This window comes from Symphalangus syndactylus, chromosome 9 (assembly GCF_028878055.3).
Source record: "Symphalangus syndactylus isolate Jambi chromosome 9, NHGRI_mSymSyn1-v2.1_pri, whole genome shotgun sequence".
NCBI lineage: Eukaryota > Metazoa > Chordata > Mammalia > Primates > Hylobatidae > Symphalangus > Symphalangus syndactylus.
The window spans coordinates 72,565,265-72,709,443 of NC_072431.2; the positions used below are offsets into that span (position 1 = coordinate 72,565,265).

The 144,179-nt window shown below is 43.3% G+C and overlaps 4 protein-coding genes, 1 non-coding gene and 1 pseudogene across 6 annotated transcripts in view; all 6 read left to right on the plus strand.

The window, feature by feature from the left end:
* The first annotated feature begins 16,118 nt into the window (after window positions 1–16,118).
* LOC129490837 (U6 spliceosomal RNA) lies at window positions 16,119–16,222 on the plus strand. The gene has a single exon (XR_008660327.1). It is a non-coding gene; the product is annotated as a U6 spliceosomal RNA (small nuclear RNA).
* A 5,123-nt stretch (window positions 16,223–21,345) lies between these two features.
* On the plus strand, window positions 21,346–79,009 carry LOC129489876 (homeobox protein Hox-B8-like). The gene is given in 5 exon segments (XM_055293052.2): window positions 21,346–21,404; window positions 31,345–31,415; window positions 76,885–76,972; window positions 77,989–78,120; window positions 78,123–79,009. Coding segments are annotated over 3 exon segments (477 nt in total). The 5' UTR covers window positions 21,346–21,404; window positions 31,345–31,415; window positions 76,885–76,935; the 3' UTR covers window positions 78,431–79,009.
* Window positions 79,010–80,770: 1,761 nt separating this feature from the next.
* On the plus strand, window positions 80,771–83,834 carry LOC129490707 (homeobox protein Hox-B7-like). The gene is made up of 4 exons (XM_063609962.1): window positions 80,771–80,913; window positions 81,005–81,221; window positions 81,841–81,949; window positions 82,963–83,834. The coding sequence occupies exons 1-4, from the start codon at window positions 80,771–80,773 to the stop codon at window positions 83,214–83,216; spliced, it is 723 nt and encodes a 240-aa protein (XP_063466032.1). The 3' UTR covers window positions 83,217–83,834.
* Window positions 83,835–84,304: 470 nt separating this feature from the next.
* On the plus strand, window positions 84,305–95,224 carry LOC134731481 (homeobox protein abdominal-A homolog). Its single transcript, XM_063609963.1, is given in 6 exon segments — window positions 84,305–84,309; window positions 85,221–85,415; window positions 85,728–85,901; window positions 91,615–91,721; window positions 91,724–91,865; window positions 95,167–95,224. Coding segments are annotated over 5 exon segments (621 nt in total). The 3' UTR covers window positions 91,864–91,865; window positions 95,167–95,224.
* On the plus strand, window positions 94,808–96,765 carry LOC129489866 (homeobox protein Hox-B5-like; annotated as a pseudogene).
* A 43,614-nt stretch (window positions 96,766–140,379) lies between these two features.
* Window positions 140,380–144,179, plus strand: part of LOC129489858 (zinc finger protein 479-like) — a 12,196-nt gene continuing 8,396 nt past the window's right edge. For both annotated transcript variants that reach the window (XM_055293042.1, XM_063608912.1), the window contains exon 1: window positions 140,380–140,418. In XM_055293042.1, the coding sequence (XP_055149017.1) occupies window positions 140,380–140,418 (39 nt within the window). The remainder of the gene's footprint in view (window positions 140,419–144,179) is intronic.

The window sequence follows — 144,179 nt, forward strand, 5'->3', positions numbered from 1 at the left end:
CATTACTCCTAGGGATTAGTCATCTAGTAACAACCTCTGGGGCTCAGTGGTGAGTAGAACATCCTGTTTATTATAGACAACGAATTGGGTTAATTCTCTTGTTTGTGTGCCTCTGTGGAGGGGGTGGAAATTCTAGGTGATCTGCTAATTGTCTGATTTAGAATACTCCTCTTTCTACTAAAGAATTAGTATCTTTGGTGTGAAAATAGGGAGGCAGACCAGTTTTACAAATAGCTACTGGCCAGGAGAATAAGTTTCTGCCAGGTGAGTGGTTAAAAAAAGGCAGACTGGAAAAATAACTGTGGGATGGTGAGTATTTCTTATTTACAAGGCTAACATAAGTTCTCCCCATGTGTTGGGGATGGAAGAGGGGATGGATTGGTTAAGAAGTGAGTACTATGCTTGCTTTGAGTGTCCCTCGATTTGTGTTTAGGGGAGAAAAGTGAGGATGTGGTTATATGGGTAAGGGGTGGGCCCAGGGAAGGGGCCCAAGGAAGGAAATTCAGGAGACTTGACTGCAGTTCCATCCTTATGGACATTCCTTGGCACCTGGTCACATTGTGGATGCCTCACCATCTACTGGGTATTGATTTTTCTTTTTTTTCTTTTTCTTTTTTTTTTTTTTTAAGACAGAGTTTCACTCTTGTTGCTTAGGCTGGAGTGCAATGGCGCAATCTTGGCTCACCGCAACCTCCACCTCCTGGGTTCAAGTGATTCTCCTGCCTCAGCCTCCTGAGTAGCTAGGATTACAGGCATGCGCCAACACACCCAGCTAATTTTGTATTTTTTCTAGAGACAGTGTTTCTCCATGTTGGTCAGACTGGTCTCAAACTCTCAACCTCAGGTGATCTGTCTGCCTCAGCCTCCCAAAGTGCTGGGATTGCAGACATGAGCCACCTCGCCTAGCCAATCATGATTTTAAAAAACCACCATAGCCTAGTTAATGATGTTTAATAGCTCATCACCATCACCACGAATCATTGTGCACACTCGCTATATCAGAGGCTCTAAACTACCCAATTTTTTTTTTTTTTTTTAGATTGAGTTTTGCTCTGTTGCCCAAGCTGGAGTACAGTGGCACAATCTCTGCTCACTGCAACCTCTGCCTCCTGGGTTCAAGGGATTCTCATGCCTCAATCTCCCAAGCAGCTGAGATTACAGGTATCCACCACCACACCCAGCTAATTATTGTATTTTTAAGTAGAGACAGGGTTTTACATTGTCAGCCAGGCTGGTCTCAAACTCCTGACCTCAAGTGATCTGCCCGCCTCAGCCTCTCAAAGTGCTGGGATTATAGGTGTGAGCCACCATGCCCAGCCTAAACTGTCCAATTTTAAAGGGATAATTGGGAAAACAATTGTTTAAAAAGGAAATGGAGTTGCCATGACTGCGGTTAGCAGTGTGAAGACCCTAGAAAACCTGTGTGAACTCCTGGGGGTTCACAGTCTACTGCCTGTTCAAGAGCCTTAGAAAACCAGAAGCCTTAGGAGACCAGGTTCTGAAAGCTTCCAGGGCTGTATAAACTTCTACATTAAGTTCCATGATGCCTGATGAGCAGTCCCACGTTTCCACAGTAGACACGCTATTGCTGCCTCCTTCCTTATCATGAAAAGAGCATAAGATGCAGATAATACCTGAAGCAGGAAAACAAAGGGAAGACACTGAACTTGTCACCTACCTTTGGGTGCCCCTCATGCTTCGTGTGTCCCATTGAGCCTCACTTACCAGTGACATAGGGAATGGTCCCTTTGCTCTCCACTTTCCCTGTGGCTGCCTGGAGGTAGGGGAGGCAGATCGTACCACTTGCCGACATTATGTTGCTGTGGATTCGTTGGAGCGACAGGAACAGGAAATTTTCCTGGTGGTGTATGTGTCACTGGGGCTGACGGGTACTTTTTAATCTTCTCACTGGCCTCTGTGATTCTGTGACCCTGGTTATTACATGTTCATAAAGTGTCAGCTTATTTGAAAGTGATACTCTTATCTTCTATTTAAACATTGCCAAGAACCATCACACTTTTTTCTTAATTGAAACATTTTTGTATTTTTTATTTTTTGGAGACAAGGGTCTTTGCTCTTTCCTACAGACATGAAGGGACTCATAGTCCTTCCCCTACAGTATGTCTTTAATTTAATAATATGTCAATGAAGGGTCATGTCTGAATGAATTATAGAAGTTCAGGACCTAAAAAAGGAAGGTCCCAGAAACCGGGCTTTGGTTTATTTCTACTACTACACTTGCTATTGAAACCAAGCAGACAACTTCATTTCTCTTGGATTCAGCTTTCTCATGTGTCAGAATGGGAAAGGAAGGGAGGCATTGGGATAAGTGTCATTCCACCGTCTGTACTTCTAATCTGGCTAACACACGTGTGAAAAATACTTAGATCTGTTGACAGCAGTTTCCTGGAATGCTGTCTTGAACGATTCTGAGGAGGTTTAGCAAGAAAGTGTGTTTCAGTTGATTGGGTGTATCTGTCATGGAGAAGGAAGTAAGGAGTGGGGAGCACTTGCAGCATTCCCGGGCATTCCTGTCCATTATCTCAATACCTGGTGCTGACGTTTCCTGTCCCTTATCAGGAATCCTGACTACTCTGTGTCTGATGTCTTGAACTTACTAAGTACTGCTTAGTTGCATCATAGACACCACCTGTCTTTGAACAGCTACCCTGTCTCTTGATGAGAATGCAAAGGCTGCTAGGGGCCACTGCTGTATGGAATGGCCTTCAGTCATCTCTGCTTAGAACACAGAGGTCATTTTGACTAATAACATAACTCTCCTTTTGATTGAAAGTATTAAAATGGGTAGGGCATGATGGCTCATGCCTGTAATCCCAGCACTTTGGGAGGCTGAGGCAGATGGATCACTTGAGGTCAGGAGATTGAGACCATCCTGGCTAACATGGTGAAACCTCATCTCTACTAAAAATACAAAAAATTAGCTGGGTGTGGCAACGTGTGACTGTAGTCCCAGCTACTTGGGAGGCTGAGGCAGGAGAATTGCTTGAACCCAGGAGGTGGAGACTACAGTGAGCTGAGATGGCACCACTGCACTCTAGCCTGGGCAAGAGAGCAAGACTCCATCTCAAAAAAAAAAAAAATAAAGGTTAAAGTATTCCTCCTGAAAGTACTTATCTTTTAGGCTTGTTCTTCAGATTTGCCCAATATCCTAAGCACAATGCCTTCAATATGAAGTGAATATTGCTCGATTGTAGGGAACTTGTTCATAATGTACTTGAGAATGCAGATACAAATAAAAGAATGTCTGTGTCAAATTTTATCTTCTACAAATTATGTTCTTTTGCACTTTCAGCTCAAGCTCTTGGACTCACTGAGGCAGTAAAAGTACCATATTCTGTGTTTGAATCAAACCCCAAGTTCCTGTATGTAGAAGGCTTGCCAGACAGGATTCCCTTTCCAAGACCTACCTGGTTTGGAATTCCATGACTTGAAAGGATCATCTGTGGAGTAATAAAACCAAGTTTGTTGTTAAAAAGTAAGTTCCAGGCCAGGTATAGTGGCTCACACCTGTAATCCCAGCACTTTGGGAGGCCAAGGCAGGCGAATCACCTGAGGTCAGGAATTCAAGACCAGCCTGGCCAACATCTCTACTAAAAATGTAAAAAATTAGCCAGGCATGGTGGCTGGTGCCTGTATTCCCAGCTACTTGGGAGGCTGAAGCAGGAGAATCACTTGAAGCTGGGAGGCAGAGGCTGCAGTGAGCCAAGATCATAGCACTGTATTCCAGCCTGGGCGACAGAGTGAGACTCTGCCTCAACAACAACAACATTAAAAAAGTAAGTTCTGTTTGCCACTGTAGTCATTTCTGGAATTAAAACAATAAAATGGTATTTCTACTAAAATGTTTTTCTAGCTAGAGGTGACAGGCGTGGCTGTAAGTCCTTGATGGAAAAGCCTGGCTCTGAGCTGCAGTCCTGGCACTCTCCATTGCCCCTGCAGTCCCCCATCCTGTGCTCAGCTGTCTTCATCAGTGCAAGAATAGTGACCACTGCCTCCCTGGTGTTGAGAGGCACCATGGTGAGAGGCACTGTGGTGGCTCACAGGATGCCTAAGTACTTGAATGAAGTCTAATTTGCTGGGTTTTAGCTGCTCTGATATTCCTGGGTCAATCTTGTGAGTGACTAAATATTGATGATTGAGTTTCTTTTCTTTTCTTTTTTGTTTTTTTGAGACAGAGTTTCAGTCTTGTTGCCCAGGCTGGAATGCAATGGCTTGATCTCGACTCATTGCAAACTTCGCTTCCTGGGTTCAAGTGATTCTCTTGCCTCAGCCTCCCAAGTAGCTGGGATTACAGGCATGCACCACCATGCCTGGCTAATTTTTGTGTTTTTAGTAGAGACAGCTAATTTTTCTGTTTTTAATAGAGACAGGGTTTCACCAAGTTGGTCAGGCTGGTCTCGAACTCCTGACCTCGGGTGACCCACCCGCCTCAGCCTCCAAAAGTGCTGGGATTACAGGCATGAGACACCGCACCTGGCCTGATGTGATGGTTGAGTTTCTTATTATATCTACATTTCTGTAGAATTTTAGTGGCTGAAGAAAGTATACTAGTGTTAATTTTCTTTTTCATGAAAGAAGTAATTTACTCTTCATATAATTACTTGCCAGTCGTGGGAAGGAAAAGTCAGGGTTTTTGTCCACAATGATAGAAATTATTGTTACGTTACAGGATGATTCTGCGAGCGCCTTTAGGGAAAAACACTGGTCATATCACGACTGTTTTACTAGCTGTGAGACCACCATTGTACTGGCTACCATAACATTTTTTGGTTTTCTTTCTAGACCTGAACTAGTTATTTCCTGCTCGCCTCCTGGAATGGCTAATAAAATAAACACTAAAGGCAAGAGATTACCTGTACTTCCTATTATATTTCACTGCATTAAGGCATCCTTTCTCAGCATTCCTTAAATCACACAGAATCATTAGCCACTCTCTTTGTGGAACTTGCAGTTAGTTTCTTGGCTTTTTAAGGTATTTTATTTAATGGACCTCTTTTTCTTTCTTTTTTTTAAAAAAAATTTATTGGAAATGTCACATTTGCAATCCCACTTCATTCATGTTTCCATGGCTTTGTTGAGCCCCCGTGGAGGATTACACTACAAGTTTAATTCTGCAGGTTCCTTTGAAAAGAGCCAAACTGAATAAATTTTAATACTCTGCTCTTATAAAGCATCTCCTTCTGTATTTTTTCCTACAATATACTAAAGTAATTCTGTGCTTATTTTTCAGCTTCGCAGTCCCCAAAAAGACCATGAAGCCCTGAGAGTAATGGAAAGGTTCCTGATATTGAGGTCACTGGAAGGTAAGGGCCAGTCCTTGGCGTGTTTCTGTTGATTCTCCAGTTTAATAGTTATGTCAATTCACTAGCTACATGTGTATACAGATGAAGGTAACCAAATTAGTTTTACGTGTGAACAGCTGCCTGTGATAAAGCTAAATTTCTGAATGTCTTTAATTAATTTAATTTCTGAATGTCTTTAATTAATTAATTAATCAATCAGAGATCTCTCCTCTACACGAGGTGCCATCCTTTCCTGAAGGAGCTCATTGTAAAGTGCATGAGGTGTTCCTTTTTTTTTTTTTTTTTGAGACAGAGTTTCACTCTTCTTGTCCTGGCTAGAGTGCAGTGGCGCTATCTTGGCTCACAGCAACCTCTGCCTCCTGAGTTCAAGTGATTCTTTTGCCTCAGCCTCCCGAGTAGCTGGGATTACAGGTGCCCACCACCACACCCAGCTAATTTTGTATTTTTAGTAGAGACAGGGTTTCTCCATGTTGGTCAGGCTGGTCTCGAACTCCTGACCTCAGGTGATCCGTCTGCCTCGGCCTCCCAAAGTGCTGGGATTACAGGCATGAGCCACTGTGCCTGGCCAAGGTGTTCCTTTTGGTAAAAAGACACACTCCATGACCACACAGACCTAAGCCTGAATTTATAAAGATTTGAACAAGGTGAACAATGACACTGTGTAGAAGGGAGGTTAATTCCAAGGTGACTGGAACTTTATGAAGTTCCTGTCACACTTAAATTAGGCCTTGCTGGAAGAGGAGAATGTCACCAGGGAGAGGCAAAGCTACTCCTGATAGAAGGAATAGCATGAGCAAAAGTGCAGATTAAGAAGTCCAGATAATGAAGACAATCTCATTCTAGGGAGCATATTTTATTCCAACTATATCTGCTGTCTCAAAAACTTTAGAGTCAGAAAAAGTCCTGGGACCAGCTGGTTCTAGGGTCACAGTAGTTGTACTCTAAAGCAACTGGTCCATACTGTCTTCAATTGATATATTGGTGAGGGAAGCAACTGAAGAAGTAATGACTCCAACGCTTCACCAGGATAGTGAGATGAGAGGCCACCACAAAGATCAAGATGTTCAGAAGGAAAGGCAGGACAGTGAGAAGACAAGCTGTCCTGAAGCCAAGTAACACAGGCTTAGGTTGAGTGGTGGAGGAGAAGGTGTTTCATAGCATGGTGACACATTCTGCAAAAGCACTGAGTGCTGCACAAGACAGTGGTGTGAGCCTCCGCAAGGAGAGAGTGCCAGGTCAGCGAGCCCTGGGGGAATACAGTCTCCTTTAAAATATTCTGGACAGAGGACAGCAGCTAGCAAAGTGAGTCTGATTTCTACTCTTCTCCCCTCCTAACTCTAGTATAAAGTGACATTGTATATGCTGGTGCTCTGATCTCAGTCTGTGGATATTAGATATTAAGATTGGGGAGAAAATAAAACAGCCAGTTAATGTGCACCATTTTTACAGGCACTGTCAGTAGCATATAAGAAATAGCATGTTTCTCAAAAGTAAATTAGTTCATAGTAGTCAGTTGGCACATTCAGCATGTACTTCTATGAGATTTTTTTGGTATCTTTAAACTCTTCATTCATTAATCCTGTTAACCCAAAGCTTATTTAATAACATAAGCTCTTGGTTATGAACTAGATGTTAGGAACAATAGAGAAATGTAGAGCTAATGTAATGAGTTAAAAGGATTGGGGCTGTAGGAATAATGTTACCAGGAATAACTTGAGGATTGTTTGCTACTGTAGCTAGCTATGATTTTCCAAATAGGGAGGTGCCTGTTTTTCTCACATAAAAGTAATTGTGCAGGTAGGCTGAGGCTGACATTGGTTCAGTTGCTTAAACATAGTTAAGACTGGCTTCCCTGTGCTTCTCTTCCCTCTCTTTTCTGGTGCATGATGACCAAGAGAGCTCCTGTCATCATGTCTGCATCCAATTAAAAGTAAAGAAAATGCAGCATGAGCCCTGCCTGCACCCATGGTCAGGAAAAGCAAGAGGCTTTTTCTGAATTCTAGCAGAATTTTGCATAAGCCTCTTGGTTTTAAAAAAGATGAATTTTAAAATAATAAAATAAAATAAAGCACAAACTCTGAGGCCAAAGTGATAGGATTTAAATCTGTGCTCTGCCACTTAGGAAAATTACTTAAATTCTCTGTTGTTTAGGTTGCACACCTGTAAAATGGCAGGAGGAAAATAATATTTGACTCATGATTTTTAAAATTTGAGATGTTATTTCTTTAATAAACAGCTGCTATCATTTCAGAACACTTGCTATTTAGGCACTTAGGAATTTTTCACTAGAAGGAATGTAAAGAAAGACGATGGGCATTTGTAATGGATTTAACACTCATCATTTGACTGCCTGATTGACCCCCAGAGCTGTGATTTTACTCATGAATTTTTCAGAAGTCCCTTAGCTAGCAATGAGCCTAACCAGCCTCCCACTGTCACCATTCAGTGCTCTTTTGTTCTTCTCTGTTTCCCCTCAAACTTGTTTACCCTCACACAGTGATAAAAACTTGCATTTCTTTTCTTTCCTTTTTAGAGACAGGGTCTTGCTCTGTCACTCAGGCTGTAGTGCAGTGGTGTGATCATGGCTTGCTGTAGCTTCAAACTCCTGGGCTCAAGCAATACTCCCACCTCAGCCTCCCAGGTAGCTGGAACTACAGACGTACACCACCATGCAAAGCTAAATTTTTTATTTTTTGTTGTGGAGATGGGATAGTGCTGTGTTTCCCAGGATGGTCTCAAACTCCTAGCCTCAAGTGATCCTCCTGCCTCAGCCTCCCAAATTGCTGGGATTATAGGCAGGTATGAGCCACCTGTACCTGGCCCCCTATTTCCTTTTTTTAAATAACAACTTTATTGAAATATACTTCACATACCATAAATTCATTCATCAAAGTGTGCAATTCAGTGGTTTTTATAATATTCACGGAGCTGTGCATCTATCATCACAATCCATTTTAGAAGCTTTCATTACCCTGTAGAGAAATCCACACGTCTTAGCCACTAGGTTCTACTCCCCCCATCCCCCCGTGTTCGCATAGGCAACCACTGATCTATTTTCTGTCACTATAGATTTGCCTAATCTGGACCTTTGTTTTCTTCTTTTTTTTGAGATGGAGTCTTGCTCTGTCATCTAGGCTGGAGTGCAATGGTGCGATCTCAGCTCACTGCAATCTCTGCCTCCTGGGTTCAAGCAGTTCTTCTGCCTCAGTCTTCTGAGTAGCTGGGATTATGGGCGCCTGCCACCACGTCTAGCTAATTATTGTATTTTTAGTAGAGACAGGCTTTCACCATGTTGGTCAGGCTGGTCTCAAACTCCTGACCTCATGATCTGCCTGCCTCGGCCTCCCAAAGTGGAATTACAGGTGTGAGCCACCGCACCCAGCTTGGACCTTTTATATAAATAGGATTGTGCAATGTGTGATCGTTTGTGGCTGGCTTTTTTTTCCCTCTTAGCACAGTGTTTTCAGGGTTCCTTCCTCTCATAGCATGTGTCAGTATTTCATCCTTCTATGGCTGAATAATATTCCATGGTAGAGACACACCATTTATGTGTGTTTTGTTTATTCATCAGTTGTTTATTCATCAGTTGTTTTTGTTTATTCATCAGTTGATGAACATTTGGGTTGTTAACATGTATTGGCCACTGTGAATAATGCTGCTATGAAGATTCATTTATAAGTTTTTGTGTGGACATATATTTTTATTTCTCTGGGATATATACCTAGGAGAGAAATTGTTGCATTCTATGATACTGTACATTTAGCCTTTTGAGAAACTGTTTTCCAAAGTGGTTACACCAGTCAGGTGCAGTGACTCACACCTGTAATCCCAGCTACATGAGAGGCTGAGGTGGGAGGATCACTTGAGCCTACAAGTTAAAAGAGACCAGCCTAGGCAAGATAGTGAGATCCTATCTCGATTTTTTTAAAAATCAAATTAAAATGACAAGAAAGAAACACCCAAACAAAGTGGTTAAACAATTTTATGTTCCCAACAATAATGTATGTGGGTTCCAATTTCTTCACATTTTCACCAGTATTTCTTTTTTTGAGACAGGATCTCGCTGTGTCGCCCAGGCAGGAGTGCAGTGGTGCGATCATGGCTCACTGCAGCCTCGAACTCTCAGACCCTTGCGATCCTTTTACCTCAGCCTCTTGAGCAGTTGGGACTATAGTCACAAGCCACCACACTCAGCTAATTTTTTTATTTTTAGTAGAGACAGGGTTTCACTATGTCACTCAGGCTGGGTATCGAACTCCTGGACCCAAGTCATCCAACTGCCTTGGCCTCCCAAACTGCTGGGATTATAGGAGTGAACCACCATGCCTGGTCCTCTATCTCTTTTCTCTCTTCCTTTTTTCCTTGGTAGATTGAAATGTGTCATGTACCAGCTATCCATCCAACGACTGCCCATCAGTTCAAAATTCACCCTTCACTGCCTGCTCTGCAAACATAGACGTGGGTTCCTTTCATGCTTCCTCTGTCAGCTGGTGCATTATTAAATGCTGTCAGTACATTGTGCTAGAGGGACTTTGTAACAGGCTGTTCTTTCTGATTGTAGTGTGTCAATCTCCACAGCCAATGAGCTTGTACAGCACTGGGCTCCTGCCCTGCATGGTGCTCAGCAGCACCCAGTGACCAGCAGTTTCTCTGCACCTACGTGGGTGGTTTTGTAGTGAGACAACTGTTCATTAATAGCTTAATCTAGCACCATAGGAGGCGGATTTTCAGCAAATTCCAGAGGGCAGATTGCTAGCATGTTCCACCATGTGGTAATGCAGCAATTCTGCCATTGAATTACCCATGACTGTGCCCTCTCCAAGGGTGGCTGGATCTCAGCCCTAGTGAGGAGTCCCTTCCTTGGTCACTCTATCTCATCATAGGGATAGTAGGGGCAGTTACTGTTCATTGTATCAGCTGGTCCTATACTTTTTTTTTTTTTTTTTGAGACAGGGTCTCCCTCTGTTGCCCAGGCTAAAGCACAGTGATGAAATCACAGCTCACTGTAGCCATGACTTCCCTGGCTCAAACAATACTCCCACCTCAGCCTCCTAAGTAGCTAGGACTACAGGTGTGCACCACCACACCTGGCTATTTTTTTTTTCTTTGGTACAGACAGGGTCTCGCTGTGTTTCCCAGGCTGGTCTCAAACTCCTGGCCTGAAGCAATCCTCCTGCCTTGGCTTTTCATATTACTGGAATTATAAGCATGAGCCACCATGCCTGGCGTCTGATAGTCCTATGTTCTCTAGAGTTCTTTTTACTTTTTGGTAGCCAATCTCTTATTATGCTGTTACCCTGTTATAATGAATAATTCTCTGTATTAAATTTTACCACTTTAAACTTTTGAGTGGCTTTTGTCTCCTGATTGGACTCTAATATGCTAAGAAGGGTCCCTGGAGATAGACTCACACAGATGGGATTTGGGCATAGGTTTGGTTATCCAAGGGACCGTGCTGAGCTCCTTGCCAATGGGAAATGGGATGCTGGTGATTTCCAGGAAGTGACCTCACAGTTTTCTTGGGGGACTTTACTGGTCCTTCTTCAGGAAACCCTCTCCTTACCCCCATCATCACTCTTTCACTCTCATCTTTACTCATCTTTAGCGTCAGCCGAGATGTCTCACCCCACTCTCTATGACGCAACAAGAAGCCCCTGGGGAGCGTTTCAGTCCCACTCTGTACTTCTGTCATGTGCTCATCACAGTCTGGTAAGTGCTGGCATACAATTCCTAGATTAGTCCATTTTGCATTGCTATAAGGAAACACCTGAGGCTGGGTACTTTATAAAGAAAAACAGTTTATTTGGCTCACAGTTCTGCAGACTATACAAGTAGCATGGTGCCAGACTGGGCACAGTGGCCCACACCTGTAATCCCAGCACTTTGGGACGCTGAGGCAGGAGGATTGCTTGAGCCCAGAAGTTTGAAACCAGCCTGGGAAACATGGTGAGACATTGTCTCTACTAAAAATAAAAAAAAAAAATCAGCCAGGCATGGTGGTGCACTGATGCATGCGTATGGTCCCAGCTACTTGAAGATCTCTAGCCCAGGAGGTCAGGGTCGCAGTGAGCCATAATTACACCACTGCTCTCTAACCTGAGTGTCAGAGTGAGACCCTGTCTCAGAAAAAAAAACCATAGTGCCAGCGTCTGCTGGTGAGGACCTCAGGAGGTTTCCACTCATGGTAGAAGGTGAAGGAGGAGCTGGCACGTCACTTGGTGAGAAGACGGAGCAAGGGACAGGGGAGGAGGTGCTAGGCTCTTTAAACAGTCAGCTCTCACATGAACTAGTAGAGAGAGAACTCACTCATTACCATGGGGAGGGCACTAAGCCATTCATGAGGGATCTGCCCCCATGACCCACACACCTCCCACCAGGCACCACCTCCAACATTAGGGATTTAATTTCAATATGAGAATTGGAGGAGACAAACATTCAAACTATATCAATTTCCTGCTACCCTATAAGCTCTGTGAGAGCAGAAACTCTTATACCTTGTTCACTGCTGTTTCCTGGGCACCTATTATAGTGCCTGGTATGTAGTAGGTGCTCAAGAAATATTTGTTAGAGCCTGATGTGTTGGCTCAAGCCTGTAATTCCAGCACTTTGGGAGGAGGGGGCCAGGGGATTGCTTGTGCCCAGGAGTTGAAGACCAACCTGGGCAACTTAGTGAGACCCTGTCCCTAGAAAAAATAATAAACTGGTTGGGTGCAGTGGCTCGTGCCTGTGATCCCAGCAGTTTGGGAGGCTGATGTGGGTGGATCACCTGAGGTCAGGAGCTCAAGGCCAGCCTGGCCAACACGGTGAAACCCCGTTTCTACTAAAAATACAAAAATTAGCCAGGCATGGTGGCATACACCTGTAATCCTAGCTACCTGAGAGGCTGAGGCAGGCGAATTGCTAGAACCTGGGAGTTGGAGGTTGCAGTAAGCTGAGATCGCCCCACTGCACTCCAGCCTGGGTGACAGGGTGAGACTTTGTCTCAACAACCAAAAAAAAAAAAGAAAGAAAGAAAAAAGAAAAAATAGTATACTTAACCAGGTGTGGTGGTACATGCCTGTAATCCCAACTACTTGGGAGGCTGAGGTGGGAGGATTACTTGAGCCCAGAAGATGGAAGCTGCAGTGAGCCATAACCACCCCACTGTACTTCAGCCTGTGTGACAGAGGGGGACTCTGTCTCAAAAAAAGTAAAAAAAAAAAAAAAAAAAGTGAACAAGAAAAGGTGTCAGGAGAGTACCGTGAATGTGGGTCATGTCAGTAGAGTGTAGGGACTCGGGCAGGAGCGGCTGCACCCCAAGAGTAGGTTGGTGGAGACCAGGTCATTCATCCTAAGCAGTTTGCCTTGTAGCATGTAGATCAAATATCCCACGTTGGCTGCTGGTGACTGAACTGGACTTCCTGTTTCTGTGTTTGGTTTGACCATCACAGTGTTGAAGAACTGTTGAAGTGAATACCTTGCAGTTTGCTACAGTTTCCCCCACTCTCCCACATTACTCCAGCCTCCTTCCCTCATGTAGGTTGCCTGACCCACTGATACCTGTGTTTGCTATCCCTGCAGATGGGTGGGTAGGAGGCAATTTAAGGAGGAAGATTTAATATATGAGTTATAGAAAGATAAATAGACTGGGCACAGTGGCTAAAGCCTATAATCCCAGCACTTTGGGAGGTCAAGGCGGGAGGATTAGTTTGACCCAGGAGTTCAAGACCAGCCTGGGCCACATAGTGAGAACCCCCTCTCTACAAAAAATTAAAAAATTAGCCAGGCATGGTGGCATGCACCTACAATCCCAGCTACTCAGGAGGCTGAAGTGAGAGGATAGCTTGAGTCCAAGAATTGAAAGCCTCAGTGAGCCATGATCTTGCCACCGTACTCCAGCCTGGGTGATAGAGTGAGAGACGCTATCTCAGAAAAAAAAAGCAAGAGAGAGATAAATAGATCTAGCATTGGTGGGAGTGTGCTTTTGAGTGCTCTTTAGGAGAAAATTTTATTTTAACATTTTTTCTTCTTTAAACTTTTTATATTCTCTTTTCTTTCTTTCTTTTTTTTTTTTTTTGAGATGGAGTTTTGCTCTGTAACCCAGGCTGGAGTACAATGGCACGGTCTCAGCTCACTGCAACCTCCGCCCCCTGGGTTCAAGCGATTCTCCTGCCTCAGCCTTCTGAGTAGCTGAGACTACAGGCCCGTGCCACCATACCCAGCTAATTTTTGTATTTTTAGTACAGACAGGGTTTCTCCATGTTGGCCAGGCTGGTCTTGAACTCCTGACCTTGTTATCCACCTGTCTCGGCCCCCCAGAGTGCTGGGATTAGAGGCGTGAGCCACTGTGCCTGGCCAAATTTTTTGTATTCTAGCAAACCATTTCTTCAACAAGGAGAAATTAATTTCATCCAAAGAGCCCTAGGAGCAGGGCAGACTTAGAAAATCAGAGGCACTGTAGTCAGTTTGAGCAGCTTATATCTTTGGACCTCTAAGTTGGCCAGCATCAGTCTGGGTCCATTCTCTCCTCTTTAATTTCTCGAATACAAAGTGCCCTGCTGGAATCTGAAGTCGGATATGCAGTAGATCAGCAGTGACTCGGCAGCTTAGTATGTTTTGAGGCCTTATGCTAGGAAATGTGCGGGATACAAAATGTAAGGAAAGGCTGGAATAGAGCATCTCCTGGGGAAACAAGAGCCAGAGATATGGTGTTGCCCCATGGAGACAGCCAGCTGGTGTTTGGCAGTGCTTTGTGGAAAGGCCGTACTTTGGTAAGGTCTCTACAATGTGGAATGTGGCCTACAATATTATAGGCCCCCAAACTCCAGTTTTTTGTTTGTTTGTTTGTTTTTTTAAGACAGAGTCTCGCTCTGTCACCTATGCTGGAGCGCAGTGGTGCGATCTCGGCTCACTGCAACCTCCACCTCCCGGGTTCAACTGATTTTCCTGCCTCAGCCTCCTGAGTAGCTGGGATTACACATGTCCACCACCACACCCAGCTAATTTTTGTATTTTTAGTAGAGATGGGGTTTCACCATGTTAGCCAGGCTGGTCTCAAACTCCTGACCTCAGGTGGTCCACTGCCTCGGCCTCCCAAAGTGCTGGGATTACAGGTGTGAGCCACTGTGCCTGGCCAAACTCCAGTTTTTCATGTTCCCTGCATAGGTCAGGGTCGTAGGGAGTGATTCATTCTAGCAGAACTCCCTCGATTTTAAGGCAGGTATTCTATTTATTAATTGACAAAGGAGGCATATTTCTCCCTTGGTAATATAAAGATTTAGGTCCTTTTCCCAGGGACTCTGTTTCTACCGTGAGGGTTCTTGAAAAACTAAGCAGAGTATGAGGAAAAGACTGTGAACAAGCTTGCTGGTCCCTCCCTGTCCTACAAAAGAGCATACCTCTTCTGTAACCAGAAGACCCTTTTCTTTAGTCAAGGCTGGACAGACTGAGATGAGGGGGTGTCTGTGTGTCTGCGTGCGTGCGTGGGTGTGTGTGCATGCGTGGGGGTGTGTGTGTGTATGTATGTATGTGTATGTTGAGACAGGGTCTCACTCTGTCACCCAGGCTGGAGTGCAGTGGTGAGATCAGAGCTCACTTCATCTTCCACTTCTGCAGCTTCCACTTTCATCCTCCCACTTCTGCAGCTTCCACTTTCATCCTTCCACTTCAGCCTGCAGAGTAGCTGGGACTATAGGAATGTGCCACCGCACCCAGCTCATTTTCTAATTTTTTGTAGAGATGAGGTTTCACTGTGTTGCCTAGGCTGGTCTTGAACTCCTGGCCTCATGGGATCCTCCTGCCTTAGTCTCCCAATGGGCTGGGATTATAGGTATGGGCCACCTCAGCTGACCTGCGATGATTTTTCAACAATGTGATTCCTCTTTTACAGAACCACCTAAGCTGAAGATTCCCTTGAGAACAAGGGCTAGCCTGTGATTTCGTGACCTTTCTTCCATTTGTGATTCTTGCCAAGTGGAATTTAAGTGACCTTTTATCAAGATGGATAAACCCAACTTTCCTAGTGCCGGAATATAGAAAATGGATGGATAAGTAAGTCCCACTCAGCACCCATAGCCCAGGCATGGGGACCTCAACACACCTGGGTCCCAGACATCACCTTTCATTGTGAGTAGCTCAGAGATGACATTCTTGGTTGTCAAGTACCCACTGGCAATAGTTTATATAACAGCAAGTGAAGGAATAAATAGTCACCAAAACATTTTCTGTTCCCAATTCCAGCATTAATTGGATTAGATAGTTATCTTATGAAGAATTTTCATATACCACAGTCCTGACCATATCTTCAAGTCAACAGAAAAATTCTATTAAACAGCCAACCTTCTGTCTCACTCTGTTGCTCAGACTGGAATGCAGTGCTGCAATTATGGCTCACTGCAGGCTCAAGCAATCCTCCTGACTCAGCCTCACAAGTAGCTGGGACTACAGGTGCTTGTCACCACACCTCACTAATTTTCTCATTTTATATATATATATATCAATACCACAGGACTAACTGGAAAACTTGAGTATGTGTGGATTTTGGTATACATAGAAATGGAGGAGCTGGAGCCAATTCCCCCATATACCAAGGGACAAATTGTATCTGTTTTTACAATTATTCTGTAGGATACATTATGTTCCATGAAAATGGTAATTTTTAATGACAATTTTTAATTGAGTGGAATTACCATAAAAATAATAAAAGTAGCAGCTAATATTTACTGAACTGTTATGAGATGCCTATAAATACCATAGATTCTTAAATTCCCCATAACTCTTCCTTATTTCACTTAACCACTCTATCTTAAATTACTCATGCTTGCTTCGGTAGCACATATACTAAAGTTGGAACAATAGAGAGATTGGCATGGCCTCTGTGCAAGAATGACATGCAAATTTGTGAAGCATTCCATATTTCTTTTAAAAAGAGAAAAAATACTCCGAGATTTTCACTGTCTTTGTGCGTATGACCTTTTGTTTAGGTTGAATTATATCCAAAGATGCCTGCCTGCCTGCCTGCCTTCCTTCCTTCCTTCCTTCCTTCCTTCCTTCCTTCCTTCCTTCCTTCCTTCCTCCCTCCCTCCCTCCCTCCCTCCCTCCCTTCCTTCCTTCCTTCCCTTTCTCCCTTTCCCTCTCTGGCCCAGGCTACAATCTACTCCGCTTGCTGCTGCCCGCGCCGCGGACTGCCTGGGACTGCCTGCACGCGCGACCACTCCCTGCCTTTTCTCCTTTCGCTGCAGGCACGCGTTCGCCATCTTGGCCACGCTGGTCGCCAGCTCCTGACGCCGAGTGTTCTGCCCGCCTCAGCTTCCCGAGGTACTGGGACTACAGACGGAGTCTCGCTCACCCAGTGCTCGGTGTTGCCCGGGCTGGAGTGCGGTGGCGTGGTCTGGCCTCGCGGCAGCCTCTGCCCCCCAGCCGCCTGCCTTGGCCTACCAGGGTGCTGGGATTGCAGCCCCTGCCCGGCCGCCGCCCCATCTGGGAGGTGGGGAGCGCCTCTGCCCGGCCGCCCCATCTGGGAAGTGAGGAGCGCCTCTGCCCGGCCACCCACCGTCTGGGAAGTGAGGAGCGCCTCTGCCCGGCCACCCACCGTCTGGGAAGTGAGGAGCGCCTCTGCCCGGCCACCCACCGTCTGGGAAGTGAGGAGCGCCTCTGCCCGGCCACCCACCGTCTGGGAAGTGAGGAGCGCCTCTGCCCGGCCACCCACCGTCTGGGAAGTGAGGAGCGCCTCTGCCCGGCCACCCACCGTCTGGGAAGTGAGGAGCGCCTCTGCCCGGCCGCCCCGTCTGAGAAGTGAGGAGCACCTCTGCCCGGCCACCCATCGTCTGGGAAGTGAGGAGCGCCTCTGCCCGGCCTCCCATCGTCTGGGAGGTGAGGAGCGCCTCTGCCCGGCCGCCCCGTCCGGGAGGAAGTGAGGAGCGCCTCTGCCCGGCTGCCCCGTCCGGGAAGAAGTGAGGAGCACCTCTGCCCGGCCGCCCCGTCCGGGAAGAAATGAGGAGCGCCTCTGCCCGGCCGCCCCGTCCGGGAAGAAGTGAGGAGCGCCTCTGCCCGGCCGCCCCATCTGGGAAGAAGTGAGGAGCGCCTCTGCCCGGCCACCCATCGTCTGGGAAGTGAGGAGCGCCTCTGCCCGGCCTCCCATCGTCTGGGAGGTGAGGAGCGCCTCTGCCCGGCCGCCCCGTCCGGGAAGAAATGAGCGCCTCTGCCCGGCCGCCCCGTCCGGGAAGAAATGAGGAGAGCCTCTGCCCGGCCGCCCCGTCCGGGAAGAAGTGAGGAGCGCCTCTACCCGGCCGCCCCGTCCGGGAAGAAGTGAGGAGCGCCTCTGCCCGGCCACCCACCGTCTGGGAAGTGAGGAGCGCCTCTGCCCAGCCGCCTCGTCTGGGACGTGAGGAGTGCCTCTGCCCGGCCGCCCCGTCCAGGAAGAAGTGAGGAGCGCCTCTGCCCGGCCGCCCCATCCGGGAAGAAGTGAGAAGAGCCTCTGCCCGGCCGCCCCGTCCGGGAAGAAGTGAGGAGCGCCTCTGCCCGGCCGCCCCGTCTGGGAAGAAGTGAGGAGTGCCTCTGCCCGGCCACCCATCGTCTGGGAAGTGAGGAGCGCCTCTGCCCGGCCTCCCATCGTCTGGGAGGTGAGGAGCGCCTTTGCCCGGCCGCCCCGTCCGGGAAGAAATGAGGAGCGCCTCTGCCCGGCCGCCCCGTCCGGGAAGAAATGAGGAGCGCCTCTGCCCGGCCGCCCCGTCCGGGAAGAAGTGAGGAGCGCCTCTACCCGGCCGCCCCATCCGGGAAGAAGTGAGGAGCGCCTCTGCCCGGCCACCCATCGTCTGGGAAGTGAGGAGCGCCTCTGCCCGGCCACCCACCGTCTGGGAAGTGAGGAGCGCCTCTGCCCAGCCGCCCCATCTGGGAAGTGAGGAGCGCCTCTGCCCGGCCGCCCCGTCTGGGAAGTGAGGAGTGCCTCTGCCCGGCCGCCCCGTCCGGGAAGAAGTGAGGAGCGCCTCTGCCCGGCCGCCCCGTCCGGGAAGAAGTGAGGAGCGCCTCTGCCCGGCCGCCCCGTCTGGGAGGTGAGGAGCGCCTCTGCCCGGCTACCCATCGTCTGGGAGGTGAGGAGCGCCTCTGCCCGGCCACCCATCGTCTGGGAGGTGAGGAGCGCCTCTGCCTGGCCACCCATCGTCTGGGAGGTGAGGAGCGCCTCTGCCCGGCCACCCATCGTCTGGGGGTGAGGAGCGCCTCTGCCCGGCCGCCCCGTGTCTGGGTAGAAGTGAGGAGAGCCTCTGCCCGGCTGCCCCATCTGGGAAGTGAGGAGCGCCTCTGCCCGGCCGCCCCGTCTGGGAAGTGAGGAGCGCCTCTGCCCGGCCGCCCACCGTCTGGGAAGTGAGGAGCGCCTCTGCCCAGCCAGCTATCGTCTGGGAAGAAGTGAGGAGCGTCTCTGCCTGGCCGCCCCGTCTGGGAAGTGAGGAGCTCCTCTGCCCGGCCGCCCCGTGTCTGGGTAGAAGTGAGGGGCTCCTCTGCCTGGCCGCTCTGTCTGGGAGGTCTACCACGGAGGCCAGAAGCAATGTGGGGGCTGGACGTGGTGGCTCACGCCTGTGGTCCCGGCACTCTGGGGGGCGAGGCGGGTTGATCACTTTGGGCTAGGAGTTCAAGACCAGTCTGGCCAACTTGGCGAAACATGAAGAATACAACAGACAAACCAACCAACCAACTCAGTGACAACAAAACAGGTCTACCCTGGAGTCATACTCTAATTTTTTCTATTTTCCTGCCTTTCTGATCCTTTATCCCACTTTCTTTTTCTTCCTCTTCCTTCTCCCTCTTCTTTGTCAAATAGAGGATTGAGTTATTATCACTGATCCATATAAAGTCCCTCTCTCATTTATTTTAACTCCCACCCCCCATTTCTATTCCCCGACTTCCCATGTGCAACCTTCCTAATATGTTTGATACGCATCTTTTTGTTTGTGTGTATTTTTAGAAAATGTTTATTGTTTTTGTATGCAAAAAAAATTAATAAAAATTGTTTATTATGAATTATATCCAAAGATGATATTTCCAGAAGTGAGATTACTGTGAGTCACAGGGCATGAGCATTCTTATTATGCTTGAGGTAAATTGCCAAGCTTTCAGGCATGGTGGCTGTCGACCTATAATCCCAGCACTTTGGGAGGTTGAGGTGGGAGGACTGCTTGGGGCCAGGAATTGGAGGAGGCAGTATAGTGAGTCACTATCTGTATTATTTTTAAAAAATTGCCAAGCTTTACCCTGGAAGGTTTATTTACAATTTAAACATCACTAATAGTATAAGAAAATGCCCATTTCACTGCACCTTTGCCAGCACAGGGTATTATAATTTAGCCAGTTATTTTCTGTTTGATTATTTTTAATAAATAAAAGACCTCATATTACTTTATTTTCATTTGTCACTTTTTTTTTTTTTGAGACAGAGTCTTGCTCTGTCACCAGGCTGGAGTGCAGTGGCATGACCTTGGCTCACTGCAACCTCCGCCTCCCAGGTTCAAGCGATTCTCCTGCCTCAGCCTCCTGAGTAGCTGGGATTACAGGCACACGCCACCATGCCTGGCTAATTTTTGCATTTTTAGTAGAGACAGGGTTTCACCATGTTCGTCAGGCTGGTCTTGAACTCCTGAACTCATGATCCACCCACCTCGGCCTCCCAAAGTGCTGGGATTACAGGTGTGAGCCACCGTGCCCGTCCTATTTGTCACATTTTAATATATTTTCTTATGTTAGCTTGTTAGCTTTATTTCTTTATTGTCTTTTTTTTGAGACTAAGTCTCGCTCTGTCTTCCAGGCTTGAGTGTAGTGGCACAAGCACAGTCTCAACTTACCACAGCCTTGACCTCCTGGGCTCAGGTGATCCTTCCACCTCTGTAGCTGGGACTATAGGCACATGCCACCGTGCCTGGCTTTTTTTTTTTTTTTTTTTGGTACAGACAATGTCTTGCTATGTTTCCCAGGCTGGTCTGGAACTCCTGGCCTCAAGCAATCCTCCCCCACCCCCTCCCAAAGTGCTGGTATTGTAAGTGTGAGCCACCATGCCTGGGCTGTCTGTAACTTTTCCATTTATTTGTAGAGTTAATGTGTCTTTTACTAATTCGATGATCTATTTATTTAATCTCATTAATTTATAAAAATAGTAAATATTTTTAAGAAAGAAGTGAAAAATTTCCTTTACTCTTTAGACCGATAATCTTATCTCAGGAAACAATTGTTATTGAGAAAATGGGCCATATTTTTCAAGATATAAGCTAATTGGACATCACTTCACATTTTCATATTTTGTGGACATCTATGCCAATACCTATTGATCTTTCTTAATCTTTTTCATGGTTGCATAATATTTTATTATATGGATGTATCACAGTTTACCAGTCAGCTGCTGTAGGCATTTAGGCTCCTTCTAATATTTGCTTTGAGCTCTTTATATAATTAAAAATTAGCCCCCTCAGCTAGATGTGGCAGCTCACACCTGTAATCCCAGCACTTTGGAAGGCTGAGGTGGGAGAACTGCTTGAGGGTAGGAGATTACCATAAGCCTGGTCAACATAATGACACTTTGTCTCTACTAAAAATTTTAAAAAAAATGAGCTGGATATTGTGGTGCACACCTGTAGTCCCAGCTCCTGGGGAGGCTGAGACTGGAGGATCACTTGAGCCTAGGAGGTTGAGGCTGCAGTAAGCTATGATCACACCACTGCACTCCAGCTGTGGTAACAGAGTAAGACTGTGTTTCTTAAATAAAATAAAAATCAGGTAGGAAGATTGCTCAAGCCCAGGAGGTTGAGGCTTCAGTGAGCTGTGATCGTACTACTGCAGTACAGCCTAGGCAATAGAGCAAGACCCTTTCTCAAAAAATAAAATAAAAATTACCCTTTATCATATTTCCCAGTGACACCTTCCCTCCTACATTTTTCCTAGAAGCCCTTGAATTTTGTTTGCTTTTCACATACCACTTAAAACTTTTAAGTACTGATGTCTGTCTGTGTCATCCCTCTTTTTTTTTTTTTAAAGAATGTCTTTTTGTCACTTTCAGCTGAATCTACCATGAAAGACTTCAGAGTCCAGGAAGAGAGACTGACTGGGCAACATCTTATTCAGGTACAAAAAGACTTGGACTATAACACAAAAATGGTCAAATAACAGTACATGCATGAAGTGCAATGGGAAGCTCTTCTGGAGGGTGAGAGAAGCTTCCAGTTAAGGTAACATTGAAACCGGGTCCTGAAAGATGAGGAAGAGTTGCGTGAGAGTGGGGAGGGAAGGGAGAGGTGGAGGGATGGTGAATGGGCTGGGGTGGGATAGAGTGAGCTGCCCAGGCAGGGAAACCAGCACTGTAAAGACCTGGACAATGAAGATGGCATATTTTGTTCAGGGAATGGTGAAGTAAGTGTGGCAGGAATGCATTGGAGAGACAGAATTTGCTTGTATGGAATTTTGCCTGAGAGACCTCATTACAGTTTCTAATCTGTTGACGTTATCATGCATCCCTGTCCTTGTCAAATAGTTTGGAATAGGTGTAATGATCACAATAACACCAATCATAGTATTTCATTAGTTCTTACAAAATCACAGATAGATGCCACAGTCATCTCCATTTTGCACACAAAATGATGAAGACCTGTGGATAGTAAGTGATTTGCTCAAGCTCACCTGGATATTAAGACTGAGTCAAATGTTGGGTCTTGTTTGACTTTAATGCTTGCTTTGTTCATGAGCACCATGCATTGCCTCTCCTATGCAGTTAAGCATGTAGACAGGTGAGAGAAGAACCCATGTTTCTCTCTACTCACACACTTCTGACCAAATGTGTGTGCGGAGTTTCTACACCAATTCTCCAACTCTCTGGATACCAACTGCGTATCCCACAATTCCATTCTGACGCTACCTGGAGTTAGTGCAGACCCTAGAGTTTAAGGGCTCAGTCCCACGAGACCACCCTCACTTCAGATGCCATTTGCAAGTCCTAGGTTGTCACCTATATTTGGAACAACCAGTTAGAAATCAGGGGTCCCCATGACCCTCTTCTTGGGTTTAATTATTTGCTAGAACAACTCACAGAACTTAGAAAAACAGATTTTTTTTTCTTTTTTTTTTAAGAGACAGGGTCTCGCTCTATTGCCCAGACTGGAGTGCACTGGTGCAATCATAGCTCATTGAAGCCTCAACCTCCAGGGCTCAAATGATTGTCCTGCTTCAGCCTCTCAAGTAGCTGGAATTACAAGTTTCCCACCACCACATCTGGCTAATTTTTTAAATTTTTTATATTGATGGGGTCTTGTTACGTTGCCCAGGCTGGTCTCAAATTCCTGGGCTCAAGTGATTCCCCCACCTCTGCCTCTGAAAGTGCTGGGATTACAGGCATGAGCCACCACATCTGGCCAGTTTATTTTCTATTACTGGCTCAATGTAAAGGCTGCATCTCAGGAACAGCCATTGAAAGAGATGCACAGGGCAAGGTAAGTGTGGAGGAGCACAGAGCTTCCATGCCCTCTGTTGGGCACGCTACCCTCCCAGCACCTCCTTGTGTTCAGCAACACGGAAGCTCTCCAAACCCTGTTGTTTAGGATTTTTATGGAGGCATGATTGATAAAATCATTGGCCATTGGTGGTTAAGTCAATCTCCAGCCCCTTTTGCCTCCTGGAGTTCAGCTAGTAAGGCTGAAAGTTCCAAGCCTCAAAAAATGTGGTTGGGGTTGGGCGCGGTGGCTCACGCCTATAATCCCAACACTTTGGGAGGCCGAGGTGGGCAGCTCACCTGATGTAAGGAGTTCAAGACCAGCCTGACCAACATGATGAAACCCCGTCTCTACTAAAAATACAAAAATTAGCTGGGCATGGTGGCACATGCCTGTAATCCCAGCTACTCAGGAGGATGAGGCAGGATAATCACTTGAACCTGGGAGGTGGAGGTTGTGGTGAGCCGAGATTGTCCCATTGCACTCCAGCCTGGGCTGCAAGAGCCAAACTCCATTAAAAAAATAAAATGTGGTTGGTTCCTCTGGCAACCAGCCCTTCTGAAGCAGTCTAGGAACTTCCAGCCACCCAGGCATCTCAACAGCATCCCACAGGCTTTCTTACCATGCTGCAGATCTGAAAGAACTTAGAGGCCCTTGTGTCAGGAACCTGGGACTAAGACCAAATATTAAAACAGAAGGTGCTCCTATTACCTCTATCACTAAGGACTTTATAACAGCTTTAGAAGCTTTGTGCCAGGAACCAGGGGCAAATACCAAATATATATTTCTTTTCTTGTATTTGAGACAGAGTCTCACTCTCCTACCCAGGCTGGAGTGCAGTGATGTGATCGTAGCTCACTGCAGCCTTGACCTCCTAGGCTAAAGCAATCCTTCCACCTTAACCTCTCTGGTAGCTGGGACTACAGGTGTGCATCACCATGCCCAGCTGATTTTAATTTTAATTTTGTAAAGGCAGGGTCTTGCTATGTTGCCAAGGCTGATCTTGAACGCTTAGCCTCAAGCATTCCTTCCTCTTTGGCCTCCCAAAATGTTGGGATTACAGATGGGAGCCCCTATGCCCACCAATCACAATGATCTTTATAAGAGAAAGGAGGTAGGAGAGTCAGAATTAGAGAAGGAGATGTGGTGATGGAAGAAGGGGTCAGAGAGGAAGATTTGAAGATGCTGCACTTCTGACTTTGAAGATGGAGTCAGGGGCCATCTTCAAGGTGAGTCAAGGAATGGGGGTGGCTTCTAGAAACTGGAAAAGGCAAGGGAGCACATTCTCTCTAGAGCCTCCAAAAGGAATGCAGCCCCTCTGACACCTTGACTTTGGCCTTACCAGACCTAGCTGGGTTTCTGGGCCCCAGAACTGTAAGATGGTAGATTTCTGGTGTTTTAAGCCACTAAATGTAGGGTAGTTTGTTGCAGCAGCAAGAAGAAATGAACATGAAGCCAGGGGCAGTTGCTCACACCTGTAATCCCAGCACTTTGGGAGGCTGAGGTGGGAAGATTGCTCAAGCCCAGGAGCTTAAGACCAGCCTGGGCAACATAGTGAGACCTCATGTCTACAAAAATTTTAAAGAAAAGGCCAGGCATGGTGGTTCACGCCTGTAATCCCAGCACTTTGGGAGGCCAAGGCGGGTGGATCACGAGGTCAGGAGTTCAAGACCAGCCTGGCAAAGATGGTGAAACCCCGTCTCTACTAAAAATACAAAAATAAGCCCGGTGTGGTGGTGGGCGCCTGTAATCCCAGCTACTTGGGAGGCTGAGGCAGAGAGTCACTTGAATCCAGGAGGCAGAGGTTGCAGTGAGCCAAGATCATGCCATTGCACTCCAGCCTAGGCGACAGAGTAAGACTCTATCTTAAAAAAAAAAAAAAAAAAAAAAATTAGCCAGGTGTTGTGGCGTGCACCTGTAGTCTCAGTTCCTAGGGAGGCTGAGACAGGAGGATTGTTTAAGCCTAGGGGGTTGAGGTTGATGTGAGCTGTGATTGCACCACTGTACTTCAGCCTGGGCAATAGAGCAAGACCCTGTCTAAGAAAGAAAGAAAGAGAGACAGAGAGAGAGAGAGAAAGAAAGAAGGAAAGAAAGGAGCATGGTGGGAATGGGGACAGATGGCAATGTTAAGTAGAGTGGTCAGGGTTGGCCTCTTAAGTGGAAATTGAGCAAAAGTTTGAAGCAGGTGATGGAGCTGGCCAAGGTGCTGAGGGAAGAGCACTGTAGGCTGAGTCAACAGGATAAAGGCGTTAGAAGGAAACTCCCAGGTGTGTCTGAGCCTCTGGAAGGAGGCCAGAGGAGCAAAGAGATAGAGGGAGTGAAGCAGGCGAGGAGGCCAGGGAGTTGCTGGGCTGGGATCAGTACAGATCATGTAAGCCCTGGAGGCTATTGCTGGGGCTTTGGCTTTAACTCTGACTGAAATGGGAACTGTGGGCGGGGGTGTTGGGGGTGGGTTCTGAGCAGAGAAGCAACGTGATCTTTCTCCTGATTTAAAAGCACCCCCTGGCTGCTGAGTTGAGAAAGACTGTGGGAAGATTTGGGTAGAAGCAGGGGGGCTGAGATTTGGCAACATCCAGGTGGGAGATGAAGTCAGTCAATAGGATTTCCTGACAGACTGGATGTAAGCTGCTCTAGAGGGGCACATCAGATGCTGAGATGTCTGAAACCATGATGATCCCAGTAAGAAAAATTGCCCAACTCAGATGCAATTCCTGTCTTCAATTCACTTCAGTCTTGGTGCCTCCCTCTCTATTGCTAGTATAATGCTGATACTGTGCTGCTAGTGACCCATATTCTAAAGATAGTTTAACTACGGTAAGGCAATTTAAGAACTAATGAACTAATCTTGATTGTAGTCTGTTTCTAGCATTCTCTGGTATTCTGTGTATATTTAATAAATGTTTACTGAATGAATGAAGAATGAATAAATGCTAAGAGCACTCTACTACCCACTGAAAAGTCAACAAAATAACAGTGGCTACTACTTATTAATTTTCTACTGCATATCAGGCACAGTGGCTGCTCAATTTTGAAATGTAGCAACCTGGAAAATAAGAATTATTATGGGACTTTTACAGATGAATGAGCAGAGATTTAGTATTTTGCTCAAAGTCTCACAGCCAGTGTGTGAGAATAAACTTTTCATCCTAAAACAGGTGCTGCTTCTACTACATCAAGCTGCCTATCAAAAAGACATTATCTCTAGTGAAGGCTCACACAATTTATCTCAATTTCCTCACCCACTTGTTCTCTTCTTGACTGTTCTCCTCCCAGTATAGGTTTTTATTCTTTTTCTTTTTCTCAAAGATGGTGTTCTGCAGATTTAGAATGTCCCCTGCCTCCAGCCTTTGATCCCTGCTTTCCCCAAATTTGGCCTTGTGTGTTATGACTCAGCTTGACCTGCTTCTGCTTTCCATTTTAAACCTGGCAAAGAATTACATCACTAGATTAAAAAGAAAAACTTCAGCCATTGGCTTTTCAGATGAGTTATGGCTTAGGATTTCTTCTTTGATGTAAATAATATGTGACTAGATTCACTGCAACTCTGATGCAGCCACCCCAACCTCCACGGCAGCGTGTTCAGCTCTGTTGTCCCAGTTTCTTCTCTGTACAATTTCTTCCAATGCCTCTCTAGTGAGTGCATTTGGGCCACTTCCCAAATTCTTGGTTGTCTGCAGCTCTGACCTGAGTGCCTGCTGCCTCATTTCCGGCATGGCCAGGGGCTTGAATATTGGAGTGCTGGAACAAATTCCAGGTGGCTGAAACACCAAACTTGTGAAATTCTAAAGGAACATTCTCAGAATGGCGACTAGAGCTTATCACATGTGAAACTAATTTTACTGTTCAGCTTAAAGGCAAAAATCATTATTACATATGTATTTTTGAATCACACTAAATATATTTTCCCTTAAACTCAGCTATATAATAGGAATTCAAGATTTTCCAATAGTAGTGCTTACACTCAGACCCAAATCATTTCATTCTTGCTAGAGAAGAGGAAATACTAATCCGTCTTAACAAACACCGATTCTTAAAATGGGAAAGTACTGGCATTGCGTATTTTTCTTTTTTCTTTACTGCATTTGAAAAGTTGTTGAATGTAAGGTAATATTTTGGGCCTGATTCGCTACTAGAAAAATCAGTCTGGAAACCTGACTCCCTCAAGAACACAGTGAGAATTATCCAATTTTACTGTCCTCTACAGATTCATAGAATTGTTGTTGTGAGAAAACCATGACAATGAATCTAATTTATCCCCACACTCATTGCCTGCAGGCATATCACATACCTCCCTAGAGAGATTGAAATGTATTCTATTTTTAAGGATTTCCCCAAATCCTACAACCTCACTCAATAAATCCTTCCAATGTGTAATTACTTTACACACCAGGAAACATTTCTTCATATCTAAGTAAAATTTCTTATTCTACAGTATCCTTGTGCCTTCTGCTTCCTCTTGTCTTACTTGTAGTCAAGATTAAGAAGGAATGCTTACTTATTGCCTTGTTCATTAACCTTCGATTTTCATTGGAATGAATAACACATTAGAACTTTCTTGAACTTTTCAGTGTCTTTCTCACTAGAAGTAAAGTTCTTAAACACTTCAGTGTCATTTATAAGTAGGAAGTTTCTAAGTGGATACATCTCTTGTAAGATTCAAGACAACATTTATTGGGTTAGTACAAAATGTTCACACTTGTTGTCCAGCACAAATGCTTACTAATCATCAACTGTATTTCTTGATGGTTGACAAAGGTCTGAGTTTTCAAAATTCTAGCATTAGCCGCAAAAAGTAATCTCTAAAAAGTTCAAAGAATACTCAAGTAGAACTTTGTGCTCCATAGCAAGAAATGAACGCATGGCCAGGGGTGGTGGCTCATGCCTGTAATCCCAGCACTTTGGGAGGCCAACATGGGCGGATGACTTGAGGCCAGGAATTCAAGACCAGCCCGGGCAACATGGCAAAACCCCATCTCTACTAAAACTACAAAAATTAGCCAGGCATGCTGGTGTGTGCCTGTAGTTCCAGCTACTTGGGAGGCTGAGGCATGAGAGTTGCAGTGAGCCAAGATTACGCCACTGCACCCCAGCCTGGGCAACAGAGCGAGATTCTGTCTTAAAAGAAAAAAAGTTAAAAAAAAACACACTATTTTTAATTGTATTTCATTTTCATTAATTTAAATCTAAAAAGCCACATGTGGCCAGTGGCTATTGAATAACACAGGGCAGGTCTAGTAGACATACCTGCAAAATTGTTTAGTAGAGATTATATTTGCAAATTATTAAATTTTAGAATTAAGGACTTTTCATTTTCCTCTCAGAGCATGCCTTGTACTGCACGAGTTAATTCAGATTTTAAAAGCGTTAATTTATTATATACAAATGAGGAGAGTCTGATCTTTGTTTTATTCTGCAGTGATTTTAGTTAAATAGGTATTTTCAAAGTGATTAGACAAAATAAGAAAATGTACAGATATGATTATTAGACATGACTAAAATACTTCTTTTTAAAAGTATAAGAAAGCATTACTGAAGATAGCTAAGGATATTAATGGTCTAAATATTAAATCCATATATACAAATATATTATAAACAGAATATTTTCTTACTTTCCTACAACAAATTTATCTTTGACTGTGCAAGTAAATTATTAATCCTTCATTCTAGTCACTTCACAAGGATAGATGGTTAATTGCACAAAAGTGGTTTATGCTAATTCAGTAGAAACCTAAAAGATAATAGCATTCAATAATGAAAATTTTTGTTTGTTCTTTAAAAAAAGATCTCAAGAGAATTTAAATACCTTATAGTTCAAAGTCCCTGAAAACCCCCAACCCCTTCCCAAAGAAAATAAAATTAGGGTTACATACTGTGAAATAATGGGGAGAAATAATATTTTCTTTAATTCAAATTTAGTAAAATGGATTAATATGGTTAAATACTTTGTGGTGCATGTGTGTATACTTTTCAATTTTTCATTACTGGGTACCCGAATATATAAATATGTACTTATGTAGATATGTATTTATATTTATGTGTTTGCCATCAATTTAATCACCTAGTTCTTTATCACCTAATGCTTAAAGTACTCAGCAATTTTACATATGTTCTGGAAAAGTACTCAGCAATTTTACATAAGTTCTGGATCCTTCCAACTCTGCACTTCTCCAATAAGCTACCATAAATATTACCTCACATATAGTTCTTGTAATGCTAGAGCCTAAAGAATCTCTACAAGGTTCTTTCATTTTTCTCATCCACATCTAGATATTAAATCAACAAACTCTTCATTCTCTCAACATTTCTATTTCTAACTAAGCAATTTTCAGTTCCTCATTAACACAGTTTCTCCAGTGCAGTCAAGCCATTCTTCTTACATATGCACTTCAGGAGTGCCTTATTTTCTCCATATTTTTCTCAGCATGTAATATCATGTCAGTATTCTAGGCTTCACATAGCCATCATTTCTTCAAGCCCCTGCTGAAAACCATGCTCATCATTTACTAAGCCATCATTCACTAATCTCTTCTTTCATCTTTTATTAATCAATCCTACTTTATATTCCCTTATCTGAAATATCACAACAATAAACAACATAGTTTCTTGTATTCATAGTAGGTCATTTTATTATTTTATTGCATATGCACACACACAGACACACAATTTTATCTTCTAAGAGCCTAAAAGCTAAGAAGAGTTCTGGAGAACTCTCTAAATTCCACTATTAAGTCCTATACTCAAAGTGTTTCAATTTTGCTTTATAAACTAATTAAATGACTGTGTATTATTAAATTAATTTTTTAAGAGGAATTAAGAAATTTTATGACCATGACTTGATATTTCAATGTCTTCACTAAAAAGTTCAAAATGAAAAAACAATGAATAAAATATGACTCATCGTATTTACTTCATTCATCAACATCTATTTCTGTTTTCTACTTGACATTGTTTAGCTTAGTGAATAATTCTAATTTACCTTAAATGCAGAAAGCAATATGAATGACTCCTACAAATACTAATATATTATTCAAAATTATTTTGTTTTATCTTATTCAAATGTTCATGCAGATGGCGAACAACATCGTAAAGAAACATACTTATTTCCATCATGGAGCAGAGGAAAAGTAAAACATATAAACTTTAATGAAATCAGCCTTTACCACCTAAATTTATTTTTTCTCAGGTAAACCAGTTAACCATTTTATAAGATTAATTACTTTTGACTTTTGATTTTTAATGATCAAATAGCCACCATCAAAATAGATATATTTATATATAAATATATAATTTATAAATTTATATATTTAAATATATAGTCATATATTTATATACATAATATATTTAAATATATATAAATATATGTCTTATATATATAACATATAATATGTAAATATATAAATATGTCATATATAATATATTTATATATTAATTATATATTATATATGTCATATATAACATATATATTTATATAAATTATATAAATTAGAATGAATAAGGAAAAAGGTTAAAATCTATCTAGTTCAAGAGGATGGTAGCCTATAGATGCCAATGATTTAAAAGGAAACAGCCTAAAATGATGAGGCACTTTTCTAGAGTTCTAAAGATATAAACAAGGTATTCCATTAAAATTCTTGAAAAAATGGATTAAAAACTTATTTCTTAATTCACTTTGAAATCCCTAGCATACATTTCCCCAGTGCCTAAGGTAACAGGCAAGATTTCCCAAGGAAACTTTAACCTTACAATTAATGTTATCCTAGACAGAATTCATTAGATTCTTTAGGGCTTGGCATATAATGAGAAATTATTGCAGAGTAACCTTTAATTTAACTTTGTAATGAATGCCTGTAACAGCTATAGGCAGTAAGTAGGAATGTATGAGATGCCACTCAAAATCAAGGAAATCAATCTTGCTTTGCTTTCAGTTGATCTTACATTTCTACTCTGATGTATAGTGTGTAAATTATACATTTTTTTCCGGAAATTTGCTTGTCAAAATGATTGGGGACATTACTGGCATCTGTTAGTGAGGTCTAAGAAGTGTCATTTTACAATATGAGGGTCATAAGTGCATTATCAAATAATTGTTCTGCATTTCCTGCCACTTTCCAATGTGCAGCAGGATTGCAAGTAAAATATTAATCAGGAAACATTATACATTGTCTTAATTGGAATGTTACCAAGAATTGTCCAGTATTTTAGAGAAGGCAATAGTAACTGAACTCATTCTGTTTGTGACACCCTTACAGCAAACAAGTGTCTGTCTGAATCACTGTTGCTGTGTTTGTTGTGATTCCATGTATTGCTGCAAATACTATTTACCCCATTATTCTATATACATAGTTGCAATAATCTAATTACCTCAATTTGAATCTGGCCCAGATGTCTACATATTCTTTTATTTTCCTCTTTTATGACAAAGAGAGCATAACATTATTTTCTTGTTAGGTTATGTGCATAGGTAAATTATATAATCTGTGAATTTCATTTCAGATTACTAATCAAAAGACTTGGTGTCTAATACAGTTGAGAACAACTGTTCTAAGCTAATTATGATGATCTCTTTCTCCTTTTCTAAACAGTCCACATCCTTCACAGTTTGGAGAGGCCATGGCTGGGTAGACCTATAAATGAATCTTCTGGAGTCTTTGAGGTAAAAAAATTGCTTATTATAAAAGGGGTAAGAACAAGAGGAGAGCATGTTAAGACTTTCCTGTTCCATCCTTCTGCCTTTAATGATAACATGATGTCTGTTATAGCCATTTTGTAGCAATGTAGCAATGAGGCAATAAGCATGGAATAAAAGGGCAAAATATCACTGAACCAACGTATCGTCTTGGAACTACCCTCTTGATCTTCTTGATATGTGAAGGAAGGGGAGTTTGTATGGTTTCAACTGTTTTGATCTTATGCAGCCTAAATCTATTGCAACTGATACAAAATTGAATTTAATATCCTACCTTCAAACCTGGTTATTATCCTATGTATTAGTCAGTTCTCACATTGCTCTAAAGAACCACCTGAGACTGGGTAATTTATGAAGAAAAGAGGTTTAATTGACTCACATTTACACAGGTTTAACAGGAAGCGTGACTAGGAGGCCTCAGGAAACTTACAATCATGGCAGAAGATGAAAGGGAAGCAAGCACTGTCTTCACAAGGTGGCAGGAGAGAGAGACAGAGTGAAGGGGGGAAGTGCCACACAGTTTTAAACCATCAGATCTCCCAAGAACTCACTCACTATCACGAGAACAGCAGGAGGGAAGTCCACCCCCATGATCTAATCACCTCCCATTAGGCCCCTCCTCCAATTCGACAGGCAATTTGGGCGGGGACAAAAATCCAAACCATATCATTCTATATTTCATACCACCATTCACCTAGCTGTTAATGCCAATAACCTCAGAGTCACCTTTATCACTACCCCTTTACCCCCAACTTCTAATCAGTTACTAAGTGCTATTGATTTGACTGCATAAACATGAAGAAATCCATCTACATTTCTCACTTTCCACTTCCACCCTCGTAAGCCTAGTGACCATCACATGCTATCTGTACTTCCTGTTATCATCTCCTAATTGGTTGTACTGAATCTCCTTCACCCTCTACCACACTCTCTTTACATCGCATACTTACCATTTTAAAATACAAATTTGATTATATGGGTCCTCTTAGAAAAAGATAAATTCCTTTTGCTCCAAAACAAAATTTTAAACTCCTAACCTGGGACATAAGATCAATCCCATGATCTATGCATGAGCCATGCTGTCTCCTTTGTGTGAAAAACTTGTTTCTGTTTTCTTTCCACTGCCATGCCCATTCACACCAGCCTGCACACAAACTCACTTTTCACTTCCTTGGAAAAGCTTTTCCTAACCCATATATTTGGAAAGCCATAAGTTATCCACTCTTACTGAACACCATTTTTCCTTCTGAATTAGTTTTTTTGAGTTCTTAATTTAATACTGTTTCTGCCACTAAACTATGCAATATGGGGGCAGCTGATGTGACTTATTTATCATGATAGTCCTAGTTCCTGGCAGAGCCCTTGTCTCAGATTAAGTACTCAATTCTCAGTGATAGAAACAACGCAATAATGAACTTTTAAGACCACTTAGTATGATTCTAGATATATCAAATAACTTTCCTAGAGTAAAATTTGGCTCTCTCTGTCTTCCTCATGGAGGAAATGAAGTGGACATATGAAACAAAGAGTCTTGTCCTCTCAAAAGTCATAATTTCCAAAGTACATTATTGCTGTGATTTTGCATCCTGGTTGTATATTTGTGATGTGCATGAGATAGAAGCACTCTTGGTTTGCTGAGAAAAATGCAGGATTCATTACAAACCTGAGGGCTTTTCCCGGGAAGGTGGTAAATTTACCGGAGTAGAGCCATTTTGTGAGGTCCTAATGGTGCGGCTTTTCTAAAGAACCGTTAACCAAAAGAAAACTGAAACCTTAAGCTCTCAGTGTGATAAACATAAAATTCTCAAAGTATGAATAGACATAAGCTTCTAGCTCCCCCTACCTTCTAAGGAGGACTCTTCCTTTGCTCAACTTGGCTCCCAGGATTCCATTTTACTGACCTAGAAATTTAATGTAGAGAAACATTACCAGTCTTAAGAGGTTAACTTAAGTTATATAAGAATGAATCTTTTTCTGAATCACAGAAAAAGAATAGTTCAGAATGTGGGAGAAAGCGGCCAACTTGGAATGAGAAAGTCCTGACGCTACAGCTGGAGTTTTCAAAAAGAAACTGAGGAAAAATCAGGGAAATATGGCTGTAGAGAGTTGTCTTGAAGCATCTGACTCCAGAGAAAGCTGGAAGAGAATTTCTTCAGAAGTTTTACTTTGTGGTGTATGGTGTCTAATCCCAATCCCACCACACACCAAAAGCATCCAGTAAAAACTCCTAAGAGCTGTCCAGAGTTGGTTGGGTTTTTTGTTTTTTGTTTTGTTGTTGTTGTTGTTTTTTGACAGAGTCTCGCTCTGTTGCCCAGGCTGGAGTGCAGTGGCTCAATCTCGGCTCACTGCAAGCTCCACCTCCCAGGTTCACGCCTTTCTCCTGCCTCAGCCTCCCAAGTAGCTGGGACTACAGGAGCCCACCACCCCGCCCGGCTAATTTTTTTGTATTTTTTTTCAGTAGAGACGGGGTTTCACCGTGTTGGCCAGGATAGTCTCTGTCTCCTGACCTCGTGATCCGCCCACCTCGGCCTCCCAAAGTGGTGGGGTTACAGGCGTGAGCCACTGCGCCCGGCCCAGAGTTGGTTTTATATTTTACTTTAAGGGAGAATCATGCTGAGATGGGCCTTAGGGAAAAGGAGTTGCATCCCAGAATTGGGTTACAAATTTGCCAAATAAATTTAGTTCAAGTGCCTTCTAGTAACTAGAAACTTCTAGCAAACTGTTTTTAATCAGAGTGGCTTTCACTGAGTTGAGGCAAAGGAAAAATTATTATTATGCAAATTGTAATTCTTAACATTGTTCTGGGAATTTCTTCAGTAGCCACAATACACTTTCTTTTAAAGGGCCATGTGAAAAAAATCTATTTTTTAAAATAGTGATTCCCTCAGGCATGCAAATAAAGACACACAAAAGCACTTTGTCACTGTGAGTCACTGACAGCAACTCCGGACTTTCAAAAGATATCCTGGGATATCCAGTAACAAATATGTATGTGATTTAAAGTCAAAAATCTCTTACTCAAAATGATCCTTCTGTTATATAATGGCTTTCAAAGAGGAACAAAGACGTTTATGACACTATCAAATCTAGACAAAATTATTTATATTTTCTTTTAGAGGACTTTATATGTAAAAAATTACTCAGCTCTATTAACCCCGCTCAGAAGAATAACTCCCAGTCCTCTAACAAATGCTCACCAAAACACCCTTTTTAGGTGGTTAAAATGTTTTTCATAAGTTAGAAAGGCAGGTAATGTTAAGTCTTACACCTTGTAACACATCTTGAAATGCCCCGTGAACAAAAAATGATTCATACTGAGTGACTCATTGATTAATTGTAAACTTGCATATCTAAAAGTAGAAATTTGATGAAAATTTCAAGCTATAGGGAAATTATAAACATTGTCACAGCTGGAATCTATTTAGGTGAAGGGATGAATTTTATGACGCTGCAGGTTATATTCCTGTAATTGAAAATAGTGTAAAAGAAGAGATGCACTGGGAATATTGCTGTGGCAAGTGATCTGTGGGAGACACAAAGATGAATAAAACACAGTTTCCGTCCCATGGGGGCTTAAAAGCTAGTAGGAGATGGAAAGTTTACAGATATCACCAAGACAGTAAATGACTCACTGGAGTGGGCTGATGGGAGTAAAAACCATGCAAGTTCTATGAAGGGCCAGAATTTGATCTTTATATTCCCCAGCACCTAGAAAACAGTCTGGGACATAGAGGGTGCTCAATAAACATATGTTGAATCAATGACAGTAATATGGGAGGGACTGTGCATATATATATATTAATATGATTATATCTGGGAAATTATTTGTAATTATAGTTTAAAAAAACTAGAATGACTTTAGGCAGCATGGTAGCATGGACACTTTCAAGTCCCCAGGTGTCCTGGAAACATCTAGGGGTGGTCCAACAGGGGTCGTGGCAATTGGCACCTTACCTAGCTTGGGTTTCTATGAAATAACTTATTCAAATAAAGTATTTTCTTACTAAAAAGAGTTTACAATTTTTTGCAGAGTAAAAAACACATATGATTTGCAGTCCAGAGCTTAATGTTCAAATGCTAGGTCTACTGACTACCAATTCCCCATGGCAAACATGGGGAAATAGTTTAACCTCTCCAAACTTGTGTTTCATTATGTGAAAAAGGAAGATAACAATAGCTAACCCACAGGATTGTAGTGAGAAATAAATAAGCATCAAATGCCAGCAGATTACTTATTATATAGTTTGCCTTTTTTCATTTGATGGATCTCAGTTCCCCTTCCAGTTCACTAATAGTTTGTAAATAGCTTAATTCCAGGTTTAGTCTGACTATTCAGTCTTGACCTCCTGTTGGTTTTGTGGCTTTGGGAAACTTATTTAAGTTGTCCGACATTCACTTTCCTCATTTTTAAAATAGGAACAAAAGTGGTATCCACTCTCAGGAATATTATAAAAGCATAACAAATATCCTAAATGGCACTTCAAATATCCTAATTTTATCTGAACCCTGTATGTTGGGACTTTCAAAGATTGGTTTCTTCTCAGTATTTTTAATTTCCATATCTCATCGGCCGGGCGCGGTGGCTCACGCTTGTAATCCCAGCACTTTGGGAGGCCGAGGCGGGTGGATCACGAGGTCAGGAGATCGAGACCACGGTGAAACCCCGTCCCTACTAAAAATACAAAAAATTAGCCAGGCTTGGTGGCGGGTGCCTGTAGTCCCAGCTACTCAGAGAGGCTGAGGAAGGAGAATGGCGTGAACCTGGGAGGCAGAGCTTGCAGTGAGCCGAGATGGCGCCACTGCACTCCAGCCTGGGCAACAGAGACAGACTCCGTCTCAAAAAAAAAAAAAAAAAAAAAAAAAATTTCCGTATCTCTTATTAGTTTCCATTATTAATTTCTCATTCTTTATTAACTTCAGTTTTTTCAGAGGTTCTAAATTAGTTAAGAGTATACCTAGAGAACTAACCAAGTAAAATCCAAAGCATGGGAAATCTTTTCCTCTGGATTTAGCACTGGATTTATGTTACTAGCACTGAAATAGCAAATTAGAGGGGAAAAAAATTCTCTAATATCCCCACAAAGTAAGAATTAAATTAAAAATATATTGGTGGATAAAACTTTCTTAACTGGGTAGCTCTCCAAATTTAACTTGCTTTAAGGTCAAAAGAACAACTTTCTCTGCAGCTTCCTCTCCAACGTGGGGTAAGAGTCAGGTTTACACACATATATTTCCATCTAAAAATTCATAATTACTGCATGCTGTGAAATTAACCTCTCCAGGTCACCTTACAAACTCTAACTCCCATCCCATTCAGTCATCATGAACTTAATTCATTTGCTTCTTAAATTACAAATGTATTGAATGTATTAAAAATGCCAAAACACCTATTATCACAAATGAATAAGCACAGTGCATATTTCTAGATACTCTGTAACATCAAGTACTTTATATACCTTTTAATAAAGTTATGCAACAAACATATTATACCACTGATCATGCACCCCATCCTTGCAAAACAAATAAAAATAAAAACAAGGTAGTCTTAAGAGACCTAACAAGGACAAATATAACGAAGCTGCCACAAGAAAAAATCTCGAATTAACAATATGGGAGACTATTAGAGAGAAATGTCCAAAGATAAAATGGGCCATATTGAAGAATATCTAGTTGGCCACATTGTAGGGATATTGCAGAGGCTAGTCAATCATCAACTGGCCAGTAATACAGTAAAAGGAAATTCATGTACCCCTGAGAGCTGGAAAAGTCCCTCTGTACCACAGGTTTCTGTAAATTCTAAGTAAAAATAATAAAGAATAGGCCGTCTTTTAAAATGAATGTCTAAAGGCAAAATTCACATTTAAAATAAATCACATTAAGTAATAGTTTGAGGAACAAACCACAACTATAAGTACATAATTTTAATATCATGACAGTTTTAGAAAAGTAATATACAAGAATACATACTTAAAGTTTTCCTCTCATTGATCAGTTGAGAACATTCATAATAGAATAACTACTTAATCAGATTCAAGACGACATTAAGTTCTTATTTAGTATTGAACTGGTTTTGTCTGTTATAAATAAACATTTTACTTTAATGTAACACTGCACGATATTTAAGGTTCTAAAGAAGAGTAACGCAGATCAAACAAATGGGAATAAATTCTTTATCATTATTTTGGGGAGTGTGTTTTGCTATTAACATGTTATCAAAAACAATGTTATGCCACAATCTGCTCACCCCCTCCTTATCCAAGGCAGTCCCAGGTATCTCCGTAACAGAGGTCCTTAGATCCCAAGCTTATTTCCTACTGTAAAATAACTCTATTTTACCACTGAACAAAGATAACTGGGAAAGCTCTTCTGAGCATAGAAAGCAACTCTTCTATTGATTTCTCTCCTTCAAATAGTGCTCCCAATCCTCCCTTCTGATTATAGTATTTTAGTCTACATAAAACTACTTGTCCCTAATTACTCTTAGCCATTTTCCACTGGAGAGTTTTATTTGTATTTTGCTTATTTGGCAGTATTGTCCCAATAATAATGAGAAGGGGCCACTTGTTATTGTAAATGGTGTAGCACTCTGATTAATGTGCCTTTGTGAAGTTTACTAGTGCCCTGGTTCTTAGGTAATACATTTATTTACTAATTTACTTACTTAGTTGCTTATTTTCTTACAGACTTACTTATTTCATTCTGGAACCCACAAGCAGACCAGTATAGTTCTGCTAAACCAGGGACAATACAGATTTCAAATGAACATTATAAAACAAGAAAAATAAAGCAAACTAAATTAATACGCAAATATTTTTAAAAATTTATTTTACAAAATCACTTGAAAAACAGCACTCAACAGCAACTATTTCTGCATGGTTTTGCAGTATAGCAAATTGTTACAAGCATTCACATTTGGAGCCTGATGTGCATTTTAGATCACTGTGAACTGGTTGACTGCAGAAGATATTGGGAGTGTCAGGCTATGCGGGGGAAATAAAGCTATAGGGCTAGCCAACTGTGGTGGATATTGGTCATAGATGGGGCTTCCCAGTGTCTTATGAAAAGCCGTTTGGTACTTGAATACATTTTCAAACTGTGAATTCTACCTTTCCAGTTCAGAAGCTCAACTTGAAATAAGCAGATTCCTTTGCAGTTGTGATATAGGCATATGACCTAGGCTCCAGAAATCAAATGCAAAAATCAAGAGACACTTGTATTCAAATGGGAGTAATGTGAAGAGGTTGTTTATATTTTTGCTGGGAGATTGGGGATTGTGCAGTGGTGTCTGGATATACTTGGTGACAGCAGCAGAGACAATGATGACCAAAATGATGCAAGGTCAAGTTCTTGGCTCAGACCTAACCTCATTAAGGTGATGGGTGATTCCTCCGTCTCATTGCATGGTAGTTACTAGGCTCATGTTCATATAAGGCCAGCCTTGTGATACACTTCTAAGCATATCTCTTGAAGATGTAGCCTCAAGCCTGGCCTCCCAGAACTCCCACCAATTCTGTGTTCTAATAAATATATTATAATGAACACCTTTGATACTTAAGTGTTTACATCTGTTGATTGCAATTAAGAACAATGACTGATAATGACTGAATATAAGGGTAGGTTGGGGGAGAGAAAATATCAAGGCAGACTCCAGAATTTGAAGCTCAAGTAACTGCATAAGGATGACCCACTAACCAAAGATGTCTAGTGTGGTAGGGAGGGGACAGCAGCAGAAGTTCTCAGGAACTTATGATAACCAAAATTAAGTCAAAGACTGATGTGTGTTTGGATTTCAGCTCTCCCCCTTGTTCAATTTCTTAAACTGTAATACATAATGTTCCTGTGAGAACTGGATATAATCTATGTGAAGTACTCACAAAAATTCGCAATACAAGTTGTTGTTACATAGATGAGAAAGGTGCAACAGCATTTTTCTGAATGAATCATCTAATTTGTAGACCTAGCCTTGGAGAGGGATGGTGGTATTAGAGTACCTGGAATCCTAGCCAAATAAACTGGGTTTTAAATGTTGGTTCTAGTTCTAGGTGTGGTCTGGAAATACGATGAAACTTAAATAGGAAGGTAAATCCAGGAAAAGCCAAGAAAAATGGCCTCTGAATGGTTGTTCCCTGGACCTCAGAGTATCCATAGGTTAATCTCAGGCACACTTGTCCCAAGCCTTAAGCGGCAAATCTAAACTGGTGGTGTTAGGCTTCTCTTCCCTACCCAGCCTGTTTCAGGGTTGCCTGAATAACTTAGCCTGCAATTGAGGGCAACTCTAACCATAGGTGAGTTAACCACAGGTTAGTTAACCATAGTTAACCTGTGGTTAACTCACCTAACTCTAACCCTGGCCCAGAAATATCAACACTTTCCATGCATCTTATGATAATTTACACACATACACCACCCGAACACACATACACCATAATCCTTTTCCCTCACGATTTTCTATTATAGGCTCGGAACTTGTAAAAGTTGGTTCTAAATAAGTATTTGTAGGATCAGATTAAATTTTTAAATTGAATGCCTTTTTAGAAAGCTGGAATATGGTTTTCTTGCTATTTTGAACTTCAGAAAAATGTTGATGGTTGATAAAGCAGTAATAGTTCCCGGTGGTGTAATTGCCTGGGCATTCTGCAATGATTTGGTCAGACCCTTTATACAGACCCTTCTGTACATTAAATGGACAACTGGCTGGGTAAAATAATCCACTTTGTAAAGTGATACTGATGGCAATGGGGGTGCAAAATAGCCTGGGAGGAATGAATGTCAGTGGGACATGCAGTGAGCTCTTGCAAGGTATGTGAAATGCAACAATGTAAGCAAAAAATACAGAAAAACTGCTTGCAAGACAACTTTAAGCTCAGTCATCACTCAGTCAGCAAACTCTGTCTCTGAAAATCCATACCATTTGACAGTATAGTCTGGCACAAAGATACCAAATGGTGAGTTACTTCCTCAAAAGTGATTTTGGAAATAGAGCTGTTAAATTAAATTTGTCTTAAAGCTGCCTACATATATAGCAAACTGCAACCTTACTTAGTATGCAAATAAACTGTAATCTAATTTAATAGTATATCCCTCTAACAAATAGCTAAGTCTCAGCCAATCACAGCAGCCAAACTTCAGCCATCACAGGCTGCCAACTGATCAGGTTATGTCCATATAAGGCAAATGTCTTGTCCCATTATGCCCAAAAAAGGCAAATGCTAAACTTTAACCAATCAAGCTGGTTTTCTTCATCAATTCCCTTTCTGTCTGTAAATACTTCAGAGCTCTCTGAACCTCTACAGGCTCAGTGTGCTGCCCAACTCATGAATTGTTCTTTACTTAAATATCAAGCTTTGCTGAATTTAATTTGTCTACAGATTTTCTTTTAATAGAGCCTAAGAGGCAAAGCTGCTGATGCTAATCCTCTGCAGAGGCTGGAGTCTTTTAATTTCAATTGCAGTGAAACAGCACAAATAATTAGAGGACTAAAATTTTCAGATACAGTTTATGCATACTTAATTTTGTCTGCTCAGAAAATAGACATTAGGGACTTATGTCCTTCCCTGGATTAGAACCAAGGTGAAGCAATTGGCAAAAATAGTCTGGGAGACGAGAAGAAGCATATATTAGATTAAAACTACATGGGAAGAGACCCTAACTAATCAAGAATAACAGGATATTAACCTTAGAGAGGGCAGATTAGGAAAGATCTAATGCTCAAAATCACAGAGGAAGTAGAAGCAGATAAAAAAGGAAGATGCCAGTGGTTAGGGGAAGACGGAGAAATCTTAACATAGTTGAGGTCAGAGATAACATAGAAATGATACACATGGGGTGGCTGAGGATAGCAGAGTATAAAATCTGCACAAGGAAAATGAAGAAATGCAAAGTAAATGAAAAAGGACAGCAAAGTAAAGAAGTCAAGGGGTTACTACTTTATTATTGTTATTATTGTTCTTAATAATAACAAGATGGGGGGGCTAAAATTACTGTAGTGGTAAATGTGCTAATTTCTTTCTTTCTTTTTTTTTTTTCTTGCTCTGTCACCCAGGCTGGAGTGCAGTGGCAGGATCTCAGCTCACTGCAACCTCTGCCTCCTGGGTTCAAGTGATTCTCCTGCCTCAGCCTCCTGAGTAGCTGGGTTTACAGGTGCCTGCTACCATGCCCGACTAATTTTTTTTGTATTTTTAGTAGAGACAAGGTTTCACCACATTGGCCAGGCTGATCTCGTACTCCCGACCTTATGATCTACCCACCTTGGCCTCCCAAAGTGCTGGGATCACAGGTGTTAACCACTGCACCTGGCCAAATGTGCTTATTTCTTAAAAATATTTTATAAATATCAATTTCTTATTTTAGAATACTTATTTGTGTATGGTCTTAAGTATTCTGACCTTTTTTACTTTCAAGCTATGGATTGTATCAATTTTTAGTTCTCCAATAAAATCAATATTCTGGCATAAAATATTCATAGGCCTGAAAAGAACATTAGACTGAGGAGAGACTGAGGTGGGCAGATCACCTGAGGTTAGGAGTTTGATACCAGCCTGGTCAACATGGCAAAACCCTGTCTCTACTAAAACTAAAAATTAGCTGGACGTGGTGGCACACACCTGTACTTCTATCTACTTGGGAGGCTGAGGCACAAGAATCACTTGAACCCAGGAAGCGAAGGTTGCAGTGGGCTGAGATAGCCCCACTGCCCTCCAGCCTGGGTGACAGAGTGAGACTCCATCTCAATAAAAGAGCATTTGAAACTTTCATTTCTCAATCTTTCCTACAACTAGCATAACCATTTGTTAGTTCATGCAATACATATGCACGAATACAAACATACTCCAATGACAAACAGTAACCATTTATACCAAAAAACCAACATGGGTAGTAAATTGCTTTAAAGAAAGGCAAGCCTGTCAGCCAATCTCTGACACCATTAAAAGAAGCATCTGACATAGCATCTAAATTTGGGAAATCTGGTCAGATGTTGGTCATCAATTTGCTTAAATATATTTAAAATTCAACAATGCAATATTTTATTCAAACATTTGTTGAACACTTACTATGGAGCCAGGCACCTCACCAAGGGCTATGTCTGCAAAGGAAGAGAAAATAGAGCAATTGCTCATGTGAAAACATACAAGAAAGCAAGCAACCCATTTCCTTAGGGTAATTTTGAATAAGAGAAATGCATACAAGTTATAATAATTGTCTCAAGGAGATAAATTAATGAGGACTGGAGGGTTGGGTGAAGGTTTCACAGAGGGAAAGACCAGGTATAAGAAACGTAGTAAAAGACAACTTGGAAAACTGCTGCACAGGCCAGGGTACCTAAACTTTTCCACAGCGTGCATCATAACTATAATTATTTGGTTAATATCTGTGAACCCCACTAGCCTCTGTGAAGCTCCCTAAGGGTAAGATGAAGTCTTTCTGGTTCACTCATATTTAACACTTGTATCTAGCATAGAGCCTTCTTTGTGGTGCTCAATTTACATTAATGGGGAAGTGAAGAAAATGTGTTTCTATATATTAGGAGATGAAGGAAGGTAGACAGGGACAAGTGAAAATGAGAGGGAGATGCTGGAGGGTCTTTCCAAAGGTGCTTTCATAATAGTCTCAGAGTTTAGATTTTCTTTTGAAGGTGATTTCATTGAATTCAACCCATTAACTGCTTATAGAAGACATAAAAAGACTCATGTATCTAAAGATAACGTGGTGGCAAGGGTAATGTGTATATGGATTGAACAGGAAGAGACTGAGGTAGACACGTCATAGTAGAGAAATCATGATAGCATTTTATTTCACTTCCATGATGAAGTATTTCCAAACTGTGTTTGTGAGGGGAGGGTAATACTTTCTAATGAAAAGTTGGCAGATACCATTGACCTAACATCTCCCTGGGAGCATCTTACTGAGTAACATAATAGAGGTGGCTATAGTTGGTGACTTTCTGAGGCCCAGTACACCCCATAAACATGTTCTGTTTGTCTCCCAAATGTGTGACAAGAGAAAGGGAACCCTTGCACACTGTTGGTGAGAATGTAGAGTAGTATGGCCATTATGGAAAACTGTATGGAGGTTCCTAAAAAAAAAACCAAACTAAAACTAGAATTATCATATGATCCAGCAATCCCACTTTGGTGTATATATCATGAGCAATTGAAAAGATACCTACTCCCAGGTTCACTCCAGCATTATTTACAAAAACCAGTATCTGAAATCAACCTGTGTCCATCAGTGGATGAATGGATAAAGAAAGTGTGGTTTGTAAGCTCAATGGAATATTATTCAGCCTTGAAAAAAAGAAAGAAATTCTATCATTTGCAACCACATGGATGAACCTGGAGAACACTATGTTAAGTGAAATAAGCCAAGGACAAAAAGACAAATACCACTGATCTCACTGATATGTGGAATCTAAAAAAGTTGAACTCATAGTAGCAGAGGGTAGATTGCTGGTTAGGGGATGCGAATAGGGATGGGATAATGTTTTCAAGGGGTGGAAGGTTGCAACTGAGTGATTAAATAATTAATATTGAAGATGATGGATATGTTAGTGTGATTTAATTATTCCACATTGCATACATATATCATAACTGTGTACCCCACAGTTACAATAGATTATAAAAAATTAGATTAAACAGAAACAAACATGCCACCAGAATAAGAAAGTAAATATAATGAGGCAAGTGTTACGACGTCAAGCTAAAAGGTTAGTGCAATCACGTCACACCTTTCCCACCAGACACATTTATTCACTTATGTCACTGCCCAGCTCCTGAAAGTACTTAGGTATGTTACACTACTTTAAATAATCTTCCTTGAATAAAGGAAAAAATATATAAAATTATAAAGCTTAAAGGTATGATAACAGACTCTTAATAATAATATAGTTTTCTTTTTTGCATAACAAAATAATCTTTTTTTTTATTTTTTATTTTTTATTATACTTTAGGGTTTTAGGGTACATGTGCACAATGTGCAGGTTTGTTACATATGTATCTATGTGCCATGTTGATTTCCTGCACCCATTAACTCGTCATTTAGCATTAGGTGTATCTCCTAATGCTGTCCCTCCCCCCTCCCCCCACCCCACAACAGTCCCCGGAGTGTGATGTTCCCCTTCCTGTGTCCATGAGTTCTCATTGTTCAATTCCCACCTATGAGTGAGAACATGCAGTGTTTGGTTTTTTGTCCTTGCGATAGGTTACTGAGAATGATGTTTTCCAGTTTCATCCATGTCCCTACAAAGGACACGAACTCATCATTTTTTATGGCTGCATAGTATTCCATGGTGTATATGTGCCACATTTTCTTAATCCAGTCTATCGTTGTTGGACATTTGGGTTGGTTCCAAGTCTTTGCTATTGTGAATAGTGCCGCAATAAACATACGTGTGCATGTGTCTTTATAGCAGCATGATTTATAGTCCTTTGGGTATATACCCAGTAATGGGATGGCTGGGTCAAATGGTATTTCTAGTTCTAGATCCCTGAGGAATCGCCACACTGACTTCCACAATGGTTGAACTAGTTTACAGTCCCACCAACAGTGTAAAAGTGTTCCTATTTCTCCACATCCTCTCCAGCACGGGTTGTTTCCTGATTTTTTAATAATGGCCATTCTAACTGGTGTGAGATGGTATCTCACTGTGGTTTTGATTTGCATTTCTCTGATGGCCAGTGATGATGAGCATTTCTTCATGTGTTTTTTGGCTGCATAAATGTCTTCTTTTGAGAAGTGTCTGTTCATGTCCTCTGCCCACTTTTTGATGGGGTTGTTTGTTTTTTTCTTGTAAATTTGTTTGAGTTCTTTGTAGATTCTGGATATTAGCCCTTTGTCAGATGAGTAGGTTGCAAAAATTTTCTCCCATTCTGTAGGTTGCCTGTTCACTCTGATGATAGTTTCTTTTGCTGTGCAGAAGCTCTTTAGTTTAATGAGATCCCATTTGTGGATTTTGGCTTTTATTGCCATTGCTTTTGGTGTTTTAGACATGAAGTCCTTGCCCACGCCTATGTCCTGAATGGTATTGCCTAGGTTTTCTTGTAGGATTTTAATGGTTTTAGGTCTAACATCTAAGTCTTTAATCCATCTTGAATTTATTTTTGTATAAGGTGTAAGGAAGGGATCCAGTTGCAGCTTTCTACATATGGCTAGCCAGTTTTCTCAGCACCATTTATTAAATAGGGAATCCTTTCCCCATTTCTTGTTTTTGTCAGGTTTGTCAAAGATCAGATAGTTGTAGCTATGCGGCATCATTTCTGAGGGCTCTGTTCTGTTCCATTGGTCTATGTCTCTGTTGTGGTACCAGTACCATGCTGTTTTGGTTACTGTAGCCTTGTAGTATAGTTTAAAGTCAGGTAGCATGATGCCTCCAGCTTTGTTCTTTTGGCTTAGGATTGACTTGGCGATGTGGGCTCTTTTTTGGTTCCATATGAACTTTAAAGTAGTTTTTTCCAATTCTGTGAAGAAAGTCATTGGTAGCTTGATGGGGATGGCATTGAATCTCTAAATTACCTTGGGCAGTATGGCCATTTTCACGATATTGATTCTTCCAACCCATGAGCATGGAATATTCTTCCATTTGTTTGTATCCTCTTTTATTTCATTGAGCAGTGGTTTGTAGTTCTCCTTGAAGAGGTCCTTCACATCCCTTGTAAGTTGGATTCCTAGGTATTTTATTCTCTTTGAAGCAATTGTGAATGGGAGTTCACTCATGATTTGGCTCTCTGTTTGTCTGTTATTGGTGTACAAGAATGCTTGTGATTTTTGTACATTAATTTTGTATCCTGAGACTTTGCTGAAGTTGCTAATCAGCTTAAGGAGATTTTGGGCTGAGACAATGGGGTTTTCTAGATATACAATCATGTCATCTGCAAACAGGGACAATTTGACTTCCTCTTTTCCTAATTGAATACCCTTTATTTCCTTGTCCTGCCTGATTGCTCTGGCCAGAACTTCCAGCACTATGTTGAATAGGAGCAGTGAGAGAGGGCATCCCTGTCTTGTGCCAGTTTTCAGAGGGAATGCTTCCAGTTTTTGCCCATTCAGTATGATATTGGCTGTGGGTTTGTCATAGATAGCTCTTATTATTTTGAGATACGTCCCATCAATACCTAATTTATTGAGAGTTTTTAGCATGAAGGGTTGTTGAATTTTGTCAAAGGCCTTTTCTGCATCTATTGAGATAATCATGTGGTTTTTGTCTTTGGTTCTGTTTATATGCTGGATTACATTTATTGATTTGCGTATGTTGAACCAGCCTTGCATCCCAGGGATGAAGCCCACTTGATCATGGTGGATAAGCTTTTTGATGTGCTGCTGGATTCAGTTTGCCAGTATTTTATTGAGGATTTTTGCATCAATGTTCATCAAGGATATTGGTCTGAAATTCTCTTTTTTGGTTAAGTCTCTGCCAGGTTTTGGTATCAGGACGATGCTGGCTTCATAAAATGTGTTAGGGAGGATTCCCTCTTTTTCTATCGACTGGAATAGTTTCAGAAGGAATGGTACCAGTTCCTCCTTGTACCTCTGGTAGAATTCGGCTGTGAATCCATCAGGTCCTGGACTCTTTTTGGTTGGTAAGCTATTGATTATTGCCACAATTTCAGAACCTGTTATTGGTCTATTCAGAGATTCAACTTCTTCCTGGTTTAGTCTTGAGAGGGTGTATTTGTCGAGGAATTTATCCATTTCTTCTAGATTTTCTAGTTTATTTGCATAGAGGTGTTTGTAGTATTCTCTGATGGTAGATTGTATTTCTGTGGGATCGGTGGTGATATCCCCTTTTTCGTTTTTTATTGCATCTATTTGATTCTTCTCTCTTTTCTTCTTTATTAGTCTTGCTAGCGGTCCATCAATTTTGTTGATCTTTTCAAAAAACCAGCTCCTGGATTCATTAATTTTTTGAAGGGTTTTTTTGTGTCTCTATTTCCTTCAGTTCTGCTCTGATTTTAGTTATTTCTAGCCTTCTGCTAGCTTTTGAATGTGTTTGCTCTTGCTTTTCTAGTTCTTTTAATTGTGATGTTAGGGTGTCAATTTTGGATCTTTCCTGCTTTCTCTTGTGGGCATTTAGTGCTATAAATTTCCCTCTACACACTGCTTTCAACGTGTCCCAGAGATTCTGGTATGTTGTGTCTTTGTTCTCGTTGGTTTCAAAGAACATCTTTATTTCTGCCTTCATTTCATTATGTACCCAATAGTCATTCAGGAGCAGGTTGTTCAGTTTCCATGTAGTTGAGCGATTTTGAGTGAGTTTCTTAATCCTGAGTTCTAGTTTGATTGCACTGTGGTCTGAGAGAGAGTTTGTTATAATTTCTGTTCTTTTACATTTGCTGAGGAGAGCTTCACTTCCAACTATGTGGTCAATTTTGGAATAGGTGTGGTGTGGTGCTGAAAAAAATGTATATTCTGTTGACTTGGGGTGGAGAGTTCTGTAGATGCCTATTAGGTCCACTTTATGTAGAGCTGAGTTCAATTCCTGGATATCCTTGTTAACTTTCTGTCTCGTTGATCTGTCTAATGCTGACAGTGGGGTGTTAAAATCTCCCATTATTATTGTGTGGGAGTTTAAGTCCCTTTGTAGGTCACTGAGGACTTGCTTTATGAATCTGGGTGCTCCTGTGTTGGGTGCATATATATTTAGGATAGTTAGCTCTTCTTGTTGAATTGATCCCTTTACCATTATGTAATGGCCTTCTTTGTCTCTTTTGATCTTTGTTGGTTTAAAGTCTATTTTATCAGAGACTAGGATTGCAACCCCTGCCTTTTTTTGATTTCCAGTTGCTTGATAGATCTTCCTCCATCCCTTTATTTTGAGTCTATGTGTGTCTCTGCACGTGAGATGGGTTTCCTGAATAGAGCACACTGAAGGGTCCTGATTCCTTATCCAGTTTGCCAGTCTGTGTCTTTTGATTGGAGCATTTAGCCCATTTACATTTAACGTTAATATTGTTATGTGTGAATCTGATCCTGTCATTATGATGTTAGTTGGTTATTTTGCTCGTCAGTTGCTATAGTTTCTTCCTAGCCTCGATGGTCTTTACAGTTTGGCATGTTTTTGCAGTGGCTGGTACCGGTTGTTCCTTTCCATGTTTAGTGCTTCCTTCAGGAGCTCTTTTAGGGCAGGCCTGGTGGTGACAAAATCACTCAGCGTTTGCTTGTCTGTAAAGTATTTTATTTCTCCTTCACTTATGAAGCTTAGTTTGGCGGGATAGGAAATTCTGGGTTGATAATTCTTTTCTTTAAGAATGGTGAATATCGGCCCCCACTCTCTTCTGGCTTGTAGAGTTTCTGCTGAGAGATCAGCTGTTAGTCTGATGGGCTTCCCTTTGTGGGTAACCCGACCTTTCTCTCTGGCTGCCCTTAACATTTTTTCCTTCATTTCAACTTTGGTGAATCTGACAATTATGTGTCTTGGAGTTGCCCTTCTCAAGGAGTATCTTTGTGGCGTTCTCTGTATTTCCTGAATCTGAATGCTGGCCTGCCTTGCTAGATTGGGGAAGTTCTCCTGGATAATATCTTGCAGAGTGTTTTCCAGCTTGGTTCCATTCTCCCCATCATTTTCAGGTACACCAATCAGACGTAGGTTTGGTCTTTTCACATAGTCCCAAATTTCTTGGAGGCTTTGTTCATTTCTTTTTATTCTTTTTTCTAAACTTCCCTTCTCTCTTCATTTCATTCATTTCATCTTCCATCAGCGATACCCTTTCTTCCACTTGATCGCATCTGCTACTGAGGCTTCTGCAATCTTCGTGTAGTTCTCAAAACTTGGCTTTCAGCTCCATCATCTCCTTTAAGCCCTTCTCTCCATTGGTTATTCTAGTTATCCATTCTTCTAATTTTTTTTCAAAGTTTTTAACTTCTTTGCTATTGTTTTGAATTTCCTCTCGTAGCTCAGAGTAGTTTGATCGTCTGAAGCCTTCTTCTCTCAACTCATCAAAGTCATCCTCCATCCAGCTTTGTTCCATTGCTGGTGAGGAACTGCGTTCCTTTGGAGGAGGAGAGGTGCTCTGTTTTTTAGAGTTTCCAGTTTTTTTGCTCTGTTTTTTCCCCATCTTTGTGGTTTTATCTACTTTTTGTCTTTGATGATGGTGATGTACAGATGGGTTTTTGGTGTGGATGTCCTTTCTGTTTGTTAGTTTTCCTTCTACCAGACAGGACCCTCAGCTGCAGGTCTGTTGGAGTTTACTAGAGGTCCACTCCAGACCCTGTTTGGCTGGGTGTCAGCAGCGGTGGCTGCAGAGCAGCAGATTTTCGTGAGACCACAAATTCAGCTGTCTGATAGTTCCTCTGAAAGTTTTGTCTCAGAGGAGTACCCGGTTGAATGAGGTGTCAGTCTGTCCCTACTGGGGGGGTGCCTCCCAGTTAGGCTGCTCATGGGTGAGGGACCCACTTTAGGAGGCAGTCTGTCCGTTCTCAGATCTCCAGCTGCGTGCTGGGAGAACCACTACTCTCTTCAAAGCTGTCAGTCAGACAGGGACATTTAAGTCTGTGGAGGTTCTTGCTGAGTTTTTGTTTGTCTGTGCCCTGCCCCCAGAGGTGGAGCCTACAGAGACAGGCAGGCCTCCTTGAGCTGTGGTGGGCTCCACCCAATTCGAGCTTCCTGGCTGCTTTGTTTACCTAAGCAAGCCTGGGCAATGGCGGGCGCCCCTCCCCCAGCCTCGCTGCCGCCTTGCAGCTTGATCTCAGACTGCTGTGCTAGCAATCAGCGAGACTCCGTGGGCATAGGACCCTCCGAGCCAGGTGCGGGACACAATCTCCTAGTGTGCCGTTTTCCAGGCCCGTTGGAAAAGCGCAGTATTAGGATGGGACTGACCAGGTGCCGTCTGTATTCCAGGTGCCGTCTGTTTCCCCTTTCTTTGACTAGGAAAGGGAACTCCCTGACCCCTTGCGCTTCCCGAGTGAGGCAATGCCTCGCCCTGCTTCGGCTCGCGCACAGTGCGCTTCACCGACTGTCCTGCACCCACTGTTAGGCACTCCCTAATGAGATGAAACCGGTACCTCAAGCAGAATTGCAGAAATCACCCGTCTTCTGTGTCGCTGGGGCTGGGAGCTGGAGACAGGAGCTGTTCCTATTCGGCCATCTTGGCTCCAGCTCTCAACAAAATAATCTTGATCAATTGTAAGATTTACAAGTATTTTTTAAGAGTTAATCTGTATTATACCTAATCATAGTCTCCTCTGTGAAATCATGGGTTGCAATTGCTATAAAATATAAACTAAAGAGAAAACAAATCCATTTTAAAGGCCCCTCCCACTGTGACAAATAACTTTATAAAAAATGAAATTCCTGTTGCACAAGATTACACCAATAATGATAATTATAAACCTTAAGAAGTACTAGGCATTTTAATATGAAATTGAACACATTAGGGATTTTTCTAAACATGATCAGTAAACCAATCGCCATATTTCAGTGTAGGTCATATCTAGTGATCTTTAAACTTTTATATAAGTTATTTCTGTTTTGTTTTCAATTGTTAAAAAAAAAAAAGCTCTTGAGCTCAGGAGTTCAAGACGAACCTGGGAAACATGATGAAACCTCATCTCTACAAAAACTACAAAAATTAGCCCAGTGTGGTGGCTCGTGCTGGTAGTCCCAGCTACTTGGGAGGCTGAGGCAGGAGGAATGGTTGAGCCCTGGAGGTTGAGGCTGCAGTGAGCCATGATTGCACCACTGCACTGCAGCCTGGGCGACAGAGTGAGACCTTGTCTTTAAAAAAAAATCATGTTGTGTTAGCCTTCTGTTGATTTGTACTTCTTCTTGAAAGGAAGAATTAAGAGGAAGAAAAAATCACTTTAAACAGGGGTAGAATTACTTAACTCACTTGCATCTTTAAGTATTTCAACTGTAAAGTATAAGACTGCTTATTTTGTTTAGCCTTCCAGTTTTTCAATTTTATATTATTTGGATGATTCTTTGCTGAGCTAGGTAGAAAGGTATCAATGTCAGCATTGATAAATGTACGTACTCTATTTGCTTTTCAAAGTGCAAGGAGGATGTATCCGATATTCAAAGTGAGCAGAACAATGCTTATCTGCATTTCTGAAGGTCTGCAAAAGTCCCATAAATTGTTAAGAAGCTGACAGAACTGATATTTCATACCACTATGAATATAACTCATTAATAGTATAAACCTATTGACAGTAAATATCCTCCATACCTCTATGTGGAAGGATTTTCTTTAAATTTTCATAGAGAAGCAACCTATAGAACTAAACCTTTAAAATATACTCCTTTGATAAAAACTATTCTTTAATACCAAGAATCACAGCTGTTAATGCTGTGATCCACTTTGAATGTAGAGTGACTTAATTCTTTACTTCTGTGATGCCTACCAAATGGTCAATGTCTAAGTATCATATTACTTTGCAGAATTTCTGTGCATTTTAAAAATAGGAAAGATTGGCATAATTCTATTTTGACTTTTGATTCAAGTTCCAAACAGTAGGAAAAGCTAGAGGACTAATAGGAGTTCTGCTTGTCCACTCATTATATTTAGTGATTACAGACAGTTTACATCACTGCTTCATCAGATTTTCCCACCCAGACCATTTCCTTCTGCTGTAATATGTTGATACACCAAAGCACCACCTGATGAAACAAAATATTACCCAGGCATGCAGAAGTGACATGAGGTGAATCTGCATTACCTTGGCTAGCTGGATCCCACTGCACCACATCTAGGAGTAATTGGCATATGAAGCCTAGGTCAAACATTTATCTGTTCAGTAAGCAACTACATAAATGCTTGGCTTATCCATCATCATTTGGAAATAAACACCTACTTCAGTGATTTTTCTAAGATAATAGAAATTTGCTTCTTCAAGTGCCAAACTTTCGGTTTGCTCAATTTTCATTTTCTGTTCAGTGTATTATATATTCCTCTGTTATCTCAGAAAATAAAAGCCATAGACATCAATTTGGCCCTATGCTGGACTGTGCTGATGCCTTCACAGATGATTAGGGTGTGTAGGCCTGGCTGGTCTCATATTGAATGATTTGAAAGGACCACACTTTTTGAGTTTTATATATATATTGAACGATGTTCTGTACCCTCATTCACTGTCAAGGCATTGTTAACAACTTTTGCTGCTATGAACTTGACTGACATTAATAGACTATCCTCTTTTTGTCCTTTTTATTTTCTGAATTATGATTCCCTAAGTAAAGGTTTGGTTCTCCCATAAATGAAGTTCATCAACTTTAGTGTATGTGTGTGTTCATATTTCATTTATCTTGTCAGTCCAGTCTTATTAACAATATTTTTTCTTGCCTATATTATCATAATGCAAATGATAATAATGCATCTAATCTTTACTATGGGCCATCCTCTGTGTTAGTTACATTAGGTGATCATGTGTAACCTAAGTGAATCCTCCTCATCACAATTTTATGAGATATGAGCTACTTTTGTCTATTACATTCTACATATGGAAAATTCTCTATAACTCTCGAATGATAGATATTGATTAGAGTATCTTGGAATAGTGACTTGAATAGTGACTTCTAGATGAGTGAAGTGTATCTGTACAATGGTTTTCTTTACAGCTGGTTCACACTGATATTTTCAAACAAAATCCTTACGTAAGAAGCTACTATGGGTTCTATGGGCATATTTTCAAGAATGATGTGTTTATATTATTAGGAATGTTTTCTTTTTAATTTTAAAGAAAACAGGCAGTCATTCTTCTGAATTAACTTATTTATATATACAGTTAACCTTTTCAAGGGCAATTTAGTTTGGATATAAATGGAATGTTATAACAGAATTGTAGATATATAAATGCAATACTGATACATTATAAACAAACAATAATTTTTAAGAAAGAAATTGTTAAGTACTTACTGTGTGCCGGGGCTAAGGGGTTACATGCTTCCTAACCTTGTTTATGCCTCAGGTAACAGTCGTCTTAATTTTAAAATCAGGGAAACTAGATTCAAATAACTAAAATTTGAGCACAGAATTTCACGTTAACCCTCATGCTTCACCCAGTTAAGAGCAAGGTGAATATGATATTGTATTACTAAAGACCGTGCACATAACAATATTTCAATAAAATGGTAATGTTTAGTCTCTCATTGGCAAACTATCTGATAAATAGTTAATAGCTGAAATTATAAAACTCCTACAAATTAATGGCAACAAAAAAATCACCTGGTTAGAAAACAGGAAACTGGAATAGACATTTCTCCAAAGATGACATACAAATGGTGAACAAGCATATGAAAAGATGCTCCATACCACTAATCATTAGGGAAAAGTAAATCAAAACCACAATGAGACACCATCTCACACGTGGTAGAATGGCTATTATTATCAAAAAATAATAACAAATACTTGCAGAATTATGGAAAAACTGGAAACATTATACACTATTGGTAGGAATGTAAAATGCTGTGGCCTGTATAAAAACAGTAGAGCAATTCCAAAAGACTTAAAAATAGAATTACAATATAATTCAGCAATTCTACTTCTGGATATATATCTGAAAGATTTGAAATCAGGGTCTAGAAGAGATATCTGCACTCCCATGCACACTGCAGCATCATTTAAAATAGTCAAGATATGGAAACACCTTAACTACCCACTGGTGAGTGAATAAAGAAAATGTGTTATATACAAGCAATTGATTTATTAGCCTTAAATAGTGACTTGAATAGTGATGGAATATTATTCAGCCTTAAAAAAGAAGGGAATCCTACCAAATGTGACGACATGGGTGAACCTGGAGGACATTATGCCAAGTAAAATAAGTCAGTAACAGAAGGATAGATACTGCATGATTCCCCTTACATGAAGTATCTAAAATAGTCAAAGACTTTGAAATAAAGAGTAGAATAGTGGTTACCAAGGGTTAGCAGGAAGGGAAATGGGGAGTTGCAGTTCAATGGATATGGTGTTTCAGTTACGCAAGATGATTAAGTTCCAGAGATCTGCTGTACAACATTTTGCCCACAGCTAATAACACTGTATTTTACACTTAAAAATCAAGTGAGTAGATCTTATATTGTGTTCTTACTACATTTTTTTAAGTTTAGTTAGAAAAGACAAGACCTAGCAAAGACATATTAGTCCATTTTCATACTGCTATGAAGAAATACCCAAGACTGGTAATTTAAAAGAAAAAGAGGTTTAATGGACACAGTTTCACTTGGCTACAGAGGCCTCACAATCATCGTGGAAGGCAAAGGAGAAGCAAAGGCATGACCTGCATGATGGCAGGAAAGAGCGCATGTGCAGGAGAACTGTCCTTTATAAAACCATCAGATCTCATGAGAATTATTCACTGTCATAAGAACAGCATGGGAAAAACCCACCCCCATGATTCAATTACCTTCCACTGGGTCCCTCCCATGACATTTGAGGATTATGGGAGCTACACTTCAAGATGAGATTTGGGTGGGGGCACAGCCAAACCATATCACATGATAACTGTCCTCATAAAATGAAAGAACAACTCATGGAGGATGCACTAGATTTGGTACTAAGTTGTCCTGTGAGCAGAACTAGGAAGATGCATTGGTCGATTTCAGCTTACTGCAGATTTTTCTGTCACATCCCTATGCTGATGGGGGAAATGTTTTCAAGTCCAGCAGTCCCCAATCTTTTTGGCACCAGGGACTGGTTTTGTGGGAGACCATTTTTCCACAGACTGGGGGGTGGGATGGTTTCAGGATGATTTGAGCACATTTGTTGTGTGCTTTATTTCTATTATTATTACATTGTAATATATAATAAAATAATTATACAACTCACCATAATGTAGAATCAGTGGGAGCCCCCAGCTTGTTTTCCTGCAACTAGATGGTCCCATCTGGGAGACAATGACAGATCATCAGGCATTAGATTTTCATAAGGAGTGCACAACCTACAATAGGGTTCATGCTCCTGTGAGAATCTAATCCCACCATTAATCTGACAGGAGGCAGAGCTCAGGTGATAATTCAAGGAATGGGGAGAGGTTGCAAATACAGATGAAGCTTCACTGGCTTACCTGCCACTCATCTCCTGCTGTGCAGCCTAGTTCCTAACAGGCCACAAACTGGTACTGGTTTGGCCAGGGCATTGTGGACCCCTATTCTGGTACATCTAGGTTGCATGCAGTCTCTTGGTGGTTCCAATTTATGCAAAAAACTAAGTTGTAAATTTGCTCATGTGTACAAGCGGGACATCAAAAGTCTCCGGACTGAGAAGATTGACCCTAATCCCCTTAGCTGTAGTTAACCCCATCGTCGGATCATGTCTGAGCCACCTTGACTTTTGGTGATCTGTTCGTATTTGGTTTCTGAGGATACCTCTTATTTTTTGTGAGCTTATTTATGCCTTCATAAAATAGGCTTGTTATATTTTTAGAATTTCTATCCACTTGTTTTTGAAGGGATTGCAGGTTACTGATTTTGACATATTGGCAGAACGATCAAAATAAAACTCTTTTGGAAAATAATAATATTCTGTAAAAGCATAAGATTCTATCATTATCATGTCTATTAGTGGTACTCTAAATTATTATCAGTGTAGTTTACATTAATATATGGATGACTGTGTCAGACAATGTGTTAGTATCAGAACTCTTTACTCACGAAAATACTATACAGAATACCAAGGTATGAAACAGACCAAAGAGGGCTGTTTGATTTGAAATTCTAGCAGCAGCTGTACTAATTCAGCTGTGCTAGTTGAGCACTAAGTTATACTTCCACTCAAACTAGGTAGTATTATTCTTGTTTTGAGAGAGCTCTTAATATATAATATTCCCTCCCCAAAGAATGGGTTGGGTTAATATTGTTAATAATACTCAATCTGTTTCAAGATTTTTTTTAATTGCAGTACCACAGCTAATTTCATCCTCTGAGATTTGTTAAAATATACTTCCTGATTAATTGATCTTAACATCTTTAGTTCTCTTTGGACAATTCTTATTCTATGTTCTTTCATGCCCCTAGTATAAGTAATTTATTTCTCTAAGTAAAAACAATACAATATATTAAAGTACAGCAGTCTGCACTACGATCCCACTCTGTGACTAATATTCATCTCTATGTAATTTCTCTTACCTATAAAATGAGAATAGCACATAAAATTCCTATTTCACAGGATTATTATAAATATTTATATTGTAAAAATGTTTTTTAAAGTTTTTTTTAAGATGGGGGAATGTAAGGTATCTCATTCTCTAGAAATACCTAGTATTTAAAATAACAAGAAATACAACTATTTCACATTAAGACACTTTACAAAACCTGAGTACAGGTAATTTCTTGGCATACTCGTTTACTCTCCTAGCCAATGTACAGTCTTAGTTTTTCCTTTGAGCTAATTTGAGCTATAAGAATTATGAATGGATAGTGTATATTATGGTACCCAGAATGATTCTGGGAATTTATTAAGCACCCAGTGAATGGTAGCCTTTCTTTGTATTATCTTCCTTACAGGAAAGGTAGATGGCACAGTGTAGAAAGAGAGTAAGGGGTAAATTCTATGCATTTAAAAGGTGAGTTGAGTGTCTTTTACCAGATTTTACAAGGTATATCAAATGCCTATATACAAAAGTAAAGAAACTGTCAATTTGATGAAGCACAACTCACAACTCATTAGTGTTGCACACAGATGAACTATTCCACATCAAAAATGACTGCTGAAATATTCACAATTACCAATTGCTCAGAAGCCATTTTATATGAATAAAAAACATGTCACATTTAATTTATCAGATGTTTTTTGCAGTCATACTTTCTTTCGTTCAATGTACCAAAAAGTTATAAAAACAACTTCAGTCTTACTGTAGCCATGTATAGACATTAAGAATAACACAAATCCATTATCCACCACAATATAATTGTATCTACATGGATGAATGATCTTCTGCAGCTTTTAGTGTTCCTTTAAAGATATCTGAGGCCGGGCGCGGTGGCTCACGCTTGTAATCCCAGCACTTTGGGAGGCCGAGGCGGGCGGATCATGAGGTCAGGAGATCGCGACCATGGTGAAACCCCGTCTCTACTAAAAATACAAAAAATTAGCCGGGCGTGGTGGCTGGCGCCTGTAGTCCCAGCTACTTGGAGAGGCTGAGGCAGGAGAATGGCGTGAACCCGGGAGGCGGAGCTTGCAGTGAGCCGAGATTGCGCCACTGCACTCCAGCCTGGGCGGCAGAGCGAGACTCCGTCTCAAAAAAAAAAAAAAGATATCTGAAATACAGCATTCCGTATCTCTATTAAAAAACTACCATTTCAATATAAAGAAAAAAACCATTCATTCCTGAAGCTATATTCCTCGAATGAGCTGGCATTATCATTTTTTTTCCACTAAACATTTTATTTTATTATTATTATTATACTTTAAGTTTTAGGGTACATGTGCACAATGTGCAAGTTTGTTACATATGTATACATGTGCCATGTTGGTGTGCTGCACCCATTAACTCGTCATTTAGCATTAGGTATATCTCCTAATGCTATCCCTCCCCTCTCCCCCCACCCCACAACAGTCCCCATTGTGTGATGTTCCCCTTCCTGTGTCCATGTGTTCTCATTGTTCAATTCCCACCTATGAGTGAGAACATGTGGTGTTTGGTTTTTTGTCTTTGTGATAGTTTGCTGAGAATGATGGTTTCCAGCTTCATCCATGTCCCTACAAAGGACATGAACTCATCATTTTTTATGGCTGCATAGTATTCCATGGTGTATATGTGCCACATTTTCTTAATCCAGTCTATCGTTGTTGGACATTTGGGTTGATTCCAAGTCTTTGCTATTGTGAATAGTGCTGCAATAAACATACGTGTGCATGTGTCTTTACAGCAGCATGATTTATAATCCTTTGGGTATATACCCAGTAATGGGATGGCTGGGTCAAATGGTATTTCTAGTTCTAGATCCCTGAGGAATCGCCACACTGACTTCCACAATGGTTGAACTATTTTACAGTCCCACCATTATTAGCCTCATTTCTATAGTTATGACAATGGGAGACATCATCAGAAAAATAATGCCAGTTTAATTTTCTAACAACACTGAAATGAATCAAATATGCACCAAACATTTGTGAAAATAAAATAGTAACAGTCTAGCTTTCCATTGTAATGTTGTGATGTAGGCTTCAAGTAAAAATGTAATAATTTGATTAACCCTTTTCAATAATTATTATACATAACCAACTTTATACTAATTCTATGATGAAAATACTAAAGCAACTAGATAGATACATAGATACAGACAGATTATTCCCAAATAAAAAATATGCAAACACTAATAGCGTGTAGATTTCCATCTTATATTTAAACCATTTTAAACCTAGCAATGTTCAAATTAGTGTCTATGGAGGGCCCTGCTCTCCTAGGCTCAACTAAATGTGCAACAAGCATCATTTCTGCTCCACTACATTGCACATCATAGACTCAGTTCAGTTGTGGACCTCTTAATGGATGGCCCTCACTTTCCATTTTCAGGGTCAGCTGCAGTGATGGTTGTAGCTCTGTATAAACTGTTGGCATAAGCTGTTTAATACCATGAAAAGGAAATAAGGCTTGTTTCTCTGGAACTTCTCATCTTAAAAAAACACATGACAATCCCCTAACAATTATCAATTTGTGTTGCTTTATTTTTAAATGATTCCCCAACCACTATAAAGGCACATATAAGAACACTTAGCCTTTTACATACTTTAAAAATATCCCATTCTATCCCTAAATGTAGAAACTGCATGTATCCTTCTCCAATACAAAAGGAAGTGTTAATAGCTGTCTTTCCAATAAAGTTATTTACTTATACATTACTTTTTCCCCAAAAATCATTTTTTAAATATGAGTATACAAGTGAAGAAAAAAGTGAGGACACTGGAAAAAAGAAAAATGAAAAAAAGTAAAATATAATAGCCTGGGTTGAAACTGTAAACCAAACATGCATCTTGCAGTTTTGCACATTTTCTAAAAGTGAAAAACCATCTCAGCTCCAGCAGATCTATCAGTCATCACAAGTGAAAAACAATTTCAGTGTCCATAAGTTTAAAAAAATCAGTTGCTCAGAAGTATGACTATTCCAAGAACTGTGGACTGAGACAACAGTCTCCTGTAATCCATGTAGAGAAGTCACTGTACTATACAGATTGTAATCAATCCCCAAAAATAAATTCAGAAAAGCTTGCAGGATGATTTTTGCATTCTCACTGAATATCCACATATGCCATATGCCAGACTATTGGGATTATTAGATTTAGTCCTGCTTGTGCACAAAATCTCCCTCTAGAAATTAAACTTTGTCTTCGTTTGTTTTTCTCTATAGGAGGACAGAAGCTGGAAAGGTTTTAACTTAATTGCACTTGTTAGACTTCATCATTATCCTGGATGTTTCAAGGGCCTCTGTCTCAGTTTTTGCAGAAGGCCCAAAAAGGAGAAACCAAAATAACAGGGCACATACTCTTACATTCCAAATAGAAATGTTTGCCCACCAAGTAAGATGAGCAAATGATTTGGCAAAATCAGGTGTTGTTAAAAAAAAACAGAAAAAGGTAAGAAAAGACAAATGTTAGAAATATTAAACCACTCTTTGGTGGCACAGTAGTCAAAATGATGGCATGGTGTAGTCAAAATGATGGCATGGTATTTTTTTTCTGATCTCCTTGGGGGAGTGGAGGGAAGATTGCTTTCCTTCCCCTCCAGTCAGGTAAGAGAGACGATTCAATACAAAATTCAGAAAACTTGATTTGTGACCCCCACAGTTTGCACAATAGGTTCCTGACTCATAACCCCCAAAGATTTTAAGACAAACTTAATGGAACTGCCTGCTCAGCTGTAGAGGGAAAAGAAACAGCCATATTAGAAGGCAGCTGTGCTTTCAAAGACAACAGAGCAAAAGATGTTTGTTTCCTGTGGACCGAGTGAATACTGGCCATGCAGTATGCTGATGGACTGAGATAGCTTCATCTGGGAGCAAGAAAACATCAGCAGAGAGAAGATGGATATGCACCCATCACAGTCAGAAGCTGAGAATATGTCATAAGAGGCCAGCAAGAGGAGAGAGACTGCTGCAAGCAGAAGCTCTTGTGAGGAATCTCTGAAGGCTGTGGAGATGCTCCATTAGAGTATTCTTTGAACTTAGTAAACTCAGAGATGAGCAATGCCAGCCACTGCAACGACAGTGATGTGTGGCTTTCCCTCCCTTCTGCCTCTCCCCTCTGCCAACCCTGAGGAGGTCAGAAACAAGAGTTAGTTGACAAAGCAGCAGCAGTGAGGGGAGGGATAAAGTACAAAGGAGGGAAGGAACAGAAAATTATCTGACATTGTCTTCCTCTTCCTTTACCTACCATGATAGGTATCCAGTCCAAAGTAGGCTTGAGCTGGATAAGAGGACGGGGTTTAACTTAGAAGATACTTGGAATTCTGACTCTAAATGGGACTGGACTAGAGATTGTGCTAATGGAACAAAATATCAAATATTATGAAGAATATCAAATATTCTTCATAATGCCAAAAATACAAAGGTCTAGAAAGCTGAGGGTATGTTCCAGACTAAGGTAAAATAAAGAACAGTGATAACTAAATGCAATACATGATTCTGGATTGGATTGTGGATATCGGAAGAAAACAGCTATAAAACACATTACAGAGAAAACCAATAAAATTTATATATACACTGTAGGTTAAACTTCTTAATTTTTGTAATTACATAGTTTAATTACACATAATATTAAATGTTAAGTTACAATTTTAATTTACTTTAATATGTAATTATATATGTTATATTTATAATTTAAGAATTATGTAAAAGGATGTTCTTGTTCTTAGAAAATACATACTGAAACATTTATGTATAAAAGAATATGTTAGTAATTTGCTCTAAATTTATTTCTCTATATAAATTCATTTATATATCTCATATAAAATTATTATATATAATTGATATAATAGTTATATGGTATAATTTGATATAAAATTATATCAACTTTTTACCTGTCAATATTTTTCCTGATGATCAAATGAATGAATGATTTAAAATACTGAATATGGTGAGATAAAACTACTAAAACTGATTTTTAAACAAGATGGCCTGGTATTGAAACATGGCCTGGTGAGGTGGCTCACACCTGTAATCCCAGCACTTGGGGAGGCTAAGGCGGGTGGGATCACTTGAGCCCAGGAGTTCAAAACAGCCTGGGCAACATGGCTAAACCCCATCTCTACAAAAAATATAAATTTAGCTGTGTGTGGTAGCATGCACCCATAGTCCCAGTTACCCAGGAGGCTGAGGTGGGAGAATCCCTTGACCCCAGGAGATGGAGGTTGCAGTGAACAGAGACTTCCCCACTGCCCTCCAACCTGGGCACCACAGTAAGACCCTGTCCCAAGAAAAAAAAAAAGTTAAAATAAGACTCTTTCAAGCTGCCCCCACCTCTGCTGTTCAAATTCTAAAATAAATAAATAAATAAATTTATGATTGAGGTATATACTATAGAGGATTATCTACATCTGGAAATATGCAACCATTGACTTTTCCAAAAATTGTGATTACAGTCTCCAACTCTCATCTAAGCTGTCTGACTCAATTATAGAAAGCCAAACTCATCTGATCCAAATGGGAGCATGTCAGAACGTCTGAAAATGGAGAGTCAGCAGGCTTTCTAGGCCAAGTCACCTGTATTAGAAGTTGACCCGGCCAGATAAAGAGGATAAGGGAAATTCCTGTGGACTGCTAGTAGGAAACTGGGAGTAGGCAATGGGTGGTCATTTCAAAATCAAAGCAAAAAGACTGTATCAGAGTCTCATCTAATATTTTTCCATTTTAACTATGATTATATGCCTATATTATTTTCCCTATTAGACTGAGATATTTCTAAGGGATAGACTATGTTCTAATTGATCTTAATAGTTTTCACTGTGCCTAACACAGTGTGTTTTATTTGCAAGCAGACCACTCAAAGAACACCTAGTGCATGTCGTCAGGTGTTTTATAGGCACTTTCACCATTACCTCAATGATATCCTTGGCAAGACTGAACAAACAATTAAAACGATATATTGAGGTGTCCAACATTAGCACAATAAGGTAAGAACATGCATTGGTTATTCCAAGTGTTAATTCAGCATTAAACTTGAGACCATTCTCTTGGTAGGGAAAACAAAAAACAAAAACGAAATAACAAGTAGGATATAATAAAATGTAAATGGATTCTAAAGTGGCTATGATGACTCTTCTGTAAAATATTTTAGTATTTCTGCCTTCTTGTGTGCTGGAAATTCTCTTCCTCAACATAGGAATGTACTACAGTAAGGTCTGCTTTCCCGCTTAAGTGGCTTGAAATAACAGGACTGCTGATAGGAAATCACCCAGGGACCACTGTGAGATTTAATTGTCTGGGTTCACTTTTGGATCTTAGTTTAGTTTCCAGGTCACCTCTCCTCCAGCTCTTTTTCTCTGAATCCAAAGAATGGCCTCCAGAGGCTCATCCTTGCTGCCACTATCTGGGCATACTTCCATTAGTCTTTCTCTGCTCATGGATCCTCTTCTAAAGGTCACTAGGAAGACAGGCACTGGCAGCAAGCAATAAAAGGAAAATGGGGAGGAGTTTAAATATTATAAACTTATACACATAAAAAAGAAAATATTATTAATAATGGTCTTCACAAAATATAAATGGAGATAAGATTGCTCTTTATTATCTTGTTCCTTCATTGATTGTTTGGTTTCTCGTTTTCTGTATGATTGACTTTTTAAAGGATCCAACCTTATATAACCCTCCTACTTCCATTTCTCTTGCTCCGAGAATTCCGCTGCCCCTTTGTCCTCTGTTTTTTCTTTTGAGTCAGACTTTGTATATACATATATAATAAAACAATAACCAATTGGGTCAAACTGTGTCTAATCTTCACATTTCCCTTTCTCAGGCTATGGATTCCTTCCTGTCCCCTATGCCTTCTTTTTTCTGTTTTTTCTTAAGAATCAAGCTCTGGATACCTCCAAAACAAAGAAAGGTAATGTGAGAGGCAATCAGACCAACAAGGCTGAAAGAATCAGATGACACTTCAGACTGACATGTTAGTAAAATGCCCTTCTCTTCTACACACGAAAGTCATAATCTTTTTCTTACAAGGAAAAGAGCATTATTTGAGGGAGCCACATTGCCTGCAGCAGTAAGAGAAAATTAAAATCTTGTAAGATGTGAAAGGCAGAAAGAAAGATTAAAAAGAGTATTCAAGACCCCAAAATGTTGGCAGGATGGGGTTGTTAAATGTCAGGTCATGTAACTTCAACTGTTTTAAGAACCCCGTAACGTAAACATATAATTAAACAATATTCAAATAATATAACATATGCCTGTGTACTATAATACATTACAGAGATTTAGGGAATTATTATGATTTGCATAACTACAATATTTACTCTGAACCGTCAAGAATAGGTAGAAGGTGTGTGTTTGATAACAGAATATTATGCTTAATAAGTCAGCATGTGTTTAATGCATTTTAGAATTTATGGAAATACTGTCATTTTTATGAGAAAACAAGACAATTATATACTGACCTACTTTATTTATGCACTGCTTAGTCATAGCTAAATTTACTTCTATGAAAAATATCTTGGGAAAAAATTTATATAGGCCTTTCAGATAAGTTTTTGTTTTTAAATTCAGAATGCTTTCCTCATCCCTGCAGTGGACCTTGGCTATGAGCATAGATCAACATTTCTGGATGCATAATGAAATACTAACTTTTATGGGATTTCTGAAGACAGCTTCAAGAAAGATGTGGAATCCAAGCACAGAGTCTGTAACCAGTCTAAAATAGTAATTATTTTAAAAGGTAACATCAGATTTTATTGAATCCCAAGGACATGAGGATTATTATAGTAATTTGATGCTCTGGCTCCAGCATTACACCTTATAATTGTACAATTTAGATAAGCCTTATTCTTCTCTGTGACTCAGACACACATGCTCTTGGATATTGCCTTAATAGTAAAGACACAGATAACTGTTATCACTGCAATATCTCTAAAAGTGCAAAGATTAATATTATGATGACTAGCTACTATAATAGGCCCTAATAGACTATTGATATAAGTTGAGTCTTTGTGGAGATGATTGATGAGCCGGGATATCACCTTAGGCTAAGGATATGTTAGAATGTCTTATATACATTTCCAATAAGCAGAATATTCACTGTTCTTCCTGCTTATAAAGAGATTGAGTACATTACATTCTTCAATAAAATCTACCTTAAAATATCAGTGTTTCTTCATCATTTCCAAGACCAAATGCTGTCCATTTCTCACAGCATACAATGCTCTCCATGACTTTTCCTGCCAGGCTCAAGTCCTAGAATGTGTGCAAATGAAAATAATGCAGTTTTCTAGAAGTTCATGACATTCTTCAAATACACCACCATTTCTGTACCCTTGCTCATGCTATTTTCTTTGCAATACATTTTAAAAATTTTGATTATTACCCATTGTATTGATTTAATGTCTCAAGATTCTATCAAAACCCACAGTTTGAAAAAGTATAATTGAAGGAGAAAGCTTGAGAAAGGAAGTGAGTCGGGTAGAATTTTGTGATATCCCAAATTTCAATGCCAGTTAGGGGATAACAAGCCTTCAAAGATAAGCAAAATCTAGAGGCATTAGAAGAAAACCCAAAGTATGCTGTGATGGAAGCAAAGGGAAGAGTACTTGAAAAGGAAGCTACATTTTACTTTTACTTGTCATTTATAGTAGCTGAATAATATCCGTTTTATGAGTGTACCCTACAGCATTTTGCCAACTCCCAGCAGATGATAACCTTGGTTGTTTCTAGTTTATTCACAGCATCAACAATGCTATGATGAGCAAATTTATACATGCATCTTTATGCCCTTGATCTACTATTTCCTTAGCATAAATTCCTGCAAAATTACTAAAATAGGTTTGTAAATAGTATAACATTTAAGATGTAGTACATATTGTCAAACACTCCTTCAGAAAGACTAAAAATTGTGCTCTTATAAATGGTAGATTGGTGTTTATGCTTTTATTTTCCCTAGCTACTACTGTAGCTAATATGTTTCACTCACCTTTACAATGAAATAAGTAAAAATATAAATATGACACTGTGCTTCTAATTTGTATTTCTTTTATTCCAGATAAGTTATGCATCTCTACACATATTTATTAGCTACTTATATCTACATTGTGAATTGAATGTCTACATTTTTGTTTAATTTCAATTGAGATATACATTTTTATATTTATGAATTCTTTACATATTCATAATAATATCCCCTTTTCCGATTTTCCAGCTTGTCTTTCATGTTTTAACTATGAAGTAGTGCTTTTCGAGTAAGTCTTGAAGGGATTTATTCAATATGATTTTTAATAAAGCAGAGTTCCACTGAAAACAGAAAGACTCAGGCCTGCATCTGAACGCATCAAATTAGCTTACATCTTCAATATGCAAAATAAATAGTTCTAGAGTATGGCTGTCATGTAAAATCTAAGGAATTGATAGGAAATTAAATTATTGTGAAAAATATGGAAGTTCTAACAGAATCTGCTTATTTAATAACAGATCACAGTGCTTTATATTTCATTAATAAAATAGCAAATAGTCTTTTTTACAACAGTGTAACAGGAAAAATTATACAAGTAAAACTCAAGCTTACAAGACCCTATAATACCTAATTAAACTAAGGAACTTTTGCACAGCAAAATAAACTATCAATAGAGCAAACAGACAACCTACAGAACGGGAGAAAATATTTGCAAACTATGCATCTAACAAAGGTCTAATAACAAGAATGTATAAAAAATTTAAACAGTTCAAAAAGCAAAAAACACATAATTCCATAAAAAGTGAGCAAAGGGCATGAACAGATATTTCTCTAAAGAAGACATACAAGTGGCCAATAAACATGAGAAAATATTCTACATCACTAATCATCAGAGAAATGCAAATCGAAACCACAATGAGATACCATCTCACAACAGTCAGAATGGCTATTTTTAAAAAGTCAAAAACAACAGATGCTGGCAAGGCTGTGGAGAAAAAGGAATGCTTACATACTGTTGGTGGGAATGTAAATTAGGTCAGCTACTGTGGAAAGCAGTTTGGAGATTTCTCAAAGAACTGAAAACAGCACCCCCATTTGACCCAACAATCCCATTACTGAGTATATATCCAAAAGAAAATAAATCATTCTACCAAAAAGATAAATGCACTCGTATCTTCATCACAGCTCTATTCCCAGTAGCAAAGACATGGACTCAACCTAGGTGTTCATCACCGGTAGACTGGATAAATAAGATGTGGTACACATACACAATGGAATACAATGCAGCCTTAAAATGAATGAAATCACGTCCTTTGCAGCAACATAGATGCAGCTGGAGGCCATCATCCTAATCAAATCAATGTAGGAACAAAACCAAATACTCCGTGTTCTCACTTGTAAGTAGGACCTAAACACTGGGTATTCATGGACATAAAGTTGATAACAATAGACACTGGGAACTCCCAGAGTGGGGAGGGAGAGAGGGGGACAAAGGTTGACTAACTGTTGGGTATTATGCCCACTATCTTGGTGACAGGATCATTCGTATCCCAAACCTTAGCATCCTGCAATATACTCATGTAATAAACCTGCACATGTACCCCTGAGTCTAAAAGTTGAAATTATAAAAAATAAAATAAAATAAAAACCCTACAATAAGCTGTGAGGCAAACAAAAGTGCAAGAGTTTATGGCTTAAGGCATTGCTTTTCAAGTACATATTTGCCATGGCAAGACTTTTTCTGTATCTACAAATATAACACTCCAAAGTGATTGCTGTTGACCTGTGAAATTAAAGCTTACAAAGGACAAAGGTAATACAGTAGGCAGTAATTATGTGAAGTACAATGTCAGATTAATGTAGAGTTAATGAATGACGCTCATTGTGTATTCATACTGTATGACAACTTCATGAAGAGCACTTAAAAACTTCAAATTTAAGAAAACCTAGGATGACTTGACTTTGAAAAGAAGTCATTCTTAAAACTGACAAATTTCCAAGTCTAGAAATGGTGAGCTAACCCAGATGTTCTCTGTAGTTGTTCAGTAGTTGTCATGGCCCAGACTGGTGTACTGTAGCACTTCCTATTGTGTTGGCGTGACAATGAACACAGCCAGTATAATTCCCAATAAGTAATGTTACTGTGATAAGCTCTAAGTGAAAGACTGTGAAAGACAGCCTCAAAAACTAATTAGAATAGCAATCAAAGCCTATCCATGCTTTCACTGTAAAAGTGTGGTCCTCCTTTCCCTTCTGAAGCGAATTCTTTAATACCTTTGTGGCAAACTCTTTAATCATTTTTTAGTTTGCTTTCTATACTGGTGGTAAATAAACTATTTATATTGCATATTCTTCTGATTCTTTTACATTCTATTTTCTAAGCATAGTCCATATTAAAAATTAGAAGAGCAAAACAAAAAAAAAACTATGAAGATATTCAAAATAAATGAGCTGTTACTCCACACTTTTTAAAAAGAACTCCCATTAATGAATGCCTACTGCTTTAAAGCTTCCAAGAACAATTGATGAGAGAGATGAGGGGAATGGCATTTTTTTTTCTGTGAAGGGCCAGATAGAAAGTATTTTGGGCTTTGTGGGTCATACCGTCTCCGTCACAACCACTCAACTCTGCCATTGCAGCAGTAAGGCAGCCATAGATACATAAGGTAAACAACTGGATGTGACTGTGTGCCAACAAAACTATTTCCAAAAAGAGACAGCAGGCCAGATATGGCCTATGGATCCTAGGTCGCAAGACCCTGGTCCATAAGTTGAAATTCAAACATACATGGCCCTTTACATCACACCACAAGCTGCCTCTACAGACCTATCTCCTACCACATTCCCTCTGCAGACTCCACAGGTTGCCACTGTGGAATTGTGCCTGCTCTCTAGATTGTGCCATTTCACAATAGAGCTTGTTTTCTTGTGTATTGGACTACCTAGAATATCTTACCCTATACGTCACCTGAAAAATTCTTAATTAAACTCAAAATCATTTACAAGTGCCTGATCTTCTCTGAAATGCTTTGTGTCCCTTCCCCACCCCAAACTGAATTAATCATTTCCATTCCTGAGTTTTCACTGCTCTATCACCCCCTTTCACAACAAATTGCTTCTAATCTTCCAGGTGAAGGCCATATTTCATTCATTTTTATATCCTCTGGATCAAACATGCGGTGGCATGTCAACCAAGTGTTTTTGGAATATGACTAAAGAAATCTCATGAATATCAGAGGCAGACACTGCTGGTTGCCTCCTAATCTCTGTTAGCACTTTAGTCCTTACTCATAGAACTTCCTATTTCAAGTCAAGTACATGGATGCCTAGAATAAAGCCTATATTGAAAGCCTGCTTTGCTGATAAGTTTTGTTCAATGAGATTGAGACAGAAATACTACATGCAAATTCTGTGTATTACCCTTAAAAAGATGCGGATTTTTATATGGGAAAATAAATTGTCTTTTTATTTTTTTATTTTAATTTTGATATCTGTCACATATATAATTGCATTTTACCTTAATTATATACAAATATACTTAATGTAATTAATAAATATATTTATTATATTTAGTAAATATTTAATGTTTATGTTTTGATCTTGAAACATGTTGCTGCAGAAATATAAACATATGTATTTATTGGGCTGATATAATGTTATTTAAAGTATTTCTTTTCATTATGATATTATTTTAAAAGAAAAATGGCTAACATGTTTGAGGCATAAACTAAACAAATAATACTTCCACTGTCTACCCACTGCAGGGATTACTTCAATTAAGGAAAGTTAAGCTGTTAGCTAAGTGCAAAGAGAAAATACTCTAATTTTATCTCCTAGAGAAGGAGTGAACAGTCCAATTGGGACAGTAAGTGGTCATTAGCAAAGAAACAATCAAGAAAGGCTGGAATCTGAAACAGCTTAAAATGGATCATAAGAGACATATTATCTGAAACAGTATACTAAGGATTAGAGTAATAAGTGGAATTTTCATTAAATTTTTGGTATTGTAATTCATACATATTACATATGGCACTATAATGTGTGCACTCATATATATATTTGTTAATAGTGAATAAATCTAGTAGTTTGTAATAAGTGCTTACTACTTATTGTGATGCTTTGTTTTAAGACTCAGACTTGCTCTGTGGCCCAGGCTGGAGTGCAGTGGCACGATCTCAGCTCACTGCAACCTCCACTTCCCAGGTTCAAGTGATTCTCCTGCCTCAGCTTCCCAAGTAGCTGAGACCACACAGGCATGGGCCACCATACCCAGCTAAGTTTTTATATTTCTGGTAGAGATGGGGTTTCACCATGTTGCTCGGGCTGGTCTCAAACTCTTGAGCTCAAGAGATCCAATAGCCTCTGCCTCCCAAAGTGTAAGAATTACAGGCATGAGCCACCGCACCTGGCCTATTTTTTAATAAATAAGTGACACAACTATTCTTGTTCTGTGGATTTTCCACAAGAGACACAGACCAAAAGTTACCTGCTACCCGTGTAGAATGGTGTTAGCAAAATGAGACTTTTGAATGCTAAGAGTCAGGCCATCTCAGATACTAACTGGGCAGTGTGGAAACAAATTATCTTCATCTCTAACCTAGGAACAGAAGTGGACAAATAAAGAATATACAGGAGGACCAAATTCAGGTTCAAATTTATCAGTTGTCAGTTCAGTGTTTGTTACTTGTCAAAAAAGTGGAGAGGCAGTCCTTGTCTATCTTTGAGACTGTCAAATCAGAGGTGAAGAATTTCTCAGAGATGACACTTTTGAAGAATTGGCATTGCCACTGGGTGGCTGAAATGAAGGAATGTCAAAATCCAGAGGAGTTGAGTACATCAGGAAACTGAGTTTAGCATATTTTATCAGTTATAAACAGTGATTTTACAGTCATAGCAGAGGGTGTTAGGAGGAAAGTATAATTACTAAATTTATTAAGAATAAGGGAAATCTACAATTTCCCTTATTGACCAGGCTGAGTGAAATTGAGGAAAGTATAATTATTAAATTCATTAAGAATAAGGGAAATCTACAGTTTCCCTTATTGACCAGGCTATTGAATGAAATTGACCAGGCTATTGAGAACAACTACAACTGAACAGTTTGGTGATTTAAAGGAGATATATTTCCTGACGATAATGAAATTTTGAATATGGTATCTGAGAGCAAGTTGTGAAGTCAGAAAATCTGTAAAAGTGGACTTGGTGACCTCCACTGAAAAGTTTCACAGAATTGTGGATCTAGGAAACATTAAGGGAAATGGAATTTTTTTCCTACTAGTACATCAATCTTTATGCCACAATGAGAAAGATTATTAAAAGGCTGGACATGGATGAACTATGTATACAAAGTATGATTCAAGCTTCAAAGAATTAAGGGTACCCAAGGAAGTGACAGTGTGGGAGGTATAGAGTAACAAGGGCCTTTACATGATATATTTTAGGATAGTTCCTGATGAAAGCACATTATTATGGTTATGAAGGAGGGAAGCATTAGTAACAGAATTATGAATTTAACACCTTCATAATCCAGCTAGGAGGTACAGTAGCTGAAACGTGATTCCTCAAGTGATAAATCTTCCAAAAGTTTACCTTCACTGATCTGTGGGAGTGGGAAGGGAGCGGGATTTGGGGAAGTAGTAATAATTCCATAATAGTACTATTAAATAATATAAAACAAAAGAATCACTCTAGCAACCAAATATTAATGTTTTTTTTTTTTAAATAAAACCTGGAAAAGTTTACAAAAAAAAAAACCACACAACTATTTACTGAAAAAATATAAAGAGAGAACTGAAAGATTCCTAAAGGAATATAATCCTTGTAATGAAACTCCTTTGAATGGGTTCTCAATATATTGAGAACTTTAATATGTTTAATGGCAAGGTTGGTTCTAAATGAGGAAACTGAGGCATGGAATGATTAATACAGGTTACTAGTAAATGACTCTAAGCTATACAACCACTCAAAGTTTTTTGTTTGAAGTAAAGATAGTGAGTAATGTTATCCTCAGTCATAAAGAGGAAGGAAGGAAGGAAAAAAAGAAATTAACTGTATGTGGAATCAAAACAATTGGTTGATACAACAGGAAAACAATCAAGATACTCAAAGTCAAATAACCAGTCTACTTAGTTGAATAGCTCAAACCACCCATTCTTAAACCAATTCGTGAAAATAAAGAGACCTTTTAACATATATTAGAATACTCGTATATTAGACAAAGTATTATTCACAGCCCACACACTATCACAAACACACACACGTGCATACTTCAGAACTTAGTACAGCACAGTTCTATTGTTTCACATACACAAATAACTACACTACATAATCTAACTATAATAATACAAGAGACTCAGAAGAAAACATTTAAAGTATAATTATATAACTGCTGTAGTGACATTCCAATGTATCTTAACACATTCTAGTATTTCAACCTTGTGATTAAAGAGTAATTTCTGCACTGAGTCATATTGTAGCACTCATCCATTGTAAGACGGCGTATTTAAATTTTTAACTGACAAAATACTTGTTTGATCATGAAGGATGGAAATCAGAATCCAAGAAAAAGTTCCTTTCATGGTAACACCCTGGAATTTAATATGTGTGGTCATATAGGAAATCCATAATTTTCTTCATTTGGTTTATCTGAAGATATTTAATCTAGAACAACATTTCAAGTGCTACTACTGATGTGCTGGTTTACCAGTTTAACACTGTGCATTAAATTGCACAGAATAAACTAGACTGTTTATTCTGAAGAGCTCAGCTCTAGACCAAGAAATGAAATGATTTTTTGTTTGTTAAGGGACATATACTGAGATCAAAGGAAAGTATAAGTCAAAGTTCCAAGGTCAGCCTTTTATAGAAACTTAGTTCATCTTAACCCTTGTAACAAGCTCTTCTAAATTTAAAGGAACAAGAAATTAGAAATGCTTTTTATAGCTGGCTTGTTAGCTTTAGACCAAATTTATGATACATTAGAGTTACATTTTTATGTTCTGTATGTACAGCATACTGTGTTTTTTGTATAAAAATATGCTTAATTTTATACACAATGTATTTATAATATATTTAAGAGCTTTTCCTAAAAGTTGAGGCATGTTTTACTATTTAAAATAATTAATAATTATTTTACTATTTAAAATAATTATTAAGGATTACAATTCATCTAACATTTATTAAAACAACTTCTAGGCTGGGCCCGGTAGGTCACGCCTGTAATCCCAGCACTTTGGGAGGCCGAGGCGGGCGGATCACGAGGTCAGATCGAGATCATCCTGGCTAACACAGTGAAACTCCGTCTCTACTAAAAATACAAAAAAAAAAAAAAAAAAAATTAGCCAGGCGTGGTGGCGGGCGCCTGTAGTCCCAGCTACTTGGGAGGCTGAGGCAGGAGAATGGCGTGAACCTGGGAGGCGGAGCTTGCAGTGAGCCGAGATTGCGCCACTGCGCTCCAGCCTGGCGACAGAGCGAGACTCCGTCTCAAAAACAAAACAAAACAAAAAAACAAACTTCTATTTATGAAGACCCAAGCTGGAGGAAATGAAGCTGAATAAGATATATTACTTGCCCTTATGAAGCACGAATGTACCACAATATATCTTTTCTTTGAAAAATATTATTTCACAATTTAGGAGAGAAAAAGATGCTGTCTGATTTTAACAATCTTCTCTATCTTCTATCCCAGTCCTCATCCCATTACCCAAGAATAATATGTACTTGTGACTTCTATTGCAAAGTCACCAATCTTATAATAGGCTTTTCACATACATATTTTAAATAATATGAAGTGATCAATGTGGGATATTTGAGGAAAGTATCCTAGCAGCAATAAATTGATCTGCAGAGGAAAACAAGATTTATTGGTAGGAAGATGAGAGCCAAGAATAGTTGGCTGGAAGTAGGGAAGCTTGAGACTGATGAGAAATAGGACCTGAGAAAATGGAAATACTCAGCCAGGCACTGGTCACTCTCTAAAACTCTTAATCATGAATAAATCAATTCCAGATTTAAGCCATCCAACCCAGCTTCACAAAAGGTAGCCTTGACTCCATATTTAAAGAGTCAACAAAGTCAAGTCTTGCTTAATGTTAGGTCTCTAGAGGGCTTTAAATCTTGGCTCTGTCACTTACAAATTACTCAAATTCTTTGAGTCTTAGTTTCCTCATCTGCAAATGATGACAAAAGCCCAGATGAGAGTGGATGATGATTAAATGAAGTTATGTATGTAATGAGGTGGGAACAGAACCGGCCTACATATAGTAAAAGCTCAGTAAGAGGTAGCTATTATTTACTTTCACTCTTTTTCTAGCTTTATTCTTTGCTCCTCCTACCTATAATTTTGATTTCTGCCAAAATTATTTTGAGAGAAATTTTCTCCTCTATCACTTTCCCTTTCTACATTGTGTTCCGGTCTGTTAGGGGCACAGAATATGATCTGCCTTGGTGAATATTTCATGTGAGCTTGAGAAAAATGTGTACCTGCTGTTGTTTTATATCCCATAAAGATCAATTAGATGAAGTTGATTGATACTGCTATTTGGGTCAAGTATATTGCTAATGAGTTTTGTCTGCTTTATGTGTCAGTTACTGAGGGAGGAGTATGAAAGATTCAAATTATAATAGTGAATTTGTCTATTTCTCCTTTCAGTTCTGTCACGTTTCTTATCACATATTTTGATACTCTGTTGTTAGGTACAGGCATGTTTAGGATTGTTGGGTCTCCTTGGAAAATTTATCCCTTTATTATTAAGCAGTGTCTCTCCTATTTCTGGTAATTTTCCTTGTTCTTATGTCTGTTTTGTCTAAAATCATAATAGATACTTCAGCTTTCTTTTGACCATGGTATATTTGTCTCCATTTCTTTAAGTCTGTCTTAAAGCTCTTTCAGCTGTAATTTATTGTTATTATACTAGAGCCTTGTTGATGTAGTGGTAACGTGTGGAGAATGGGAAAGACTCTACTATCTGATGGTTAAATCTCAGTCTTTTCATGGCCCTGTGTCCCTGGTTATGTCCCAAGTGTTTCTTAGCTTCCCACTTCTCCCAGCTTAGGTGACAAAGGAAAGATAGAGGGGGCTGTAGTGGGAGAAATCCCCCTTCCATATCTATGAGAGAATATTTCTCAGTTCCACAGGAGGTAAAACCTATACAAATACTATGACCTCCCCACCCAGAATATAGCCCCCAAGAGTTTCTCACTTTCGTGTTATTCCATAGGCCCCAGCAACTTATTAAAATTACCTTGTAAGTGTCTCTACCAGCTTACGGCTCCAGTGGCTTCTGCTTCAAGTAAGCAGATCTTTGATGTGGCTCTCTGGATTAGCCCATCTCTCTAGATTTCAGCATGGCAGTCTGCCCCAAGACCATGTCTCTTATGTGCCTAAAAAATGTCATTGATTTTCAGTTTATTCAGCTTTTTCTTATTGTAAAGTCAGGAATTATGACTTCCAACTTCTTTACATGTTGAAGCAAAGATTGTAAGTCCCACTCGTGCATTTTTTAATAATGGACATAAAAATACACATATATAATTTACCATTCTTGTCTTTTAAACTGCTTTTCTTCTCTTCACTTCCCTTTCCATCTAGTCTCTTCTTCTTTCTGTTACTATACTAAGAAAATGCTTTTCACTGCCATACAAATAGAAGTCTTCCCTAACCCCTGACATTTCCTTAGAAAATTTAGATATTTTGCAATATGCCAAAAAATGAAAAGGTTGAAGAATGGTGCTATGGTAAGTCATTAAGTCCAAGTAGGAATTACTTTCATGACAGGAAATCAGCTTTTCTTTTACCCCTAGATGGTCCTAAGTTAGCCTCAGAGGCACTGTAGAAAAAGAAAAAAAAATCTAATAATCTATCTTGGCTGGATTCATGAAGAATCTAAAATTATATTTTAGTTTTCTAACTCTAGTTTATTTGCACGAACCAGAAAAATGAATCAACTACCCAAAAAGGCATTGGGGGAATGGAGGCCTAGAAATAGGAAGAAGGTTATTTATTGTACGCTAAGACATAGCAGATATTAAGAAACCCTTTGCTTAATGAATGAATTATTTAATTTCATTTTAGTTTCAAAAGCATTTGCATTTAATTGTGTTATGTAGCCAATACATAAGACATATATTTATATAAATTTGTAACTACAAATGGAGCACAGCTTTATTACAATAATTTTTTTAACAAAAATTGAGACTGAGGCATAAGTGTTTATGTATGTGCATGTATATACACATACACACATGTATGCACACATATATCATATATGTCTGTGTGTATATATAGAGAGAGTGAGAGAGATATATAGTAAGAAAGAGAGAGAGAGAGAGGATAAAAGGGGAATAGGAAGATGAATGCAAAATGAAAATGTCAGGCTTAGAACCTCCATTATGTCCCCACATATATTTCATAATACTCTAAAGTAGACAGCACAGAACAAAAGTTATTATGTGCTTCACAGAAAACATAAGCAAAATGTGGTAAATCTGAATCTGACATCAACTATTCTGACTTTGATAAACGTGTGCTCTACTGTCAAATTAATAGTATGGCAGAAATTTAGAATTCCAACTATAGAGACTGGAATTCAAATGTGGAGAAAGCATTTACTCAGCTTATATTTTACCATAAATCTTTTATTTAGGGATTTATGTTCACTGACACCATTTATGTATTTTAAGTGCAATGCAAGAGTTTTATACATAAATATATGTAAAAATAAGGTATAGAAAAAAACAGAACTATTTACATATTTGAATTCTGTCTTACAAATTGCTTTAAAGAATTCATATACTTTTAGAAAAAACATTGTGACTACAGTTCAGAAGATACATTTTCCTTGGAAGGTTAATAGAAACATATTCTAATATATTTAAGTGATGGAATGATGGAGAGAAAAAGTATTGCTTTCTTCCCCTCAAATTGCTTCATCTTTTCTAAGCCTCTTCTGTGCTCCAATAACTTAAGAATCATTAATGAAAGCTTTACTTACATTTAGCAAATATTAAAAGGTGGAAAGTTAAAAAGACAACCAGCAAAGTTCTTTGAGCATATCATCTGGTATTTGCAACAACTTTAACAAGAACTTCAAGAAGCCTTCCTCTGTCTATCACATCAATGAAAAAGAACAACTTTCTTTTTGATAGGAGAGAAGGTTATGAAATTGGTAATCTATTCACAAAATAAGTGCAGTTTAGATTCTTTTAAATAGATCTCTTAAAACTACTTTCAAACCAAGGACAAAATCCAAGGACCCTTTAGAAAAGTCAAGCTTTTGTTTGAAAAATTTTACCATGTATATTCACTAAGACAGAATATTAAGAAATGCTTTCTAGACCACTTAAAACACTCTTAGCATGTGAATAAGTACAATAATTCTGTTGTTTTAAGAAGAAATGTAACCAAGCTATTTATTCTATGAATATAGAAGGAAGATGAACCTTCTTCAAGATACCCACCAAGTTCGTTCCAGTTCCTGATGCCAATGTATAGTTGGCTGAGAATCAGTCACATGGGTAAGCCATATGTATATTTCAAATTTATTTAGGAAAACAGCTCTTGGTTGAGTATCAATGAAAAAAGTACTTAAATTCACGTAACTCTGTTAATGTCCATACCTAGGCAAAACAGTGTTATCTATGTCAAACACAGCATATGTTGGTAGACCGTTCTGTTCTCCACAGATAAAGCCTATAATACTTTTATGAGCAAGAAAACATTAATAAATAATCTTTCACTGATTTAATTTCAAATATTTTACAAATAATGAAACTAACGGACATGCTTCACAGAATCCCCACGTAATATTGTAAACATTACGTGACAAAAACTACATTTGTCCTACTCTCAACACTTTTATCACTCCAATACTGCCATCCGATCGCCTGCTGCTTTTTCCGTTTCTTTATCTTTCTTTCTTTTTTCTTTCCCTTGAAGGGGGTCGCTTAGAAACATTTCCTGAATCTAGAAACACCTCACCCTGCCTTACTTTTCTTCTTCTTCCCCTCTTTTTTTTTCCCTTTTACCGTTTTATGGGGGGTAGTGAAGAGAGGGTGGTGGGAGTGGGGGCGCTCAACTTTCACACTTCTAAATTGCTTTATAGTTTAATTACCCTGAAGAAACTTTTCTTCTGGGGCAGAGGCTCTGGGGGCTTTTCAAGGTGGGTCCATTCGTCCCCACCCGGCTTTTTTATTCTTATTTTCCCCCCTCCTTCACATCCTTCCTCCTAAAGTTTATGGCACTTTCAATAGATCTGAACCACCTCCTACCCAATTCTGGTGCTGGTTACCAGGGGAGGGGGCTCCCCTTTCTGCCTTTAGATTCACTGGTGTCTGCTCCCCCTCGCCCCTCCTCCTCCGCTGACCGCGGCCTTCTAGCGCCCTCGACCCCCGCACGGGGTAGAAGGTCCCCTGCCCTTATTATACTGGTCTCCTAGGCTCCTTCACGAATCTTCCAACCTTCTCCGTTTCTGTCCCGCCTCCCCTCCCCTCCCCTCCCGTTTCCTCTGTCTCGCTCTTTCCCCCATTCCCAGAAGCCGCCGGACGCAGGCGAGGCCGACAGACCTACAGCTGCTACCAGACCCTGGAGCTGGAGAAGGAGTTCCTATTTAATCCCTACCTGACTCGCAAGCGGCAAATCGAGGTATCGCACGCGCTGGGACTGACAAAGAGGTCAAAATCTGGTTCCGGGACCGGGGGAGGAAGTGGAAAAAAGAGAACAAAAAAGACAAGTTCCCCAGCAGGAAATGCGAGCAGGAAGAGCTGGAGAAACAGAAGCTGGAGCGGCCCCGGAGGCGGCGGACGAGGGCGATGCGCAGAAGGGCGACAAGAAGTAGGCTCCACCTGGGACTGCCAGGGCCGCAACCGCCAGCGCCGCCGCGGCGCGCCCCTGCCCGAGAGAGCTCTGGCCTCGCTAGCCGGGCCAGGAGCCGGGCTTCCCACCGCAGCGTCCCCCGCCGGGCCAGTCCCCGCTAGTGGTAGTATCTCGTAATACCTTCTGTGTATGAGCTACCGTGGATCTCATTGCCTTCTCTTGGGGGCCAGGGGGGAAGAAAAGGATTTAAGCAAGGACTTTATCGCCCCGTGAGGGTGAGCGGCCAAGGCCCGGCTGAGCCCCCCGTGCCCCTCCCCACCCCGTGTAAAAAGCCTCCTTGTGCAATGGTATTTTTTTCCTTTGAACATGCTTCTTTGTAATGACTGAGGTGCCGATTTCAGCTAAGTTCTCCCAACAACATGAAACTGCTTATTCACGCCGTAATTCTTTCTGTCTCCTCTCTCTCTGTCTCTCTTGCTGCGTCCTCATTTCCCCTCCCAATCCTTTCTCCCCGCTGCACCCCCCGAGCTCGCTGGCTTTCTCTCTGGCTTCTCTCTTTTCCTCCTCCACCTTTGGTTTGACAATTTTGTCTTAAGTGTTACTCAGAAGAAGTTAGCATGCGCACTGTGGGCAATTGTTACAAGTGTTCTTAGGTTTACTGTGAAGAGAATGTATCCTGTATCCGTGAATTGCTTTACTGGGGGGAGGGAGGGCTAATTATATATTTTATTTTTCCTCTATACTTTGTTCTGTTGTCTGCGCCTGAAAAGGGCGGAAGAGTTAGTATAAAGTTTACAAGCGAGAACCCGAGACTGGCCCAGCCAGCACTCATTTGCTCTCACGTGCCTTGGAGAGCCGGTGGGGAGCCTGTCACTGGGCTCCAGCGCCTGCTGAGGCTAGGCCGCAGAGAGGAGGGAGCGGGGGCTGGAGGCAGGTGGTGCGAGTCCCTCGGCCCAGGGGCGCTGGGGGTGAGGGAAGCGGCTGTGCCTGATTGGAGGTGAGAAAAACGAGAGAGAGGAGCCAAGAGAAACCCCTTCCTCTCGCGTTCTGAGGCTGCCCGACCCGGGAGACCAGGGCGCCCAGGCCATGCTGGAGACACGTGGCTGGGCTGGTGGCTATGTCCCCCACCACCTCCCTCTTTGTTTTGCTGTGTGTCCTCCCGGGTGTGTGTGTGTCGGGGGCGGGTGGGGGGCAGGCATAAAGGTGGAGTGCATGCCTGCTGAGCATACTTATTTTTCCCTTGGACTCTTGTTGGGGGAGCAGGAGGAGAAGGGAGACCGCTCTTCTCTGCCTCTCCTTGTCTGGGACTTGGCTACCTTCGCTCTGTTCTGAGGCCGTGGCTCGCTGCCTTCCTTCCTTCGCTGCCTCTGCTTCTCTGGTAGTCACGCTCCACTGAGGCATCCGCCTCCGGGAACCGGGAGAGCAGCGCGCCCGGGCCACCCTCCACCCTTCTTTTCTCTCTCCACCCACCCAACCCCCTTCTTTCTTTTACTTTCAAACCTTTTTTTTTTTTTTTTTTGCCACCACAAACTGCAGCGTCCAAGGCCCATGGGCTGGATCCTGTGCCCTAGGAGCACCTAGGAAGCCTTGCTGCATCCCCGCCCGCATATCTGGGGCACCAAGAGAGACAGAGTCGTGAGCCAGGCTCGCCTCATTCCTCATCTTGGGAGAACCGGACCAACTTCCCCAAAAGGTCTTGCCGTGCAGAATTGGCCCGGATTAATAAAGAACAGGCCTGCCCCAAGCACCCACCCACCCACCCAGTTGCGTGCATTCAGTCCCTGCGTTTGTCTCTCGCTTGGTAACTGGCTGAAGAATATGGGTGGGGAATGACAACACGGATCGCCCCGAGGTTATTTATTTTCCCTTCCACTCAATCTCTTCTTCCCCAAATCTCGCCTGCAAGCTGCCTCCAGCCCGCGGGAGTCGGCAGCGGCCCTTAAGCTCCCAGCCCCAATCCACAGGGCTCGGCTTTCCCATTCATTATTGATCATATTTTATAAATCCAACGCCACACAATTTTTTTCACATTACCAGGAGCCGTGGGGAGGCGGCCCGGCCGTTGGCGGAGGGGATGTCACGTGGGCAGGGGTCACGTGGTCCGGAGAGGAAAAAGGGGGTCCTTTTTGGTGTAAATCTGGACTCTAATTCTGTAATATATCAAGGAATCTCGTAAAACCGACACTAAAACGTCCTTGCCTACAAATTATCTGGTCAAATTATGAGTTCATTGTATTATCCGAATGCTTTATTTTCTTATTTTCTTTTTTTTTTTTCTAAATATCCAGCCTCAAGTTTGGTTTTCGCTATGGGAGCCTTCCCCAACAAACTTCTTGTGTGTTTGCTTCCAACCCCCAGCGCCCGGGCTATGGAGCGGGTTCGGGCGCTTCCTTGCCGCCTCAATGCAGGGCTTGTACCCTGGCGGCGGCGGGGGTGCATGACGGGTCAGAGTGTGGCCGCGTCTACCCGGCTGCTACGGGCTCGAGCGGAGTTCCTTCAACATGCACTGCGCGTCCTTTGAGCAGAACCTCTCCCGGGTGTCTTTGGGCGACTCCGCCAAGGCGGCGGGCGCCAAGGAGCAGAGGGACTCGGACTTGGAGGCCAAGAGTAACTTCTGGATCTACAACCTAGATGTGAAGCTCAGGTAACGCCGCACACCAAGCTGTCCCGAGCCCCAGGGGCACATTACCCAGGAGGCGCCCCCTTCCCGGCAGGGCGCCCCTTTCCGCGTCCAGAGTGCTCCCAGCGGGAGGTCGGTCCTGGAAGGCTGCACCCAGCAGGCCGTCCCCGCCCCCATATTTGCTGGTGCGCTCAGGCTCCCTCTGCTTCCCAGTGGATCTCTCTTTGCTGACACCACGGCGCTGCGAGCCCCCAGCCCGCCCCTACCCTTCCTCTCAGGCTTTTAGCTTTAAATCTTTATCAGGAGCCCTGGCACGGGCTGGAGACAAGGCCGTTTGTCTTGCGAAGGAAGGCTGATGTTTGCAGAGAATAGCCATTAGGGTCTCCCCGGCTTTCCCAGCTAAAGATCTCAGCCCTGGGTGTGTCCCCTGCCCCAGCTCGGATAAGATATGGGGGACGGGGCCATAGCGCTAAGCAATTCTCCCCCGCCCCTTCCTTTCCAGCCAACCCCGCTCCCCCATTATTCCCATCAGGACAATTAGAGGTGGGCTCTAGAGGCCTGGCGGGAGGATAGGACCCAGCCAGGGACACAGAGCTAGAGAGGCAGGTGGAGGGAGGGGCCTGAGGCCAAGGGAGATGAGCCTCCTGATCCCAGTGAACGTGGGTGGGAGAACTAGAAAGGGGCAGAGTCTTCATGGGAGTGCAGCTGGCTTCGTGAGGTGCTCTTCCTAGGGCTCCAAGGCACCCTAAAGAACTGTCCAAGTTTGGAGGTGTCACTCCAGGTAAGTGACTCTCTTCTTGTGGGAGGGGCTAGGACTCTCTGGAGCCAAATCAAAACTTAGAGAGTGCAGTTCACCCAGCCAGCTGCTGCAGGAACCCCAAGAGGCTGAGGTTCCATGAGGTCCCTGCCAAGTCTGACCCAGACATCTTTTTCTGCACTGTTCCAAAGCAGACGAACTTGGGGGCTAGCCCCAAAGTCCGGAAGACCCAAGACTCATGGTCGGAGGCACCCAACCCAGCAAAAGTCAGGGGCCAGAAGGAGCCGAGCTCTCACACCATCAGTATTAGTGGTTATAGACCCCATTACCGCTCCATAGCTTAACTGCCTTTCCAGTTGATTTATCAAAGCCCCACTTTTTCTGCTCATAAGCATTTCAGCTTGGCTTTTATCTGACTTGAAACTAGGGCCCCTAGCCCCTCCTCCCCTGTCTCCTTCCCAGGAGGGCTGACATCAGCACTTCTTTCAAGTCTCCTCAGGATTCTGGGCCTAACGCAGAAGTTCCCCTCTACCCTTCAGCCCCCACCACCCAGATACTCCCATGTTCCATTCCATCCCAGGCTGCTGTCTCTCCTCTTCCCCTGTGCCTTCCTGGCAGCCCAAAGATTGCTTCAGAGAGCTGGGCTGTCTAGGCAAGCAGGCAGGCAGGACAGCCTGGCCCTGGCTGAAGCTTAGCCACCCACTGGAAAAGAATCATCAGAGGGTCACTGCTGTCAGACCAACTCTTTGCTCCAAGAAAATCTGCAAATTCTTACCTTCTCAGTCCACAACATGCTGGGGATGAGTTCGGGGGACTGGGCCTTTGAGGCCCCTTTGTCTGCTTTTCTTCTTGGGAAACGTTCTCAAGCTAGGCCTGGCACCCCACTCTAGGGTCACCTGCATGGTTTCTGTTGGTCTCCACTGGAAAGACCATCAGATCAGCATTCAAAAGAGGGGGTTTAGAGTCCTTGATCCCAGAGAGTGAAAGGAGGATTAAACTCCCCCCATCCCACTTGCCCCCCCTTAGGAGCAGAGCCTTTAAGAGCCAGCAGGTTACTTTCCTGGGTTCAGAAGCTCTAGGCTGAAAAAGACTTCTTGGATGGAAAATGGGAATGTTTGCCTTGAGAAGCCTGTAGAAAATTCTGCAATTAGGGGAAACTGCAGCTGGAGTAAAGGCTGGAAAGCCAGAATTTGGTTTAGTGGAAAATGGGCTTCTTCGCCCATCAACTTCAAATCACATACAGGGTCTAAGAGGGAGGTGGGCACTCTCTTGGCGTTTTCTGTACTCACTGATTTTCCTCTAAATACTGTGCGCAGGAATCGACCGCAAACAAGGCCGCCAGACCTACACCCGCTACCAGACCCTGGAGCTGGAGAAAGAATTTCACTACAATCCGTACCTGACGCTGCGGCGGCGCCTGGAGATCGCGCATGCGCTCTGCCTCACGGAAAGACAGCTCAAGACTTGGTTTCAGAACCCGCCCATAAAGTGGAAAAAGGAGAACAAGACCGCGGGCCCCGGGACAACCGGCCAGGACAAGGCTGAAGCACAGGAGGAAGAGGAAGAGTGAGGGATGGAGAAAGGGCAGAGGAAGAGACATGAGAAAGGGAGAGGAGGAGAAGCCCAGCTCTGGGAACTGAATCAGGAAACTCAAATAGGGAAGTGGAAAAAAAAACCTATTTAAATGAAAGGAGTTTAAAAACATTTTTTAAGGAGGGAGAAAGGGGAAAATTTGGTTTTTCAACACTGAAAAAATAAAGAGAAGGGGAAGCAACGGCTCTCACGTTGGGACAATATTGTCCGGAAGCTGAAGAAGAAACTGAATGCTCCTTGTTTCCTCCTACGCATTCCTTTCAATCCGGAGGGGGGAAAAAATCCCAAGTTCTGCAAAGGTAAAGGAGATTCTACAATTTTCTTCTTGTTCTTTTGCATCGCTTTTGTGGCGGGGTGGGGCTTGGGTTTTTCTCCCCCCTCCCCCGCTCCAAGACGGGGCTGAACCCCATCTCTGGGCGCTGCAGGGAGAAGCTTCCCAGGAAATTTGGTGGTGGAGAGAGGGGTGGCTGCTTCCTGGAGGGGGGGCCAAGGCAGGGAAAGTGGGAAGAGGAATCAAAAGGGGGCCAGGAGACCAGCTCTAAGTCGCCTTTTTAAGCTTGGAGGAGAGACTCAAGCAAGGGGGCTGTGAAAGAGAGGATGGGGGGTATCCGGGCTTCAGTGGCACCCAAAGAAGCCAGTGGTTCTGGCCTCCGCGGGCTTGCCCCTCCCCCTCCTGCCATCCCTCCCTTGTCCCGGCCTCTAGCTATTGCCCCCGCGCAGTTCTCTTGCCTGTTGCGGTTATCGCTGGGCTCCCCGCAGCATTAGCATGTGCGGCGGTGGCGCTAAGGGACGTCCTGGTCTCTATAGGGCCTAGAATCTCCGCCAAGGCCGGCCAGGGAGAGGAAGCGGCTAGACAAACACAGAAAAGAAAATTTACAGAGAAATATTCACCATCTCCCTTCGGAGACATTTTTGAAATTAAAGGGCTGTGAGTGGAGACACCAAAAACGAGGGAGACACCCTCCCCGCCCCGCCCCACCAGGAAGCCTGCCCGAGAATGCCCAAGTCTCTCTCCACTCCCACAGGAGGGAGCCTTGCTCTCAGGGAGACAGTTTTGTGGTCTTAATGCGGTAGGTTACAGCTGTTGGTTTCTGCGCGATATTGATTCTATTACTTGCATTGTATTGCTATGGGATGTGTGGATTTCGGTGGAAGAAAAAATTGCCATGTATGTATCTGATATGATTACATTTCCAACTTTCCTGGGTCCAGACATGATGATTGTGGAGAAGCTGTTAAGTGCATTTTTGTTTTAGGCTTATAAATAAAAATAAAAAAGAAAGAAATGAAAGAAGAAAATAAAAAGAAAATCCAATTATGGGACCTAGCGGCGTCTAAACTGGAAAGCTAACTGGCACTGAGCTCAGACAGTCCCGTCCCTCGGGTGTCCAATTTTATCCCTCAGTCAGGCCTTCTAGGGGGTGGGGAGGGCGGAGAACCATTGGGCAGGAGACAGAGATTCCTAAAGTAGCTGGTGGGGTGGAAGCAGGTGCCAGCCTTGAGGCAAGGACTTTAAAAATGGGGTAAGGGAGCTTCTGCGGAAGCTTCCAGCCAAGAGATAAGTGATGTTGGCTGTGGAGGGCAGGAGAGATTGTGATTTAGTTTGGTTTGCACGAATGTGTGATTGCTTTTCTCTTTCTTAAGACCAGATGCAGGACGTTCAGCCTTGGGCCTCTGGTTGCCCCAGAGTTACAGGGTCTGGGAGTGCTGGAAGTGATGGTATATTTATTATCTAAGTCCTGAGCTAGGAGAGGGACGACGCCACTTGTGGCGCGGAAGAGGTGGCTTTGTGGCCCCAGGTAGATGCCCTAGGTTCAGGCCCGGCCTGGGCGCCCGGAGGGACCGCTCGGCTTCGTAGCGAGAGTTCTCCGCCAGCACCCGTGGCACTCGGGCCTATTCTCAAGGGAAAAATTTCCCAAACCCACTCATACTGAAGGTGTTTTTCTCCTGTAGTCTTAGGGGGTTATAAATCCTCCCTCAGACAGTTTGCTGTGACCCAAATTATGCAGTTTGCTGCCATCTACCGTCCGTTCGTAGACACGCGCTTCGGCGCCTCAAGCCCCGCGACGCTGTCCAGCGGTATCGGACGCCTGGAGCCCTGGCCGTGCAGGGTCCACGGGATCTGGGGGATTTCGGGCCCACACCGACGCACTCAGCTGGATCTTGGTTCCCCAGTGTGGGCTAGAGAATAGAAGTCTCTCCTCCACCCATCAACCCCAATTTCCCACTGCCCCCTCCCCCGCCCATCCCAGTCCCAAACCTGGTGGCTGGCAGGGGAAGCGGCTTCCTCTAGGGCATATTTAAAAAGGTCTAATTCTGCTTCCAGCAGGCAGGGGCCCTGAACCAAAGGGTGGAGGGATCAGAGCCGGGACCCCCACCATCATCCCCACCTCCACCCCCACCCCACCAAGTCGCCAAGGGAGAGGATGGGGCCGCTTGGGACATCTGAAGCCAACACTGTTCAAGGTTTATTTGGTTTTCTTCTCAGCCAAGGGAGGAGACCCTCAGGGCAGGCGCCGGCCCGGCAGTTCCACTCGGTTGGCAAAAGACAAACCGGGTCTGTGTTCTCCTGGTTGGCTGGTGGGTCTTGCCAGTTCCTCGGTTGGTGGGTCCGTGGTGAAGAAATTGAACCGAGTTTTCTGGAAACTGTTGATGTCTGCAAGTGAGTGCCGATCCCCTCCCCCATTCTCGATCTTTTCAAGCGAAGTCGATCTAAATATGATTTGGGAAAAATTTGGTAGTGGGTCTGGGGCCAAATCGTTAAGGTGCCACACCGTCGTAATTTCCGTTCCTGTTGGACCCTTCACACTGGCTTAACTCGACCGCCTTCCCAAGAGGAGGTGACCAGGGCAAGGCTATGCGCCTCTGCTGCAGCCTTTGAATATTGGCCCCTGTCTCACGGGTTACTGATTAGCTTGGGCTTTCAAGCCATAGGAGGAAGCTCCGGCAGTTCCTTTAAAGGTGCTGTGGTCCCCGTTCCTGGGTGGGGGTGGGGTTCCAGGGAATTGCTTGCGGTGCCAGGCAAACCAAGGTGTTGCCAGAGTCTGGCCCAGGGCTAGAGGAGCTGAAGAGGTTAAGCGGCCTGGTGGTGCTGGGGACAAACACTGTGGCTGCAACCCCCACCCGCTTTCAGCGCCTCTGGAGCAGCTCTTTTCAGCTTTTCTGCAGCGAGAGTGACTTTCTGGCGGCTATAAGGCCCAGCTCAGTGAGTTGCTCTATAGGAGGCCCTGAGGGGGCCAGCCCTAGAAGGTACTTGGCCCCTCCGAGATTGTTTTCCTTTTGGGCAATCCAAAGGACACCCAGAGAAGTCAAGCTGGTACATGGTATTGAAACACTTCAGCGTCCTTAGGTTGCCCCCTGGGCCTGCAGGTAGGAAACCAGGAGAGTGGGCTCAGTGCTACTGTTCACTCCCCCTAAAGATCAAAGAGGATGCCACTCATTTGCATAATGAAAATGAAGTCTTTCTACTTTGATTTGGAGGGGCCGATTTTACGGCAAAGTTTCTCATCTAAAGAGCCTCCCGCAACCTATGGGAGTGATCACTCAGTACCCCGGGAACATTTATTTATGTTCCCCAAACCCAGAGAAACAGAGTCCAGGATGAGAGTTGAAATATTTTCATTGCACCCCACCCCAGCTAAAGTTGGGGGTGGTTGGGGAAGGTGCTTATCACCCCAGAGAGCTGAGGGAGAGGGCTTTGGAGCTTAGAGGAAACTGGAAGCCTGGACAATGTCTCAGCACCCCCCCACACACACCACACCACACACACACACACACACACACGCACACACAGGCAAATATCCCTCCTGAGATTACCTATCAAGAATTTTACTCTTGAACTGAACACGACTTAGGAAACACTTTCCTGGGAGCTGGAATGTGTTTACTTGCCCACAGGACTGCAGATTCACAGCCTAGAAAATTACAATTATAAATCCTGCCTGTGGGGTACCTGTACAATCCCTGTGTTATGTACTCAAAAATTGGTACACACTTCTATCCATCTCTCTGAACACACACTTCCTCACTCAGGCGGGGAGAGACACTCCAGACTGGTGGATGGCTGAGACTGCTGTGTATTTACATATTCCCCCACGGAGACAGACAGAGGGCAGTGGACTGAACCACAGACAGATTCATAGGGATCTGGCTCCAGAAAGGAGCTGGTCTCTGGCCTGCCCTGCTCACATGCTCTTTTTCCCAAACAAATAGATCAGATGAATAAACGCTCATAAATACCTCTGCACTTAGATAAGAGCGATGAGGCGCTATTTCCTTTCGTGCCTGACTCCAGGCTCCCAGGCCCTGCCTGTAGTGGCTCCATCTCCAGACAAGCAACTGCAGAGGTGAGGTTAACTTGGGGGCTATAACTCTAAAGATAAGGCAATTATTTTCCTGCTTCTGACACAGGGAAATGCTCCCTTCCTCACCAGATCTTTTTTTTTTTTTTTTTTTTTTTTGAGATGGAGTTTCGCTCTTATCGCCCAGGCTGGAGTGCGGTGGCGCAATCTCGGCTCACTGCAACCTCCGCCTCCCAGGTTCAAGCAATTCTCCTACCTCAGCCTCCCAAGTAGCTGGGATTACAGGCATGTGCCACCATGCCCAGCTAATTTTTTCTATTTTTCATAGAGACGGGGTTTCTCCATGTTGGTCAGGCTGGTCTTGAACTCCTGACCTCAGGTGATCTACCCGCCTCAGCCTCCCAAAGTGCTGGAGTTACAGGCGTGAGCCACCACGCCCGGCTACCAGATCTTATTTTGTTCAGACTCCACCAAGACCACACTATTTAGTGCTAGGATGGGGACATTGTGGGCAGGGAGGAGGCAGGGAAGGCTGAGGCCCAGAGCTCAGCCTCAGCAGTAGGGAGGGAGGTGCATGCAAGTACTCTCTCCCACTTTTCTCCCCCTGTTCAAACGGCCCCTAGTCCTCTCTAGAAGCGAGCCCAACCATAGCTAGATTTGGAATATTTATCCTTCTTCATTATCAGGGGGTTTAAATTTGTTTTCTTAAAGTCAGGTTGGGAAGTGATTGGAGGGACATCCAGGGATGGCCATTTTGCCATTAAGGTACAGCCTAGAAGTTGCCCTGAGTTCAGAGAGCCTTGAAGACCACGTTGCAACTAAGTTCCCACCCTTGGTGATCTGAGCTTGGTCCTCTACCAGCTTCCCTAATGTCTTGTACCATCTTCAGTGGGCAGAACTTGGCCAGAAAAAGGAGCTCAATGGAAGGACAAGGCAGAGGGAGGGTCAGCCTGGCCTCACATCTGACTTTGTTCCATGCCCTGGCCCCTTCTTGTCCCCAGATGTGAAGGTTGTCACCCTTCACTACGTGGCCTGTGTATGCATGTTAGAATGTTGGAAATTCAGTGTGGCACTGTCTCCCAGCCTGGGCTCAGTGCTCATTTTCCTTGGATGAAAGAGCCAGAGACATACATTCTCTCACACACCCAAACTTGTAAGGCAGCAAAGCTGATGATACAAACATGGGGTGTGGGAAGGAATTGTAGCAATGCTGAGACACAGACAGAAGGGAGAGGGGATGCTGGCTGATGGCTGGAAGCTGAGTCCCCAAGAGAACACAAACGCCCTTCTCTCCCTATCAAACTAAAGGAAAAACCAAGTCTTGGGAAAGAATTAATTTTAAAAAGAACTGGCAGCTCCTACAAGACTTGGAAGAGGAGTGAGGGTGCCTTTCTTCCCAGTGTTCTCTGACTGCCTCAACTATCAGGAGGGTTTGAAACCCACAACTGGAAGAAGAACGATTTCTTCCCTGTGCCCAGATTTACTGGGACATCCCTGATTCCTGAAAATCCTATAGCCCAGGCTATTCTTAAGTCTTTTGGGATTCCAGAGGGTACTGGAGTGAAGGTTGCAGGCAGGGTAGGGATCAGCCAAATAAAGCCACCTAGGCTGAGGGATACCCCTCACTCCTTCACTCCATATCACCAAGGGAGGAGAGGGCTAGTCCCTTTCCCCAGTGCCCCTTCCCCTGCCAAGAGTGAGCAGCTGCATACTAGAGCCAAACAGAATGTTTTGGGCAGCCGCCCCCGTCGCCGCCTTCCAAGAAGCTCCTAGTCTAGCCACAGAGCTAAAAGAGGAAGCTTGGGCTCAGACGCTCCTGCCAGCTCCTCCTCTTCTGCGTCTTGTAGGCAGTGGGATCTGGCCTGTCCTCTCAGACCAGAAAGGTTGTGGAGAAGCAGGAACAATAGCCCCAGGCTTGGAGGAGAGAGAGCAGATCTGATAAACAGGAAAAACGATGTTCAAAACCTAGGGAAGAGGGTGTTTCTTCTTTGCTAGTCTTAGCGGAGAACTCTTCTCATCTTCTACCAACACAAAACCCTAGAAACGAACCTTCTTCTTTAGTTCTCTCTCAAGGAGATTTGGAGATATTTACCCACCCCTCCCTGGAGGGAAGGGGCCCAAGCAACACAGGGGTTAACTTTTCTGAAAACACAACTTTTTCCAATCCTGCGTGGGGTGGGGGAGAGATATTTAATCACCCGGGAGTGGGGTGGTCTCAATCTAAACACTCCCTCCTCCCTCAAAGGCACAGAGCCTATTTCGCAGATCCTAAAGTAGGTGGAACAGGACGCCTTGTGTTGTTGGGGAGAGACAGAGAAAGGCGAAGGAGGAGGGAAAAAAAAAGGTTGGTAGGTTTGTGCGTGGGTCCCTCGTGCGGGCCGTGCTACTCATGGGTGCTATTTAACAATTCCTGCCTCTACCATTGGTCAGTGTTGGATCAGATGGTTGTATTTCCTTCTGGCCATCACTGGCACCTCGCCATTCCCCTTCAGCTGAAACCCAATCTCGGATATACTACTAATAGGCGAGGCGCTCGGACTATAAAACACAACAAATCATAAACCCAGCGGAGCAGCAGCGGCACGCGCGCCTCCCCTCCCAAAGAGTTCCTATTTCGTGAACTCCACCTTCCCTGTCACTCTGACCAGCGGGCAGGAGTCCTTCCTGGGCCAGCTACCGCTCTACTCGTCGGGCTATGCGGTCCCGCTGGGGCATTACCCCGAACCCTATGGGCCAGGGCCGGGCCAGGACAAGGGCTTTGCCACTTCCTTCTATTACCTGCCGGCGGGCGGTGGCTACGTCCCAGCGGCACCCTGCTACTGCAGGCCGGGGCCGGCGCCGGCCTTCTACGCTAGAAGGAGTCGGCCCGCGCACTTTCCGGCGCCGACGAGCTGCCCCTTTCCACCCCCAGCCGCAGAAGTCAGACTGCGCGCAAGACAAGAGCGTGTTCGGCGAGACAGAAGAGTAGAAATGCTGCACTCCGGTCTACCCGTAGATGCAGCGGATGAATTCGTGCAACAGTGTATGAGACTTCCCGTTGGCGTCTCTCCAGCTCCCCTGGGCCCCCACCCCGGGACACAGAACTAGTGAGCGCCCCCTGCCCCAATCTCCCACAGGGTGCTGGGTGATCATCTCAGGAGATAGAAGAAGATTGGGCATCTGCCCGGTGTCTCTCACTGTGTCGCCTATTTGGCAGGAGTTACAAAGTTTGCAAAGTCCCAGCCGCACTGGGAGCCATGGGGAGCGAGTGTGCTCTCCTGGGGCGCCTGGTCAGAGCCGGGGTTCCAGGACAAGGAAGAGAGCAGGGGCCCGCAGTCACTGGCTTGGCTTTACTTTGAGCCCCCAGCCCCCCTCTCCCAGCCCTGGTAGGGTTCCCCAACCAAAGACGGCTCCATTAAAAACGGAGTGCGTCATGCAAGGGGGTAGGGGGTGACGCTGAAGAGGAAGAGTCGAGTCTGTCTGGGAGTGTTTTCCTGAGTTGGGGCGGGGGACTGGGGCAAGATGAGGCACCAGGAAAGGGGTGGTAGTCAGAGGAGGGAGGAGGAATAAGGGGAAGGAAGAGAGAGGCAACAGGTGGAGCGAGAGAGGGAGAAACAGTGCGGCGTCTCAGGTTGGATTATTTGCTGGCCTTGAGTCCCAAGTGATGTCCATTAGCCGGACTCGAAAGTGAGGAGCCGTTAATGTGGACTATGGATCGATCTACGTCATTACGGATTAAGGGCCTGGATTTATCATTGGGTTGGCGGGGTGAGGTGGGGGGAGCAAGATGGATTGAAAGGGAGGGAAAGACAAGATGCAACTAGGAAGAGACACAGCTGACCAGCCCCTCCCCCAGGCTCAGGTGGGAGTTTAAACTGCTCCTCCCCTCCCCCATCTAGAGTCTAGACAGACGGCACAGGCCTAGGAGACCAGGAGGGAATCTGGAGGGGGCGCTGGAGGAGTGTGAAAGGGGGGAAGGGAACCGGCAGAGTGGAGGGTCTCCCGGTACTGGCTGGAGTCTGTGGAGGGTCGACTAGGGCAGGGGGCCCTGGGCCCGGTGACCTCAGGCCTCACCATCTCCACTCTGCAAAACAGGTTCCTTCTTTGGACCCAGGTTCCTCCTTTGGGCCGAGGCCGCCAGACATACATGCGCTACCAGAGGGTGGAGCTGGAGGAGTTTCCCTACAATCGCTACCTGGCGGCGGCGGTGCATCCCTGTGCCTGACCCAGCGGCAGATCAAGATATGGTTCCAGAACCGACGCATGAAGTGGAAAAAGAAGAGCAAACTGCTCAGCGCGTCTCAGCTCAGTGCCGAGGAGGAGAAAGAAAAACCGGCCAAGTGAAGGTGCTGGAAAGGAGGGAGGACGCGAGGGGAAAGGCCTGTGCGGAGCTGAGGGCGTCGGAGAGACCCGGGAAGGAGGGCTCTCGGTGGGGAGCCAGGAGATCTGCTCTCCAGGGCATGACAGGCAGGGCCCAGCGCGCTCCTGGACGCCCCCCTCCCCGCACGGCTCCCGGTGGGTGCTCTGAGGCCTCACTACTCGAGCCCACCCAGCACCCCGCGCACCCTTCCTTCCCGAGGAACTCGCCTCAGCCTGATCAGGCCTCCTGGTGAGAACTGAGGATAGGACTCACTTGAGGTTTCCTGGAAGCAGAGCAAAATGCTCTTGTGCCTGTCGCGTCTCATTTCGTCCATGTCCCCTATGCAGGGTTCAATGGTAGATTTGCTGTCCCCTCAGTGGGGGCCTTGAAGACTCCCTGATCCCAGACATGTAGTCTCTCCCACCCCCTCCCCAAAGCCATTGGAAGGAGCACATACTACCTAGAAGTAAGAGGAGTCTCGGAAGAAACCAAAGTTCTATTTTATTAATTTTCTTTTTCTTTTTTTTTTGAGATGGAGTCTCATTCTGTTGCCCAGGCTGGAGTGTAGTGGCACAATCTTGGCTCACTGAAACCTCTGCCTCCTGGGTTCAAGCGATTCTCCTGCCTCAGCCTCCCGAGTAGCTGGGATTAGAGGTGCCTGCCACCATGCCCGGCTAATTTTTGTATTTTTAGTAGCGATGGGGTTTCACCATGTTGGTCAGGCTGGTCTTGAACTCCTGACCTTGTGATCCACCCTTCTCAGCCTCCCAAAGTGCTGGGATTACAGACATGAGCCCTCGTGCCTGGCCTATTTTATTAATTTTCTGTGTGTTTATAGTCTTGTCTTAGCTCTGGACATGAAATACTTCGATGATGATAATAATAACAGTAATAAACATGTGAAAACTCGACGCTCGGTCACCTCCGATCCTCCCTTGCCATTTTTTCCTCTCCCCTCAACTCCCAGCCTCTCCATCTTTCCTGAGCCAGAATTCTTTAGCAAAGGTGAGAGCCCTGGCCCGCCGAAGTGAGCCCTGTTCAACTAGGAAGTTACAGCTGAGATAAACGCTGGAGTGATCTAGGCTGGAGCTATCAGTCCTGCCCAGGCCCCAGCGCTGCGATTCCCTGGTGCTGAGGCTCACAGCCTCCTCTCCCCATGCAGACTTGGGGGATGGAGAGGGGCTGTTTCGCTCTCATTCTCTAGCCTTTCCTCTTGTGTCCACAGCACTAAGGGAGCCACTGAGGCCCCTAAAGCACTCTTGCAGAGATGGAGCCATCAAGTCTGGGGGCCTCTGCAGCGCTTTTCTGTCCTCACCTTGGCAGAGACCCCTGGCCTTTGGCCCGTCCACACGGCCAGCTTTTTTCACCAGCCTTGGCCCTCCGTTCCTGGCCTGTGGCTCTGGAGACTAAAAAATGGGGCCACTGGGTATCTCTCACCCTGTAGCTGAAGGCTCCAGGTGCCCCTTCCCACCTCAAGTAGGTGATCAGCCTCAAGTAGGGGAATGTAAAGCCACCAGCCAGGCACAGGCCGAAGGGAGCAACTTTCCCTTGCTCCTTGGAGACCCCAGGGCAGGAGGCTAGGTGATGGGGCGTTTAGTGTCATCCTCTCAACCTAGAATGGCCCATTCTCTCTCTGCTTGCACCGGCACCCAGAGGGCAAGCTGCGGACACTGGGACACTGTTTTCGTTTATGCCTAAGCTCTCTCACTTCCTTTCTTATTTTTAAAGAGAATAGTCCCCTCCTACCAGCTGCGGCGGTCTCTGGCCGCCCAACGTGCTCAGCAAAGCATGCGGGTCCTTGGAACCCCTTTTCTGGGAAGGCGGCTGCCACCAGGCAAATTCTCAAACTGCCCAGCTGCGAGTGAGGGGCCTGGAGTGGGGCCTCTGAATGCAATAGCCGAGGAGGAGGGGAAGGGGTCGCACTTTACAAACTCTCAGACACATGTTACTATTCAAACCCAAGCAGCAGAGGCTGTGGCCACTGCAGTCTTTTCAGCAACTAGGCCGCTTAGCCCCAGCTGTGCTCGGCTTCTGGGGTCCCTGTCCTGCTCTGTCACTCCCCAGGCCTGGGCTAAGGACCACCAAGGAGGTCAGGAAGGGGATTTCGAACGTCCAAATGGCCCAGAAGTGAACGCTTCTCCAGCTTCTTTTTCAAGCCTCCCGTGGGCTTGGCCTGGGTGCTGTGGACCCGCAACAGCAGTCCCACCAGGATGCAGGCCGGGCTAAGCTCCCGGGGAAAACCCGTTGCAATAATTGTTTTTCACACACAACTTCCAACCCTTCCCGCATTTCCACCTCCAACTCGGAGACTTGCAAAGCCCGAGAAAGGGAAAAGCAACTCAATCTTTGATCTTCTCATCCAAACTTAAAATAATACTGACAATGATGAGGTAGGGAGAAGGACCCAAATAGAGAGGCTAACCCCACCCACAAGAAAGTGGGTAAAAAGCCCAACCCTTGCTCTAAAAGGCTCAACCCTGTGTCTGAGCCTTGACCGGGTTTCTTTCTCTCCCTGCGGCTGCAGGGAGCCAGCAGGGAGGCAGCCGCTGCCGCCATGGTGGTCTCCCGTCGATCGCCGGGAGGTGGCGCGCTCTGATCAGAGGCCAACGCCAACCTTCTCCCTGTTTCTCCCCCTTCTTTTTTCCCCCTCTTGGAGGCTCGCATTGAATCGTCCCTAACGATTCTCGGATGGTCATTATTTGTAACCATAGAGCATGAGTTACCTCTTGAGGTCATCAGTGAGAATTTATGACTGGTCAAAAAAAGCACATGATTCCGTAACGCCCCCCCACCTCCTTCTATATTTGGCCGCATACATAGCAAACCGAAGTACAGTGCATCGCTATAATTCATTAATACGTCATAAATCGTGAAGCACAGGGTTATAACAACCACGATCCACAAATCAAGCCCTCCGAAATCACCCAAATGAGCTCGTACTTTGTAAACTCCTTCTCGGGGCGTTGTCCAAATGGCCCGGAATATCAGTCGCTAAATTATGGCAGTAGCAGCTCTGTGAGCGGCTCTTATAGGGATCCCGCTGTCATGCACACCGGCTCTTACAGCTAAAATTACAATGGGATGGACCTCAGCGTCAACCGCTCCTTGGCCTCCTCCAGCCACTTTGGCGCGGTGGGTGAGAGCTCCCGCGCCTTCCCCGCGCCCGCCCAGGAGCCCCGCTTCAGGCAAGCGGCTTCGAGCTGCTCCTGTCCTCACCTGAGTCCCTGCCCTACACCAATGGCAACAGCCATGGCGCCAAGCCCTCTGCTTTGTCCCTCTCCAACCAGGCGACGTCAGTCAGCTCCAGCGCCAATTTCACCGAAATGGACGAGGCCACCGCGTCCTCCGAGCCTGAGGAAGCGGCAAGCCAGCTAAGCAGCTCCAGCCTAGCTCCGGTGCAGCCAGAGCCCATGGCCACCTCCACAGCCACGCCTGAGGGGCAGACTCCGCAGATATTCCCCTGGATGAGGAAGCTTCACATCGGCCATGGTAATTCTCTTTTTTGTCTTTCCAGCTTTCCTTCTCTGCGTTTTGGAGTGGAATGGGGGGACAAGGAGAGCTTGGCTTTTCTCTAAATATAGATTTATTTTTCCAACGGGGAGAAGTCTTTAAGAGGGGCCGCATAGCTTCATAGACAGAGCCAAACAGGGTATCTCTGTCAGAGGTGGGTATTTTTAATAATTTGTTTCCAGCTTTGGCTTAGGTTTTTATTAGCGCAGCTGTACCAGCTTTAGGATAAAGGATGGGGTTTATGTAATGTGGGGAAGGGTCCTGCTTTCCCCTGAAATTTTGAGACTGCCGCTAGCAAAGAACGGGTGAGCAGTAAAAGGAGCTTTCCAGAGCAAAAGTGCAACCGCTCTCCTCTCTCCCGGGGGGAGCGGCCGCCTGAGCCCAGCCAAGGGTGAGGCACTTAGGAGCGAGCAAGAGACAAAGCTGGGCGCACTGGCCCCCGGGCGCACTGGGGGATGCAGGAGAAGGGGGTGCAGAAATCGAGCTTGAATGTGGGCATCTGGAGTAGAGAGGATTGGAGCTGTGGTGAGCTGGGTGCCCGGACACCTGGGTCCTGCCTTCCCGCCCCCTCCCACCCAGTGCCCCCTCCCTTATCCGGAATGAAGTTGCCTTGTGGCTTTCCTCTATCTGCTCCAGATATGACCGGGCCGGACGGGAAAAGGGCCCAGACCACGTATGCCCGCTACCAGACCCTGGAGCTGGAAAAGGAGTTCCGCTTCAACCGCTACCTGACCCGGCGATGGTGCATTGAGATCGCCCACGCACTCTGCCTGTCAGAGTGCCAGATCGAGATCTGGTTCCAGAACTGGCGCATGAAGTGGAAGAAGGACAACAAACTGAAAAGTATGAGCCTGGCTACAGCCGGCAGCGCTTTCCAGCCCTGAGCCCGCCCAGAGGAGCCCCGTGGCCCAGGAGCCCGTGCCAGCCCCAGCCCTGGCCCCTCCAATCCTCCCCGCGCTGCTGCTACCCGCTGGGGACCAGTTCCCACAAGCCTGCCTCGCCCCGGCCTTGTGTTATGATATTTCGTTAGGTCTTAGGTCTTCCTGTGGCTCCCTTTCTCCTGGACTGGTTATCTTATTATTGTTAATAATTATTATTATTATTATTTTCCCTCCATGCTCCCAACTCCCTTCTGCTTGCCCCAAATCCGTCAGTGTTTCCGAATGTTTGTGTCTGTGGTTGCAGTCCTTCCCCCAGGAAAAAAAAAAAAAGAAATTCGCATGTTTAATGTGAACCGTCCTCTCCCCATCTGTGTTCTAACTTATTTATAAAAAGATGATCATTGTATTTTGAGTTTTAGCTGGAAACTTCTCTAAGGGGCAGCGGTTGAGGTGGGGTAGTGCTGCAGTGGGGCCAAACTGAGCTGGCTTGGGAGATGGAGTCTTTTTTCATTCTCCTCCTCCTCCCTCCCCACTCCCCAGGCCCAAGTCTCCTAGGGGCTTGGTCCCAGGGTGAGAAGGGGCTAGGGAGGAACAAAGGGATGATATTGAGAAGAGAGAAAGAAGATAGTGAGATTTAAGTTCCTGTCGCCTGGGTAGGCCTCACAAGGCCTGGTCAGGGAGTATACGGAAACAAAAATGATCCTCAGTGCAAAATGTCTTGTGTATTTCTCTGTGAATCCATGGGTCTGGCTAGAGGGCCCAAAGCTTATAAATATGGGGATAGTCTGGGTCAGACCCATCTCTCCCTTACCCATTTTGCTTCCAAGACTATTTGTAGTGAGTGAGTGGATGCTGTGCTAGTGTGAAATCTGTCTTTGCGGGGCATGTCTCAGTGATTTGCTTTTGGTATTTGTTTGTAGCTTTCCTGGAAGTCAAATAAATGTTTCTCCCACTCCATTGCCCTTCTACTTGTCTTTTCTCCAAGGGGTCTGCCTCTCGCATCCCGGGCACACCCTACACCATTCTCAATAGATCAGGGGTACAGGGAAGAAAAAGTAGGCTGCTCCCCAACAGCTCTTCTCAGCCATGTAAGTCCCTGGCTTGGTCAGCAGTACTTGGGCCAGGGAACAGACCTTCGTGACTGGGGGACTCCAATGCCCAGAAACCCCATGTGGGGCTGGGGCAGGGGAAAGGCTGAGCTAGACTCCATCCTGGTCTTTCACTAGCTGGCCAAGGAAGCCTCTGGAAAACCCTTCTGGGAAAGTAATTTGGGCCTAAGTCCTCAGCAGGAGGCTCCTGGCCTTTTGGGAGTGGTAGAGGCCTGCCCAGCCCCGTCTCCTACTCCAAGTCCCAATTCAGCTCTGCCACCAACTAAAGCAAAAAAAAAAAAAAATTAGCTGGATGTCAAAGGATTTCTCTCACCCTCAGCCTTCCCTACCCTTATCAAGGGCTCCTTCTCTCCAAGGGCCCAACTGATCTTCCCTCTTGATTAGGAATTAGGGTCCCTTCAGAAAGACCCCTGGTTCCCCCTTCAGCCTGGCCCAGGGCCAGGTCCCAGACCACCTCCATCCAAGTCAGCCTCCACTCTGAGCTCAAGAGTCAAGTCTGGACACTTACCCAGTCAATCCCTTCCAGCTTGGCCCAACTTCTTACTGGACTTTGGGGGAGGGGGAGCTGGTGAGGAGGTAGCCCAGGGTCCTGGAGGCTCTACTTGGCCCTCCTTTCCCTTCACCCCTTGACTTTGACCCCCTTTGTCAATAGCAAACTATCCCAAAAGTCACTGTGACATTTAGATGTCAAATGGATAGGGGTTTTATCTCAAAATTAGATCATAAAAATCACCAAGAAGTCAGACAGATACCCCTCACTGACTCGAGAAAGTCACGTGAGGTCCATAAAGTTAGTTTTATGGTTTTGGGGAGTTGACACCGCGCAGTATATTTCACATTCTCCAGAATGTTAAGTGACACTTTAACTGCTCACTGTGGTGGGGAAGGGGGCAGAGGCAGGTGAGCACTCTCCCAGCCTGGAGCTGCGGGACCAGCCCAGAAGGCAGCGGCCACCCAGGCCAGCATTCCCGCAGTAAGTCACTTTCAGCTTTCGCTTTTACCCCTTGCAATTCTGGGGCTTGGGACTGGGAGAAGAAAACTTGTTTCCAGCTGGGGCTGTGGGGTGATGTAGGGGAAATTTAGCCTGTTTTATGCACCCAGTTCTAAGGGACTGGATGCCTGAAATGAGTGCTCTCAGTTTCATCAGGCCTCATCAGTCAGGGGGCACTTGATTTTTACTAGCAGGAGTGTCTGACTATGGGGAAAAGGGTTTGTGTAGGGGATCCATGCTCCCTCAGTGCCAGTGGAAATTTAGGGACCAAGAAGGAGGGGTGTGTATTGCTGAAAGAAGGGGCCATTGTAGGGGGCCACTTCACTGCTGGATCTCTTCAGACAGCTATCTCCCCACCCTCAGGCAAGAAACTTTATGACATTCATTTGTCAGAGGTGTGTGGGGGTGCACCGCTGGGCACTTTTATCTGGATACATCAGAGCTGAGAAAAAGCACCGGGTAGGTGGCTGCTGTGGGCTGCCTTGCCCTGGGGGGCTCTCTGGCTTTCAGATCTTTGAAGTCCATAAAAAGGGGTCCCTCCGGTTATCTTTGGCTTCATCAGGCTTCTCTGGGATGGGAAGCACAGCGCTGCTTTTGCCTCCACCTTCAGCCTGTTGGTCTCAAGCTAATCTTTCTCCTTGGCTTGAAGTAGGATCCTGAAGTCAGACTAGGGAGCAGACAGAGGGGGTAATCCCCCCCCAATTCAAAACCTAGTTCTTGAACCAGGAGTGGGAGAAGGGAACAGCTTCTTCTCTTGCCTAGAGGTGTTAGGTGTTTAAGTAGAACTCTGGCAGGCCCTCCATAAATAAAATCAGCTCAAGAATACAGATCCCTCAACTGTCAGAAGGAAATAGATTCAGGAGCTGGAAGAGAAGATAGGAAAGGTGCTTTTTTTCCTCTCTTTTTCCCTCTTCTCTTCCAGGCACACCCTCAAAGACCCCTTTGTTTTGTGACACCATAAACCAGATAGACTTCAGGATTTGATCCCCAGAGTTTCTGTTATTTTCCAGAGAAAAGTCACCTTTCTAAGTCAGAGGCCTCTTCCCCACCAAATTAACCCCCCTCCAATTTAAGACCCACGGGGCTAACTACCCTGTCACTCCTGCTTTCACCAGCCTGCCATCCCCTGGATTCAGCTCAACAACTGCCATAGGTAGTTTCTGGGATTAGATATGTTGTGATACCCTACCTCATTTTAACCCGATTGTCTCACTTAGCTGATAAAAGGCAGACAGACTCCATTTTAATTCCTTCACTTACAGCCCCTTTACCTCCCTCCCTTCAGGGCATAACTAGTGCAAGCTGACTCCAAGCACATCCAGGAATGCACTTACTGATAAGATATTGAGGCAAGCTGAACCAGCAGCTCCTGGGGATGCGCTCAGTGGATGGCACCTGCATTTATCGCTTTGTGATAGTTTAAGCCCCTGCACCTGGAACTGTTTATTTTTTGTAACTGCTTTTGTAACCAATTAATTTTTTAACTTTTTGCCAGTTCTGCTTCTGTAAAAATTGCTTCAGCTAAACTCCCCCTACCCTATTTAGAGCACGGTATAAAAACAAATCTAGCCCCCTTTTTGGGGCTGAGAGAATTTTGAGCACTAGCCATCTCTCGGTCACTGGCTAATAAAGGACTCCTAAATTCGTCTCAGAGTGTGGCGTTTCTCTATAACTCGCTTGGTTACAACAATGTGGCACTTCGAGGGGCTTCTGATCTTTGGGACAAGGATGGGGTCATAAGACTCCCTTTTTCCCATTAAGGGACATTGGAATTCTCCCCCTCTCCTCGTTCTCCTGAAGCCACTCTCTAGTCCCTGAGCTCTCTATCCACCGCCCAAGCCTGACTTACAGGAGATCCTTAACAGGCTTTAAGAGCAGAGTCACCCTGGTTTGAAGACACATCATCCCAAGAATGATAAGGGCATTTGTATCCCTTAGAAAGGAGGCACAGGTCATCTCCCAAAGAATCCCCAGCACCACTGAAAATATAAAGAAGTGCTGGAGGCACAGCTTCCACAGTCTTCCACTCTACAAGGCAATGGAGTTGACAGACATGCAGAGAAAGAGTGCTGCAAGGGAGAGTCTGACCTGGGTCTCCAGGGGAACCCCATTCCTATTATACCCCTGGCCTCACTCTAATATACTTCCCTTTCTTAAAGCCCTCCTAGAAGCTAGAACCCCAGATAGCAAGGCCTGCCCCTGAAAAATTATTTGCCCCCTCTCATGTCAGGTCTGCAGGTTCTGATAAAGAGTGCCTGGGCTGGTGGCCCAGGGATATCTACTAGGCATATCTGGTCAGATTTTCCAGGATGGCAAAGAGCAACTTGGGGTGCCCACTTGCACCTCAGTGACCAAACCCTTGAAGGGTCTCCTCCAGCTCTAAGCAGGTCCTGGAGAAGATGCCCAGGCTTGGCTTTCGTCTTCTCCACTTCAGGCTCCCTGAGCTGAACCCCAGTCCTGTCTGAACCCCAGTCCTCTCTGAACCCCAACCAGGACAAGTTGGGGGAGGCAATGAGAGGTGTGAAGGGATTTCTGGTGCCAAGAACTCCCTCCTCTGCCCCAGACCTCTGTCCTCTCCTCCTGCCCTCCCCAGGCCATCTCCCTCTAAGAAAGCTGCTCTACTCTCTCCAGGGCTTTGCTCTCCCTCCTCTCCTACCCGCTTTCTCTCCCTGCCTGTCCAGGCTTCAACCTCTTGAGCTACAAGCCAAGCCGGCACCCTCTGGCCAAATCTTCTACTTGGGGCAGGCCCCAAGAGGTGACAGCTGGAGATTAAGGCTACAGTTTTTCTTTTCCCTCTGAGGCCAGCCTGGCCACCACTCAGTGGACAATTCAATTTTGATTTTTTTTGTTTTGTTTTATTTGGTTGTTTGTTTTGTTTTGTTTCTCTGAGGCCAATGGGTGGGAGGAAGTATAAAGAAGTGTAAACAGGCTGGGCGTGGTGGCTCATGTCTATAATCTCAGCACTTTGGGAGGCTGAGGCGGGCAGATCACAAGGTCAGGAGATTGAGACCATCTCGGCTGACAGTGAAACCCTGTCTCTACTAAAAATACAAAAAAATTAGCCAGGCTTGGTGGCAGGTGCCTGTAGTCCCAGCTGCTCAGGAGGCTAAGGCAGGAGAATGGCATGAACCTGGGAGGCAGAGTTTGTAGTCAGCCGAGATCACACCACTGCACTCCAGCCTGGGCAACAGAGCGAGACTCCGTCTCAAAAAACAAACAAAAAACAAACAAACAAAAAACCAAACAAACAAACAAACAAAAAAGAAGTGTAAACAGGAAAGCCAGCCGGGCCTGGAGTTCCAAGTGCCCATATTTCATCAGCTTCCTCTCCATAACTATGGCAGGGACACTTAACTCTTCCCCAGCTGTGAGAAGTAATTCTCTGAGGGCTGTTGAGCAGAATGGGAAGATCCAAGAGGAAGCTCCTTTCCTTGCCTGGTTCTTTTATTCCTGGGATTTGCATGCCAAGGATTCAGAGCAATGGAGAAGACAGAAGCTCAGCACAACCCCCCAAACTCAGTCCCTTCCCAGGACTAGTCTCCCCCACATGGACTTCTCAGCTTGGGGGACCAACCTGGTCAATCTTGGAAGACAGGGCTAGCAAGAATGAGCTCCCCTCTTTTAAGGGAGGGGACACTGGTAACCCTCCCCATTTTTGGAGTTTTTCAGAGTAATCGGATTTTGAGGCTGGGATCTGTCCACAGTGAGATTTATCGATTGCTGCAGCGCTGTTACACATGCGTATTAATTAACACCACCTGGAAACCGAGCTGTTTGGGGAGGGGAAGGGAGAAATGGGGGCCCCTAAAGCAGAATGGATATTTCTCCATAAGTGACTCTGAGGTTGAGATTGGAGGGCCCTCTGCACATGAATCCTGTGGCCCTCCCCAGGCTTGAAGCCCCTGGAGTTCTCAGCAAGGGCAAGAGTGACTTAGTCCCTACAGTCAATTCCACACACAAGTCTCATGGTGGTGATGGTTGTCAGGGGAGATTAAACACCCCTCAGGTCCTTCCTGCAGGCCCCACCCCACTCCTCCTTGTCTCTGGTGGGTTTCCCCAGCCCTCTAATGCTCTGTTACCAGCAGAGGTTAGCGACAATCCTTTCTAGAGGGGTTAACCTCCCCCCCTCACCTTCCTTTCAACTTCTTAAAGGTAGAGGCTTATGATGGTTTTCGAATTTGGTTTGTTTTATTTTGCTTTAGCGTCCTGTTTGTTGTTGTTGGTAGTACTGGTCTTATGGCCTTCTCCTTTCTCCTACACCCCCTCCAAAAACTGATTAAAATCTGTTAAAGGATTTAATTAACAGAGTTAAATGAAAAGGAAGGAAGTGCAAATGAGTTGGGGGAAAAACCCACACCAAAGCTATTCTCAACGAGTAAATCACCATTTTAACAATATAATGGAGTTTACATCCTGAAAGGGGAAACCAACGCTAGTATCTCATCAATAATTCATAGAGTCCGTGATCATGCAGAGGTCAGCAGATGGGGCAGCAGCGCCAGCCTACGTGGCGCTCCAAGCCGCTGCAGCATACATTACCTGCCGCCGGCCACACTGCCGCCATCACCTCCGCTGCTGCAGACCTGGGGTGGGGGCACGCTGGCAGGTTTAGGCGGATCTTTCATTCTTTCTTTTGGCGAATTCACCGATTTTAGGCTCCAAGAGGAAGAGGGGAAATTTGGGCAATTCGGGAACCTGTCGGATCCCAAAAAGCACCTTTTCCCTAAGTTTTAACGTTTCCCTCTCTTCTTTTTCCTTTTCTCAGTGATTTAGGTGTCTCCTCTCTTGTGTCTTCTCTCCCTAAACTTCCTCTTGGAGAGAAAAATGCACTCTCTGCAGTATCCTCTAGCTTCTCCTCCCTGGAAACCGTTCCCAGGCTGCGAGGCCGCCCTCTGGCCTGACTCTCCCCGAGTGGATCCGGGCTGAGCCTTGCGGCTTTGGAGCACGGTGGCTGGTTTTGGTCGCAGAGATCTCTGACCTCGGAGCCCAGTGGGGTAGGGCTGAATGCACCTAGGGAGGAAAGGTACCTTGCAAACCCCATACCATTGTGCCGTACCAAAAGATGACCCAGGCCAGATGGAAAGGTGGGGAGTCAGCATGGAAAGACACACGTAGGGGAGAAGTGGAGGGAAATGCCAGCCTGTGTGGGGCATCACCTCTTGGGGGATTTGGAGCCAAGATGGAGGATACCCTATTTCGGGGTTTTTGCAGGCTTGTCCTTAGGTGCGTACATCTCTCTAATTCGTTTTCTTTTCTGTTTTCTGAATCCCAAGGGATCCTAAGGAAGGAGAAAGGAAATCATTCCCAGTGAGAGGTGGGGGTCTGGGAGGCGATATTTGGGCGGAAGGGAAACCGAAAGCGCGCGGGTTGTCCACACTGCTGCTGCGCCGGACTCTCAGAGGCAGAGGCTGTAACATCCCGGAACTGCCAGTAGAGTCCACCTTACACCAAGTTCACAGCCAGGCTGGGGTCTCCGAGGCACCAGCGAGCAGCAGCTCAAGGTGGTCCCGGCCCTGCATTGTTGGGACACTGAGTTCTCCCTCCAGCCCTGTGAGCACAGTGGCCCCCTCTGCTCTCGAGGAGACCCTGCTCCAAGCTCTCACCACCCTTCACCCCAGAAATGCCCTTCTCCAGGTCAGCCCATTCTACTGCTCGCCATAGGTCTCATCGTCCAGCAACCTCGGCCCTGCTCGGGGGTCAAAAATGAAGAAGAATGGGTGGTCAAAAGCCCTTCCAGGCATCCCAGTAGAAGACACCGTTGAAAATGCGTGAAGTGGGTTCCGCGTCTTTTTCCAAGGAGTTATTTAATAGTCAAAAAACTCCTCTTGCCCAGGTCTAAGGCCCTGGGGGAGTGAGGACATTGGCCAAGGGGGGAGGGGTAAGGAAAGCGTTTTGCCCTGGGATTTCTGCTGCTGGAGTGGCAGAATGAGACCCTGGGTGGTGAGGCCAGTGTTATTGCCGGAGGGGTCGCAAAGTTGGAGGGTCAAAAGTTTACACCAAGCGTGAGTGGGCGGGGCAGAGGCGACTAGCCGCGGGGACGGAGTGGGGGCGATGGGGGAGGGGGCTGTGTGTGTGTGTGTGAAGACAGATGAGGGGGCCAGGGAAGCTGGCGGTAAGGAAGACTTGTGGGTTGCAGAAGTGGGGGAGCACAACTGGGCAGTGAAAAGGCAGATATCTGGGAAAGGGAAACTGAGGAAAGAAAAATTCCTTCTCCAAAAAGGGTGAGACTGGTGGTGGTGGTGATTTGTAGAAAAGACAGCGCTTTTGAATCCTCTGAGCAATTTTCTCTTCCAAAGGTAATCTTTGAGTCACCATATTAAATTTAATTAAAACCTTCCTAGCCACACATATTTTAGAAATTCAGTTAAATTATCCCCACGTCTTTGTAGGACTTCTGGCAGGGCCAAAGGATACTTCCAATGTGAAGGTTTGATTTTCACCAACATCAACTCACCCTGCTTGCCCTAAAGGGGTCAAACTATTGGCTCTTTCAATCCCCCACCCCTGGGAGAGGCAGGCCTCTTTTCAAGAACCCTTAACCCCCAGGCTGTGTCAGGAAGGTGGGGTCCATGAGCATGGGCCAACACTGGAGTCTTTCCAAACTCTCATTCCTCTCTCCAAATTGCTCCAGTTTAAGAACTTGCCTATTGAAAGAATAGCTTGTTAATTCTCTCACTCTCTCCTAAGCCTCCATCTGTGTGTTCATCTTGACTCCTTCTCTTCCTATTTGGATGAGGGAGGAGAAATGCAAAGGAAAAATACCAAATGGCCTCACGGAGACCTTTTTTACTGGAGTTGAAACAGGCGACCTGAAATGAACTTTGAATCCATGCATTAAGCTTAGCTCATAAGTAAAGGCCTAGAGTGACTTAATAATTATAACACTGGGGCATATGCCTATTCTGGGTCTTTAAATGACTGTTGTATTATGAGATGTCATCATATTCTCTTCCAAGCATTTACTATAGGAGGTACACTGTGGGCGTTTTTCCTTCCAGGATGGAGATAACCTGAGAGTTTCTGTAAAGATGCCTTTTTGAAACATGGCCAGAAGAGACAAATGTTTAATATCAAATTTCAAATAGATTTAACCCAGGGTTGTGACTAAACCAATTGGGTGCAGGTCCCTATTTCTGCTTAGTCCTTAGGCAGGTTTCTCTGCAGTATCAGGCCAGTAAGGAATTCCTGGAGTCCTGAAGAGACAGATGTCAAAGCCTGAACTGAAGAATTCATCTCCTTTTGTTCCAGGACAGAACATTAGCAAATTTAGGTATAGAGTGGAGCAGCCCAAGGTCCTGGGCTAGAGGGAGCAGGATGGGGAAGAAGTGGCCTCTGTCATTCTGGACCAAGCTGGGTGCCTTGGGGAGTTCTTTCTTGACCTCTCTGTGCTAGGAGGATACCACCCTACCAACTAGGCTGGAGCCCTGTCTCAGTCTGTAGACTTGAACTGGGAGGAAGGGGAGTCACCTGACCTACCTCTGCAGGTCCCTAGGAGGTTGGAGAAAGGGAGAAGTGTGTTGTAGGCAATCCACCAGACTCTAATCCTGGAGAGACAAACCCAAGAAAATCTCACTATTTTAAATGCCTTCTTGATCTACTCTTGAAGCTCCTTGTGTGGGTGATGGAGGTAGGCAAAAGTGTTACTGTATTGATGAGAACAATTATTTGGGGGAGGGGAAGCTATTGTTTTGTATTTAAAGGACAGTTAAAGCTCTGAAAGTTATGTCCCCAGCTTTGACTAGCCCAGTCCAGCACCTCTCTCAGGGTTCTATCTTCCCCAAACCTGCTGGGTTGTGTGGACCAAAATCTTGGCCCCAAGCAGTGGAGTGGTCATTTCTAGGCCCTGGAGCTTCCAAAGCTTTTGTAGAAATGAGGGTATCTCTGACACTTGGGGGAGCAAATAAAGCAGATGGAGTGTGCAGTGGGGTCGGGATCTGGGCCCTGGCCCATGCAGGCATTTAGGGGTAAGGTTCAGGGAAGGGGCCTCTTGCTCAGGCCTGCTCTCTGGGGCCCAGGTGCCCAAAGCCACGCTCTCAGTTTTCCTCATGCCAGCCTCATTCTCAGACCTCAAAAGGATCCCACATGAAACCCCACACTCTCTCTGGACCCAGAGCTGACAAAAATATGGGGATGATGGAAAATTAAAACAGGGGCGTGGCTGACTGACTCCTATCCGAATGGGACTTTTTTGGGATGGAGGTTGGGTGAAGAGAAGAGAAGCCTCTGGCGAAAAGTCGAGCTGGAGTGGATGAGCTGAATCAAATTTCTGCTCTGTCATTTTTCTCCCAAGTGACGACCTACGCAAAATTCAATATGACCCAGCAAACTGCGTGAGCGTATTATAGTAACTGCCTACTCATGGGGGAGGCCGGGAGAGGGGTGAACCGCAGGTCACTAAAAAATTATTAACATGTTTGAGAGCCTCGTGACGCGCCTGGCTATTTAACAAAGACTTCCCAAGTTTGAGATTAATACGAGAACTTGGGCTTCCAAAACAAAAACACACGAAAAAAAAAAAAGTCATGTTCTGGCTTCTGAGGGAGCCCGTGGCTCTGCCTGCCGCAGCGATCCGGTTTTCCGGACACACAACACTGGACAGGAGCGAGCTCAGCTGTTGCCCAGCGCGCCCGCAGGCTACTAGGCGGCCAACGGGGCTGGGGAGCCTCCCGGTGAGTACCCTCGCCCGCGCTCCCTCTGAGCCTTTTTCTCCTCCGTGCCGCCGCCGCCGGTGCCCAGGCCCGCTGGGGACTCGCCTCCACTGGGGCCTTCGGTTTCACTCCCTCGCTGAGTCCCTTCTCCCCGCCGACAAAAGGTGATGATTCCTGGCGGGCTGGGCACGCCCGGATGGCGGAAGGGGGCTCGGCCGCGCGCGAGGTCACGCTAGCAACCTGCTGCTGCCAGGTGAAGGCGGCCGGGAAGCCGCGGAAAGACCCCGGAGCGCAGGCGAGGTGGCTCCGATTGCGCGCAGCCCCTTCTCTTATTTTATTATTATGCGTGTTGCTGTTCGTATCCTTCTGGGCGGTGGAAGGGAGAGGCAGCCTCCTACTCCGGTGAAACCCGTCCTGGGAGTCGCCCATAAACCCTGTTTTCCATCTCGGGCGGCTGGAGGGGTGAGGGGTTGTGGCGCCGCGGTGGGATTGGCAGGCAGGTGGCGGCTTCCAAGGCGCAGAGGAGAAAAATCTCTGCTCTTCGGCGCCAGAATCAAGGATACCCAAACCCGCGATGGCTTTGCCCCCTGTTCCTCTCTCTTGGGGTGCTGGGGCACCTGGGCCGCATCCCTTGTGAAGTGTAGAGCAGTGGAGAGGCCCGGCAACAGGCGCAGCGGCCCTTCCAAACTTCCGAAATGTGGACGGGTTGGAGAGCTGGTGAGTTGAGGACAGGAGGTATGGGGGGTGGGGGAGGGACCTGGACGGTTGGAGTGGGTCCTGGAGACCCTAAGTGGCTTTTGACAAGATTTGGAAAGGTCCCTGGTTGACGCTAGGGAGCTGGTGGGGATCCTAGCAGCGCATTTTGTCTGTGGGCCCTGGGCCAGACTCTAGTCTCCCTGAGTGCCCACATGGGGGTCTGAGATTACCTATTGGACCCTCTCTTGGCAAAGACAACCACAGTGTAAAAGTTTGCTTTTTTCTCCCAAATATGTGTGAGTTCAGCCTGTCTGGGAGCATGTTGATGTTAGAAATCAGGCCCAGAGGCCAACATTGGCAATTCCTAGATTTAAGATTAAAAGAAAATCAGAGGGTCTCTGCACCTAGTTGTGGGCAGGTGGGAACTCTTCTGCTGTCCACCTGCAAGGTTCCAGGACTGGGGATGGGCAGGGATCTCTGGAGTGTTGCAGTTAGGGGGTTGTTTTGTGTTATTCCTGTATTTGTTAATGAAATTGATATATATGTATTATTTTTCTGAATGAGGACAATCTGGTGACTGGGCCACACGAAGACTCCTTCCTCTTTATACTTCTTTTTCTCTTCCTTCTACTGGTTAGAGATGGAGAAATCATCTACCTGAACTCTCCCATGCCTGCCCCTGGGAGCCTTGGTCCTTTTTCACCTCTCTTTAAGAGGTTAATGTTATTGTTGTTGAAGTTTTAAATTTATCTTCTGGTCCCAAACGCACCCATTTTCTGTTCTGGGCTCAGGGAGGCTTTATTGGAAATTTCGAAAAAAATGACTTGTCTTCAGTGTGTGAAGAAGGCAAAGGAAATTTGCTTAACAAACGGGTGCTGAGGCCGCCTTTCCGTTTCAGTCCAGAACAAGATGCCCTGGAATTACTCGGTTACCAAGGGGTGTTATTGTGTGTGGGGTCACCTCTAGGGCTGTATCCCCAGTATCACAGGGATGTGAAATTTCTATTCCCCATGGAGGCGGCGGCATATGCGACAATTAGAACTCTCGGACCCATGATTAGTATTGCTTGGGTGGTTATGGAATTAGCAAATTGCTAATCAATTTTGCTCTCAAAAGTTGCAGGTTTTTTACCCCAACGCTCTATCTGTAGTGTGGGAAACCAAGCCGTTTCTCCGGGCTTTGGCCATGTGGGTTAAAGGGAGGAGTGGACAAGAGAAGGGGCACAGACGGACTGACTGACACAGTCTAGCTAATCGCGCAGCTAAATGTGATTTGGAAGGTGAGGTCTCCCCGAATTTGTGCATGAATTTTCTATCGATCTGCCCACAGTTCCATCATCTCTGACAAGTGCCTCTGCGCACCCACCCTCTAGCTCTGGACGCCTCCTCTCTCACCCCTACCCCTCCCCATCTGGCTGCAGAGAAAAGCCCCAAGCTCTGTGCTCTGGCCCCCGTATGGGTTCCCCTTTTGAGACGGAGCCCCCAGTCCGCCAGTGACTTAACTCCCCATACAGACGCAGGGTGCTAGGGCTCCCTGCTGCCATGGGGAGAAGACTGGGGCCTATGGAAGGTAGAGAATGCTGGGCAGAGGTGAGGAAGAACAGGAGGGGCTACACCGGGAGCCCCAACTTCTTAAGGGATCTAGGGTTTGTGCTTTGCCCAGCGCCCCAACAGACCCTCCAGTCGCAATCTGCGCTCTCTCTCTCTCCCTCTCTCTCTCTCTGATCCCGGAGAGAGCGAGGCAAGGAGGGGGTTGCCCCGCAGGAGACCTGTGTAAATCCTGGTGTTGGGTCGGTGGGTGGGGAGGGGGAAGAGAAGAACAGGAAGTAAACCTCTTTGGCTGGAGTAGGGTCCAGGTGAGCAGATTTCCTTATCCGAGAATCGCAGGAGGGGCGGCCATTGGCTCAGAGGATCATGTGGGCGCCTAACTTTCAGTTCACGGTAAGTAGGAGGGCTTTCGGAAACAGGAAAATGAGTCAGGGGTCGGAACAAATTTCAGTATATTTTGTGGGCAATTCAAAACTCAAAAATTTGATTAAGTGTCATAATTTATCTACATATAATTCATTACTCTTAGGCCTTCAATTCTATGCCATAATATTTACATTATGTTAAGTGAACAAACTGGTTATATAATGACAGGTGCAATAAGAGTTCAGGCAAAAGGTCAGGAAAAATATTCTGAGGATAAAGGAGTAAAGAATATTTCTTCTTTAGATCCAAGAATAAATACGTGTTGTCTTAAAACTATCAAAGAAAAAACTAATAAAAAACAGTATTAGGCTTTAATTTAAAAAGAACTTATTGATATAAATGTTCTTATGTATTTTCCAATGAGAGTACAAATAATAACTGCTTAAATAATACACATAAATAAATACATATTATGTATTATAAAATATGCAAACGATAATAGCATTTAACCTTGTAGAAACTTTATAATATAGCAAATTTTCTCATTTTTTTCCTGAGGCTATAATATACATTTCCATTAAAAGGGAAAATTCTTTCAAAAAAGGGTCACATCACTGAATTTCATGGTTTGATACAACAAAATTTTTATAGCATTCATTTGGATTTTCTTCCTAGTTAATATAATAATCCTTTCAAATGTATACAAATCATAATTAAACCAAGCATACAAATTTAATCAATAATAGCACCTGGAAATGAACTCAAAATCCACTAATAAAAGTTATTAATTATTTAGGTTTTTTATTGTGGATAACTTTAAATTCATTATACACTGAGTCAGAAAAACACTGGACTAAGGTTTATCTTTGCACTATTTATGTTAAAAGATTTGGCAAGTAAATTAATAATGTAAACAAGATATGAGGAAAAAAGTGTTCTACTTAGGGAAACAATCTCATTTCAATGAAATTAGAAGCAACAATTTGCATACCAATTATAATGAAAAATGAGCCTTATTTGTGCAATAAGTACGATTTGGCAAGATTTCTACTTGGCAGTGTTTGTACATTAATTGCTGGATGCCCTGGGAATGAATGAAACTCTTTCTTTAAAAATAATCAACATTTCAGATTATGATGATGCTTCCTCTAGTTGGGCTGAATTAATAGAATTTCATCTTGTCTTTATTCGTGATTCCTAAGTACTATAATTTTTTTTACAGAGGCAAATCTCTGTCAACAACAGATTCTAAAATGGGTGCTTTTCATTGTGAAGCAGTAAGTTCACAGTCAATGTAAAAGTGAAATCAAATGCTAAGTGACTTAGGAAGAAAATAGGCTGTGGGACATAACCTTTAGACACTCGAGTTCTATTATTTAATATTTTATTAGTAAATAAGATTTAGTTTACATTGTTACTGAATTCAATAATATTGTTTGAAAGTTTACTTTTTAACCAATTATTTTGCTGTAGTGAGATGCCATTCTCCTGAATCTGAATAATATACCCATGTCACACCTGTCCAAAAAGTCACATAACAAATTCAATGAATTCAGGAAAGCCTTCCATAAATAAATGCAATAACTTATAATCCCCTTAGAGATATGCCCCCAAATGAAAAGGTTTGTATTATTCTGAAATGGTCCAGTGGGACAGTAATTGTATTCAGGAAGATGTACTCTTCCCCTTTCAACTATCTCATTTTGCATAACATTGTTGCCTCTGGGTCAAGAATAAAAACTTGTGATTGAAAGAAAAAATAACTTGGGAAGTAGTCCTGTCAGTCATGTGATTTCTGAATAATAATAATGGTGATAATGATAAATATATTTTAGAGCACTTTACTTTCTAAAAGTTCAAAGCATCTATGAAGGTCAAGAACAGAGAGTTACACCCTTATTCATTTTATCTAATACAAGACTACAGTGGTATAAAGTGGCAAATGTATTTATATAAAAGGGCAATTTTCTCAATGATTGACAATGGCTCTGTAAGTGCTGTGTGTCTGTCATCACCAGAATAGCTACTTAGCTGAAGACTACAGTTACTAAAGGCTATCTGGAATCCATTTGCATGCATGCATTTTGTGTGTGTGTCTATGCATGTACACAACAGAGTTTCTAAATAAGTGGGACAAGAGTAATATATTTTAATCAACCATGGCAGTTTATTGTAAATATTTTAAAGAAATATATTTTTCTCTGGGATAAGTCACAATATGTTTGGTTCACCATATATTGGATTCCAGGTGAATCAAAAGGCTGTCTTAAATATAAAAATGCTTATTTAGGGATAGGTAAGATATTGCTGAATATTTACAGTACAATGCTATTTAATTTCAGTTAAACATATACTTATTCTATATATTTTTCATGAAATTGAGCTCTTTATTAATCATTTAAGAAGTGAAATATCTTTTTTAGTATTGAAAGGTAAATATGATAATTCCAATGACTCTTAACTTCTAATATTGAATGAGGATATGAATGCTAGTTGCAAAATATTGTATTTGTTTTATCTGCTATAAAGAAAGTGTTCAATTACAAATGTAAACCATTTTGTCTTCATTTTAGCTTTATCACCCACTTTTGTGATCATTAATTTGTGAATGGTGACCTCACTGATTTATATCTCTTTATCTTAATTGATTTTTTATTTCAAGTATAGATCCCCCAAAATAAGCATATGGCTAATTTATTAAAAAATTTAAAAAGGTAACTAATATGTATTATGTATTTTAAGATACACAGTATTACTTGAAATGATATAGAAATAGTTATGGTAAATATTCAAATGCTCTTATATATTAAGAAAATTTATGCACGTTTTCCTGTGTCTTAGGCCAAGTTCTCTAGAAAACAGAAACTGAGAAAACCTTAAGTGGCAATATTTAATTGTGTGTAATCTTTGGGCTGTGAGAGTGAGGGGACAGTGATATGTGGCAGGGAAGAATGAGAAGCAAACATATGGTGATATGTTACTGAGCTGGCTGCCACATTGTGAAGAGCAATGACTGTCACTGAGCCATGTGAGACAGTCCTGGGAAGTCTCTACTGAAACTCTACACTTTGGTGTAGTTTACTAGAGGAGAGCTTGGAGAAGAAATGTTTATGCTGACACCCTGTTGCTACCTGACCCCCACTGATCAAAATTTGCACTATGCAGAGATAACTTCACACTTTTGACAAGTGCAGTTATTATTATTTTTTTTGCAACTTCCGTGGTTCCTTTGCCCTCTACGTTGAAGTGATATTATATGAGTCCAGAATTAATTTAGAAAGCCAAGATTCTAGGCATTGGCCTTAGGAAGCATTAAAAATGCATAAATAACTTCTATATAGAATTGGTTCCTATGGGCATTGGGGTTGAGCAAGTGAACAAGCACCCAGAAGACAGATAAGTTTTAGCAAATATTATGCAACACAGAAGATGTGCCTCATATAGTCTGTTTTATTTGTAGTTTCCAAATGTGATTGTGCCCCACTAGTATATCTAAATTCTATACCAGCAAATGGGACACCACTTATGTAAAACATTTCTTTACTAATTGTAAAAGTACAAGCTAAATCAGGCAGAACCTAAGTGGACACCAATCTCAATCTTCTAGAATCTTTAAGAAAGAACATTAATTTTAAAAATAAAATGAAATAAAAGTTATAGCCTCCAATGTGCAACTCCATTCCTCACATCACCACCCATTCTAGATTTTTTTCACCCTCGGCCAACACTTTGACTGGCAGGGGCAGATAGACATGTGTTAGGTGAAGCTTTTAGTTCAACATCATTGTTAGTATCCCTTAGAACAAAATGTTTTCCCTCTGGGAACTAGGATACCATCCCTGGCAAAACTTAAAGCTACAGGAAAGATAAACAATAATTGCACAAGTGATTCAGTGAGTACTGTTGCGGGAAGTCAGGGACCCCGAACGGAGGGACCGGCTGGAGCCACGGCAGAGGAACATAAATTGTGAAGATTTCAATATATCAGTTGCCAAAACTAATACTTTTATAATTTCTTATGCCTGTCTTTACTTCAGTCTCTGAACATAAATTGTGAAGATTTCATGGACATTTATCAGTTCCCAAATAATACTCTTATAATTTCTTACACCTGTCTTACTTTAATCTCTTAATCCTGTTATCTTCATAAGCTGAGGATGTACGTCAGCTCAGGACCCTGTGATGATTGCGTTAAATGTACAAATTGATTGTAAAACATGTGTGTTTGAACAATATGACATCTGATTTTAAAACGTGTGTTTGAACAATATGAAATCAGTGCACCTTGAATAAGAACAGAATAACAGTGATTTTAGGGAACAAGGGAAGAAAACTATAAGGTCTGACTGCCTGTGGGGTCAGGCAGATTAGAGCCATATTTTTCTTCTTGCAGACAGCCTATAAAAAGATATGCAAGTAGGAGCGATATCGCTAAATTCTTTTTGTAGCAAGGAATATTAAATATTAAGACCCTAGAAAAGGAATTCCATTCGTGGGGGGAGGTCTATAAATGGCCGCTCTGGGAGTGTCTGTCTTATGTGGTTGAGATAAGGACTGAAATACACCCTGGTCTCCTGCAGTACCCTCAGGCTTATTAGGGTGGGGAAAAAACCCACCCTGGTGAATTTGAGGTCAGACCAGTTCTCTGTTCTCGAACCCTGTTTTCTGTTGTTTAAGATGTTTATCAAGATAATACATGCAAAGCCAAACATAGACCCTCATCAGTAATTCTAATTTTGCCCTTTGCCTTGTGATCTTTGCTTTGCCCTTTGTCTTGTGATCTTTATTGGCCTCAGAAGCATGTGATCTTGTTCTCCTTTTTTGTCCCTTGAAGCATGTGATCTTTGTGACCTACTCCCTGTTCTTACACCCCCTCCCCTTTTGAAATCCTTAACAAAACTTGCTGGTTTTGTGGCTCAGGGGGCAATCATGGACCTGCCAATATGTGATGTCACCCCAGACAGCCCAGCTGTAAAATTCCTCTCTTTGTACTCTTTCTCTTTATTTCTCAGACAGGCTGACACTTAGGGAAAATAGAAAGAACCTACATTGAAATAGCAGGGGCAGGTTCCCCCGATAGGGTACAATGGCCAGATATGTTTTACTGTTTGAATCCCTCATCTCCATGGCTCATTTAATTTACTTATTGGAACATGCCACCATATATTGGCAAATGGTTCAATGTATGTCGTCTTTCCTAATATAACTCCATGAGGTGTTTCCCCAAAAACTTACATATGCCTTCAACACTTCTATCAGTCTGGTTGTTTCTCAGTGATAAAGCATAATATAAAGCCAGTGAGGTCCATGATCCTAAGCTTATTGTTCCCATTCTTTGCATAATATGTGCCTCTTGATCTGAATCAACATTGCTTTTGATACCATGTTCATGAGTCAGGCATTCTATAAGCAATCAGACTGCATGCAGAGACAGCATGATTAAGAAAATCATCCATCTCTCTTGAATGTGTATTAGATCTGGTAAAATGAATAGCAACACCTCTGAAAGTGCAAGAAATATAATGTAATTGACCAGCTCCTAGGTGGCTGCCAGAGTTTCTGTGCAATATCAAGGGCTCAGCATCCTTCTTTTCTGCTAGCAGGTTGGGCATTCATGAGTGTCAAAAGCTACATGCCTTGTTGAGAAGAATTCCATGTTGTCAGAACAATGCATAGTCCCCATATTTGTCACTATGTCCATCCTTCTCATGGGCCCACTTTAAATAACTTAGGTGGCACAGGAAAGAAGCTATGTAATTTCCACAGCATATACTATTCTCCACCTACTGATTAAAACAAACAAACTAACTAAAAAAACTCATCTGTGCCATTGCTATCTTTTGACTTTTAAATGAAACACAAAGATTCACATATTTTTACTCACAAACAGAAATTTATATATATACATATATGTATGTATGTATGTATGTATGTATGTATGTATGTATATATATTTGTGTCAGAACTGCCTCACACCTGTCTTCTAAGTTGTTCATGCCAGGCCACTGACCAGGTGTTTACAGTTACCTTGCACTCTAGATAGGACATACATGTATATATGTTCCAGAAAAATTTTCTTCCATAGGAAGTAGATAGCCAAGTTTACTGATTGCAACTTTATGTACCAGAAGAGTTTTTCTCTACCTTTATCTTTTGGAACTATGCTGATGTACCAGTAATATAGTAACAATTCATTTCCAGTTAATAGTATCATAAAGCATTAACTCTTCATTAAACTAGTTTTGAACATAATTCCTTTAATCTCTCCTTTATTTGGTCATGTTATTGTATTAGTCACAGTTTCCTAGAAAAACGGAACCAATAATCTATCTATATATCTATCCATCTATCTACCTACTATCTACCAATCAATATATTTATCTATCTACTTAGCTCCACCTTCTGCAAGCTGGAGAAACAGAAAAGCCATTGGTATATTTCATTCTGAGTCAGAAAATCTGAGAACAAGGAGTGCTGATGTCCAAGGGCAGCAAAAGATAGAAGTCTCAGCTCATACAAAGAGAGTGAATTTACACTTCCTTCTTTTTGCTCTATTCTAGCCCTCAGTGGATTGGATGATGCCCTCCCATATTGTTGAGAGCAGACCTTCTTTGCTTGGTCTACTGATTCGGATGCTAATTTCTTCTAGAAACACCTTATAGACACATCCAGAAATAATGTTTACCAGCCATCTGGGCATCCCTTAGCCCAGTCAAGTTGACACATAAACTAACCATCACAAGCATCATGAAGTCTTTGTTGTGTATTCAGGAAGAATGTAAACAAAGTAAGTCACATTAAGTTTTACCCACCTGTTCAGGTAGTTTGTGCATTCCTTCTCTATCTACTAAAGGCTGTTCCCAAATGTGCCATTAATAGAGAAGAACAGAATGATGTCTTCCAGAAAGGGATTATCACCAAGTTATTCCCAGATAATGTTTTAATTAGAGCTAGGCCCTGCCTATAGAGCTGACTACAGTCCCAGCAAGTTGGGAGGCTGAGATGGGAGGATAACTTGAGGCCAGGAGTTTGAGATCAGCCCAGGCAACATACTGATACCTCATTTCTAAAAAGTTTTAAAATTAACCTGGTTTGTGGTGGTACATGCCTGAAGTTCCAGTTACTCGGGGAGCTGAGGTGAGAGGAGTGTTTGAGCTCAGGAGTTGGAAATGCAGTGAGCTGTGATTGTGCTGTGGCACTTCAGCCTGGGCAAAAGGGCAAGATTCTGTCTCATAAAATATGTGTGTGTGTATACACACATGTACATATGTGTTTGTATGTATATATATTTTAATTAATAGCAAGAAAATAATTACAGCTAATACAGTAGCAATGTAGACAATATGGAAAAAATTTACTTTTGTCCTTACCATACAAAGACTTTAATGTAAGTTGCAAAAAAGGAATGGGCACAAACTAAATCCTAGGCACAGTGTTACCATACCAGTAAATATAAAATATCCAGCAGAATAGTTAAAATAAAGAATATATTCTTGTTACGTTTATGGTAGTCCACTGATTTCTACCATTACCTAGTTGTTCTATCAAGAGGCCTGACAGATAAATTGAATGGCGAATACCGCCTTGTATCTTTCAATATTTGATGGTGACTCTAACTTTTGAATTCATTCAGAAGCACAGTATCCCTTCTTATTTTCTATCATAACGATAATGTGTCAGGGTGGTAGGCAGTTCCTGGGCCTTCATTTGGCCTTTTCTATTATTATAATTATATTAATCCTTGGGTCAAAAGTGTATGTAATGATATGTTAGCTGTTAAGTTGACAGATACATTGATAAACAGACAAATATGTGTGTATCCATAAAAACACAGTATGGATTGTGAATAAACTGAGCCATCAGTTGATTCCAAACTCAATTTATCACCTTACCTCCTTATGCCACAGCTGGAGGATCAAAAAGAATTTTTGGTACCCTGACATCAAAGTTTACTTTCCTAAACTTATCATTTTATTGTTGCAAGGTCCAAATAACATCGAAGCAGGTGAATCCTGTCTATAGTCTTCATAATTATTGCTGCTACTCATATTAAGTGTTATGGCTGCTTGCCCTCTCAATACCTTAAAGTCCACGTGTTTCTTAGTTAATCACAAAAAAAGCTTTTAAAAATGCTATGTCACTTCCTGGCAAGAATAATGACTTTCTCAGTTACCAAGAGGAATGATACCCATATTGCTTTCAAATAAGTTTGTAATTAAAATCCAAAATAATATCCTGAGCATCTATCATTTAAAATTATGCTGTATAGTGATACTCTTTGATCAAGTAAGTTCAAAAACAGAGAAACAAAAATATAAAGGAAAGCTTTGCTATTAATATGTTGATTCTTAGGAGGCCCAGGCAAGAAGAGTGATACTAAAATAAAATGTGGTAAAGAGTTGAATGAAAATATTAGTTCATCTGTTACCAAGTTCTATTTCTTTTACAAAGACTGCCAATGTCCTTGGAAAAACATTAGAAGAAGACATTAAAAAGGAGTTTACTTTATAACCACCTCCCCTCTGCACTCTTTCACTGCTCAGAATTTGTCTGACCAGTAAGTAACACCACTGCACTTTTGTGCAACTGAATTTGGTCTACAGGCAGCTTCTGGGCAAATGAACAGGCATACTCAGTGTCAGTCAAAATCAGGGTGGCTCAGCTGGAATGGGGGATGAGAGTCCAGGAACAAGTTGTGCCTCAAAGAATCTGAAGCATTAATGCACAAAACGGGTGTATTAATAATTCAGCAACACTCAACATGGAAGCAGTCTTTAAAGTATAAAGCGGTATTTGTAACCTAAATTCAGGTTGAAGAGAAATAGCTACACATGTTATTACCACTGGTAGGCACTGTAACAGTTATCAATGTATTGCCCCTCATTTCCAGTCTATCCTTATTTGCCCTTCTTTGTGATACTGGGGCCGCACTCTGAATGCCTCCTTTGCTAGATAGGGCAAAAGAGGCCATGTCAACAAAGGATACTGGAGTGATGATGCAAGGCTGTCACAAGAGGAAGGAGCTCCCCTTATCTTGGGGTTCTGTTTCTCCTTCAGCATGGCTGCCCATTGGTGATGTGCTGGAGGGCATGCCACTGACCTCAGTAGTCCTAGCACACCACTTCTACCTTACTCATATGTACCAGTGATTTTTTTTTGTTTACTCAGGGGCCATTCCTTTGACCAGATTTAGCCCACCTTCACTATCCAGTAAGTTTTTCAGCACTTAATGAATCATTCCCATGAACTAACTCCAGCCCACCTTCCAGTGAATTTCTCAGCTGCCTCATCCTCAATATATATATATATATTTTTGAGACAGAGTCTTGCTCTGTCACCAAGGCTGGAGTGCAGTGGCGCAATCTCGGCTCACTGCAAGCTCCACCTCCTGGGTTCATGTCATTCTCCTGCCTCAGCCTCTCCGAGTAGCTGGGACTACAGGCGCCCGCCACCACGCCTGGCTAATTTTTTGTATTTTTAGTAGAGACGGGGTTTCACCGCGGTCTCGATCTCCTGACGTCATGATCCGCCCGCCTCGGCCTCCCAAAGTGCTGGGATTACAAGTGTGAGCCACCACGCCCGGCCAATTTTGTTAAGTTTACATGTTTATTAAGGAATTGGGGCTTGTGGTATTATGCAATCTTATTGTGCTTAGTATAATTTTATATTTTGTATTTGTAAAGTATACTCACCTGAGTCTAATAAGTGGTATAATTTATTTTTTTTTAGCTGTGTCCTCTCATTTTACTCCAGACCTTTTGCCTGAGCAAAGCACAAAACATTTATTCCCAAAAGTGATACTGAGAAGATATGAAAGCTATGGCACTGAACATTTAAACTTAAGAGAAGACTGGAAAAGTGTGAGTGAGTGTAAGGGACAGAAAAAAATTAAAATGGACTTAACCAATGTTTATCAACTACGCTTAGCAAAATCTTTCAATGTGATGAATGTGGCAAAGCTTCTAACCAGAGCTTAATTCTTACTCAACATAAGAGAATTCATACAGGAGAGAAACCATACAAATGTAACGAATGTGGCAAAACCATTAACCAGTTCTCAAAACTTATTCAAAAATAAGAGAATTCATACTGTAGAGAAACCCTACAAATGTGAAGAATATGGCAAAGCCTTTAACCAGTGCTCACACCTTATTGGACATAAGAGAATTCATACTGCAGAGAAACCTTACTAATGTGAAGAATGTGACAAAACCTTCAATCTGGGCTCACATCTCACTGTATACAAGATAACTCATACTGAAGGAATCCCTACACATGTGAAGAATGTGGCAAAACTTTTAACTGGGTCTCATACTTTTCTCAACATAAGATAATTCATACTGGAGAGAAACCCTACAATTGTGAAAAATGTGGAAAAGCTTTTATGCATGGCTGAATCCTTACTAAAAAAAGAGAATTCATTCTGGAGAGAAATGCTACAAATGTGAAGAATGTGGAAAAACCTTTCACCAGAGCTCACATCTAATTAGACACAAGATAATTCATACTGGAAGGAAACCCTATACATGTGAAGAATGTGGCAAACCTTTTACCTGGTTCTCATTAGTTTTCTCAACATAAGAGAATTCATACTGGAGAGAAACCCTACAATTGTGAAGAGTGGAAAAAAAAGCTTTTATGCGTGGCTCAATCCTTACCAAACATAAGAGAATTCATGCTAGAGATAAATGCTACAAATGTGAAGAATGTGGAAAAACCTTTCACCAGAGCTCAAATCTTATTTGACACAAGAGAATTCATACTGGGGAGCAACCCTATAAGTGTGAAAAATGTGGCAAATCCTTTAAAGCGTTCTCAAACCTTACTAAACATAAGAGAATTCACACTGGAGAGAAACCCTAGAAATGTTAAGAATGTGGTAAGTCTTTGATCAATGCTCAATCCTTACTGAATATAAGATAATTCACATGATAGAGAGCCTTACCATTGTAGGGAATGTAGCAAAGGTTTTAATTTGTGCTAAACTTTTACTGTAAGTGAATTCATTCTGGAGAGAAATCCTACCAAGGTAAAGAATGTGGCAAAACCATTAATGAATGTTGACATCACAGTCTACATCAGTGATTTCATTCTAAATAAAATTGGTAAAAATGTAATGAATGTTGAAGGGTCTTTCACAAAATGTAACCCTTAAAGTGCACAAGATTATTTCACTGAAGAAAAACGTTACACATATAAAGAAAGGCTCAATACCTTACTTATATCACAGATTTTATTGAACACTGGAAAATTTATACTGCAGGGCAACTCTCCAGTTCCTCAAACTTCATATTGGGGAGAAACCTTATGGATGTAATTAATGCAGAAAAACTTTTATTCCATACTTATACCTTAGAAAGCACTGGAGAGTTTCTACCAGAATATATTACACAGACTTAGATAATGTGAAAAAGTAAAGTAGAAATCAAGCCGAACTAAACATCATAGATTGACAGTAGAAAGGACTAAGGCAGTAACAGTTTGAGACATTACTCTAAATCCATGTTGTTTATAGAGAATAATTTAAAACAGGTTGCTTACTTGTATGTAAGTTTAAGTGGAGAAGGAGATTGATTTTCTCTTCTTTGGATGGTTACAATTACATTCAAATGATACTTTTTGGAATTGAAATAATTTTAGTTGTTTTGAAAAGCAAATATTTATGTAAGTTAAACACACATTTCTTGAAGTTATACCTTCATTTCTAGTGTTTATGTGAAAGCATGTGGTTAATGGTTTCTGCATCAGAGCTCTGAGACATCTTTCTCTATTAGGTAGGCACCATTAATACACTTTTCCATGGAACACTAAGGACATTTAAATGTAAGACACATGTAGAAAATATAAGTGGAGAGGCCCTTTGTAACAATGTTGTAAGTAATTCATAAGGTAGGTATTTAGGGTAATATTATTCTGCACTGTAGTAGAAGAGAAGCATTTTGAATCTTGGAAGTAAATTGTTTTAACAGTCACATGTTAAAATAATGAAATGCAGTGGAGTTTAAAGTACTTTTTGAGATAATGTTTGAACTTAATTTAATGGAATAAAATTGTTTTTAATGTGTTAAGACTGTTTTCCATTGAATGAAATGCATCCTGCCACCAATGTTAACCTATCCCACCTTATCCCATGTTGTAGGTAACTGATGGTCACAATATACTATTGGATAGCATAGTGGAGTATAATACAGTACAATGACATCTTTTGTAATCCCTTTTCCCAGTGGGATATTGTTACCAGAGGTAATATTTTTATTTTTTTCTTCTTTTTGTAACTACAGGATCATTATGATGGTTATAATACAGATTACATAAGAGTATGATAAAACATATTCACATATTTCTGAATTCTGAATGACTATTTTAAAATTTTTATTCTACATTTTTCTGAATGTGCTCACTCTAGTCTGCAAAAAACAGATTTTTAGTTTTGATTTACATGGGTTTACATATACAAATATATCACTTTATAGGTAAACTTCAGGTGTAAGACATTTGTGGTGAGTGTACTTATGTTTGTGTGTGAGTGTGTACCTATTTTGACAGAATAAGACAAACATTAGTTCAGTGAAGATAATTTTTAAAAGTGTTGAAAATTTACTAGGCAGATCAAAACCTCAAAGATTCTGAAAACAAATATATTTTCTCTGCTTTGTATTGAATTCATTTATCTAAAATCTTATGGCCCTTGGCTCCGAAACTCCGTGGAAATCCTCTGTTTTTTTCTTTTCTGTTTCTTATGCTGGACCTACTCTATAATTTTCTCATCCCAAGGTTCATGAAGTATTCTTTATATGATGTCCTCTGGGATTATAAGAATGACTTTTATGAAATTTAATCGTGCTCAGAAAATAACTTTTAGATGTTGGTGTTTCTACACTGAGTGTTTTAAGTTACATTCCATCCTTTCTCTTTTAATTGGAGAACTCCACTTAAGCCACTTTTTCTTTCGTGATTGTTCTTTTTGTAATGGACATAGTCAAGTTTATTGAGCCAGTTTGTTTATGTAAACAATAGAAGGCTTCATACATTATGAGGTTGTTTTGGCACATAAATGAACACACACAGGGCAGTGCTAGCTGTGTAATAGAAGCTCCATAATTAGCAGTAAAAACGCAGAGGCCGAGGGACTGTCATCTTTGTTCACTGAATTATGCCAAACATCTAGAAAACTGACTTCACACATTGTGCTGAAAATATATGTATTGAATAAACAAACCTCAACAAGAACCTCCTCAGATATCTGTGTTGGGTAGTTGTACAGAGCCAGGCACTCGGCATCTGCTTGCTGGGTCTTATGCCATTTAGTCCCTACAAGAACTCTATGAGGTTCATCTTCCCACTTTTCAGAGGCATAAACAGGCTCAGAGAGCTGCAGTGATATCCTTAGTACCCACCTGGTAGCTTACAGAATCACCGCTGTATCTTGGAGGAGACAGACACCTATTAAATAGCTGGCCCAGGAACTGTGCACTTTGAATGCCACATGTGCCCTGGCTGTGAGCATGTGCTTGCCCTGCAGAAGGCAGATGTACCAGAGCTTCAGGATGAGCTTGTGATGAGCTTGAAGTTGGAGTTTGTGGGGACAGCAGGCATGGGAGGACCTGGTCCTTCAAGGTAGAGGGCTGGTGGCCTGAGAAGGGCCTATTGGGGCCTCAGTCTGTGGTGCTGGGGGTCCCCTATGTATGGGGTGAGACCTCCCACAGGAGGCTGGATCAGATAAGGTCTTGCAGCTTCTTATAGGGGTGGTCTCATCTCCATCAAATGTGGCCCCTGAAAGAAGGGGCTCCCCAAGTACTCTCCCAAGATGAGTCCTGGCCCAGTCTGCCCAGGATGCTGGCCCTGAGTCCCAGCCCCAGCCGTGTGATGCCCCCTCTCAGGCAGGGCATGGTTTGTGTGCCCTGCAGGGACCTGCCTCTGCCTCCTGTGCAGAGGAAGGGAGCTGGGTCCCTCTGGAGGAGCCAGACCCCTCAGCTGGGGAAGCCAGGCCCTGTAGGGCAGCAGGATCCCTGGCCTGGGGTCTCCTGTGCACACTTGTCCCATCAATCAAACACTGTACGAGCCATTTTAAGGTGGCAATCTGGGTACACAACATTTGCTTATCTTCACAGAAGGAGCAGAGGTGTTCAGAGCCCCCTGAACTGCCCTGAAAACCTCACTATTCCTGGCCCCTCTGCAGACCGTTCCCAAGGCCAGAACTCTAGGCAGTAGGCTGGGCTGTCACCCTCTTCTCTGAGACCCTACCCCTGTCCTGAGACATCCCCATTGCCCCTCAGATGCCCCATCCCTCCGGATTGCCCACCTCCCCTTGGACCCTCCATGCCCCACATGCCTCACTTGATGCTGCAGCGCTCTCAACATGGCATGGCTTATGAAGGTGTGGCTCACATCTAGGTCATTCTGGTGCATGTTCGCTGAGGACATCTTGGCCTGCTTCATTTTCTGTAGAGCAGAGCAAAGCCTCAGAACAGACACAAGACTCACTGTTAAAATTGCTGTCATGAAATAGCGGTTCTGGAAGGAAAGGAGCCTTTTTCTGCAGAAACTTCGCTTTATTTCCAAAGCCAGGGAAAGTCAGCAGTGCACAGCTCACCTGTGTTGCCCATGCCACTGTCTGCCCAGGATTTGTGACTGACCCCTTCTGCCCCCTTAGGGTTGACTTTCCCTCCATCTGGGTAACTGGGCTTCTGACATGGTCCGGCCTTTGCATCCTGCTGTGGCTGGGACTGGAAGGACCAGACCTGGTGTTTCCCTGGGTTCTTGGCCTTCGCCTTCTCGACATTCAGTAGGGGTGACCATGCTGGGCCCCAGACATCTGTGAGGTTTCCTTTGTAGATCCAATGAGACATCTGTGGGCAGAAGAATGCTCTGGTGAGACAGGCCTCAGGGGGACCCCAAGGGGGATCCGAACCTAAGGATTCTGGAAGCTTCCAGCCTTTGGCTCCACGGTTCCTCAGGAGAGGTTCAGTCTGCCTAGGACTGGGCTTCCCTTCCCATGAATAAAGAGTGAGCAAGAGCTCAGGTTGTGAACTCTGATCAGGATTTATTCCTTCCTTTGGGGTGACCAGAAGGTGTTCCTGTTCCTGGCTTAGAAGTGGCCCAGGCCCTGGCATCAGATTCCTCCCAGCAAGGTGATCCTTGCAGGGATGGGCAGGAGAGCTGAAGACCATGGTTGGGAAGAGGCTGAAAGAACCCTGGGCCTCGTGCATCTTATGATTCCCATGAGAAGGCTGGGGGTCTGGGTGTTCTGCAGAATAAAAGGAGTCAAAGAGGCTGTAGATGGGCCTCAGGCCCCCTACTAAGAAGAGAGGAGGCTGGAGCTCCCAGCCAGCCCTTGACAGACCCATCTCCATCACAGTCACATCCCAGCTCTGCCTGTCCCCCTCTATCCCACATCCAGGGGGCCCAGAACTGCAGGTGGCATAGAAGGGCCTGGGGGGAGCATGCCCGCCGGTATTCAAGGGCACTAGTTGAAGGCGCTAAGGTCCCCTCCCCACCTTGGGCAACTCTGCCTGTGCCATTGTGCTCTGCCTGGCTGTGGCCTCTGTTGCCAGTGCCTCCTTGGAGCTCCTGGAGAGCAGCAGGTGAAGAAAGACTCAGCGACTCAGCTGGCACAAGGCAAAGGCCCAGGTTCAGCGTGTTGAAGCTTTGAGGACGTGGCACAGGCGCCTGGGTGAAAAGTGGTCACCAGGTGTGAGTGGCACCGTGGGGCCAATGCCCGGTTTTGCTGCCCCTGCTTCCTGAAGATTGCGGCTGGAATCACCTGGGCCCAGCGTTTGATGCAGCACCTGCAGCTGCAGAAGCGACACACAACCACAAGGACTCTGCAGGGAGCCAGCACGGAGACATCTGTCCCCTCTGCCCCCAGGCCCCAGTTCCTGGCCAGTTTTGGCAAAAGTGAGAGGCTGGACTTTGGAGGGTGGGTGTGAGTGTGTGAGCTCATGTCCAGCCCCCACTTCCCAGCATGACAAGGTGACACCCTCTAGTGTCACCACTGCCCCCACTCTGCTTTCATACCTGGCAGGCTAATAGGTCTCTCCCCAGGGATGCAGAATGCAAAGAGGAGGGGAGCGGGCCAATGTCCCAGGGCTGTGGGGTCGCTGGCTGTCAAGGTCACGTGGGATGTGGTGGGTCTTCTACAAGGGTTTGTGGGGCCAGTGGGGGTAAGCGTGCACCAATCTCAACCTGCAGGGGTACCACGGTCCCCATGGTGCAGCACCTACAGACCCCAGCCAAGCCAGGCTAAGTGCTCCGCATGCCACCTGCTCCTTACATGTGCCCCAGGCTCCATGAAGTAAGCAGAGAGCAGTGGCCTCGTGTGTGGCTGCCAGGCACCTGCCCTCTGGGGACAGCCAATTCCTAGGGGGACCGAGGCATCCTGATCCCTAGCCTGGCAGCTTCTCAGGAAGGTTGTCATCTGATAAGTGGAACCTGAGTGATTTCCAAGTGAATGAACTGGGGGTCCCACTGCCTCTGGCTCTGGGTTGTGGTGGAATCTGCCTGGACCTCGGGGGCTCCAGGCTGCCAGCTGCCTGTCCAGGCTCTGGGTGCCTCCTCCAGACCTCAGATTCCTCAGCTGTCTGAGAGGACTGATAGGGCATGATATGGCAGGGGTGTTTCAGGATTGGGCCAGATGATCCCCTGTAATCTCTTACTACCCCCTCCCTCCCCTCCACTTTCCTGCACCCCGCCTCCATTTTTTTTTTCCCATTCTGAGTTTGTCATGAGACTTTGTGGAATGTCTCTGGTGGGGAGGCAGGAAAGGTGAAACCCTTACCCTTGGCTTCATGGTTCCTCCCAGGCACCCCCTCCTCTTAGAATTTTTTAAAGCACAGTCCTGGCACCATGTCCTGTACCTCAAGAGAGCTGCAGAGAACATCTTGCATTTCCAAAACCAGAACACTTTGATGCTGACTCCAGATCCTTATCTCACCCCAAAACCCAAATGCCTTGGGGCAGCCAGCTTCAGACAGGAGTGAATTTGATGCTCATTCTCTGGTTTTGACCCAAGGCTTATCTAATGCAGCACACCTGCCCCCGTGTTTTGGGGGACTCAACAGTAGTGACCCAGAACTGTGAGCACCATTCCCCACACAGAGCACAGGGAACACAGCCCTCTCCAGCAGGCTGGCCTGGCCGTGGCCTGATGCACATCAGTCCCAAGGCAAGAGACCCAAGGCAGGGAATGTCTCTTGCCCCCCACTTTCACAATGCAGCCATTTCATTGGTGGTGGTGGCCTCTGTGGGTTCTCCAGCCTTCAGAGTGGGATTGTTACCCTGTGCCACCAAGGGAAGCAGAAGCACAGGGCCAGTGGGTGGCAAAGTTAGAGACTCTGTGATTGGGAAATATCACCTTAGACCCAGCGTGGCCCTTTCAGAACATAGTGCCTCTTGGGCTCCATCCATGGGCTATTCTTTCCATGGGGCACTTTGGTTGCAGTCAGCACCCTGTGGGGGTGGGGGTGGAGCACCAGGAGGAGCAAGTGTTATGGGATCCACAGGGGAAGGAGGGGATATTCCCCCTTTGCCCCACCCTGAGCACAAAAGCTTTGTTCTCTGTTGTGTGTGTGCATCAGTGCTTGTGTGGGTATGGGTGGGGTTGCCTCTTTTCTTGACCAAGAAAGAACCACTCCTGGGTCTCCTGGGAGGCTTATGAGCACTACATGTACCTGGAAGCTGAGTGGAGTGTGTGAGGGCTCTGCAGGACTCTCCCCTGCTGCCTCCTCTCCAGTGGGAGCCAGGCCATGTGCTCTTAGTGCCAACTCATGCCCAGGCCCACGCTGCCCATCACTCAGCAGGCCCCTCCCTGACTCCCCCAGCTCAGTTCCTTTTGGGTCTCCTCAGGCCCTTGTGAACCCTGGGATAGAATCACAGAAGTTGACAAATCTGCTGCCTGCCTTTGCCTGAAGTCAGAGTCTCTTGTGGGCAGAGTGGGTGGGCAGGTCAGGGCTCAGCTTTTGGCTGAGTACAGGGTCCTATATTCATGCCACACTGATGGAGACACTGGGCAGGGCTGGCCTGTGGGCTGCTCTATGGCCCCCACTAGTCTGTCACTGCACCAGATTGAAGGCAGTATTTGTGCAGATGGCTTCACCTGTTGTCACTATCCAGACACTAGAACCAATTGGCTTTTGCTCTTGGGCCAGGGTCTTGGGCTGAGGCTGTCATGACCAGAAGGTTCTCTGCCATGTGGGGACCTCAGGCAGCTCCCAGTGCTGAGTGGTCTCCAAAAGATATGACAGCCAGAACTGGAAGGCTAGAAGTCAGGACAGGAGTACACCTGACTCTGGGGCTTCCAGAAAGCTGGCCCTGAGCTGTGGCCCCTGCAAAAGACAGGCTCCTCCGAGATTGTACCACTGCACTTCAGCCTGGGTGACAAGACTCTGTCTTGATAGATAAATAAATAAATAAATAGGACTCGTGGATATTTCAGGGGGAAAAGGTGGGTCCTTCTGGTTGGCAGGATTCTGGTGATCATTGGGCAGGTAGGGCTGACTTAGGTAGGTCAGGCACAGTTGAGCCTGGCAGAGAAGCCAGGGAATGGTGTGGCCAGAATGGACAGCTGGACTTTTGAATCTAGGCCATACATAGGCAGAAAAACAAGTGATGGTGCAGCCAGCTCAGGCAGGTCTAGGTCAGGGCACCTGCCAGTAGGAACATGCACCCCTGCCCCAGACCTCAATCCCAGACCACCTGCCTGCACTGGGCATTGTCTGGTTTTGGCACAAAGGCATGGGGGTGATGATCTGGTGGTGTGGGATCTCAGGCCTCAGTGGCTTCTTAGGAACTGAGCAGTCACTGGGCATGGGGAGGGGCCCAGGAACCACTTGTGTGCATCTGCCCATGGGTTGTGTTCCCACCCCAGCTTCTCAGCGCTCCCTGGGAGAGGCCAGGGCTCCCTGCCTGCTCTGTTTCCAGCACTGACCCACTCACCTGGTGACTCTGATGACTTCCTCACCCCAGCCTGGAGCCTCCTCTGTTAGACAGGGATCCCAGGCTTCCTGCAGACACAAGCCAACCACCAGCCACACCTTGTGGGCCCACCTGGGCCTCTTTGCCCCACTGATCAGTCATTGTGGGAAGTCAGGGACCCCGAAAGGAGGGACCGGCAGAAGCCGTGGCAGAAGAACATAAATTGTGAAGATTTCATGGACATTTATTAGTTCCCAAAATTAATACTTCTGTAATTTCTTATGCCTGTCTTTACTGCAATCTCTGAATATAAATTGTGAAGATTTCATGGACATTTATCACTTCCCCAATCAATACTCTTATAATTTCTTATGGCTGTCTTTACTTTAATCTCTTAATCCTGTTATCTTCATAAGTTGAGGATACATGTCACCTCAAGATCCTGTGAAGATTGCATTAACTGTACAAATTGTTTGTAAAGCATGTGTGTTTGAACAATATGAAATCTGACTGTAAAACATGGGTGTTTGAACAATATGAAATCAGTGCACCCTGAGAAAAGAACAGAATAACAGTGATTTTCAGGGAACAAGAGTGATAACCATAAGGCCTGACTGCCCGTGGGGCCGGGCAGAACAGAGTCATATTTTTCTTCTTGCAGAAAGCAAGTATAGGAGAAATACCACTGAATTCTTTTCCCAGCAAGGAATAATCCTGGGAAAGGAATGCATTCCCAGGGGTAGGTCTATGAACAGACACTCTGGGAGTATCTGCCTTATGTGGTTGAGATAAGGGATGAAATACGCCTTGGTCTCCTTCAGTGCCCTCAGGCTTGCTAGGATTAGGAAATTTCAGCCTGGAGAATTCTAATCAGACCAGTTGTCTGCTCTGGAACCTTGTTTCCTGTTACAATGTTTATCAAGACAATGCATGCACCATGAGAAACGGACCCTCATCAGTGATTCTAATTTTCCCCTTGCCTTGTGATCTTTATGGCCCTTTAAAGCATATGATCTTTGTGACTTACTCTCTCTTCATACCCCCCTCCCCTTTTGAAATCCCTAATAAAAACTTGCTGGTTTTGTGGCTCAGGGGGCATCACAGAACTTACCAATAGGTGATGTCACCCCCAGAGGCCAAGCTGTAAAATTTCTCTCTTTTGTACTCTTTATTTCTCAGACCGGCTGACACTTAGGGAAAATAGAAAAGAACCTATGCTGAAATATTGGGGGCTGGTTCCCCCAATAACCAGTGAGACCCAACTGGTGAGTCCTGGTTTTCTATTTTTATATTGCCCTTTTACCCAGTGTTTTTTCTGTAATGACTGCTGTGTGGAGCATCCATATAAGTGCAGAATACAGAATGTCCTCTACCCCACAGAGTCCCCACCACTGTCCCCCTGGGGCTGGTCATGCCTTGCTCAACTTGGTGTAAATGGCTGCTGTTGGCCAGGTGCAGTGGCTCACACCTGTAATCCTAGCACTTGGGAGGCCAAGGCAAGTGGATCACCTGAGGTCAGGAGTTCGAGACCAGCCTGGCCAACATGGCGAAACCTCATCTCTACTAAAAATATGAAAATAAGGCTGGGTGCAGTGGCTCATGCCTGTAAACCCAGCAGTTTTGGAGGCCAAAGCAGGTGGAGCATGAGGTCAGGAGTTTGAGACCAGTCTGGCCAATATGGTGAAACTCCATCTCTACTAAAATTACAAAATTAGCCAGGTGTGATGGCGCACCTCTATAATCCCAGCTACTCAGGAGGCCGAGGCAGAAGAATTGTTTGAGCCTGGCAGGTGGAGTTTGCAGTGAGCCAAGGTCACACTACTGCACTACAGCCTGGGCAACAGAGCAAGACTCAGTCTCAAAAAATAAAAAATAAATAAAAAATAAAAAACAATGGCTGATGTAACATGCACTGTTGGGGGCCATCCATCCACAGGGCTGCCCGACGCTGCATCTCCTTCCTTTTTGTTGCTGAGGTCTTTTCTGTTCCCCTGCTCTTCACCTGAACTGCTCTTGAAGCCAAGATGAGGGATAAGTAGGATGGTGCTGACAGGGACCCCTCCTGGGGTAAATCTCAGCTGCGAGGGGGCTGGGCTCACCCCCTCCTGTCATCTTCTCCTCTGAGCTTCATTTCTACCAGTGGTCATCAAAGTGCAGCCTTTCCCCACCCGCTCTTCTGTCTCCCATGAGCCAAGGATGAATTTTTTACATTTCCAAATGGTCGAACTAACCAAAAGAAGAATCATACTTGATGTTTTGAAATTGGAGTTTTCAGTGCCTGTAAGGAAATTTCTATGAGATTGCAGCCATGCACCTTCATTCACTGGTTGTCTGCAGGAGGCTGCTCTCATGCTACAGCTGCAGATTCGAGTCATTGCAATCGACATGGGTTGGCAAAGCTGCAAATATTGACCCCTAGCCATTTTGAGGAAGAGTTTTTAGACCCTTGTTTGAGAATTGTCTGGTGGGACCCTGGGCTCTGGGTCAGAGTCTTCCCTACTCAGGGCTGCTTTGACCTTCACTGGGGTGTCTGTAAAGTGGGGGTACCATTTGCCTATTGTACAGGTGTTAAGCCCCAGAGCATCAAATATTGGGGTGCCTGTCTCATGCTCACCCACACCACCTGCAGAGGTCCTGTGATTTAATCCCAACCAGCAGGAGGAATTGGTCTTTGGTAACAGAGACACCATGGAGCTAAGTTGCCACCTGCATCAAGGTTGTTCCCTGGGGCTCACTATCTAGGTCAAGGATGGTACAGGGCTGATGTCCTTAATCACATTCTGGTGGAGCCTCAGACACTACAGGTGCTGAATGAGCTGCTGGCCTGCTGGGATAGGGGCGGCAGCTGGCAGAAATGGTTGTAGCTGCAGGACATTAACCACACCTCAGGTCTCACTCCCAGTACCTGCCCAGCTGGAATATTTGTGTCCCAGTGGTTACTATGCAACAGGATCTGATGCTGGCCAGGGAGCTATGGCCACAGGCTCTCTGTAGCTGGCCACAAAAAAGAGTCTTCTCCTCCCCTCTGCCAATTTACTGGGTCCTCTTCTCTCATTCTCACTTAACCACTGCTTTGCCTGAAAGCAGACCCCAAATTGCTCCTTGGGCTGAAAATAGTCATTTTTTCCAGCTACCTGGAGTGGCTACATCTCCTGGAGAACTTTGTTTTTCTAGACACAGATGGAAGGACAGGATACTCACAGGGCCTGGGTGGAAGATGCTCAGGGACCTTGTGGGGAAGGGAGGGAGCAGGGACCCAGCCTCTTGGGGCCTTTCTCTTAAGAGGCTCCCTCCTCTCCTCCAATCCCATGCTGTCCCAATCTGTTCTCAGAGTTAGGTAGATACAAGCAGCCCTCCACCAAAGATTGGTCCTTGATTTCAGTCCCCTATTCACACACTTTATTGAGATGTGTCTCCTCTTTCTCTGTGTGTCAAACCCTCCCAATATATCTAATATGAAGAGAATGGAGCCAGGCAGTGTGCTGCCCAGGGAATCCTCTAACCCCTGGCCTGTGGATAAACCCCATCCCCACTCCCTCTCATGCTACACTACCACCAGTGCCACCAGGGACAGGTTTTGGTATCAGGATGATGCAGGCCTCACTAAATGAGTTAGGGAGGAGCCTCTCTTTGTCAATTGTTTGGAATACTTTCAGAAGAGAAATGGTACCAGCTCCTCTTTGAACCTCTGGTAGAATTAGGCTGTGAAAACATCTGGTCCTGGGATTTTCTGGTTAGTAGGCCATTTATTACTGCCTCAATTTTAGAACTTGTTATTGGCTTATTCAAAGATTCATCTTCTTTCAAAAAAATTTCAACAAAAACAGATAAATCTAGAATTTAATAACAGATGTAGCATAGTTCTTAAAGTATAATTTTTTACTCTCCCCAGTCTGCCATTTTACTAAAGACAAATCGTGGTATGACCAAGTTGCTTTATTATACTTGGCCTGATTATTTGTATAAAGTGCAGCAAGAATAATTATTTTTACATAGGTTTTAAAAATCGGATTTGATGAAACTTTGTTCCATAAAATGAATCTCAGATAACACGTTTTAAAGCTGAGCCACACATGAGTCTATACCCTCAAATATGAGTTGCATAAATTTCTCTTTTGAGATCACAGGATATCTTGGGGTTCATGAGCCTATCAAAAAGTGACATTGTTTACTTACCACAGGTTAGGAACCCTGTACAGAGACTGTGTAGAGAAGGTATAAAGCCAGATTTCCCAAGGGGCTTTTATTGGCTCTATAAGTCAAGTTTGATTCCTTAAAGGAAAGCAAGTCACTCCAGTCAAAGCCTTGGCAAAATAACCAATTTCTCCAACAGTGTCCTGTTGCAGAAGAAAACATTCTTTTGCACTTATGCAAATTATATTGCCATAAGTTAAGAATACTCACAAATAGTTTCCAAATTCTGGAGAAAACAGGTAGAGACAAACAAATGTGCTCCAAATTTTGTTTACAGAAGTATATTTTATTCAATTGCTAAAAGCTGTAAGTAGCTCAAAATAAAAGTTTCCAGGACTCTGAAAAACAAAACAAAAGATCAGTAATATTTTAAGCAAAGTCAAAAAGATTACTTCAGTCTTATATTAGTTCACTCCATGCAGTTATCTCCTGTTCTGCTTGATATGCATGAACATTTCAGCTCTCCATGAGAGTCCTGAAAGTTTTTTCTTTATTCTATTGCCAAATTTCCAAAGTTATCAGAAACTTGCATTTAAGAGCACCTGTCAACGTCCTAAAGCTGATTGATTATAAATCACCTTTCAAAGAGGATTAAAACAAGACAATTGTCTGTGGATGACAAGGAAGTCTTAGACAGCCACTATTAAAGCTACAATTGACAGATATTGGTTACTTCTGTTGCATACAATGATTTTACATAACAATTATTACTATTAATAACATACGCTAAGTCATATTGGAATTATAGGAGTTTTCCATTTTTTTGAATCACATACAAATAACGTATTTATACAAATACAGCCCAAGGAAAACCAAACACTGTTTCATATTTGACAATGCTTTCTTTCTTTCCTTTTTTTTTTTGAGATAGAGTTTCACTGTTGTTGCCCAGACTAGAGTGCAATGCTGCACTCTCTGCTCACTGCAACCTCTGCCTCCTGGGTTCAAGTGATTCTCCTGCCTCAGCCTCCTGAGGAGCTGGAATTACAGGTGCATGGCACCACACCTGGCTAATTTTTTTTGTACTTTTAGTAGAGACAAGGTTTCACCATGTTGTCCAGGCTGGTCTCTAACTCCTGACCTCAGGTGATCCACCCTCCTCGGCCTCCCAAAGTGCTGGGATTACAGGTGTGAGCCACTGCACCCGGTCTGACAATGCTTTCTGACATTTCTTCCTGTATGATTTTTATACCAAATAAGCCAAATGTTATTTTTTGTATTTCAGAGGACCTAATAGGTAAAAGATATTTAGGTAAGAAAAATACATAATTTATAATTTGATTTTTTAAAGTTTGTCAATTATCAAATCCCAGGTTATCATAAGTCACTCATTATCCGAGATGATAACTCAAAAATTTTTAAAAGGAAAAAAATTTTACCCACTAATAGAAGGGAAACTTCACTTTCCAAACAATCTTTTTCTGTCCTTTCCTTTTGCTCCAGTTTAGTCAAAAGGGCAGACAAAAATCTTTCACTTTAAAAATATTACATGAAAGTCTTGCTCATGAAAAAAAGCTAAATCTCACCTTTGCATTAGTGCATTATTGATGTCAAAAATAATTCTTAATAAAACCTTATAGACAAGTCTATCTAGTCTTAATCAGTTTGACAATAAGGTAAGATTCCTATAACTCTTTTATAACACCTTACAATTTTTGTGAAAGAGCAGATTAGTGCTCTAAGGAAAACCAGTTGTACTTTTATTCCAGTGTTCAATTTATAAAAAACTGAATACCCCTTTAACTTTGGCCAATATGTTAACACACAGAATTTCTTTTACAAGATTTAACTTTTTACAAACTTTTCACAACTTGGTTAATCCTTCAGCTCTAGTTTATCTAACTTAAAACAATACTTTAACCCTTTAACTTAGGCCAAAAGTAATCCACATTCCCATGACTTATTGTAATCTTTTACCAAAAACACATTTTACTTTTTTTTTACATACCTATCATGTAAAACTGTTTTTATTTCCCAACGATTACTAAAGTGATGTAGCCGGGCGCGGTGGCTCACGCCTGTAATCCCAGCACTTTGGGAGGCCGAGGCGGGCGGATCACGAGGTCAGGAGATCGAGACCATCCTGGCTAACAGGTGAAACCCCGTCTCTACCAAAAATACAGAAAAATTAGCCGGGCGTAGTGGCGGGCGCCTGTAGTCCCAGCTACTTGGGAGGCTGAGGCAGGAGAATGGCGTGAACCTGGGAGGCGGAGCTTGCAGTGAGCCGAGATTGCGCCACTGCACTCCAGCCTGGGCGACAGAGCGAGACTCCGTCTCAAAAAAAAAAAAAAAAAAAAAAAAAAAAAAACAAAAAACTAAAGTGATGTAAACTAAAATACACCATGGTGTCTATTTTTCTGATAAAATATTTTCTTTGAGCTCTTATTATTTTTAAACCAATTAAAGCTCCTTCATATTACACACACAACACATGTAAATACACAGATGGAAGAAGATCAAGTACCTGTAGGATTTTTCATTTGTCAGTTTCTTAATTGGATTACCACCCTGGCTTCAGGGTGGATCCCTAGGAGGAACAGGACCAGGGAAGCAAAAACTAAGCAGTTTCTACAGCCTAATAAGTAGGCACAGCTGGAAGGCAAAACAGATCCCCCCCAAATTAAGACTCCTATTTTTATACTAGAACCTGGATCCCAAAAAGAGGGAATCAGCCCATCTCCCATTGGTGTCTTACCACTCAGTGGGGGGAGGGGACATTTCCATACCTTCTAGCTGGCCAAGAGCACACTTGTCTTATTCAAATGTGCAAAAAGCTGAGTATCCCCCCATAGCTGCCATTAGCCATCCCTAAACGTGTATTTCCTACCTACTTATTACATATCTAAATTGTCTCATAACGTGAAGTAATTTTTGATAATCCCAGAAAGTAAAAACCATCAGATAATGCAATGCAAAAATGCAACAGAGCCTTAGACTTTGAGAGGAATCTATCCACTTCCAATTCCTCGGGTTTCATGAAGAAAACAGATGTTTTTCCCAAAATGCATATTGTGGCACTGCCTCTGTTTTTTTGAAGGACCTCCAACTGTTAGAGCTTGAATATCTCCAATTAATTAAACTGACTTTTGAGCCAGACGTGGTGGCCCATGCCTGTAATCCCAGCACTTTGGGAGGCCGAGTCAGGCAGATCAATTGAGGTCAGGAATTCAAGACGAGCCTGGCCAACATGGTGAAACCTCGTCTCTACTAAAAATACAAAAATTAGCCGTGAGTGGTGTTGGGTGTCTGTAATCCCTGCTACTCAAGAGGCTAAGGCAGGAGAATTGCTTGATCACAGGGGGTGGAGGTTGCAGTGAGCCAAGAATGTGCCATTGCACTCCAGCCTGAATGACAGAGCATGAGCTACAGCACTGAGCAGTCTCCATTGGAGTCTCCCAGAAGAAGCCTCCATCAGCCAATTTTGAGCTTGCAAAGGTTTTTAACTGCTCAAGATCATTTTTAGAGTTAAGTATAACATAAATTTCAAAATTTATGTATGCTGGATGGTAGAAACCAAGAGAGAATACTGCCACATGGCTACAAGGTCAAGCTCCCAAGAACATAAAATAAGAGGGAAACTTCGTCCATTATTTTGTTGTTGTTGTTTGTTTCAGGGACTTCTTTTTTGTTTCTTTGGGTTTTTTTTTTTTTTGAGACTGAGTCTTGCTCTGTCTCCAAGGCTGGAGTGCAGTAGCACAATCTCAGCCCGCTGCAACCTCTGTCTCCCAGGTTCAAGAAATTCTCCCTGCCTCAGCCTCCTGAGTAGCTGCAACTGCCAGTGTTCACCAGCACCCTGGGTAATTTTTGTATTTTTTGTAGAGACAAGGTTTTGCCATTTTGGCCAAGCTGGTCTTCAACTCCTGACCTCAGGTGATCCCCCCATCTTGGCGTCCCAAAGTGCTGAGATTACAGGTGTGAATAACCATGCCTGGTCTGTTTTGGGGACTTCTGACTAGAAGTTTCAACATGTGATCTCTGGGCAAGATGGTGGCCCAGAGTAATAGAAAAGATAGGAAAGGGAGAGAGAGAGACAGAGAGAGAGATATTGCCTATGGCAGGGCAGGAGAGGTGAGGAGCTCAAGAAAGCCAGAGAAAGACCCATGCGTTGCACTGAATCAAAAGTTTAGGTGGCCACTTGTTGGTTGTGAAAGAATCTCTTTTGCAGTCCCATCTGCTTTCAAGTTTCCCACTTTATGGAGGAAAAAGCTCCACATATTGCATGATTCTGTACTCACCTAATTCTGTCAGCCACAGCCATTAGCAAAAAGTGCAAGGCAAATTAATACAAATACAAGGCTGAGTGCAGTGGCTCATGCCTGTAATCCCAGCACTTTGGGAGGCTGAGGCGGGTGGATCAGCTGAGGTCAGGAGTTCGAGACCAGCCTGGCCAGCACAGTGAAAACCTGTCTCTACTAAAAATACAAAAATTAGCCAGGTGCGGTGGTGGGCACCTGTAATACCAGCTACTCAGGAGGCTGAGGCAGGAGAATCACTTGAACCTGGGAGGTGGAGGTTGCAGTGAGCCAAGACCTCGCCATTGCACTCCAGCCTAGGCAACAAGAGTGAGACTCCATCTCAAAACAAACAAACACAAAGACAACAGTGGTTAACATTCTGTAATGTCAAATCTAATCTTAGCTGAGAGGGACTTTACTGAGAGGGGCCTCTAACCCCCTAAATCTTGGGAAAGACTCTAACCTTTCTAAGTTTCGCCTTAAACACAAGTTTTTCAAGTGTTCTTGCCTTTTATTAAAAGGGACCTTTTATCTTATCTGTCTTAGGAGACGCTCTAACTCCACTAAATTGGGCTACTAACCCGATCGCATTCTTTCCCGGGTAAGCCACCACTTACAAAAAGCCAATTTGTGATTCCGTCTATTTCCTTTGGGTTGGGGGTTTCCTTAGGATCATCCCTTTGCGATTCACTGAAAAGAAACTTCTAGAAATGGTCCCAATCCAGAAACCTAGATTTGGTTATTGGATCTCATACAAGAAATAATTTAGAGCTGAGGGTAGTGGCTTATGCCTGTAACCCTGGCAATTTGGGAGGCAGAGGCGGGAGGATCACTTGAAGTCAGGAGTTTGAGACCAGCCTGGCCAATGTGGTGAATCCCCATCTCTACTAAAAATACAAAAATTAGCCAGGCATGGTGGCACATGCCTGTAATCCCAGCTACTCCAGAGGCTGAGGCAGGAGAATCTCTTGAACTCAGGAGGCAGAGACTGCAGTGAGCCAAGATGGCGTCACAGCACTCCAGCCTGGGTGACAGAGGAGTACAACTGTCTCAAAGACAAAAAAAAAAAAAAAGAACAGAAAGAATTTTGGGTGAGTCTGCAGTGCAAAGCAAAAGCAAATTTATTAGGAAAGTAAAGAAATAAAAGAATAGCTACTCTGTAGGCAGAGCAGCAGTGTGGGCCACTCTACTAAGGACACTCACAGTTATTTCTTGATTATATGCTAACCAAGGGGTGGATTATTCATGAGTTTTACAAGAAGGGGTTGGGCAATTCCCAGAACTGAGTGTTTCTCTTCTTTTTAGAGCGTGTAAGGTAACTTTCTGATGTTGCCATGGCATTCATTAACTGTCATGGCACTGGTGGGAATGTCTTTAGCATGCCAATGTATTATAATTAGTGTGTAATGATTTGTAAGGACAATCAGAGTTCCCTTTCATTCCCATCTTGATTCTGGTGGATTTTTATGGCTTTTTTACTGCAAACTGTTTTATCGGCAAGGTCTTTGTGAACTGTATTTTGTACCAATCTCCTATTTATCTGTGACTTAGAATGCCTGACCTCATGGAAAAGCAGTCCTGTAGGTGTCAGCCCCATTTTACCCAGCATCTATTCTAGATGAAGTTGCTCTAGTTCAAACGCCTCTGATATGGCTACAGAGTGCTGGAATGTGGCTAGTCTGAACTGCAATGTGCTAGAAAGGTAAAATACAAGGTTACATTCAAAGACTTAGCTTCAAAAATGTATATGCTTTATTAACCATTACATGCTAATCACATATTAAAATAATAATAATTTGGATATATTGGGTGATTAAATTGGTGCAATCAATTCCACCTGTTATTCCATCTGTTTCTTTCTTTTTTATTTTGAGACAGAATTTCTCTGTCACCAGGCTGGAGTGCTGTGGCGGGATCTCAGCTCACTGCAACACCTACCTCCTGGCTTCAAGCGATTCTCCTGTCTCAGCCTCCCTAGTAGCTGGGATCGCAAATGCCTGTCACCATGTCCAGCTAATTTTTCTATTTTTGGTAGAGTAGGGGTTTCGTCATGTAAGGCAGGCTGGTCTCAAACTCCTGACCTCAGGTGGTTGGCCACCTTGGCCTCTCAAAGTGCTGGGATTACAGGCACGAGCCACTGTGCCTGGCTCCACCTTTTTCTTTTTACTTTTTAACATTTGGCTACTAGAAAATTCATAATTTACATGTGGCTCATATTTTACTGCAGAGGATTGCCTCCCTTTTGAAATCTCAGGCTGCCCGCATGTATTAGTCCATTTTCACACTGCTACAAACAAATACCTCAAGCTGCATAATTTTTTTAAAGTGGTTTAATTGAATCATAGTCCTACATGGCTGAAGAATACTTGGGAAACTTAAAATCATGACCATGACAGAAGGTGAAGGGAAAGCAAGGCCTATCTTAAATGGTGGAAAATGAGAGAGAACCGGTGGGGATGTGCCACATTTTTAAACCATCAGGTATCTTGGGAGCTCCCTTACTACCACAAAAACAGCATGAGGATAATCCACACCAATAATCCAATCACCTCCTACCCAGTCCCTGCCCTGAGGCATGAGAATTACATTTTTTTTTCTTTCAGACGAAGTCTTTCTCTGTCACCCAGGCTGGAGTGCAATGGGACCATCTTGGCTCACTGCAACATCTGCCTCCTGGGTTCAAGCAATTCTCCTGCCTCAGCCTCCTGAGTAGCTGGGACTACAGACACATGCAGCCATGCCCAGCTAACTTTTGCATTTTTAGTAGAGATGGGGTTTCACCACATTTGCCAGGCCTGTCTCAAACTCCTGAACTAGTGACCTGCCTGCCTCGGCCTCCCAAAGTGCTGGGATTACAGGCATGAGCCACCGCGCATGGATGGGAATTACAATTTGAGATTAGATTTGGGTGGAGCCAGAAAGTCCCACCATATCACTGCAAAGGATCCGCAGCAAGGAAGGTCATAAAGTCCTAAATTTTAAAATAATTGTCATTATTTCAATTTATGAATAAATATTATATATCATTTATAAATGCATATGACATTACACACAATGTTAAATGCAAATATCCTCTGAAGTTGGCCTGGCTCAGATCAAGGAAGAAGCCCTGCCTGTGAAGGCTGCAGCCTAGGCTGTTATTTTTGCTTCACTCAGCCCAGTGTCTGATCAAATATTCCCTCACTCAGGGCATGAAGGGTGCGGCCTGAAACCTTATCCGATTAGGAGCCGTGGACTAGAAACTGTCCAATCAGGCATGCAGCTGGAAAGAACAAGCTACTTCCGTAATTTTGCGGGTCCTTTGTGTTTCTCTGCGTCCAGAGCTGTAGTTCTTCTCTTCACTGCTCTGTGTCCTCTGCTCCTAGAGGCCAAGCCTATGTGTCCTTGTGTCCTGCCGGTATCTGCAGATTTATGGCTAAAAGACCGGGGCCCCCTGGAAGCCGAGAAATGGTGAGTGCTGGGTCTGTCATCGTGACAGAGGGGTGGGGGCTGGTTGGAACCGGCAGAAAGTGGCTGTAGCAGGACCCAGACTTTCTGGCAGTCAGCTCCAGAGCCTGACGACCCAAATCCTCTTTGGCCCAGCTCTGCTCTCGTCCCCTCCAGCCGCAAGATGGTGCCTGGGCCAGTGCCTGGGACCCTGGCAGTTCTGTCTTTTTCCTCTGCACTGGCTTTGCCCTGGACTGGAGGCCTCTCTGGTTTGCTCTGCACTCCCAGCGCCTCATCTCACCCAGATTGTGCAGGGATGGGAAAGTCATCAGGGGAGAATCATGACTCAGGGTGCAAGATTCATGAGTGGAAAGAGCTGTAGTCCTGGGGTCCCTAGTTCCTCATTTTTCCTTTTAGAGATGTATGGGAGTCACTGTAAAAATGAGAATCTGATCAAAGTGTGATTCAAGAATCATAGAGTGCCCAGCTGTGGTTTGTGGGTTGTGATCCATGGGAGAGACTTGAAGAAAAGTTTGTTATAAATTTCATGATGAAGCAAACCAGATTCAGTAATTGGTTTGGTACAGTTACGTAGTTTCCTTATTTGTAAGATCCAGGTGAAAATTTCTTGGTTATGTCAACAGTTAAGATTAATTGGCAGTCTGTGGTTGCCTAGGCCTGAATATTTTCTTCAAGATAGTAATTTCCAAGAAACGCTTTTTTTTTTTTTTTGAGAGGGGGGTCTCACTCTGTCCTCCAGGCTGCAGTGCAGTGGTGCGATCTCAGCTCATTACAACCTCCGCCTCCCAGGTTCAAGTAATTGTCCTGCCTTAGCCTCCTGAGTAGCTGGAATTACAGGTGTGTGCCACCACGCCCAACTAATTTTTGTATTTTTAGTAGAGACGGGATTTGGCCAGGTTGGTCTCCAACTTTTGGCCTCAGGTGATCTGCCTGCCTCAGCCTCCCAATGGGCTGGGGTTACAGGTGTGAGCCACTGCACCCAGCTGATTTTTTTTTTAACCTTTTATTTTAGGTTCAGGGGTACATGTGCAGGTTTGTTATATAGGTAAAATCATATCATGATGTTTTTGTGTGCAGATTATTTTGTCACTCAGGTACTAAGCATAGTACCCAACAGATTTGTTTTCTGATTTTCTTCATCCTCTGACCCTCCACCCTGGACTGAGCCTCGGTGTCTGTTGTTCTCTTATTTGTGTCCATGTGTTCTCATTATTTTGCTCCCACTTATAAGTGACAACATACAGTTTTTTATTTTCCGTTCCAGCATTAGTTTTCTAAAAATAACGGTCTCCAGTTCCATCAACGTTGCTGCAAAGAACATGATGTTGTTCTTTCTTATAGTTGCATCGTATTTCATGGTGTTTACGTACCATATTTTCTTTATCCACTCTACCATTGAAGACATACAGGATTATTTCTTGTTTTTGCTATTGTGAATTGTGCTGTAATAAACATGCGTGCATGTGTCTTCATGGTAGAAAAACTTACATTCACTGGGTATATTCCAAATTGTGGGATTGGGAATGGTAATTCTGTTTTCAGGTTTTTGACAAAATGCCAAGCTGCTTTTCTCAATGGTTAAATAAATTTATACTTTCACCAGCAGCATATAAGCATTCAATTTCTCCACAACTTCACAAGCATCTGTTTTTTTGTTTTTACTTTTCATTCTAATTGTTTTTATTTGAATTATTTCTTTTTTTCCATTAGTCTAGTGTTTTATCTATCTTATTATGTTTACATAGAATCAACTTCTGGTTCTTTTGAACTTTTTTTTTTTTAAGACAGAGTTTCGGCCGGGCGCAGTGGCTCACGCTTGTAATCCCAGCACTTTGGGAGGCCGAGGCAGGCGGATCACGAGGTCAGGAGTTCGAGACCACGGTGAAACCCCGTCTCTGCTAAAAAAAAAATACAAAAAATTAGCCGGGCGCAGTGGCGGGCACCTGTAGTCCCAGCTACTCGGAGGCTGAGGCTACTCGGAGGCTGAGGCAGGAGAATGGCGTGAACCCGGGAGGCGGAGCTTGCAGTGAGCCGAGATTGCGCCACTGCACTCCAGCCCGGGCGACAGAGCGAGACTCTGTCTCAAAAAAAAAAAAAAAAAAAAAAAGACAGAGTTTCACTCTTACACCTAGGCTGGAGTGCAGTGGTGCGGTCTCGGCTCACTGCAACCTCTGCCTTCCAGTTTCAAGCAATTTCCTGCCTCAGCCTCCCGACTAGCTGGGATTACAGGCATGTGGCACCACAGCCAGGTAATTTTTGTGTTTTTAGTAGAGATGGGCTTTCACCATGTTGGCTAGGCTGGTCTCAAACTCCTGAACTCGTGATCTTCCCGCCCCGGCCTCCCAAAGTGCCAGGATTACAGGAGCGAGCCACAGCACATGCATGGCCCATTGAACTTTTTGTAGTTATTTATGTCTCAAACTTCTTCATTTCAGCTCTGATTTTGGTTATTATTTCTTGACTTTTGTGTGCCTCGAAGTTGGTTTGTGCTTACTTTTGAAATTCTTTTAATTGTAACATTAGATTTTTAAATTGAGATCTTTCTAACTTTTTGATGTGGATATTTAGTGATATATATTTTATTCTTAACACTGCCTTAGCTCTAACCCTGAGATTCTGGTATGTTGTATTTCGCTTGTAATTAGTTTCAAAAATTTTATTTCTGCCCTAATTTCATTATTTCCAAAATAGCCATTTGGAAGCTGATTATTCTATTTTTATGTAATTGAATCCTTTCACATGTTTTTTGTATTGAATCATTCTATACATTTTCTTTTTAAAATTAATGAGAAAGATAAGAAGAAATAAAAGTGCTGTGCTCTTAATCTAATTGTTAAAAATTATTCAGCACTTAGTACCAACTCCCAGGGTGCTATGAAAATTAAATCACAAAATGTGTTATTCCCAGCACAGTGTTCTGTGACATGCCCCTGAGCACACAGTACCTGCTTACTAAACGTTTTATTAGTACATGTGTACAGGCTTCCCAAGTGCAGGTTTACTCAGACATTGCTGTCTTCTGTTGTCCCTGTAAACTTGAAAAAGCCAACAAAAATATAGTATTTCAGGGTGGAAATTTGTTGTCTTTATTTGTAGCAGAAGTATTAGTATTGTGACAAATGTGGTGTGTGTAAGGGACTCTGCTGTGCCTGCCTTCTCTTGTTAATGCTAATAATGTGTCTGGGAAAGCACAATCAGCATTTACAGGGGACTTGTTGGAAAAGCCCTTTCCTGGACCCTTTTGGATCCTGCAGAATCACATTGCATAGAGTGGGGCCAAGATTACCAAGTGACTTATAAACTTGAGGGGTTCAAGATACTTTCAGGATAGTTTAGTTCAAGCATGTCTGAGATCAAGCGCAGTGTCCACTCTGCCTTTTGGTATGCCATGTGTTCAGAACTTGCAAATTTTTACTTCTCTACTTGTGCTGTTGATCCCTAATGAGTTTGTTTCAACTATTTTTTGTGACTTTTATGATAGTCAGGGGCTTCTGAAAAAAATATTTGTTTTCTATATGCCATAGCATTCTATAAATTTCTCTTCATCTTGGATTCTTGTATATGATACAGAATTCTTACCACAAATTTATGACCTACGATATATAAAATGTTCCCTTTGTAGCTGTTGAACATGAGAAGATGTGGATACTCAAGATTTCTATTGGAGAAACACCATTGTCTTTGGATATTAGTGAAAAATGAAACATGCTATATTGAGATTTCATCTGTGTGCTCTATTATTTCCATGCAGAACAGGGTTTAGG

Coding starts and splice junctions, on each gene's coding strand:
- LOC129490707 (XM_063609962.1), top strand. CDS start 80,771: ATGCACTGCGCGTCCTTTGAGCAGAACCTCTCCCGGGTGTCTTTGGGC. Junction 80,914..81,004: donor AACCTAGATGTGAAGCTCAG/GTAACGCCGCAC, acceptor TTCCGCGTCCAG/AGTGCTCCCAGCGGGAGGTC. Junction 81,222..81,840: donor CACGGGCTGGAGACAAGGCC/GTTTGTCTTGCG, acceptor GTTCCAAAGCAG/ACGAACTTGGGGGCTAGCCC.